Source organism: Coloeus monedula (assembly GCF_965178545.1).
Source record: "Coloeus monedula genome assembly, chromosome: 9".
NCBI classification, from domain to species: Eukaryota; Metazoa; Chordata; class Aves; order Passeriformes; family Corvidae; genus Coloeus; species Coloeus monedula.
The window spans coordinates 55255-191496 of record NC_138789.1 but is presented as its reverse complement, the minus strand read 5'-3'; the positions used below and the strand labels follow the sequence as shown (position 1 = coordinate 191496).

The 136242-nt window shown below is 54.3% G+C and overlaps 1 protein-coding gene across 1 annotated transcript; it reads left to right on the top strand.

Moving 5' to 3' along the window:
• Positions 1-17697: 17697 nt before the first annotated feature.
• On the top strand, positions 17698-106959 carry CACNA1E (calcium voltage-gated channel subunit alpha1 E; the record flags this gene model as incomplete). The annotated part of the gene is made up of 48 exons (XM_082286681.1): positions 17698-17964; positions 26431-26536; positions 26942-27081; positions 37354-37457; positions 38188-38340; positions 38448-38629; positions 52482-52585; positions 63698-63813; positions 64765-64818; positions 65164-65289; positions 65551-65760; positions 67082-67194; positions 67438-67550; positions 67684-67815; positions 68151-68223; positions 68617-68734; positions 69037-69104; positions 70299-70396; positions 73487-73543; positions 74457-75056; positions 75166-75440; positions 76039-76198; positions 76726-76855; positions 77364-77423; positions 77716-77822; positions 81666-81677; positions 83051-83147; positions 84263-84423; positions 84820-84957; positions 85475-85676; positions 85874-86038; positions 86535-86645; positions 87587-87670; positions 87753-87878; positions 88026-88091; positions 89815-89906; positions 90046-90211; positions 90363-90490; positions 92890-92986; positions 98702-98807; positions 100210-100317; positions 100810-100910; positions 101181-101287; positions 101893-102001; positions 103461-103589; positions 105046-105226; positions 105317-105507; positions 106420-106959. The coding sequence occupies exons 1-48, from the start codon at positions 17699-17701 to the stop codon at positions 106957-106959; spliced, it is 6882 nt and encodes a 2293-aa protein (XP_082142807.1). The 5' UTR covers position 17698.
• Positions 106960-136242: the final 29283 nt, after the last annotated feature.

The window sequence follows — 136242 nt, the reverse complement described above, 5'->3', positions numbered from 1 at the left end:
ATATTTAATTTATTTTTGCTCCTGGTGGGGTGTTCCCCAGCCTTTATCCCAACCTCCCTTGCCACCTCCCTGTGTGTTCAGGAGGTGTCTCCAAATGATGCCTTGGGAAGGGGTTAAGATGATGATGTGCTCAGTTTGCTGCATGACTGGGGCATTTAAACCTTCCTTTTCCTTGCTGGGTTGCTTTCTGCTGCATCAGGGAGGTAGTTAGGAAGATGTAGTTGCCTTAAGCTTTCTCTCACCCCCTTTTTCACCTTTATCATGGGCAAACACTGGAAGGGGAATTTCTGGGGCTGATAAAGCAAAGTCTTTCCTGCAGCAATAACAGGCTGAACAGAGCTTTTCCAACATGAAAACAAAGCACTTCACCATGGCAAGGCTTTGTAGCCTCGGACACGAGTTTCTCCTGTCTTTGGGGCATCACTGACTTTGCTTGGCTGAGGAGCAGTTCTTGGTGTGGTGTTCCTGGCAGTGTTCCCGTGCCTTTGGCTCCTGTGGGCAGCTCCCGACTCAGAGCCATGCTGGTATTTCCCCATCCAGCCTCCTGAAGTGCTGCCTGTCTCTGGGGCTGCCTGGCTGTCACCCCATGAGTATGGGGCCGGAAGGGGATCTGGATGCTCCAGCCAGGGCTGCCCCACAGAGAAAAACCAACCAAATGGAAGGAGCCTGGGGTGGTTTGGTCCAGGTGTCCCAAATCTCCTCTTTTCCGATCTCCTTGTGCTGTGCTGCTCCAGGGAGGGCTGGCTACGGGGTCAGGGAGCTGCAGGGTCAGGAGGTTCAGGGATGCCCAAACTGGGAAGGAGGAGGAAGGCAGGAGGTGCTACCCCTTGCCCTAACCTTGGGGATCCAGTGATGTGTGTCCCAGTGTGAGAGGGTCCAGCCCAACAAACTGAGGAGAAACAGGACTTTTGGTTGATGTGGGAGGAAGGGAGGGGATCACCGGGCAAACAGAGCAAACCCTTGAGCCTCCCTCTGTCTTGTTCCCCTCCAGAGTGATGAGCCACCCCAGCAGCAGCGATGCTGGGATTCGGGACGTGCTCCATGGGCGCCCCGGCGCCAGGCAGGGGGGCTGAGCTGGACGCTGCCTCGTCCCGCTGCGTCCTGGCCCTGCCCGAGGAGGAGACGTGGCACCAGCACCGGCTGGCCCTGATGCAGAACACCCAGTCCTGCAACCTGCTGGAGCCCGAGAGCCTGGCCCAGGCCCTGGTGTCCCGCGCCGCCTCCTTCGACGCCCTCTACGATTCCCGCTCCCGGGATGCCGACGTGGACACCGGCAGCGCCATGGACCTGGGGCTGGGCCAGCTGGTGCCCGTGAGCCCGGACGTGATCAAGCGCCGGCGGGGAGGGCTCATCGAGCAGAGGGACATTATCAAGGCACACGAGGCACACAAGATGCAGAGCACGCCCCAGGCGCGGAGGAAGGAGTGGGAGTAAGTACCGGAGAGCCCCCAGCCCAGGTGGGCAGCTGGGGGGAGCGGGAGCCTTCCCTGTCCTCTGCGGGGCTGGTGGGGGCACTGGGGGTGTCACAGGGGTGACATGACCCCTGTGGAGCAGCCAGCACCAGCTGTGCTCCATCTCCTGGCACTGTGGGGTTGGGCTGCTTGGCTCTGAGCTGGAGCGGGGCATCCCATGGGAATGGTGTGTCCCCAGACTGTGGGTGGTAGAGGGAAGCGTCATGGACAGGAAAGTTGGAAGCTGTCTGTTTTGAAAGCCCTCAAGGCAGTTTCCCTTGGCTGTATCTTGGTATTTAGATGCATCTGGGGCTGTTGCCTTTCTGCTTTTGCTGTGGCTTGACCCCACTGAGAGGGGATTATCTGTCAATGCGGTGGTTGAGGCCATTTTTTGTGGGACTTGGCAGTGCTAAGTTAACAGTTGGACTTGATGATTTTAGAGGTCTTTTCCAACCTCTAAATTCTATGATTTTTATTTAATTCTAAAAAGTGTCCTCCTGAATCAGAGCAGGCTGGGACATTAACAAACCTGAGAAAACAGAAGTGCTTGGCAGAGCTAGAACCCACCAGTTTTATTTTTCGTTTCCCTTTAATTAACTTTTTCTAATCGTTTGCCTTGGTGCTGTGAGAAAAGCCCAGCTCCAGGTCCTGGTTTATTCTCTCATCCCACGCTCACTGTGTGACAGGGCTGCAGCCGCGTGCTTCAGTCCCACATTTAAATGACAAGCTTCCCCTCCCCATGTCTGCTCAGCAGGATTGCCTGGGATAAGCTGCTGCGGCACATCCTACTCCAGTGTCACTGGTCTGGAGCAGTTCCCTGCCTCCAGAACTGGATTTGGGGAATAATGTTTAATAAAACACCCAAAGGAGATGGGAGCCCCCGTATTAATTAGATCTGGCACGTTGCTTTGGCAAGATCTAGGTCAGTGCTCCACTCACGTGAGGCTGGTAGGGTTTCTTTGGGATGGCTTCCATGATAAAACTGCTTGTGATAATGCTGAGGCTGCTCCCGCTTTTTTTGGAGAGCAGCCTGACACTGAGGGGAGCTCTCCCTGGCCCTCTTGGCTCTGTGCTCATCTCCTTGTGCCCGGGGAACCTCCTGGCCGGTGACTCAGGCAGCTTTGCAGGGAAAATAAATTGCCATATGGGCTCGGCAGGCGCTCGGTGCCTTGTTATCTTTTGCAGCCCGCTGGGGACGCCAGATGAATAAGTCATGGCAGGGCAGGAAGCAGAGGGGTGGCCTCGTTAATTGTCGGCTGGCAGAGCGCAGCCCTCGAAGGCTGCCCACTAATTAAGGGCCTGCACCTCCACGGCTCTGCTTGGTGGCAGGGACATGGAGCTGGAGCCCTTCCTGCTCCTGGGGGCGGGTTGTGCCCCTCTGGCTGCCCTCAGTTGCTCCAACCAGCAGTGACTCAAACACAAAACCCAATATTTCTGTCTTTAACACAGTGGGAATGCTCAGGCAGCAATGTCGGGTGCTGCCATCCCGATGTGGTTTAATAGGATGTTTCCCCAGGCTGGTAGGGTCCTGTCTTTGCATTTCCCATCTCCTGGGTGCTTGGGTTTGTCATTTCATCCCGCTTTGTGATGGTTTTCTGGGAAGCCTCTGATGTTGGGGGAACAATGGGCTCTGGCCCTTGGGCTTTGCAGACCTCATGTCTCACTGAGGACCAGAGAGCCCCACTCCCTGTCCCTGCCAGGCCCCTTCCTGGGAGGTTGGTGAGCACCCAGGGGTTTGATCTGTTCCTTTCCCAGACTTATGTGCCCTGATACCCCATCAGCCTGCAAAAACCACACACCAGAGGTTCCTGCTTTAACATCAGACTCAAACGTCAGGAGGAGAGGGACTTTTGACAAGGGCATGCAGTACCAGGCTGAGGGAGGCAGAATGGCTTTAAACTGAAAGTGAGTGGGTTTAAAGTTAAACATTCTTCCCTGTGAGGGTGGGCAGGCCCTGGCACAGGGTGCCCAGAGAAGCTGTGGCTGCCCCATCCCTGGAAGTGTTCAAGGCCAGGCTGGATGGGGCTTGGAACAACTTGGGGTAGTGGAAGGTGTCCCTGCCCATGGCAGGGAAGCTGGAACAAGATGAGCTTTAAGGTCCCTTCCAATCCAAACCATTCTATCCTTCTGGGACAAACCATCAATGTTCTCCCCAAAAGCTTTGCTGAAGCCCAGGTAGATGTGCAGAGCCAGTAACCCCAGTACCATGGATATTCTCTGGGAATAGACAGATACCCTGCCGGGGAGAAAAAGCAAATTAATTTCCTTACATGTAATTTTGTTAGCAATAATGCAATTTTCCTGTGATTTAATTTTCAGAAAGGCCCATCTCACGTGCCTTGAATCACCCTGGGGGCTTTCACCTGGGCAGTCTAGCTCTGGTTAGCAGTGAGGGAGGGTATTTTCCCATAGCTCCAGCATGGTGGTGGGCATTAATGGGACGTGGGAAATACGGAAAATGTCTGAGTAGCTGCAGGAGCTCCCCTCGTGCTCCTGTCTGCCAGCTGTGGCCGGGTGGTGGGCACAGGGAGAGATGCTGCTTGTGCCTCTCGTCTGCTGCATGAGACCTCTGCTCCCCTGGAGCAGCTCTGGCTTTGCAGATGTGGCATTCCTGGTGTGTAGCCTGAGGTTGTTTGGCTGCTCTCGATCTGGATTGGTCTGGGGGTAGTGAAGAAAGGCTTTTTGTTTGTGCTCACCAGTCTTGACAGGTCTGACCCTCACTAAACCTCCCCCTCTGCTGCCTTTTGCCAGTGAAACAATCCCATAAGTAGAACGAGAATAGGAAGGGTAAAATGCTCTTTTCCCTGGTTTTTTGGTAGGTTTTTTTTTTTTCCCAAGAGGAAACTGAGGCAGAGAACAGAAAACATGAAGTGCCTGTGGGGCAGTGGCTCTATGGGAGGATTACCTTTATGGTGAGAAATGAATGTACCAGCCCACCTTGTTCTTGACTGAGGGGCTTCGGCCCAGGGCAGACACCAAACCCTGCTTTCCAGAGTCCCAGCCAGATTCCCTGCCCTCCATCCCCATGTTCACACTCTGGGCTCAGGGATGGAGGGATATGGAGAGATCTGCTGTGCTTCAAGGCTGAATCACTGCTGTCTTTGCTCTGGATGCCTGGCAGCATCCTTTGGATAATGTCAAGCTTAGAGACAGCTCAAAAGAAAAGCTCCTCGTCAAAATAAGCAAACGGGGAACCTCCTGTGGCTTCTCCAGGATGAGCAGCTGCTTCCTTAGCTGATGGTAAGGACAGGCAGAGCCACACAGGGAGCACATCCCAGAAAAGCTTCAGGCTGAATTTGTAGCACACAGGACCCAACCCTGCTTTGCATGGGTGAAATCTACGTGTGCACGGGAATTTGCTAAGCTTAGCTTGTGCAATTTGGGGAATGCAAGCTGTACCCTCGTTCTGGAGCAATATTTACAGCCAGGATGCATGGAAAAGCCTGATTCCAGGCGGGTGTTGGGCAGGGAATGGAGGAGACAGGAGGGAAAGCAGCAGTCGTGGCACAGTGTGAAGGTGGGATGCTGCAATTCAGCCTCTGAGCACCTGAGTGACGGGCGGAGGGTCTCAGTGTCCCGTGGGAAGCGATGCACTCTGCCCACAGCACAGCGACCCCGAAGGATAAGGCAATTAAAAGTGACGTCCTGTCTTGGAGCATCTTGATTCCCGTCTCTGGTGCTGTGAGTCTGAGAGGTGGCCCTTTGCCGGGAGCCCGCGGCCCGGGGAGCTCTGGGGCCGGCTCGGGCCCTGCAGCGCAGCCCGCGGGAGCCTCTGGGGCTGGAGCGTTCCCGCAGCTCTGCCTCCGCAGTCCGATGGGAAGCGGGGAGAGAACAGAACAGGCTGCAAACGTGCGGGGTGCTGCTCACAGATCTCGGTGGCTTTTTACGACTTGGCAGCCTCTGGCTGGTTGTGTGCACGCTCTGCATCCCAGATTACAAATGAAGCTGAATTTTTTTTCCTTAAATCCCTTTTTTTTTTTTTTGCCTTTGCCAGTGCTGAATGAGACAAAGGGCCCCTTTGGTGTGTGCTGGGTTGCCAGCTCTGTCGCTGCCTCCAGCATAATCCCCAGCACCATCTGGGTCTGACTGGCTGCAGTGATGGAGAGGCCAGGAGCACACGTGGGGTGTGGCACTGCCTCTTGCCTGGGCTGAAGCTGCTCGGGCAGCTGGACCAGCGCCCACCACCCTGCCCCTCTTTGGCTCTGCGGGGAAGGGACCAGCCCCAGGGTGGCTCTGAATCACCGTCACTGGTGCTGGCAGCTCTGCGGCACGGTCTCGGGAGAGGTGCTGGATGCAGTGGGTGCAGCTGCTGTGCTCTGAGCAGCAGCCCTGCTCCTCCCCGAGGGTGCTCCGTGGGGGCTGCTTGGTGCTGTCTGGCTGTGCTGAGAGGCTGGAGAAGGGCTCTTGGCACCTCTGCAGTGCCACTTGCTCTCAGAGGCAGCTTAGCCCTCTCCTTCTCCACCGTGGGCTCCTCTTCAGACATCTGTTGCCATGAGTCCAAACGTCCCAGGGTTTTGGGAGGGCTGGGAAATAGGGTTGGGGCATCTCAGGCAGCTGGCAGGAGCCCTGAGGGCTCTGCAGGTGAAAGCCCTGAGATCTCGGTGGCAGGTGATGCTGGGAATTATGTACCTGGGAGGATCCTTCCTGTAGATCCACCCATGTTTCCAAGTCTTCTACAATGTCCTGCAAAGCAATTAACTTCTCTGAGCCTAATGAGTGTCTCTTTGTTAACGTGGCTCTCCCTGATTATGTTTTACCCTGCATGAGGAGCAATGCAGGTGGTGAAAAGGACTGTGGATGTGCTAAACGTGGCCATGGGGACACTGAAATATGGCTTTTGCCCAGAGCAGCAGAGAAACACCTCTCCCTGAGGTATCTGCCTTGCACTTCCCTGTGCTCTCCCTGCTTCCCTTTAGTGCAGATCAAGGTTTGCATCCTGGGGAGGAGTTTGTTTTTTGACCTGGGATGAACTTGAGTGCCACTGGATACCCTGGCAACGGTGTGGAAATAGCAGCATCCTTCACTGAATTTCCTCGGAGTCTGGGTTTCTGGCACACCCTGCAGGAATTCCCTATCTGAGTTAATTGCGGTGAGTGTTAATTCCCGAGGGCTGCCAGAGGGGTGGGCACTCGGGGACAGTCGGAGCCTTCCTGCGTGGCTGAGCCAGTGCAGGCTCAGAAGTGCTTCCAGTGCTCCCTGGGAGCTGAGCATGGGAGGACAAGGTGGGTGCCAGCAGATGCCTCCGCCTGGGAGCTGCTGCCTTGTGTTTTGCCACTGCATCCTTGCAGCTCCTGCTTCCCTCACTGGAATCTCAGGTGCTGGGAAGCTTTGTTAGCATGTCTTGGAGCAATGTTCAAACCATGGTCCACACTTTCCAGAAGCCAGCCTTTGGAAGGAGCTTCCCCCTTAGCCTGAGGCTGGCCATGGCTCAGAAACACAGAATTACTGGGAGGGAGTGAAGTGGCCAAGAACCTCAAGCAGGGTCACCTAGAGCAGGCTCCAGAGTCCTCTGAGTTTCTCCCAGTAGCTTGTCCAGGTGGGTTTTGAGTGTCTCTAGATATGGAGAGCCCACAACCTTTCTGGGCACCTTGTCCCAAATGTTTAGCTCTCCTCACAGTGAAAAAGTTAATTCCGTGCAGAGGCAGAGTTTGTTCTATTGCAGTTTGTGCCTGTTGCCTCTAGTCCAGCCTCTGGGTGCTACAGAGAGGAGCCTGGCTCTGCCTCTTCCCCCACTGTCAGGTACTGTGTGCATTGATCAGATCCTCACTGAGCCTCTTCCATCCAGGCCGAGCAGCCCCAGCTCTTCCAGCTCCTGTCCTTTAGTCACCTTGGCTGGAGTTGCTCCAGCAAGCCCTTGTCTCCTGTCCTGTGGGGCACAGCACTCTGGATATGTCACCAGGGCTACATGAAGGGGACAGGCCACCTCCTGGACCCACTGGCTTTGCCTAACACACCCCAGGGGGCTGCTGACCCACTGTTTTTCAGAGCACAGTGCTGTCTCAGGGCCAGCTTGGTGGCCACCAGGTCCCTCGGGGCTCTCCCTGCCCAGCCCCTTCCCAGCCAGCATGGACAGGGTCATTCTTCCCCAAGTGCCGGGCTTGGTGTTTCCCGTGAAGCTGAGCTCCATGCTGCTCCTCTGCTGCTCCTTCAGGCTGCTGAAGTCCCTCTGGATGGCAGCACAGCCCTCTGCTTCAGCAGTCTCTGGTTTTTAGCATCTCCCTGCGCTGGCGAGCACGCGGTGCAGCCTGCAGGCACTGAAGCTTCTGATACTCCCTGCTCATTTGCACCCCCGTCCTTTCCCTCCCCTGGAATAATTCAACCTCTTCCCCTCTCCCAGGCAGCCCCCAGCTGTCCCTGTGTGATTCAGATGGGGGGCTGCGTGCTGGCTGGGAGGCGTTTTTGGCAGAGGTGTTTTCCAGCCTCTCCAGTTTGCAGGGTTAATGTGATTTACCACAGTCAGTTTCTAAGGTGCAGTTACCTGCCTTGCCCCTCACACACTGTATTTCAGGGATGACAGCGTAGTAAGTCAATTCAGGGACCTCAGGAGGTATCTAGTTTGATCAGACAATCACTTATTTTTAATTTAACTCAACGTTTTGCATTTTAAAATATAGAGGACGTCTCCCTGCGCACTCCCAAAAGGGCATTTTCTCTGAGGGTGGTGAGGCCCTGGCACAGAGAAGCTGTGGCTGTCCCATCCCTGAAGGTGTCCAAAGCCAGGCTGGATGGGGCATGGAGCAGCCTGGTCTGGTGGAAGGTATCCCTGCCCATGGCCGGGGGTTGGAACGAGATGATTTTTAAGGTTCCTTGCAACACAAACCATTCCATGATTCTGTAAAACTTCAGGGAAGTCCCTGAAGTTGTACTAAAGCAGCTTTCAAAATGGGACTCATGGTTTCCCAGAGAAGCCTTTGGAATATTGAGATCTTTCCTAGAAAAGCAGAGGGCAGAGGTGCTCTGCTTGTCTCCGCTTACCTTTCGTGTGCTCAGTGGGAAAGGTGGCTCTCATCCTTCAGCCCAGGGTTGTGGGTGCATGGGTCACCCCAAACATATCTCTGTTCCTGTTGCTTGGCTGGTTTTGGGCTGGTGCTGCACACTCCAGCGTGGCTCTTGCTTTTAACTGGGGAAAATGTTGTGGTGCTTATCCCAGCCGTGGGGAGGGAGATCAGCGGGACATTGTCCTTCCCAAAACACACCTGAAATAGCTGGTGTTGTCTCATCTTTCCTGGATGATGCCAACCAGCTTGTTTGATGGGAAGCAGCTTTCCTGCAAGCTTGGAACATGCCACTGTGGTGGATGATGCTGTGATGAAACCTGCGTCATCTCCATGAGCTCTGCTGCAAATCCCAACTCCTTTATTTGTCATCAGAGGAGCTTCACAGGAGTCACTTCCCCCCAGCTTGTGAGGCAGCACCTGATATGCTGTAACTGCCTTTCTCGTGCATTTTCGCAGGCAGAATTAAGCCTAAAAATTCTTCAATGAACCTTTTCCCATTGAGGAATCTCGGAAGCCGTGCTCAGCCTTGGCTGCTGAGGGTGTTTGCCTTCACGGAGGCTGCTGAGCTGATGCCTGCCTGTCACTGCAGCAAGGGGGACGTTTTTTCACACCTCCCAGCACTGAGTAGCTCTCGGAGAGAGGTTTTGCTCTTTGGCCTTTTCTCTTTCACAGGTTTGGAAGAGGGAAGCAGCATCTCCTTCCTGGCTGCCTGCCAGGGATGGGGCTTCTCTGGCTGTCTTGAGCATCAGCTGCTCAGTGCAAGTTCAGACCTGCTGGAAAAATTTTTCAACAGCTCCGTCTTCTCCTGGTGCTTGTCCTGACAATGTAGCTTTGTCAAAGCCACCCTGTTTGCTAGCAGGGTGGCTTTGGAGAAAGCTGAGCCTTTGAGTTTGGCTTCATTAGGTTGGAGATGGAGTTGGTGGATTTCTGGTCCAGGTTTCTTTTTGTTGGGGAGGGTATTTGCAGCCTGAAGGAAGGAAGGAAGGAGGTTCCTCTGTCATCCCACCCCCTGACAGTGGGTATTTTGCTGTGTTTATCCAACTTGAGCCTTGCTGGGTGGGCAGAGGATCAGAGAAAGCACTGGATAGTCCTCAGGCATGGACCTGCCTCTTGGAGGGGTGAAGAGGAGATCTAAAGGAGGAGAAAATCTCCTGCTGGCTTTGGCAGGAGCTAACACTGCTGAGCCAGATGGGTCATGAGGATGCTGGGGGATTTCTTTTGCTTTGAGTAGTGCAGCGGTTGCAAAAATGCTTTTAGAAATCCCTCTCCAACCCTTTGACAGCCTAGAAATAAGTTTTTTCCTGTTGGCTGTCTATGGATGGCTCTGGGGATGTCTTTTCTGGGCTTGTTCCCACACACATGTGAAGTTTGGCAGCTTGGTGCCTGGCTCTTGCAGGGCTCTGGTGACAAGAAGGGGAATATCCCCCTGGGTCTCTGCTCCATCCCTTCCTCCTCTCCTTGGTCTCCCTTCATCCATGCTGCTCAGTCCCAATGTTTTGGGCAGGGTCATTCTCATATGTTTTTCCCCCATTGGATCTTCTCAAGTGGACCTCTCTGGAAGTGCCTTGCCCAAAGCTGTACCGGTCTGAGACGGAGGAGGATGGAGAGGTGTGATCTCGCCTCCTGCCAGCTCGCTTAGTGCGAGGCTGGGATGCTCCACAGCTTTTGGTTGATGGGAGAGGTTGTGTAGAGGGATTTGGGGGTTGGAAGCGGGGATGGAAACTCACTTTAATGTGATGGCAGAGTCGAGGAGGGTGGATAGCTGTTCCCTGAGAGGTGGGATTGCTGCACGCCTGCCCAGAGCAGCCAGGATGTGACTGCAAATGCTAATTGGAGACTGGCTCGCAAAGCTAAATAAGGCAGCAGAGCACTCCAGGCAATTTATTAATGGGTGATTATTCCAGGGCCCTTCAGTTGAGCCACAAAGCCTCCTGGCCTGAGGCAGAGTCAGCCCGAGGAGCGCTGTGCTGCCAGGAATACTTGGAGTGGGTGTTTAGGTAGGAGAGGGGAGAGCAGGAAGTGTCAGGCTGGGGGAAGCATCCCTGCAGCCAGCACTGGGGCAAAGCAATACTGTCCCTTTTCTCGGTGGTTTGGGGGTGATGGGGTCTCACCTGCCTCTGCTTGAGGTGTCAGCAACTCCCCTGTGCTGGTTTGGGAGCTGTAATGCACCCACAAAGGTGGCTCCTGGTTTTGGTGGAGTGTTTTTGGGTAGTACAAAGTCCTGAGCAGCTGGTGCAGGTGGGTCAGTGCCAGCTCTGAGCTTCACAGTGGCAGAGTGGGACTGAGCACCGAAATCAACTCCTCTGAGTTTTGTGGGGCTGGATGCACATCCCTACTGTGTCCCCATAAGTGCCCAGGACTGGAGGTTCCTTTGCTGTCCTTTAAGCTTCTCCCAGCCTGCCTTCATTCCAAGGCCAGGTTGGACTGGGCTCTGAGCGACCCGGTCTAGTTGAAGGTGCCCCTGCTCATGGCAGGGGAATTGGACTAGATGGCCTTAAAGTCCCTCCCAACCCAATCCATTCTGTGATTCCACAATTTGGTTGCTAAATCCACCTTTAATTCAAGATTCAACAACGTTCTGCTTCATCAGTAGCTCTGATGCATGAGCTATTCCAGTCCCACAGCAATGCAGTGTGGTCCCACACCCAACTTGAAGGGTCTGTGGTGTCTTTGGGCACTTTTGGTATTTTCAAGAGCCATGTGAGGAGTTTAGTCTCGGCCACCTGAGCAGGACCTGGTGCTAGGCTGCGCTCTGTGCTGACAGAACACTTGGGCAATCATAAGAAGTAGATCGTACACAGCTCCTGATCCCTGTTCTCACATCCCACCCGACTTGTGGAGACACCATTAACGTGTCTTCCCTTTGCTTGCACAAAAGATGTCACTGCAGATCACTGTGGAGCATCTGCATGTTGGGGAGGAGGGAAAGGGATGGATGCTCCCTAAACAGCCGTGGCTAATCAGCCCTGGCTTTCCACCCCTCGGGCAGCTGGAGGCTGGTGGGCCCTGATGGGTTGTGATGGGATGACATTGTGGGTTTGGGAACGTTGAGTGGGACCTGCTACACTCATGTTTGTGTGGCATTTTGCTTCAGGTTTTTGTCGTGTTGTGTTTTGCTTGGCAGCTGAGAACGGCCAGGCATTTTAAGAAGTGGGATCAGAGATGCTCTGGGCTGGATTGTTTTAAGCAGACACTTGTAGAGAGGTTAGGAAAAAGAATCCCTAGGGTGGGAATGCACAGTGTGCTGCAGCTGGGGTCTTGGAAGGGGCTGCAGAGGGAAGGCTGGGGAAGAGCTGTTCTGGCACTGCTTCTTCTCTATCTCCATCACCTGCAAAAGCTTGTCTGGGTGGAGATGCAACCACCAAAGTCTCCTTTCCCAGAGGATTATTCCCTTATCCCAGCAAAAGAGAGCTTTACAATATTGTTTCCTATTGATTTTGAAGATGCCAAGGCTGGCTATTGGACTTATGGGCCTTGGCAATTAAAGCAGCAGTGGCTGTGAATGCGGGGATGTTTCATGGCACTGTGCAGCTAATTCCACTGCCAGCCTCACACATCCAAGTCCTCCTGCCACAGCTGCTGTGTGGCACCTGGAGTGGCTGCTGCAGCCCGGGGGCTGGAGGAGGATGGGGCAGTGACTTAAATCTGGAGGCAGAATTTACAGCCTGGTGTGAGATTTTCTGGCTCTCACTTCTCTTCCAGCCCTCTGATCCTTCAGTGGATAATCCCAGCGCTGACCTTGTGAATTCCGCCTCTGGGCTGGTGTTTGGGAACATGTCCTGGCGGTTGTGAGGATGATGGTGCCCGTCTCTGTCAGTGCTGAGGAAGGCACATCCCGGAGAGGTTGTTGGGAAAAAGTGGGAGCAGACGGCACAGAGGAAACACTTGCCCTGCTCTGGGTGAGAGCTGCCTTGCTGCGAGGTGGTGCCGAGCCTCTGCAGGGCTTTGCTGGCACAAGAAATGCCATCAGGGCTGTCCTGGCCGCTGTCACAGCTGCCAACATCTGCACAGATGAGCATCAGGCGGAGGCTGGTGTGGTGCCTCTCTCCAGAGATGCCATCCTGGAGCTGCTCAGGCCTTGTCCACCTGCGTCCCCAGGTGAGCAGTTCCAGCCCAGGGATTCTGTCTCGCTGCTGCTGCAGAGGTGCTCGGCTCAGCAGGACTTTTCCTTTGCAAGTGGGGAGAACATCCTCCTTCTAATCCAGCAGGTAATGAAACTGTTCCTGGAAGAAACCTTGCATTCCTGCATGGTTATAAACACGCTTCTGACTCACAGCTACTCAGTCCCAATTTGAAATTTGGCCAGAGCACCACCGTAGATGATTTTCATTTGATGCTTTTATTTTATTATTTTTTTCATCTCAGCATAGCCTATTTAAGAAATAAATCAGGATGCCAAAAGCCACTTTCTAAGATGAGTGCAGTCCATCACAGCTCCTGGGAATATCAGTCATGGAGGGGGAGCCGGTCCTCCCTCTCCAAACCCTGGCTGTGCTGCATTGGAGTCATAGAATGGTTTGGGTTTGAAGGCACCTCAAAGATCTTCTGCTCCAACCCCCCTTCCACAGGCAGGGACACCTTCCACTACACCACGTTGCTCCAAACCCCGTCCAACCCGGCCTTGAACATTTCCAGGGATGGGGCAGCCACAGCTTCTCTGGGTCCCCTGTGCCGGTGTCTCCCACCCTCACAGTCAAGAATTTCTTCCTAATATCCCATTTCATCCTGCCCTCTGTCAGCTTGAAACCATTTCCCCTTGTCCTGTCACTCCATGCCCTCACCCAAAGTCCCTCTCCAGCTCTTTTGAGCCCCTTTAGGCACTGGAAGGGGCTCTAAATTCTCTCTGCAACCTTCTCTTCTCCAGGCTGAACACCCCCAGCTCTCAGCCTCTCCTCAGGGACTTGTTCCCTGCCTGGTGCTCTCTCCAAGCTGAGGAGCAGCCTCTGGCTTTCTGAGCAGCCCGGGGCTTGGCAGAGGATGCTTTTAGCACTGTTTCCCGGGTGGTTTTGGTGCCCGTAGCCAGCAATGCACAGATAGGAGATTTCGGGGTGCCCGGGCTGAGCCGGAGGCTGCGCCAAGGGATGCGGGAACTGCGCGGGGGGGTTGCGCCTGATCCAAGCATCCCGCGGGAAGGGGCCAGCCGGGGGGAGCCCAGCCGAGGCCCGGGCTGCTGCCTGAGGCTGGGGGGGCGCAGGGAGGGGACAGCTGCCGCTAGATGGCAATGCCGGAGCGGCGGCAGCGGCCCCGCGGCGGGGGGGAGGCTGGGGGGATGTGACACAGGGGCTCGGCATCACCCGGGAGGGGACAGCCCCGTGTCTCCCGTGATGTCCTGCCGTGCAGGGCTGGCGGCGTGGCGGGGAGACGTGGGGGAAAAGCAAGGAGGGGACTTGAGTGGCAATACTGGTGTGAGAATCATGGAACTGTGGAATCGTTTAGGTTGGAAAAGGTCTCTAAACTCATCGAGTCCATTAACCCAGCACTGCCAAGGCCACCACCCAGCCACGTCCCCACGTGCCACATCTACACATCTTTCTAATCCCTCCAGGGATGGTGACTCCACCACTTCCCTGGGCTGCCTGTGCAAGGGCTTGACAAGAGGCTTTTGGAGAAGGCACCTTTCCCAATATTCAGCCTGAACATCCCCTGGTGTGACTTGAAGCTGTTTCCTCTTGTCCTGTCACTTGATGCCTAACAGAAGAGACCAATCCTCACCTTGCTACAGCCTCCTTTCAGGAGCAATAATGTCTCCCCTGGGCCTCCTTTTCTCCAGGCTGAGCCCCCCCCCCCCGCCCCCCCCCCCCAGCTCCCTCAGCTGCTCCTCTTCAGAGTTGTGCTGGAGACCGGAGGAGTGTTAGCCTATCTCCGCAAAACCAAGTGCATCCTGAGCGCCTTCCTGTCCTGGCACCCACTGTTCCCTGTCTTCTCGCGTTTCCTCCATTCACAAAAACCCAAACAGCCCCACAGAGCTGGCTCTGAATCCCTGTGCCATGTTGAATCATGTGGGCATCAGCCACACTTCTCCCTGACTCACAGATCCCAGAGTGCTGGGTGAGGGTCAAGATGAGAGAGGCAATAAACATCCTGGGAAACAGAGCCTGCATCTCTTGGCAAAGCCAGAGACTTTTTTCTTTTTTGGCTCTCAATCTTCTCTTAAGGAGCTGCTTTCTCATAAATATCCCATCCTTTAGCACCGTCTGAGCAGGAGCAAGGCTCCCAGCGGGGTCATCCTGCACTCTGCTCTGCATCAATGAACGCAGAGTACAGGCGAGAGCAAACTCCGGGTTCAGGGGACAGCCCAGTGCCCCGGCAGAAGTGTCCAGGTAAGGGGTGCATCCCTGCTTTGAGGGAACGGAGGAAGGAAGGCTGCCTTCCTCCCCCTCAGCCCCTTGCTCTGAGCCAGGCAGAGGATGCAGGGGCAGTGCAGGGTCCATCCTTCCCCATCCTCCTTAGGCTCTGGGTACCACACCGAGCCTGAACATTTCGGCTGGGTGCGGCCTTGCTGTGCAGGCAAGGATGGGAGAGGGCTGGGGGGAGCAGAAGCAGGAGCTCTGCAAGGCTGAGGATCTGCTCCTGGCAATCGGCCCAGCCTCGGGCTTAATTAACAGTGGCTTAAAGGGCTGAAAGGTGGGAAGAGAGGCATCGCTGCTGCTGCTGCTGCGTTGGCGCTGGGGAGGAGGAGGAGGTAGGGTGAGCCACAAATAATAATTGATTTGTTTAGGGCAGTGTCTTGCCTGGGCTGAATCGAAGGGACTGTAATTAGTCAGTAGCTGCTGTGGCCACCTCCTTGCCTGTTGTTAGTGGAAGGAAAACCCGGGGTCACTCTGGCTGGCTGGCAGCCTGTTTTGGGAGGGATCTGTGCACCCCTGCTTGACTCTGTGCTGCAGGGTGGTAGCAAGGCAGCCCGGGACTTGTTGAAAACTCCCCAGGTAACCCACTCTGGTTATAAAGATAATTGGAAGGAGGGAGTTGAGAAGGGATGCAGCAGCTGGATGTCGTGGAGAGCTGGTGGGTTCTCGGGGCCTGGCTGAGGTTGGGGCAATGATCCCACAAACACTTTTTGCAAACACTCCTCTGTTATCTTGCTGAGGAGGACCTGGTCCTTCCTCTTCATCACCTAGCCAGTCCAAGGGCTCCTGGCAATACACCCCTGAGAGCCTGGGCCAAAAAATGAGCCCTGTGGCCCTTCAGCCACTCTAGTGCCTGTGGAGTGGGGAAGTCCCTGGTCAGGTGTTGCCAGGCTGGACCGAGGGAGAAGCCCTGGCCCAAGTGAGTTAATGATTTATGTTATTAAGAGTTTGTGGGGTTTTTTGTTTCTTTTTTTTTTTTTTTTAAAGTGCCTCAAGCATTCCTGGCTGCCCCACAGCCAGGTGTGAGGAACAGGGCAGCAGCCACTGTGTTTGCAGAGCAGGTTGTGGGTGGGGTGGACAAGGGAAGAGCACGACAGGGATACAGGGTTGCTTGTGCTGCTGGCTGGAGCTGTGGGTGGTCTGCTCGTGGGAAAGGCAGGTAGCAAATGCCACAGGCCCTGGGGAGCTCCGTGGCCTCGGGGTCCAGTGGGAGGGGTAGGGGACCCTGTGTGTGAACAGCTCACAGGGTGTGCTGTGTGCTGTGCCCTGCCCTGCCGGGTGGCTACAGAGGGCTTGGGGACACCTTTGGGGGTCTGGGGGGTACCCTGTGTGTGCCAGGAGGGCAGGGTGGGTTCCCCAAAGGCGGGTGGGTGGGCGGGTGGGCAGGAAGCCCCCTCACTGGGTGACCTTGGCACACGCATGGCTGTAGCATCAGCAGTGTCCCCAGTCCCCTGCCCTTAGTGTGTCTGGGGGGGAGCAGGGTCAGAGACACCCCCACATGGAAGCTGCTGCAGAGACACATCCAGCCCGGTTGTTTACACCTCTTGGATGAGCCGCTGTTTCTTCCGGACAACGCTGTGTGTCAAAAGGAAGATACTGAGGTGTGGAGGCTCATCTGTATGCGAGGGAGCAGGGGGGCTCTCCCGGGCACCCGCTGGCATCGGGCGGCTCCGGGGGGGAGCCGGGAGCCTCGAAGTGTCCCAGGGACGGGGGGAGGATGATGCACGTGGCCAGAGAGAGATGCTCGGTGCGGACTGAGGTGGGGTGGGGGGGATGCAGGGAGGGGAGCCCCCCCCCTTGCTCCCCAATTTAGCCACTCACCTAGGAGCACCCGTGTGCTGGAAAGCCCTCTGCAGCCAGGGCGGGGGGGGTGTGTGTGCTTCTGGCAGGGTGGGGGCTCCCCCATTGCCTTTGTTCCCTTCAGACCCACCCCTCGCCTCTGATTTTCCTTTGCGGCAGCTCCCGTGCTTGCCAAAAGAACGCACTGGATGGAGAGAGGGAGCGAGCCGGGCGTGTTGTGCGTGTGTGCGCGCTTGTGTGCGCCTGTGTTGCCACTGACTTCATTAAAGCGAGCTGTCCCCGAGCTGCAGAGGCGCGGCAGCCTTTAATTTTGTAGCCCGGCTCCTGCGGGAAGCCGACGTCGCCTTGCGTGCTCCTGCCCTGGCAGCGAAGGGCTGGGCATCCCTGCCGCCGCAGGTGCCTGCCCGGGGGCTCAGCCCTCCGCCCCCGCCCGCTGCCCCAGCGAGCCGGCAGATGGGCGGCCAGGCTCTCGCAGGATGCTGAAGATGGAGTCGGGAGGAAGGAGTTGGACACTTGGCTCCAACTAGGCTGGACCACGCTGCAACCTGTTCCCCCGGCCGCGGCGGCTGCGCTGGGTGCTGTTCCGAATCGTGTCTTCGTTTGCGAGGGGGTAGCTGGAAGGACCTGGATCCCTGCCCTTCCCGTGCCCGTTCCCTGCTCGCCCTGCGGCGGGGGGGTTAAAAGGGGCTGGTTTGGGCTTGCAGGCAGAGCGGTGGGGAGGATGTGGCTGGGTTTAACCCCTTGCTTCGTGCGGGAAGGTGCTTAGGGACCGAGCGGCTGCGGCCTCCGCGGAGCACGGAGGGAGAGCTCGCTGCCCGCCCCGCTGCCCGGGTGGCCGTTCTGGGGGGCTGGAGGCTCGGCTGCCCCCCCATGCCGTGCCCGAGGCGCTGAGCCGGTGCCGCAGGTTGCCTCCTCTCCTCCACGCGGGCCCCTGCTCCCCCGGAGGGATGGAGGAGAGACGGAGCTGAGCATCACCCGGAGAGGAGGAGGGGGCTGTGGTTGGGACTGCGCCCCGCAACCCCCTCCCTCTTCTCTCCCACCCCCCGCCCCCCCCGCCGCCTCGGTGCTGCTGCTTTGGCTCACCTGTGTGTTTTCTTCCAGGATGGCTCGCTTTGGGGAGGCAGTGGCCGGCAGGCTGGGCTCCGGAGATGGGGGCTCCGACCAGAACCGGAGCCGGCAAGGAGCTCCTGCCCCTGCGGGAGGGAGCCCGGGAGCCTTCAAGCAAACCAAAGCGCAGAGAGCCCGGACTATGGCTCTGTACAACCCCATCCCTGTCCGGCAGAACTGCTTCACCGTCAACAGATCGCTCTTCCTCTTTGGGGAAGAGAACATAGTCAGGAAATATGCCAAGAAGCTCATCGACTGGCCATATCCTTTCTGCACCCCCTGCGAGCCCCCCCTTTTGCTGCCCGGATTTGCCTCGGTGGCCGCCCAGGACACGTGCGTGTGGCACTATCGGGCAGGTAAGGCGTGCGGAGAGGGGTGCCCCGGCCCCTGGGGATGCTCTTCTCGCCCTGTTGCTGCCTCTCCTTCTGTCCTCGGCTCCCTGCCTGCTCCTGACAGGAACCGAGCTCTTTCTCCCCCCGGGGATCCCCTTAGCCCCTCCTGAGGCTTGGATTTATTAGCCCCCCATGGTGGCGAGGAGGGAAGCTCTGATCCCAGATGAACCCTGCATGCTTTGGGATGCTCTGTGTGTGTGCCTGGGGAGGTGGGGGGGTAGTGGCCTTTTCTCCATGCCTCGATGTCTTGTGGAGTTTTGTCACCCCACCCCACCCGGAGCCACCTGGGAGCCCATGAATCTCCAGTCCCTGCTGGGTGGTGCCTCTGTCCCTCCTGTGTGTCCCCTCTTTGCTGCAGATCGCGCCTGGCAGGGGCACAGCCATCCTCGCCCTGCAGCCCCCGGCCCCCCACGGTGGCTCTGGGAACTGGCTGCCCCCTCCCTGCGGCAGAGGGAAGGATGTTGGAAACCTCCGGTTGTGCCCCGTGGCCCTCTTTGGGGAGCTGTGATTTTATCCCAGGGACCCCTCTCCTAGGGCGGGGTGGAGGCTGTAGGTCTCCCCTGCTCCTTCCCCTGTTCCTCCATCCTTTCATGCCTCCCCACGCACCTCTCTCTGCTCCCACCCTCCCTGTGGGTGCCCTTGGGCGCCTTGGCTGCTGCCCAGCGCCACAGCTCTCAGCCCCACACCAACCTGGGCTCGATGCCTGCTGCCCCCTGAGACACCCCCTGGGCTTTGCCCCCATGGAGGATCTGAGACTGAGAACTTCAGTGTGGCCACGCTTTGGCTGTAGGAGCCTCCCTGTGCCGTGTTCTGCAGCAGTGATTCCATGCAGCTCCCGCTGCTGCCGCTTTCTCTCCCTGCAACTTGTTGGTTGAGTTCCCGGCCCCTCTGGCGGACACGGGAGAGCTTTCCCTGGTGCCAGGGAGCAATGCCGTGGTTTGGTGCAACAGGTACCTCGGGGAAAGCCTCTGGTGAGGCCCGGGGATGCAGGACAGGTCACCCACCCTGCAGAGCATCGCAGGGGAATTGTCCCTTTGCGGCTCCCGCACGTCAGGTGAAGCCTCTGCCAAGCAGGAACTGGTCCTGCCTGGGGAGCTGCGACATCTCCAGGCTCGAGGGGGTGACCTGGGCACGAAGGGCCAGCTTGGAGGGGCTGAATTCCCCATGGCATCCCTGAATCTGCCGCTCCTGGCAGCACCCACCGGGCGGGTGGCTGCAGGAGCGCTGGTGCGGTGGCGAGCTCGGGGACGTGGTGGCTCAGCACGGAGCCCTGCAGGGCAGCAGCCAGGCCAGCCGCCTGCTTTTCCAGAATATGCCGAATTATTCATGTGCTTTTCCAGCGCGGTGTGGGAGGGCCCTCGCCCCTCCGGCTTTTGTTGGGAGCCAGAAGGATCTGGGGTGCTGCCGCTGGCCCGGCACTCCCGGCGTGGGCTGGGGTCCCGTGCCGGTGTGATGTCTCATCTCCAGGCAGCCGCCGTCTCCTAGAGACTGGAGCTCCACCACCACACGAGCAAAACTCCCCAGCATTATTCTCCCCTGGAATTTGCAATGCATGAGGGAGATGGGCTCATTTTGTATTTTTTTTCCAGAAGTAAGTGACATATTCCCATGTGAGTGCTGGGAACAGGCGTGCTCCAGGCGCGGGAGCTGAGTGTTCCTGCCTATCCCCCGCCTGGCTGCCATCTCTTTCCAAGAAAAACTCATCCACCCTGGATGTTCCTCTGCACCACTGGAGTTTTGAGGGCTTGGGAACGGGCAAGGCCTTTTGGGGATGTGTTTGGTTAGGTTGGCCGGGCGAGTTGTTCCCATCCTTGTAGCTGTAGCCTGGCACAGGCAGCCTTTTGGTAGGGCCAGGAAGAACATGTGAGTACCTCAGCTGCCTGGCCTGGAGCCCATGGCATTGTTCCTGGGCGAGGGTACTTTGGGGAGGAGAGCATTGGATCTTGGCCATGGTCAGTAGGAGCTGCTGGCCTTGGGAGGGCAATGGGCCAGTCCTGGTGCTGTGGGTCAGGGTGGGCACAGCACCAAGGAAAGCCAAGCGGTTTGGAGAGGAGCACAGGGAGGAGTGAAGGCTCTTCTTCATCCAGCTCTAGTTGACTAGGTAATAGGGCTAAAAATATCTGGTGATTCAGGCCTGGATATCTGCTGGGTAACTGTGTAATTATAACCAGCAGCCTCTGCAGTTTGGCTTCCCAGTGTAAATAGGGATGATGCATGGAGGAGAAGGAGGAGAAATACGAGCAACTGGGACTGAGATGCAGCTCCCTGGGAGGCAATTCTTTGCCGAGTTCCTCACTGGAAAGCTCAGTGCGTTGCCTTCACTGGAGCTGCTCTTTTAAAGCCGGTCCTGCCTAAACTCTGGGGCAGCTGTTTTGGCTGTAGGAACATCTCCTTCTCTTCTCCTTGAGAAACGCAGCCTTGTCCTCCTGCCTGCTCTCCTTCTGCTGATGGCCAGGCCTTTCACCCTGATTTCATTTGTTTGGCTGCCTGGAAGGCTCCAATTCAGTTAGTACATGAGATGGGCTGCAGCTCATCTATATCTGCTCCGTTCCTCATTCGCTTAATCACATTTGACCTGGATAAGATCCCTCTCCCGCCCCAGGAAGGCCAGATGACATTGTGTGGCTCTGGCTGTGTCCCCAAGGACAGCATCTGGCTGCAGGCTGTCCATTGCACCTACCCCTAGTGTGGCAGGGAAAGGAGATGTCCATCAGGACCTTGCTGCTCCCTGCAGTGAGGGATTTCATCTATCTCGGCCCCTTTGAGGACCAAGTTTTGTGTTGGGCTGGCCTAGAGCAGCTGGAGTGCCCTCAGAGCCCCAGGGCACATCCCCATCCCAACAGTCAGGGGGATTTTGCTCCATGGGAAGCACACCTGTGAGTGCCTGAATTGTTTGTTTGATGACTCTCCCTGTGACCTGATGCTGCCCCTTGGGGAGCCTGCTGATGTCACAGCCCACCTGGCCAAGCATCTCCTGCAACTTGGCTTTTCCCCAGCCACAATTCCGGCAGGTCTTGCCTTCCCAAGGGAAGAGCCTAAGCCATGTCATGCCATCCTTGGGCAGCTCCATCCTTGCACTCCCCAAGAAGATTTTTTCCCCCCCACCCCTCCCAGGCTGTTTTCTGTGCCCTCCATTCATCAGATTTTAGAAGGTTTTTTTTTTGGGAGGGGCGAGTAGGTGTAATGGCAGGTCCATCTTTTTGACAGCCGGGGAGAGCGAGGCTGCCTGTCAGATGGTGAATTTAAACAGAGGCAGCTGTTGTCATGGTGATGCCAAGTTGCATCCTGTTGCTGTGGCAACCAAAGTTAAAAAACTGATGTTAAGGCAGGAAAATCACATGATGTGGTCCTTTTTTGTTTAAAAAAAAGAAAAAAAAAAAAGGAGGAGGAGAGGAGAGAGATTTGATTTCCAGGGTGAGGTGGGGGAGAAGGAGACGCTTCTCCATGGAGCTGTTTGCACGTGGCAGGCAGGCATCCCACATCCTGCATCCCGCATCCCTACGGGAGCGGCAGCAGTGTGGGCAGCTCTGCCCCATTGGACTCCTGGCTGTCACTGCCTTTGGTTTAACCCCTGATGGAAACCCAACCACCGCATTGTGGAGCGTAAGCAGCAACAGCTGTGACTGCAGAGAGTGAGCGTGGTCTCCTGTGTCCGTGCAGTGGGATTTGAGGCAGGCTGGGTGCTCCTTGACAGCTGTGCAGGGACACAAGCACAACCCAAGCCCGTGCTCACACTCCTGAGCCTCTCTGTGGCAGGCACACGGCAGCTGGCTCATGTTCAAAGCCTAGTGGGAGGATCTGGGGTCTGGTCATCACTTTCTGTCCACCCCCTCCCAGCGTGGATGGGCTGGGAGTGCTGGGTGGCAGGACACAGGGACAGAGACAGCCAAGAGGGGCCACAGCTCTATGGATAGTCTTATCAGCGGGGGAAAATCCCTTGTGTCCTCAGGGACAAGCCAGGGAGGTACTGTGGGGATGGGGAATCCCAGAGTTGAATTAGGGCCATCACAGGCTTTGCTCTACTTGGCACTTTCTTTTTTTCTTGGAAACCAAAAACCTCACTTGCCCAGAGAGGTTGTGGACTCCCTGGAATTGTTCAAGGTCTGGTGGGATGGGGCTCTGAGCAACCTGGTCTAGTGGAAGGTGTCCCTGCCCATGGCGGGGGTATGGAACCAGATGACCTTTAATGTCCCTTCCAACCCAAACCATTCCATGATTCTGTGAAAACAGCCTTGGAGAGAAGGTGCTCTCTTTCCTGCTGCAGTGTGGAGCTGAGAGGAGGAAGATTGCAGCATTCTAAGTGGGGATGTTGAAGATGTGGATGTTTCTTCCTGTCATGCCATGCCTGTGCAGGACAGGCAGCAGTGCTGCGATGGGACCAGAAAGATGAAGTCCACAGGTGTAGGAGCTGAGGCATTTTCTCATTGACACCTGAGGAGAGCAGGGAAAGCCCCTCAGAGTAGCAGGTCCCCAGGGAAGTGTGGGGAGAGGTGGGAAATGGAGACATGACTTTCTAGGAGGTGTTGGAATTGGGCTGGATGATGCAGGCATGGACAGGGGTTAAGTTGTCCCTGCTCCTTTGGTGGCACTGGAAGGTAGGATTCCCCAAGGCCCACGTGGCCTCACTCCTGTGGCTCCTCTGCTCTTTCCCCCTCTGCCTGCCCAGGAGTGGGGAGAAGGTACTGGGAAGTGGTGGAATGGAGGGGAGCTCTCCATAGCTCCCGTCCTCACCTGCATCCAGGGAGGGATTTATCTCGTGTCCAGCCTCCTGGGGAGATTGTGTCAATGTCCCATCAGCACCGTAAATCCATCTGCAGGGACTGGAGCTGGGCACACTCCCTGCCTTAGCAAGATGGGTGTTCTGGGTGGGCTGGTTTGGGCTGCTGACTGGGGAGGAAGGTGAAGAGGAAGGTCACAGCTGGAAGCGGGGATCTGCCGGTGGCCAAACCCCTCCCTGACAGACCTGCCAAGGAGCTCCAGCTCCAGGCGTGGGGTTAGCCCACAGTGCCTGCTCCAGGTGGTCTTGGGGGATGCCCCCATGGTCTGGGGTCGCTGTCCCCACCTCAAAGGCACCGTGAGGCAAGCGTGGGGCTGCAGGTGTGGCGTGCATGGGGATCGGCTGAGTTGCTAAGGAAACAAGTCAACAGTGCAGGGGAGAGAGCATTGGGTAAAGGAGATAAATCAATAAGAAAACCTATTTTTATCGGCTCCCTAATGATCCTCCAGGAGAAGCCAGACGGAGGAGGAGGAGAAGGCTGGAGGGAGATGGGCTCTTATTAGTGGGCTTGGAGGGGGGCGAGGGCTACTCTGCGTTTTGGGTGGCTGAAAGGTTGTGTAATTATTCATCTGATGTGGGAGAAAACAAAGCACTGATAGAGGATTGTCCAGTGGACTCCAGCCCTGACTGGGAGGATGCTTGCTTGGCAGAAGAGTGGGGATAAAATTATCCCTGAGTTCAGCCAGATGTTTCTGCTGTCCCTTGGGAGGTTCTTTTCCTCTTGGTCCCTCAAAACCTGGCACAGCTGGAGCTATGGGGGCTGGTTTCCATGGGATTGATGTCTCACGCAGCTCTGGATGTGATAACCCAGGCTCAGCTCCGCGGGAAACTGGGCCAGTGGGGTTTGGAGAGTCACTTTTGGCAGTGACCTCATGCTTAGGTCAGTGCTTTGGGGAGCGATTGCCCTTTGGGACTAGGCCAGGCTGGACGGGGCTCTGAGCACCCCAGTCTAGTGGGAGGCGTCCCTGTCCATGACAGGTTGGAATGAGATGGTCTTTAAGGTCCCTTCTAACTCAAACCATGCCTTGCTTCCATGATATCTGTTCACCCCCACGCCTTGCACTTACTGGAGGTGGAGTGGGAATGTGTCCTGTGCAGGGGTGTGGCAGATGTGCATTGTCCTTGTGCTTTGAACCAGAGGCTGGAGCCAGCAAGGAAAGAGAGAGGCAAGGTGTTCTGAGCTCCCCAGGCACTTCTGAACAGGGCTCCCACGCTGCTGTGCTTGGAGCAGTTGGTTTTTCCCCACCTGGGTGTCTCTCCCACGGGAACAGTGGCTGTGGCAGGGAGCAGTGCGGGATGCTGGGCAGACAGACGGACTCTCCGCGCCGTTCCCACACTTCTCATCTAGGCAAATGTGCCTGGTGCCTGGGGAGCTGCTGCCCCGCCCCACTAACACGCCGTTTGTCTCCTAAGCCAGTGCTAATTGCTCGCAGACTTTCAGGAAAATGATACCAAAAGGTCCCAAATAGGCTGGTGGCGCAGGGCCAAGCGCCGCGGTCGGCTGGAGCGTGCGGCCGCAGGGGGGTAGCAGGGAGGGGACGTGGCCTTTGCCGGAGCCAAGCAGTGAAATACTTGTGTTAAGCCTCAGAGGAAAACTTTTGGAGTCTGGTCCCCCTCCCCAAGCGCAGGGAGCTGCTCCTGCTCCGTGCCTGGCTGGCAGCGAGGTCCGAGCCGGCAGCAGGGAGCTCTGCAGCCTTTCCCTTTGGGTTTGCCTCTAGTTTAGCGACCATTAATTCCACTGAGTGGCCTTTTAAATGCCTTGGCCGAATCTTTCCTGGCTCTTCTTTCCACCAGGCTAAATACATCCCAGCTCCCTCAGGCTCTCCTTGGCTGCCTCTCCTGGCCATCTCTCTGGGGACCTGCTTCCATGCCCATCCCTGCTCCTACCTTGCCAGTCTGCCACAGCATCACTGCTGCCGGGGTCACTTCATGCTTTCCCATTTCCCATGCTCACAGCTGGCACTGGGGTGTCTTCTCTTGCCTATGGGCTCAGGGCCACTGGTTGAAAGCATTTCACTGCAGTTGGTGGCCAAAAGACAAGGTTGGAAAAGACAAAATCACCCCTGATGGGATGGGTGTTGGACACCTCCTTGCCTGAAACGTCAGCCTGAGGGTGTTGGGTCTGGAGAAGCCTGGTGTGGTGGGGAAAGGGCTTAGCTGGCTTGGAATGGTGGGAGTGGGGATGATTCCTTTATGGGCAAATCCATCCCAGGTGGGATCACATCCCCCTTCCACAGACACTAGCTTTGGGAAAGTGGCAGTCCTCTCCCAGGGTGGCTGCTGGTGCCAGGGGTGGCACTAATAGAGCTGTTTTGGCACGGAGCAAGCGGAAGCAGGGGTGTGCTGCCTGCTGCTGTATCGCTCCACATTTTGTTATTGAGGACAACAGGGCTTTTATTGTGAAGAATTGGGAAAGATGGATGGGAAGTTGGAAAGATATGGCCATCCTGTCATTTGGAAGTGCTTTGTTTTCCGAGCTCGGCAGTGGGCCAGGCAGGAGAGAGCTCCGTGTCCCTGCCTCAATCCCATGAATCAAAAGGCAGGAGGGAGCTGAGTTTGGGGTGCTTTCCTGGGCGTCAACCTGCCCTTCCCTTTCTCAGGTCCTCAGACACCAGTATCTGCTGCCACTTGTCCTGGCTCAGGGCTGCTTCCAGGGAAGGGTGTGTAAGACCTAGACGTGGCTGTAGGATTTAGGATGCTCATAAGGGTCCGGCCAGATCCTGTTGATGAGGTGCTGCTGCCCCTTAGGGTCTTGCTGAGGTGTGGCTGAGCTGGGATATCTCCACGGGGAGCTTCCACCCTGCCTGAACTGAAGCTCAGACCCAGGTGCCATCAGTGTCTTGAGCTGCGAGTGTTCAGTCATGTGCTCTGCAGCTCCCAGTGCCACCTGGGCTCATCCTGCTGCCCATGGGGTGCTTGGCAAGGCGACAGGGCAGACTGACCCAGGTCAGTCCCCCAGGACCTGCGAGGGATGCCCCATCCTCCTCAGGCTGTGCAGATGCTCCCTCCCCTGGGGATGTTTTAGGACAGGGGCTGCTGATAGCTTGTGACGTCTCCCCTTTGTGAGCCCCATCTCTTGCTGCTTTGTGATGGAAAGGAGAAGGAAAGCAGGAGCATGTAAGCCCTGCCCAGAAGTGTACCATGCCAGGGAGAAGCCTCCCTGATAGTGCCAAGGACCATGCCAAACCTTCTTCCAGGCAAAGCCCAGCCTGTTTGTCCCACCTTGGACCTTGTGTCCACCTTCTGGGCTCCCTGCACAAGTAGCATCTCTCTCCCATGGGAGTTCTCATCCCAACAAAGACTGCAGGCTGATGTCCCATGAAGTCGGGAAGGAGGTGATGAGGCCCAGACGGTCTCCAGAGAGGAAAGTCTTGGGGGCTGTCACCTCTCTCATTTCCAAACACCACCAAGGTGGGAGCAGTGGGAGGTGGAAGGCAGGCTGTGTGGGCAGGTTCCCGTGGGGAGAACAGCAGCAGGGGCTGAGCAGGTGAAATGAAGGGTGGGCTGGAGGGCTGGGGGTGCCACCCACCTCTTCTCTGCTCCTTAACTCGCCTCCACTCCCTTCGAGTACATGATCCTGGCGACCATCATTGCCAACTGCATCGTGCTGGCCCTGGAGCAGCACCTGCCCGAGGATGACAAGACGCCCATGTCACGGAGATTAGTGAGTACCCTGTGTCCATCCCTCTCTGCTCTGCACTGGTGGGCTGGGGGGTGAGCAGCCACCCAATCCTACCAGGCAATTTCTCCTGATTTTGGGGTGGCCAGACAGGAGGTTTCTTCTGGGACTAGCTTCTCCAGCCTTCCTGGGGCTGCTGTAACATATTTCTTCTCTATGGAAAGGGTTCAGGAAGGTTTAGGCCCCTTAAAAAGGGGTAGGGAAGGACTGGGCAAACCTTCTTTTTATTCCCAAGGTTGCTGCTGGCTGAGAAAGGGCTGGGAAAGTCCCAAAGGAGATGATGGTTCTGGGGAAGGTGGGATGGGACGTGAGTTGGGTCGATGTGAAATGTTTGGTGCTGTGTTTGCTCAGTCTCCCCCTCTCACTGGGTCACTGATTTCACTCCGGCAGGAGAAGACGGAGCCCTACTTCATTGGGATTTTCTGCTTCGAGGCTGGGATTAAGATCGTGGCCCTAGGGTTCGTTTTCCACAAGGGCTCGTACCTGCGCAATGGCTGGAACGTCATGGACTTCATTGTGGTCCTCAGCGGGTGAGTCGGGTGCTGTGGGGCCGGTGGTGGAGTTGGTTTGGCTTGAGGACCCATCCTGGCATGGACACAAGCTCCAGGACACGGGGAAAGGCCCTGGTTTGCTGTTGTCAGTGGTGTTTCTTCATCCTGATGAGGGAGGGGAGGATGGTTCCCTGTGCTGTGTTGGCTTTGCTGTGGTTACTGATGGTGGGACAAGGCTCCCTACAGGGGCAGTCGGGCTGGCTCTGAGGCCACCATGTCTAGCTTTTCTCACTTGGTGGCCTGTCAGCCACCTGAATACAAGGCAAAGTGAGGACAAGGTGGTGGCATGACCTGATAAGTGACTGGATGTGATCTGGGAGAGATTCTGGTCAAACCCTACATGGGGAGGGGGAAAATCTCTTCTCTTGCCTTCCCAAGCACTTTACAGGCTTGTCTTGCTGCTGGGGGTTGGGAAATGAGGTCTGGCTAGGGTCACATTCCCAGGCGATGCTGCTCATCATCCCAGCATGCAGCAGTGATGCTGGGGGTGGTAGCACACAGAGCTTCACGGGTGCTGCTTGTGTCACTGGTGGTGTCACCTGCCAGGGACGTGGCCCAGATTTGAGTCCTGCTTGCTGGGCTGTCCTGGTGACACAGAAACAAGCAGGGACATTTAGGCTTGTGTTAGCCAACACTGGCAGTCAGCTTGAGCAGAAGCCCCTCGGGGCGACCCTCTGGGCCCCTCTCTGTGTGGAGGGCAGATGGGGCCTGGATTGTGGCTATTTCTTTTTGCCTGGTGATGGAAATGGGATGTTCAAAGGAGCTGGTTTGATGTGTACAAACAGAAGGTGCCTGTGGGTCTGAGTGCTCCATGAGAGCTTTGCTGGGTGCAGAGCAGCAGCAGGGCTGGCTGGGAAACTGAGGCAGGATGCCGGCGGTCTCTACAGAGCTTCCTGCTGCACAGGCCTGACTCTTGGCTTGCAGGGTGGTGGCACCACGTGGGATGTGACACCTGTTTGGGTATTTGGAGGAGGAAGGGGAACGTTGAGCCTGCTTCTGATGGGGTGTGGTGATGGGTGCTGCTTGGCCGTGGTGGAGAGGTGCAGGCTGGGACTGTGCCTGAGAGGAGGCTTGAGGAGAACGTGGTCTGGTACATTTTGACTCCCTTGGTCCAATGGGGACCTGGATGGCCTCACTGGGGAGTGGGACCATGCCAGCTGGGAATGGAGGGTGTGCTGGCGGTGGGTGATGCTTCTGGTGGGCAGCAAACAGGCGGCCTGTGGGAGGTGCAGCCCTCGCATGGCAGGCTGCTGCTCTCCCACATCTGCAAAGTGACTCATGGGGAGGTTTCTGTGGCTCCTGGGCGGGGCAAAGGTGCTCACATCCCTGGGGACAGGTGCTCACATTCCTGGGGGCAGCATGGGACACACATTGGTAGCAACAAGAGAGGCTCTCGGCCTCACGGTGCAGCTGCAGCGCTGGGCCCAGTGTGCGGGAAGGGCTGGGAAATGCCCATCACCTGCATCCCAGCCCAGGCATCCTCTGGGGCGTGGGTCGGGGGAAGCACGGGGCTGTGAGGAGGGGCTTCACCAGGGACCTCTTGCTGCCCTCCCCACGGCGCCGGGCGAGCGGCTGTACCCGAGCCGGTGCTGAGTCAGCGCTCGGCAATTACTCACTCGCAGAAGCCTCGCCAGCTCCTCTCGGTGCCGGGCTGAGCCGGGCCCCGTGCCAGGGAATCAATTGTCCATGAAGGACTGCGAGCACCGCGCTGGCCACCCTGGCAGGAGGTACCCATGCTCCCCCAGGACTGCCGGTCACGGGGCACAGCCCTCCAGCGTCTGCTTGCCCACCGTCGTCCCCCTGGTGTCCTGATGTTTGCTCCAGCAGAGTGGAGCCCTCCCCAGGGAATGCCCCTTCACTGGCTGGCTTTGCCCCAGCAGTGCCTGCTGGCAAGGCCTCACCGACCTGTTGGGGCAAATTCTATTGTGTGGCGGGTGGAGGAGGCAACCCACGGATTTTCACCCTGGCCTGGTTTTGGGGTCAATGGACCAGGTCATGGGCTTCTCTGTGCTGTTCAACTCTTGCTTTTTGCCCTGGGGTGCTGCCAAATCTACTGCTCCCTGGTGCCATGGTTGCGCTTCCCAGGCAAGAAACTCTTGCCTGTTTAATCTGCTGAATTATTGGCAAATTCCTGCAGCAAATAATCCTTGGCTGGCAAATGACTTGCAAACAGCTTGTGGGAGAAGGTTTGCACTTGGCGGCTCGCTCTGTGTCGGTTGCATAAGGCGGGCGGTGGAGCCCGCACGGGGGATGTGTGCGGGCGACCGGCGGCTTTGGGATCGCCTCTGCGGACTCAAACTTTCTGCTTGATGAATATAGAAGTGTCTGGATGGAGATCTGTGAGATTTGGTGGTCGTGGGGATCTCGTTGTGGCTTATAAAGAGGCTGTGGCTGTGTTGGAGGGGATGTTGTGAGCATCAGAAGAGTAGGGTAACACTTGCCTCAGGGTGTGCTCAGTGGGTTTGGGATGCTGATGCATCCCATGATGGGCCAGAGAAAACATCCATGTGAGCAGGACCCACCCCAGGATCCATCCCTGAGGGACTCAGCATCATATTTGCTGGCCCTTGTCCCTCCAGTTGTGACACAGGGTATTACTATTCCTTTCTGGACTTACTTTTGCCGTGTATCTGATGGGAGAGGTCCTTAGTCCGGGTGGCATCGTGGTCACAGACACCACACTGGGGTTTCCATGAGCAGTGGGATTTTCTGCACCCTCTCCCTGCAGTAAATAACCCTAATGAGGGGCTTCTCCCATGAGCAGCCTCCTGGGACCCTGTGCAGGAGTGGATGGCACTGACTAGGGTTCAACTGGTGTTTGTTTCTTGTGTCAATAAATCAATTTTTTTTTTTCCTCTCAGTGGAAATCAACGCCCACCTAAAACTCCCTGATGCTAAAGCTTCCACTGGGGAACTAATAGTCACATTTGTAAACCTGCTCTTTTTGTAACCTGTGGTTTCCAAATCATCATTGCTGCCTGAAAAAACAGCCTGTTCTCCCCCAGCTAAAAATAATTTTATCTGAAAGTGTGCATAAAATACCTTTACTCGTTGTGAGGCAGAACCAGGGAGGAGAACATCTGCATTTCCCCTGGGGTTTGGGGACACTCCCCTTGTCTCAGAGCTAGCTGGGTGCTGAAGCTGGACTTGTGACCTGCTTAATGCAGTGTGACCTGGACCAAAAAAGGGGACAATGGGTCAGAAATGGTCAGAAATGACAGTGGAAGGTTGGAGACCTTTTAATTGGTGGTCCTGAGAAAGTGAGGCTGAAAGAGTTTCAGCCACCAGCAACTGGAGCATGAGCTCCCTGCTCCCTGGGTGCCATTAGGAATAGAGAACAAGGACCCTACAGCTGCCTGCTTTGTCCTACACCATATTTGATGGAAGAAGAAGGGTTAAACTCCCTCTGCAAATATCTAGGTGGGTGTGTGCTTTACACACTCCGGTGCCTGAGCATCATCAAAGCACCGTTGGCTTTTTTTACAGCAGTAATACAATAACACGTGAGAGGTGAAGGGGTGGGGGAATACTGCTAACAATGGGGAAGAAATCCAAACGGGAATCAAAAGGCCCTTATGAAGCTGTGCTGCTCAGGAGCTGGGGAAGCAGCCGCTGTAAAAGCTGGATAAATACGCCGGGGTCACTAAAAGGAAGCGCTGCCGTCAGGGTTTTTGGGAGGGTTTAATAAGAGCTGCTACACCTGGGTGTCTTTTGTGAAGCCCTTGGGCACGGTGGTTTTCATTAAAGGGTTTTGTGGGGTGGAGCGTGGCCAAGGGAAAGCAGGAATGAGGGATTGCTGGCGCTGCCTGCCATGCCCTTAGCAAACCCACAGCCAGTGCCGGAGCAGGACAGCCTGGCTCTCCAAGTCCTGCCCCAAAATCCAGCGTCCTCTCCCTGCAAAGCCGAGCAGCAGCTGTGAGCCTGGTCTCTGTCTGACCTCCCAGGGAAATCCTGTGCACACCTGTGCCCTGGTTTCTTGCTGTGGCTGGTGGGAAGCAGGATGGAATAGTTCCGAGGAAGATGTTTCCTGCTGGGCTGTGGGGCTGCAGGATGAGCCCAGGGATGAGGAGGGCAGGTTGGCTTTTTTGCGTGTCTTGGTGCTGCCTGGATTTTGGGATGACTGTCCAGGAAAGCTGCCTTTTCACGGTTCCCCCTGAGCTCCCCCATGGGAGAGGCAGGGATGTTTTGCCCTCAGGTATTTACTGCACCTTGCACAACCCCAGTTCTGTGTGTTCGGATGCTCTTTTTAGTCTTGGAGTTCCAGAGATGGGAGGGGGATCCTTGAATAGGCACTGGCAGCAGCTCCATCTGGGAATATTGACATGCTGCATGCCCTGGTGGTTTGGGGTGCTGGCCCCACGGGTGCCTGGCACACCACACCAGTATGAGAGCACACCTGGGCTGGGAACAGGCTCTTCCCACGGTGCCCACACCTTCATTTCCCTGACCCAGGAAGTACAGTGCATCTCCAAGCAGGGAAGCTTGGGGGAATGGGTAAGAGGCTTGGAGAACAAGTGCTAAATCAGAGCACAAGTGAAGCACCCTGACATGGTTATCCTGCTGGAGCCAGAGCCACTGCAAGGAGTGCTGTCCTACAGGGATAAACCAGCAAAGAGACAACCCCAGGTCCAAAAGCCCAGCAGTACTTTGATCACACCAGACAAGACGTTTTCCCCGCTCTTTCCTTCTTTTCCTTTCATGAATCTTGGCAGTCTCCAACCTGATGCTTGCCCCCTCTCCCACCCCTTTCCCAGCTCTTTCCTTTCAGGACAATTAGTAAAATGTTTGGTCTTTCGTTTGGATGAATAATTAATTTCCCAGCTCGGTGAATGATTCATGTGCCATATGCCACAGCCCTGGGATGTGCCCGACACCGGCACCTCGTACAAAGGGCAGCACCGCTTGCCTGGCTCGGCGAGGGGACGGGGTGGTGATGAGGGAAAAGGCTTCCTGCTGCTGGAAATGGGAGTGGGGATCCTGGGCATGCAGAACTCTGGCTGTGGCTTTGGGGGAGACAGGCATCCCGCCTCCTCCCAGCGCAGGATCCGGCCCGCGTGTCGCTCACGCGATTCCTGCTCCATCCTTCCCAGCTCCTCTTCCCTGCCGGTTGGTTTCCTGAAGCCGCAGAGTGAGTCAGTCCCTCCTACGTGGCTGCTGGTCCCGGGGGCACTGCCTCCCCTGCCAGGCACCCCTCGATCCCCTGTGGTCCCCAGGGACTCCTGCTGCACCCCAACACTCTTGCAGAGCTCCTGCTCTGGGGTGAGGCACTCGCTGTCCTGTGGGGGTGAAGCCTTGGGCTTCTTTGCACTGTCACGTACCTTGCTCTGGGAGAGGGGTTGGGGGTATAAGCCTGGCCTGAGGGAAGAGACAGTGGGTTATTTCCTCCTGATCCTCGTGTGAGAAGGTGGGATCACACAGGTGGGTGCTCTGGGATCTCACACCCCTCCTTTGGCATGAGTTCAGGCCGGCCCTGCTGTGGTGCACCCTTGCCTGTGCTCCATGTCTCTTGTGGGGCCAGCTCTCCTGTCAGTGACTTTAGGTTCCCACCAGGTCCTGTGTGGGCAAATGCAGTTTTACCAGCATCATCTGCCCCTGCCAAACCCTGTATCTGCTGAGAGGCAGCGTGGGGACTGGGCAGGAGGGAGATGTGGGGTTTGGCCAACCCACAGGGTCTGGAAGAGGGGATGCTCCCTCATGCACCAAACCCCAGGGTCTCCTCTGGGAAGAGGTGGCCTTGGGGATTATGTCACCCCCCAGATCAAAGGCTGGTAAAGGCAGATGTTGTCCTTCAGCCTCATCACACCACGCGGGGAGTCACTTGTGCCCATCCAGGGCTCTCCAAGCTGCTGGGAAGGGGGGGAGCAGGAGCTTTGCAGCAGCTCAATCCACCTGGGTCACAGCCCCGAAACCTAGAAAGAGCAGGCGAAGGTGATGGAGGCTTTGACATTACTCTGAACTGTGCCAAGGGCAGGACTTGGCCCTGGTGTCCCTGTTCCCTGGGGTCCCTAAGGCTGTGCTCTGCTGTGGCATCAGAGTGGGTGACCTGATCCCGCTGGCCCTGCCTTGAGCCAGGTTTGGACCCAAGAGCCTTTAGTACATCCTGCTACACATGGCGCTGCCTGCAGAGAGGGCAAGGATGGATTCACCCCACTGATTCACCCCCAGAACAGGGCAGGAACGAGGTGAGTTCATCAGGTACCTCACTTTCTGTGAGCCATTTGACCAGTGTATTAATTATGAAGTAGTCTCCCTCGTAGAGTCAGGTGGCAGTGCAAGCCTCCAGGGGCCTTTCCACTTAATTATAAATATTAATTTGTGTGCCAGCCAGCACCCTGCCTGCCCCAGATTTTGGGCTGAGATTAGTCTGTCTCAGCCTATGCCTCTCTCCACCCAGCACACCCTTTTGCTGGGACAGTTTGTCTGCGTGAGCTTCAGCAGTGCTCCCCGAGGGGAATGCTTGAGGGGGGCTCAGTTTGGGGTTGGGGGGTGAATCGAGGGTCGGTCTGATTCCTTGGGGTTCAGCCTTTCCTTGGGGTCTCTGGTGTGAAGCTGTTGGCAGTGTGGCCTGAGCTGTGTGTGCTGTCCCTCACGGCTGAGGGCTGCTGGCGGGATGTGACGCGATGGGATGATGAGGATGGGATGGGATGATGGGGATGGGAGCCCAGCAATGCACAGCCCTGGCACAGGCAGAGGAGGCACGATGGGTGCTGTAGAGTGGGATAGTGCTCGAATTCAGGGCTGACTTTGTGTGGGCAGGGTCATTGAGCATCACTCGTGCTTTGTTCTGCACGGTCCTAAAGAGCAGGGAATTCTTTAAAATGCGATTATTCTTGGGGCTTTTTTCCTTCTTTTGACCCCTGGGTGAAGGGATCTAAAGGTGCAGGTCTTCAGCTGGAGGCGAGGGCATGCGCTCTGCTCAGCTGCTGTGAGCTGGAGCGGTGCCGGGGGCTGAGCCTGGCTCTGCCGAGCCCCAAAGCCCACAGGTGTGGTGGCCCCAGCGGGAGCTCGCCCTCCTCCCCAGAGCCTCCAAATAAATAAAACAAAATAATCATCGTGGTTGCAAACACAAAACATTGGATCATTATTTTTTCCTGTCCTGAAAGAGTGTTTTTGTCTGCTGGTGATTGCTCACTATTCAATTATACTTCAGTGGATTAGCATATATTTCCCATCCTGCCTCCTCTCTCATTTGCATCCTTCCAAAAGCTCCTCTCTGCTCTTTTCTCCACCTGAAGTCTCTCTTCCCCCTTTCCTCTGAAGTAAAACTAACCCCTTTGCCTGGGTGACCTATAAAAACGCCTTCACTTTTTTTTTCCCTTCTTTTTTTCCTTTAGTACATATGATGAAAAGCATGAGATCATTGGGATTTTTATAGCCTAAATCTGGCAGCTTTTTTCAAATAACTTGGATGGTGAGATGTAATTTTAGTTTGGGTCCTTGCCTAAAAATAAAGAATAATTATTAGCACATCAGACGTGGATATTGTAAGTGATCGAAAAGGGTTTAAATTGTTCTACAGATACTGGAGCTGCTGCCCTGTGGCAGCACAAAGGTCTGCCACAGCCTGAGCCCCATCTCAGGAGCTGTGAGAAACCTTAACTCAGAAACTGGGAGTTATGGGTGATGTGATTTAAAAAAAAAAAAAATTAATAAAAGGCATAATTAGAGGGTTAATAAGCAATTTACAGGTGAGCTATGCTGAAGTCCGAAGCAGCAAGGTTTGCTTGGAGCATTGGATTTATAATTAGCAGTGATGTGACCGTGGTGTCTGTGCCTTCCAGCAAGCCTGGTTATCCAGGAGAGGGGATGTCTGTAACTCCCAGCCACAGAAGGGCTTGGGAAAAGCAGCCAGCAGCCGGGCTGGTGTGCCTGGAAGCTTGGTTAGCTTTTCCCAGCCACTTTATTAGGTCTAAGGGTGGTCCGGGGCTGCTCAGACCCTGCCCCAAGGCTCTGGGCTGGATGGGTTTGCCGGCAGCTGCTCCCGCAGTGTGTGGTCCCAGCGCCTCTGCCCTCGCCGGGAGCCACGGCTGTGCCTGCGGAAGGATGTGCAGGCACCCACAGCAGTGGGTCAGCTTTTGTCATCGCTCGGGTGACAGGTCTGAGTGCAGCCGCCTCGGTCTGGTGATCTGTCCTCCTCCCCAAAGAGCTCGTGATGTCCCCTGTCCCCCAGCGAGGACAAGGAGCATGTCACCTTGCCACAGAGGACTCCCATTCTTAGCAGCTAATTTGGAGCGCGGGGACGGAGTGCCCTGAAATCGCCCGAGCCTTGCCTGGAGGCTCAGCGCGGCGGCTCCGGAGCCCTTCAAACAAATCTGGGTTAGCCGAGGACTTTGCAGCCGGGGCGCTCCCGGGCGCTGCTCCTGCCCCGGGGACGGGCGGTGTGGTGAGGCTGCGAGAGGCGGCGGCTCCGCCTCCGTCGCTCCCTCCGTGCGGGACCGCGGCTCGCACTGGTCCGTGGTGACAGGAGAGAGCTGCCCATCCCAGTCCTGCTCGGCTGCCAGGAGCCTTCCAGCTGGGCTGGCTTTGGCAAGCCCTCGGGAGAAGGGCCGGAGCCTGCATCCTGCCCGGGAGCATCCCCGACCTCCCGGAGGTGCTCGGTCCTGGCTGGAGTAGCCCTTCAGGGGCTGGGACATGAGGAGCAAAAGCTAAAGGAGGGTCTCAGGGTTTCCAGCATGACGCTGGCACAGTGTGTCCCCATGGTGGCATTTTGTGGAGCGCTGGGGTACCCTGCTCTCGCTGGCAGGGTGTGTGAAAGGGCTGGAAGTGACGAGGCTCTTCTCCCTCCCTCGTGCCGCCAAGTGGATGTGCTTTATCACACTTATTGATTTTGATCTTACAACCAATTTAACAGCACAGCTCTCCCCAGCCTCTGGGTGCTCCTGACTTAATTAAGACCCTTTTCCACTCTCCTGTCTGCCCAGTGGGCAGCAGGGGCTGGGCACAGGCTGGGGCATGGAGACTGTGTGGAAAGGGCTCAGGGGAAAGGGAAAGTGCCAGCAAGGGTGAAAGATCCCTGTAAATATCAGGGATAAGCTGTGTGATACATAGGGAGTGGTGGCTGATGCATCCCCACTGCTGCTGGGGCCAGGCTCTGGGGCATCAGGCTCATCCCTTGCCCTGGGGCAGGGAGGAAGAGGAGACTGGGAAAAGGAGTTGAAACAACCCGGTTTGCAGATGTGAGAGCGTTTCTGCTGCCAGGGTATCCTAGGAAACCCAGCCGCCTTTCTGGAGGGACAGGTTGGTACCTGCTGTACCTCAGGGAGAGGGTGAGAGAAAGAGTGCTAATTGCTCAGCGCACCAGAGAGCTGCTCTGGCCTGTAATTAGATGAATTAGTGGAACAATGACCCAATTTCCCTCGGTTTTTGGATTGCTGCAAACAACCCTGAGGTTGCTGCCTCCCTCTGTCCCGTTCTCCTCCCCATCCCCTCCTCTCCCACCCCCTGCTGCTCTACTGCAACATCCCTGCTCCTCACCCAGCACCTGGGGACCAAGCCTGGATGGGAGAGGGTTCTGCCATCCCTGAGGTGCAGCATCCCTGTTCCCAGAGCAGGTGCAGGGGCCCCGAGTGTTTGCACTGCTGGACTCGGTGTGCACCAGCTCCCTTCTGCCCCAATTTGTTTTCCAGAGACGGGCTTGAAAAAAATCTTTGTGTTTTAAAAGAAAACCTCTGGAGTCCTTCCTGTGCCTGCCGGTTGTCTTCCAAGGTCATCAAACTTTCATTACTATAGATTTTGGAATGTGTGTGAGGTTCTCGGCTCCTTCTCAGCAATCCCAGAGGTGGGACTCTGAGGAAGTTCCATGTATGGAAAAAACCAGGGCAGCTGATGTCTGGAGGTGCTGCCACAGGAGCACGGAGGGGAGTGACTCCCATCTCTGAGGCGCTGCTTCTGGTCCACGTGCCACCTTCCTGGAAGGGAGGTGGATCCTGTGCAGCCGGAGGTGTTGAGACCCCAGATGGAATCCATGGGTGATGTGGGGCTGTCCCCAGCCATCCTGGTGTGTGGGGGGTACTGATGGGGGGCTGCTGAGGCTGGGGGCCCCTGGGTGGCTTTGTCTGATCATGGTGGCCCATGAACTTGGGTGCCAGCATCAAACGAGGCTCACTGACCTTTAGGAGGAGCTGAATCTCTGTACCTGCCCAGGGACACGGTTTTCCTCGTGGCTTCCCCCAGCCTGGCGTGAGAACATGGCACTGAGGAGGCCAAGGGCTTTCCCCGGGATAACTCTGCTCTGTCCCTGTGTGCCCGCAGCATCCTCGCCACGGCCGGGACACACTTCAACACCCACGTGGACCTGCGGACGCTGCGGGCCGTGCGTGTGCTCAGGCCTCTGAAGCTCGTCTCGGGCATTCCCAGTAAGTTGGATGCCCCTGATTTTCCTCCCAGGGTGTCCACATTCATCCTTGATATCCTTGGAATGACAGGGGTCCTTGTGTCACCTTATCCCACCTCTCTGTGTAATGGGAACTCCAGGGTGGCAGCACTTGGTGTCCCCGGGTGGCACTGCCCCCTGCCCAGCCTGCTCTGTGCTTGGCAGAGCCCGCTGGCAGCTCCCCTTCCCTGGCCAGAAGGAGGTGGGTGGATCCTTTCAGGACTGGGGTTTATTCAGGGGAGATTTCTTGCTTTTTTTTTTCTCTCTTTTTGTTGCAAGATTTCATCTGTTGGCACGGGGATAAATAAAGAAACTAAGCTGTGGTGGCACCGGTCCTCCTGTCCCTCCTGCCCTGGGCACCGGCAGTGCTGGATCCATGCCCTGGGGGCAACGAGGGGGATAGAGCTGCACAAGCCATGTCCCACCGAGTCCAGGTGGGGCAAGTATAGGCAGGACATTAGAGTGGGCACCAGAAACAACCTCTTCTGGAGCCTTGCTCTGTAGCTTGGCTTTCCCTCCCCTGGGATGGTGCTTTTCTCCAGGATCCTCCTGCCCAAAGAGACCCTCCCAGCTGTACTGGCCTCTTTTATCTCTCTGATGACTGTCCATCCCCTCTGCTCCCCGTCTTCCTCTTGCCAGAGGTGGGATGGATGTGTCCCTGGTGGGGGGTTTGCATTGCTGTTCTGAGCTGTGCCCTTTCTTTCCCCTCCCAGGCTTGCAGATTGTCCTGAAATCCATCATGAAGGCCATGGTGCCTCTCCTCCAGATCGGTCTGCTGCTCTTTTTTGCCATCCTCATGTTTGCCATCATCGGCCTGGAGTTCTACAGCGGGAAGCTGCACCGAGCCTGCTACACGAACAATTCAGGTGGGGACAAGGGCTCGGCACCCTCTTCACATCCCAAGAGTGGAAAAAAACTGGGATGAGCTGTGCCTTACCTCTGCCTCCTTTGGCTCTCTGCTGTGTGCTCGCAGGTGAACTAGAGGAGCTGGACCCTCCCCATCCATGCGGGGTGCAGGGTTGCCCCCCGGGCTATGAGTGCCGGGAGTGGATCGGTCCCAACGACGGGATCACTCAGTTCGACAACATCCTCTTTGCTGTGCTGACCGTCTTCCAGTGCATCACCATGGAAGGGTGGACCACAGTCCTGTACAATGTGAGTGGTGCTGCTCTGGGGGCTCTCTGGGCAGTGGGGGGTGGGCAGCTGGAGACTGTTTCTGTGTGCTGGAAGCTCAGAAGATCCAGAGTTTCCTTCATGATGGGAATGGGGTTAGTCCTTCCCATTTGAGCAGAAGATGGGGGACAGAGGGGTGTGTTCCGTGCCTCCAGGCAAAGGGAGCTCTGAAGGCCTGGTCCCCATCTCTGACTGGGTTGTGCAGCTTGTTGCAGAGAGCAAAACCTCGTGGGCCTGTCCTGCAGTGATCCTCCTGTTTCAAGGCTGTCCCTGGGGAGGCATCCTTCCTTGCCTGCTGCTCCTGTGCTCCCCAGGGCAGCTCTGGGAGAGTGGACATGTTTTTTGGGCTTTGCAGACCAAGCAGAGGATGTCTGGTGGCCTGGGAAAGCCTCAGAGCTGGGCTCAGACCCATTCTCTGGGGCAGGGACAGCATCTCGGTGTCTGACGCAGAGCTGGGACTTTTGTGCTGAGGAAGCAGGGAGTGGCTGGGCTGAGTTCCTGTGGTTGGCAGCTGCTGATGGCCAAGCCCTTGGTGTGCCCAGAGAGCAACTTGGGGGCAAACGTGGAAGCATGGAAAAAAGCTCCAGGCAGTCCCAGAGTGCAATCTCGCCGTGGGCGACTGGCCGTATAAGCATGTTTGAGTTTGTGGGCTAGAAGCAACCGTGCCTGTTCTGTTCCCAGCCTAATTTCAGCATCAATTTTGGCGTCATTGCACCGGGAATGTTTTTATACCCTGGTTCCCATAACGCCCGGAGACTTGCAGAGTGGCACTGCTCTGCGGGAGGCAAACTGGGGGCATGTGGTGGGGAAACTGCTTTGGGAGGGACTCTGCCATCAGGGGAAAGGCTGCTTTTAAACCCCAGGCCAGCGTCAGGCTGTCAGCATTGGGGCCCCCTTTCTTGCTCAGTCTGTCACACGGTCCCTCCGGGGCTGCAGGGTGGCGTGCGGGGCACAGAGGGAAACCTAGTCTGGAGTGGAAAGGGGACAGTTCATTGCAAAGGCTTGACCTTTCCATGAGGATTTGGTTTTCCTCTTCCTGAAGGAGATGGCAGTGTCAGGATCCTGCTGCATCAGTGGGGGAATTAGGCAGGATTGAACCACCTGAGTGTTCAGACCGAAAAGCTTCAATGTTGTGTCTGTTCTGGTGTGTCAATGTGATTAGGGACTTGACCACAGCACCTATTGCCCAGGTGTAATTGAGTATATCAGGAAGGCAATTTTCCAGTGCCCTGGGCAGCTGCTCCCACTGTCGTATGCAGCCTGTGCATGCCTGTGGCTGGTGCCAGCCCCCTGCCCTGAGCCTTATTCTTGTGTTGATGACTGTCCCCTGCAAAAGCTGCTTCCATCGGCACTCCCCGTGTCTGCCCCTTCCCAGCCTTTGGTGCCTGCAGCAATTAGCAGCAGCACGCCCTGTGCTGGAGCCCCGCTGGTGGGGTGTGAGGGGATGGGGAACAGACAGACAATTTATGGTCTGATGGACCTCAGGGGTTTGTTTGAGTAGGTCTGGTCTCCTGCTGCTTGGGGTGTCCTTGCTGGGAAGGCTGGAGATGATCCCTTCTGGGTCTGGGATTTGCTGATTCATCACCTGGGTCCTACTGGATGGGAGGTGCTGCTGGGAGCTCTGAAAACTGTGCCTACTCTACAGCAACCCTTATTTACTACCCTAGCTGCTAAACTGGGGCCTCTCTGGGACCCCTGTGGGGGTTTGGGATCCAAATGATCTTCTCAGCACCGTTAGCAAAGCTGGGCAGATGTGCTCTGTCACCAATGTCACTGTCATGCTCTGTCACCATGTTCCCCAATGGCCAGGACCACAAATAAGATGCCTCCCTTCCCTGCTGCTCTGCAAAGAACCAGCTGTTACTGACCAGTTATGGAAAGGAGCAGGGACCTTCCTTGGCTTTTAATTGAATTAGGATCTGGGGCCTTGGTATCATGAAGCACTGCTGATTCACCTCAGGGGGTGGCAAGAGCTGGTGATCCTGGCACTGCTGGGCTGCACGTCCCGTCCTCCCCAGGGACACAGGCTGCCTCTCAGGGGTCCTCATGGTGCAAAGGTTGTGGGTGCTTGGTCCTTTTGCTACTTGGAGAAAGAAAAACTGATTTCTGCCCTTTTTAAAATAAAAATGTGAAGGATGCAGTCCCTGGGGGATGCAGGAGGAGGGCTGGAAAACCACAGGGATGCTCTGCCATCACCTTCATCACTTGGAGCAGCAAGCCAGAGCAGGCTCCTGCTGCTAACCAGCGTGGACCTTGCCCAGCCCATGCTCCAGGTTTGGGGGCTCAGCAGGGGACTCTGCTTTCCCACTGGGATAAAGCGATGGGAGGCTGCGTCCTTGCGGATTAATGCTGCAGGGGAGAGGGAGATGGCAGGAAAACCACTTTAGCAATCTCTCAAAGAAATTGCTTACTACAGAATTCCCCTGTGTGACTGTGTCATGATTTTAAGATCTGTTTTTCCACCGTTCTACCAGGTCTAGGAGTGTGGCTCCTGGAATTTGCAGGCAGTACTGCAACAAGCTAATTTCCACATGGATTATTTCATCTATGTGCTTGCTTTTTGCTTTCTTTGTATCAGCTTTGCCTTCGTGAAGTAGAAATCACAGTATGGGCTGAAATAAAAGAATTGTGGGGTGTTATGGCTTTTCCAGCTCCTGTCCCTGGGAGCCTGGGGGACTTTGATTTCTTTTGAAGGGGAGTTTGACTTTGAGACTGCCTCTGTGGTCCGAAACAGGGGCTGAGAAGTATTTTGGTTTTCTTCTTATCCTGGAGCAGGCACCCCTTCCCTGGGCTGGCTCCAGACCAAGCCTGATTTCTGTAGGAACCAGAGGGAAGTACAGTGCAGGCAAAGAGACTCACTGTCCTACTTCTCCGCCTCTGCAGCCCCTGCTGGCATGGGGCAGGGGCTGGGATGCAGTTTGTCATTAAGCAGTGATGCTGGGGCCTGGGGGGATGGCAGGGCTGGGGAGGGGCTGCCCGGGAGCAGCACAGGCACTCGGTGATGCTGGCGGCTTCAGATGCTCAGCCCGGCTCCCAAGATGCCAGGAAGCAAACAGGCAAGGAGTTTGAAATCGATATTTCCTCCAGAACGCCAGCTCGGGAGGCTCTGTTTATTCACCGCAGTTGTTTATTTGTGTTCCCGTTTGGAACTGCTCAGCTGCTGTGCTTGCAGGTAGCGAGGAGGAGGCTGGCTTGCCGGGATCTGGCACTCCCCTCTTCCCCCCGCGCCGCCGGGAGCTGAGGTGGGAAGAAAAACACTCGTGGCAAGGATGTGCTGGGGGCAAGTGGGCTCTGTAAGGAGGTGCAGGCAGGGCATCCAGGGCCGTCTGCTCCTCCTAGAGCAGGTCTGGAGCACAGCTCGGAGGAGGAGCAGCTGAGGGAGCTGGGAGGGCTCAGCCTGGAGTAAAGGAAGCGCAGGGGGGGACCTTCTCACTCTCTACAACTCCCTGACAGGAGGGGACAGCCAGGTGGGGATTGGTCACTTCTCCCAGGCAACAGGGTGAGAAGAATCGTCCTCAAGTTGCACCAGGGGAGGTTCAGATTGGATATTAGGAAAAACTTCTTCTCCGGAAGGGTTGTCAAGCCCTGGCACAGGCTGCCCAGGGAGGTGGTGGAGTCACCATTGCTGGAGGGGTTTGAAAGATGTGCAGATGTAGCACGTGGGGACATGGCTGGGTGGTGGCCTTGGCAGTGCTGGGTTAATGGATGGGCACAATGACTTCAGAGGGCTTTCCCAACCTGGCCAATGTTCTGATTCCTGCCGGCGTTGCTCACAGGGTCTGAGCCTGCTGCCTGTTCCCCTGCATGGGTCTGGCTGTCAGGTTGGACTCCTCATCCTCTCCTGGCACAAGGCATTGTGACCATTGGGAAGCAGGAAGGCAAAACAGTACAGGGAGCCTTAGGAGATGCCAGGGCTGAGTGCTGAGAGCCCTCAGCAGCAGGAGGGGAGCATCTGCTGGGGGGAAGAACATCAAGCTCTTGGCGGCTTCCAAAATCCCCTCCCAAAATGCGGTGGTTGTGGGCAGAGCTGTGTCCATGGCCTCGGGGGAGGTGGGTCTGGGTCTTTCAGCCCCAGGCAGAGCTGAGCAGCTGCAGCAGAGAGCCAGGAGGCTGCAGGGGCACGGGTTGGGTGCCAAGTGTGAGCTGTGTGTGCGGGGACGCTGCAGGAGTGGCTGGAAAACAGGAGCTGCTGCAAGGACGGGGGTTTGCAGCATGTGTGACTCAACCTCCACGTGCTTCCAGCATGCTGGGGGTGCTGGGACCAGGAGGGGAGGACATCTCCTCAGTGTTTAGGATCTCCTCTACACATGGGGTGCAAAAGCGTTCTGATGAATCTCACTACGTGCAGAAGTCATTTCATGCTGCTGGGTGCAGGGCTAGGTTTGCACAAGTTGGCTTGGTCTGGTTCTGTCTGTGAAGCACCAAACTTGAGATCACAGGATCACAGAATGGTTGGACTGGAAGGGGCCTTTTAAAGACCATCCAGTCCAACCCCTTTGCCATGGGTGGGGACACTTTCCACTAGTCCAGGTTTCTCAGAACCCCATCCAACCTGGCCTGGAACACTTTCAGAGATGGGGCATCCAGCACCTCTCTGGGAAACCTGTGCCTGTGTGTGACCACCCTCCTTGTAAAAAAATTCTTCCTTATATCTAATTTAAATCAACCCTCTTTCAGATTAAAACCAATACCCTTTGTCCTGTGACAACAGGCCCTGCTAAAATGTTTGTCCTCATCTTCCTTATGAGCCCTGTTAAAGTACTGAAGATGTTCTGCTGGAGCCTGGCTTTGAAATGCGGTGACATATCCATCCTTTTTGGAACAGGGACTGCTCAGGCAGGCCTGATTTGGGGTGCTGGGAAAGGCAGGTGTGTTATATCACTGGTCATGCTGGAGGACATGGATCAGAGATGCGAGCAGGGCTGGGCTGTTCTGCTTCCTGCCCCATCCCCATTTGCCCCAGTCGACCTTGGAGGGGGTCAGAGGAGGAATCTGTTGCAAAACAGTTGTTTTTCCATGTGTGTGTATGCAAAATTGCTCATTGCATGTTGGCATCAGTTCCTGGGGTTTCACAGCCATCCCCTGGGATGCTCAGCACTCAGCTGCCCTCCCCAAAGCACCTCTATGTGAACAGTGTGAGTGAGACCTGAGCATCGTGCAGCTCTGCGTGGATTCCTCCTCAACCTTTTGGAGAGTGAGGACAGTGCCTGGCTTTCCGTAGAGCAGCCAGGAGGCAGCAAAATTAATGACTTGAGCAGAGAGGGTTTTCCTCTTTTTGGGGGTTTGCTCAGACCTGAGATGAGCTGGGAAACCTCCCTGAGCCCCAGTACCTCCAGGAGCTGCTGCAGCTCCTCTGGACACTGGTGTCTGTCTCCTGGGGTCCCAGGGCAAGAGCTGCAGCAGTGCCAGCCAGGCACCAAGGGTGGTGGGACCTCTGCAGTGAGGCTCGTGGTGCAAAGATCCCCAAAACAGCCCTGACGCCGCAGTGATGGGCAGAGCACTGGAGAAGCTCAGTACAGCAGGAAGCTGGGAGTGTGATGGATAACTATGGCTCCCAGCAAGGAGCTGGGAAGAGGAGAAAGAGGAGGAGGAGGGAGAGAGGCTGGAGAGTGGGGGAGGTGGGAGGGATGGCAAAAGAGGGAAACCACCTGGCTTTTTAGCCCTCTGTGCTCTGGGATGGCGCCAGGCTCTCCAGCCGGAACGCTTGCAAAGGGAACAGGAGTCCCTTCTTATGTGTTTTAAATTAAAACACAGCACACACAAAATATCCTGGCGGGGAGGTATGAAAATTTAATCAGCACCCAGAGCTCTGAGCAGCTCGGCAGCGAGCACAGACCGTAATGCCTCTGCAGCTATTCCTGGCGGCTCCCGGCCGTGCGGGCACAGCGGGATGGGCTCAGGCTGGGGAATGGGGGCTGCCAAAGAGTCCCCAGCACTTGTGACACCGCAGGACAGGGCCCTTTCCTACTGCTTCCTCCAAAACGCTGCATGTTTTAAACATGGTTAAGAGCATGTTAGAGCATGTTCAGAGAGACTTCAGATTCCACCTCGAAGGTTCAAACCTTTCCGAACTCAAAAAATGAGCTGTTTTTCCCCAAATGGCTCCAGTTGGTGCCTGTGCTGCCAGGAATGGGTGCTGGAGCCCGGGCCCACCAGGCACGTGTGTGGCAGCCAGCCTGCTCTCCCCTCTCCTCCCTTTGGAAAAACGGCTCTTTCTCCGCACTCAGCAAAGCCAGACCCTCACCAGCTTGCCAAATGTTCCTGCCTTTTTTTTTTCCTTCCCCTTTTTCCCTCTGTGTGTGTGTGTGTGTATGTGATGAAATGACACAGCAGGAAACAAACTGTGTCTGCTGGATCCCAGCTTTCAGGCATGTTCTATCAAAAGCTCCCTGCCCACACCCTCCTCCCTGCCCGTGCGGGAAAGTCTCACTCCAAGACGGTCTGCTGGAAGCACTGGAGGAGCTGGGGGGCTGCTGGAGGTACCAGTGCGCCAGCATTGATGCTCTGGCATTGCCCAACAGCTCCAGGCTCAATGGTGGGAGGTGGCAGGGGGTCTCAGTGCTGCCTTGCTCATCTTTGTTAAGCCCAGGACCCATTAGTGGATTTGGTGCTGCAAATCGTGTTGAGGTGTTGGAAAGCTGTTGCCATGCCTCTTGGTGAATGTGCTCCTATGCTCCAGGGTTGGGCTGGGGGGCTGTTGGGGTCCATGGGTGAGCTTGTGCAGGGGTCTGTTGCCCCAGAGCAGCACAACTGAGGCCAGGGATGTTCCTTCCTCTAAGAACGTCATACAACGATGAAAATCATATTTAGGAGCAACATATCATGGGGTCGGAGCTGCCTCTCTGAGCTTGCAGCATGCCCAAAAACAAGGCTGGAAATAACCAAGCCCCATGAGAAAACAGCCCCAAGGCTGATCCTGTGGAAGCCATGCCCTGCTGCTGCACCCAGGGTCTGGGTCCTGCTGGAGAGGCAGCAGCGCTGGCACGTGGGTCTGCACTGGAAAGAGCTGTGAAGCTTTGCAAATGCTCCATCAAGAAAAGTTCATCTTGCTGCAGAGTGGTTAGGGGGTGCTGGGGAAGGCGCAGGAGGGATCGGGCAGGGGGAAGGTGAAGGTTTGGGAGCAAAAGTGGAGGGATCAAAGCGAGGGATGACTGTGGGGAGAGGCAGAGCAGGAGGCACACATGGGGACTGGGTTTGTTCATCAATGCTGGGGCATCTGGGTGCAATTTCTTGGTGGGTTGGAGGAGAAGAGAACCAAATTTGGTCTCAGTGCATATTTCAAATATTTTGAAAACGCTTGATTTTTAGTAATGCTTCTAGCAACACATTTTTTGCATTCCACTCAGGAAACAAGAAAATGAAATGCTTGTGTCCTTTTCCTGTTTCGACACTCCCTCCCTGCACACACTCAGATGGAAGCATGTGCTGAGCTTTGTGTCCCCCTCTGGCATTATTCCTGCCTGGCCCTGGCACCCCAGAGCATGCCAGGGCCTGTGAAGGGCAGTGCTGAAGGAAGGGAATGGGGCAGGAGGTGCCCACCCTGCCTGGAGACCCTGACACTTGGCCATGGCAGGATATGTCCCACCCCTGGCCAGTCCTGGCCTTGCAGAGGAAATGTACCAATTTCCTCATTAACCTGATTTGGGAAAGCAAAGCATTTCCATTCAGATCTTGTCCAGTGCCGGGGTCGCTGATGGATCCCAGGCAGGGAGTGAAGCATGGCCCTGCATGCAGGAGATTCAATTACTGCCATTAAAGGGAACAAGGAGATCTGTTACTGCACTGGGGAGAGCAGCAGCGGGTGTCAGGGTCTGGAGGGAACTGCTTAGGCCAGGGAATCTGCTGTAAGGCATTTTTAAAATTAATTTTCTCCCCCTTTTTGGCGGGGTATAAAACTGTGACTGCTGACCTGTGCGTGATTCTCAACTGGTTGCAGCTGTGGTTTGCAGGGAGGAGCAGGTCAGGGGCTGTGGAGGTCTTGCTGGGGGGACACCATCAGCCATGGCAGAGGCACAGTGGGTGTCACCACCAGGCAAAGACCATCGGAACTTGCTGAGCCAAGGATTTGGAGCACAAATCATGGATGCTGTGGTGGTTTTGCACCCACTGTCCTGCTCTGCAAGCACCTGAGAAGTGCTGGGGAAGGCAAGCACCGCTCCCAGGGCAAAGGCCCTTGAGATCCTGGCTTTTCCCATCATCTGCAAACCTTGTCAGTAGGATTGCAGCCAGTGGTGGCTGACAGATCCCTCCTGGCCAGCCACAGGGTTTGGGACAGCTGGGTCATCCCATCCCTGCCCTGCAATGCAGGCAGAATTGTGGATTCCCACGGAAGCTCCCCGTGGGGCAGAAGATCCTGGCAGAGGACAGTGATGAGAACAGGATGGTGCTATCCATGCTGCTGGAAGTCCCATGGATTTTCCCCACCCTCCCCACAGCAGCTGTATCCCCCGAGCACCCCACCAGTCCATGCAGGAATGAACGTGTGTTAGCCCAGTGTAATTATGAGCCATTTCAGTCCATATCCAAACAGAAACCACAGAAGCTCTTTCCTGGTGCAGGTGGAATTTGAGAGGGGACCTGACTGTGTGCAGGGCATCAGTGTGTGCTGCTGATGTTTGCCAAGCTGGATGTGGAGGTATCCAGGACACATCTGCTGGGAAGGGGCAGAAAGCTCCCCTGCTTTACAGGAAAAACCCCAAGCGGGAGCCCAGCCCTGTTATGAGACCCTGGAGAATCAGTGAGGGTGGGTCTTGACAGGACAAGGGAGAATGGCTTTAAACTGAAAGAGAGTAGGTTTAGACGAGATATTAGGAAAAAATTCTTCCCTGTGAGGGTGGGCAGGCCCTGGCACAGGCTCACCAGAGAAGCTGTTGCTGCCCCATCCCTGGAAGTGTTCAAGGCCAGGCTGGATGGGGCTTGGAACAACTTGGGGTACTGGAAGGTGTGGCAGGGGGCTGGAACCAGATGACCTTTAATGTCCCTTCCAATCCAAACCATTCTAGGAATCTCTGTGTGAATGAAATCCAGTGGCCCCCACATCCTGCTGCTCCATGAAGTCCCCAGTTCTTCACCCCAAGCTGGTGAGCAACGAGTGGCCATTAAGGCTCCCTGCACAGACTGAACCTGCTTTCTGTTTATTTTTAGCTAGGAGAGACTGAGTTTAAGGGGTTTATTGAGGTTTTCCCCCCCTCCCTTCCCCTCTAGCAAAGAAATGCTGAAGGTTCCCATGCGCCGCAGCCTGAGGGAGGGGACGTGTGGGCTGCACACTTGTGCTGTGCATTCAACTTGAGGATATATTTAGATTTCTTTAGATTTCTGGCCCCCCAAATGAGACCTCCTTTTGCAGCTTCCTGTGCCTTTTCCTGCCCTTTGGGGGGAAAAATAAACCAAGAAAAAACCAAACAAACACCACAAGAGCTGCCTAAAGAATAACCTTGTTCTTGGGGGTTGAGAAGCAGGAGCTGGTGGGGGCTCTTTCTCTGGGTGAGGGCCTGTCATGCTGGCCCCATTCCCTCAGGAGGGCCCTGCTCCCACGCCCTGGTGGTGTCATTTATAGGCTCAGAGGGCTTTCCTGGCAGCAGGATGGGTTGTGCCAAGATGTCGGTCTGGTGGTTCTTGGTCTGGTGGCCACAGAAGAGTCTGGGGGGTTGTGATGGAGGCTGGTGGGGTGCATAATGAGAAGTCTCTCAAAGGGAAGGGAAGGGAAGAAGCAGCAAAGATTGGGCATCAAGAAGCTCCTCCATTTCCCAAAGAAATATAAAAAGCCCTTCCTAGAGGGCTGGGGTGAGTGATGGGGCCTGGTCAGCTGTGCAGGGAGCAAGGCAGGAACCAGGAATGTCTTCATTAAAGGAGTTAGTGTTGGTGTAATTCAGGGATTAAAATTCTTGTGTCCACTCTGAATTCTGCGAACAGCAATCTCCTGGTACCTTCCACAAAGGGGAAAAAACCTGTGGGGAGGCACAGGGGACCAAGATGATGAACTATTGCCTACAGAGGGATATCAAGAACAAATGATGCCCCAAAGGAATGGGAAAAGAGGCTGCTCAGTTAAGACAACTACATCTTGGTGCCAAAAGAGTTGGAAAGTGCTATGAGGGCCATAGCAAAGTTCTGTTGACTCAGCCCTCCCGGAGGAGCAGTGAGCAGTTCCTCATCTCTGCAGATGGAAGCAAGGCCCAGTGAGATGGCATCTGGAGAGATTTGGGCATGGATGGATATTTCAGCCCTGCTTTTGGCCGACACAAAGCAACAAAAGCCTTGATACCAGGAACGAGGACATGGCCAACGTGGAAGCCCAATGCTGAGACCACGGCACCCACCAGCCCGGGTGCTTGGGATGGCTTCCCCCCGTGCTCGGAGGGAGCTGGCACATGAAATGGCAGGTCTGGTAACAAGTATTTTTAACAGCTCCATCGAGTTGGGGGAGGCACCATCTGACTGGAGAATAGCGAATGCGATGCCTATATTTAAAAGCGGGGGGAGGAGGGGAGGAAAAGTAAGGCAGGCAGGAATAGGACTGTGAGGCTGACCTCGATCGCCTGCCATTTCGGAACAGATTTGGGAGGCAAGAGAGGAAAATGAATCATGGGTTTGCCAAAGGTAGGTCACGCCGGGCTAACCTGGCATCGCAGGCCTGGAAATGTTGTAGAGCTGCTCCTTGTAGTAAAGGCTTTGCTGTGGGAAAGTGGCAATGGAGAGGGGAAGAGGGGAAGGCGATGAGGAGTTCTGTGAGGCTGGCAGGGAAGCGAGCAGTGCTGGGATGGTGCTGGGGGGACACAGGGGATGTCATCGACTCGTGGAGTCCTTTAGGGATGAGTCAGGGGCTTTCCTGCTTCCGGCATCCACTGGCTTCCTGGAGCTGGGGGGACAGAGGCTGCCATCCCGGGCTGGGAGGCATTTGAGGGACAGAGGAAGAGATGTGGGATGCAGTGAGAATTGGAAAGCCAAGCGCTCCTGAGGAGCAGCAAAGGTCTCTCCTTGGAGCTCAGGTCTTGTTGACTGGGAAGCAGTGGTGTGGAAGAGGAGACGGTGAACGAGGTGACTGCAGGGCAGGGGTGTCACGAAGGAGGAGGGAGGATGCTGGGATGCTGGTGATGTGGTAAAGTCTCTGTGGCATCATGCAGGGATGGAATGTGACCCATCAAATTGCTCATTCAGGTCTCCTGTGTCCAGAGAGACTGAACTGAGCCTGGATGGGAGCAGGGAAGGGGCTACTGGATAAAATAGGGCAGGAGAGCCAGTCGGGCAAGAGAGAATTGGAAGAACCCTGTTTTGGCCAGCAAAGCAGAGGCTGGGGATGGCTGTGATTGCTGTCTAGAAATACATCAGGATGGGAAACAGGAAGGAAAAGAGCTATTTCAGCCAGAGGCCAACGCTGGCAAAAGAATGGAGTGGTGTAGAAAATGACCGCAAATAAATTTAGGCTGGAAGTTACAGCAGCCATTGGAGCACCTGCTTGAGGAGGCTTCCAGTGGGGATAGTGAGTTTTTGGCAGTCTGAGTAGCTGAGGAGGTACCAGATGATGGTCTGGAGCCGCTACATCCTGACTGGGCATCACCAGTTCCGGGGTTTGTAGGGAGCATTGGGATGTCCCCTGAGAAATTTCATGTTGGGGCTGGGGGCTGCCAGCAAAGCTGGCACCAGCCAGGAGGACCCGTGTGGCTGCTGGTGGCCATGCTGTTCCTGGGGCTGCTGCTGTCAGCCTGGGTGCTTGGGACCCTCCCTGAGTCCTTGAGTATGTGGGTCCATGGCCACAGCTCCCCATCTCCTCCTCTCCCCCAGAAGTGCCCCTCCTGCAGCTGCTGGGTGCTAGTCGTGCTGGATATGTGACCTCCCAAACCCCCTTAAAGATCTCTCTAATGCCCTTTGCCTCCACCTCCAGAGGAGCCGGGCACTCAAATGCTCGTAGAGGTTGGGATCAGTCAGCCCATGCCATCGGAGCCCTGCCGAGCCCCTGCCTCATCTTTCCCTGCTGCAGGTCCCCAGTGACACCAATTTCACCGTGCCTGCAAAATGGAGAGGGAAGAGGTGTGCCCAAATCTGGGCACAGATAACCCTGGGGAAACTGCCCTCTGCTCCATCATCTCGTGCCCATTTCCCCTCCCTCTCCTGCTGAGGTGGCTAAAGAAGGGGTGGTGATGGACCAGTTCTGGGGGAAGATGTCCTGTTCTCCTGTAGGAAAGCAGCTCGTCTGTTTGGCATTCCCTGTGACAGGGACCTCGGGGAAAGCCTGTGTGTTTTTGGGCAGGAGCCAGTTCCAAAGGCAAACAATCCTGACATGGGTGGCAGGTACCCAGTGGCATCTTGGCAGGGAGCTGAAGCCCAGCCAAGTTCGGGCTGAGGGTTGCACGATGCTTTGAAGACTGATGCCATGGGAAATGGTGCTGTCAGAGCAGAGCAGTGGCCTGGGTGTCTCTGGAGGGTTGTGGTGAACATTGGCTGTCTGGGATTCCCACGCATCCTCCCTTCCTCCCTGCACTTCCTTCTCCCGTGGCCCTAAAAAAAGGGGCTGGAGGTGAATTGGGGCTCTTGAAAGAGCAGGATCTTCAGAAGAGGTGTGTGGTTTCCCTAGTGCCAAAGGAGGAGGGCAGTGAGTCCTTCCAGATGCTTTCCCAACCTCAGCGCCCTTATGGTTGCTGTGCGCCAGCTGCTCCTTGTCGCTGAGATCTCTGCCCACATCCCCTGTCCCAGTGCTGTGGTCAATGCCTGTGCTGGGGTGTGCTGATGTCACCCTTCCTGCCTCGGGCTCCGTGTCAGGGTGATGGGGACACCCAGTTGAAGTTCCCACAGGAGGAGGACTCCAGCAGGGGACTTTCTTTCCTCCTCGGAATTGCGCTTCTCCCATTGCAGAGCCTCGTCTCAGCTCCTGCACTGGCCGACCAGGAGACGTGGTGCCAATGACTCAGATGAAGATGAGGGCTTAATTAGCACAGAGAGAGGGGGGAAGAGAGAGAAAAGAGAAAGAGTCTTTCATTGCAAGAAGATTGATACCACCTCCCCCAGACAGTCACGTTCTGCCGCATCACCCTCAGCCCGGCGTCATGCGCACTGTGCCTGACACCAGAGGACAAATGGGGCCTGGGAGGCGGCTGGAAGGGACAGAGGGGCACTGCTTTATTAAAACCCCTAGTGAATTAATGTCTGGAGGTATTAAGCAGGGCTCATCATGAGCCTTTGCAGCTGTCGGGCTGTGCCCTGCACTCAGAGCTCCCGTCTGATCTCAGCTCCTTGGCTTTGGGGGATGTACCTGGGGTGGGAGGGTGCCTGCAAGGTATTAGTGATGGTGCCAGCAGCAAAATGCCTGTTCAGAGGTTTCGCAGCATGCATGGAGGGAAAAACATTGGCTGCCTCTTCTTCAGATGCCTCTTTCCCTGGTCTTAAGGCACCTTGTAAATCTGTGCTCAGTGGGCCGTGCTGCCGTGGGGCTGCTTTGCCCCATCCCGGTGGATGTGCAGGGAAGCACTGAATCAAACAGCTGGGGAAAACATGCTCAGGGTGGCCCCTTGCCCTCAGCACCTCAGTTTCGGGCTGCAGGACCCTGCACCTCCAGCTATACCCATGCTTTACAGTCTTTGCGGGGGTGGTTGGAGGAGAGGGAGGCGAGCAGTCCTGCCTGAGGAGAGCTGCAGACTGGCGCAGGGTGCCGAGGGGTGCAAGGGCTCTTCTGGTGGGGAGCTCCCCTGCAGGGTGCCCACTATGACTTGGCAGGAATGGCCACGTCACCCTGAGGAGCCTGGTGTGGTCAGCCTGGAGCACTGAAGTTAACACACCCTTCCTCTGCCCCATTGCTGGTGTTGAAGGTAATGTCACACGTGGTTTTTTCTTTCCCCTGCAGACCAATGATGCCTTAGGAGCCACCTGGAACTGGCTGTACTTCATCCCCCTCATCATCATTGGATCCTTCTTTGTCCTCAATCTTGTCCTGGGAGTGCTGTCAGGGTAAGCAATGTGGTCACTCCCTCCGAGCCGTGCCGGTCACACATTTCTGAGACCCAAGGCTGGCCCCAGCATTGCTGTGTCCCTCCATCTCCTCCATGCCTGCCCCACAGCAAGGGATTGCTCCCTGGCTATGCTTGGCTCTTTCTCTCCCTGGGAAGCTGGGAAAGGGACAGCCTTGAAGATATTTATTATTCCTGTTATTTCACCTAGCTGAAGATCTTGTGGTTTTGGTCACCTGGGAGAAATGGTCACTGGGGATCTTCTGGCTGCTTGGGGAAGAGGGGAGAGACATGGGGGAATCTATGAAAATGTGTTTGAGTCCAGGCTGGTTTTGGTGGGTTGTGCGTGGTTTGGGATGGGTTTGTGGAGTGATACAGAGCACCTCTGTGCTGTGACCAGGAGGATGTGCCCAGCCCTGGTGGGGTGCAAACTGGCGAGGATAGGGATGCTTGGGGTGCACGTGGATAAGCCCAGAACATAAGGAGGTAGGGACAATGCAACTGTCCCTGTTCTGCAGTTCCCAAGGGAAAGGCAGTTTTTTAATCCAAGCCATTGAGCTGGGTTTGGAGACAAAAAGTCTTCTTGTCTCCATGACAATGAACTGTGGTTGCATAGCACATCCTCAACTGCTGGCAGGGGCTGAAGAATGGGGAGAGCATGCCCTCTCCTGCACTGGGGGAAGATGTGGGCTCCTCTGCTCTGCCTGAAGCAGGTTATTTTTTAGCTAATTACCCATCATGACAAAATGCAAAAGTCACTGTAACACCAGTTTGGCCAGATGGAAAGCCCTTAGATGCAAGGGTTAGGGTGAAGAATGGACCTGGTCATCTCTGTCCCTGTCCTGGGTGTCCCTGGGAATTCAAGTGTGATGGTGGTGGTTTCAGGCGTTTCTAGAGTGGCAGGTTGGGCTTCTTCAGGGTCTGTTGTTGGGCTGAATTTTCCCAGCTCTCATTCTGGGGTCTGACTGAGTCCAGGGGCTCTGGGGACAGGCTGCAGGAAGGGCCTCACATTGCCCTGCAGAGAGGGAATTCTTATGGGGGATGAAGATGCCCAAGCAGTGGTGGGTGGAATTTGTATTTCTTATGCCACATTCAGCTTGGGTATTTGGGCAAAGTCCAGCTGGGTCTTGGTGCCAAGCAGGAGCTTTCCTACAAAAGCCTAAGGAAGAAAAGTTAGGAGACTAAAGCTTGGGACTCAGCAGCTGGGAAAGCCCCTTATTGCAACGTTAAATCGTGCCAGTGTGGTGTGCTGTGTGGATACCAAGGCTTTTGGTGCCGGGGCGATGCTGAAAGCAGCTCGGAGACACAAGCCAGACACTGGCCAGAGGACCACAGGGGGGCTGGTGGAATACCTGGCCATGCCCCAGTCCAGCTTGGTGCTTCTCTGCACCAGGACTGCCCGAGACAGCTGTTTCCATGCCTGCTGAATTGGATGCAGTTGTCTAGGACTCTTCCCAGGCACCGGCTGGCATTTCAACTGTTTGTTTATTGCTAATGGGGTTTGTATTGGGGAAGGATGCAAGTGGGTGGGTGGCCTAATTGGCAATGGAGATGATCTCGTGGTGTGCCAGATATCCAGGGTAAAGCAGGACTGCTCAGCTCCCCAGAGGGCTGGGCGAGGTGAGCGCAGGTGGCGAGCTGGGCTCTGCCACTCTGTGGCAAGGCCACTGTGCATGTCCTCCTGCCTGGACACAGCCACATCCTCTGTGGCTCAGCACCTTGGTGGGATGAATCATCCAAAGCTGCTGCTGGAGCCGTGGAGGGGTAGGACCTAAGGCAGGAGAAGGTTCTTCTGCACACAAATGATGTGTGGCCTTGAGTGCAGCAAGAAGGGCCTCGTTCCTTGCTCTGTTTGCTGAGCTCTTCTTGTTTTTAGCTCTTGCTGCTATCCTCTTGTGCTGGAAGAGAATACTTGGCTCTGCTGGGGGATGGGAGGTGTGACCTTTCCATTGTCCAGCTCTGAGCTGGATGAACAGGCAGGGCCCAGCTGGATACCCCAACATGTCCCACGGCTGTGCTGAACTGAGAAGAGATGGCCACTTTGGGAATGAGCTCCATGGAAACACCTCCACTGGAATGAATTCTTTCCCTGGCAGTTACACCACTGCTTTGGGGGAAGACAGGCCATGCTCAGCTGAAATCACAGCCACTGTGTTAACATGGGGTGCAGCAGGGAGCCCTGGGAGCCTCCTTGCGGAAACCTGGCCCCACGTTGCTTGCAAACTGCACCATCTGCACCGGCAGATAACAAGGTCCACTTGGGATTTCCAGCGTTCTCCTCAAGGTTCACTCTCAGGAGCTGCTGCTGAGCTGCCTCTGCCCTCGCCTCCCTTTGGGGAAGCAGCCGAACACCCGGGGTGGGTCCCAAATGTGAAGAGGCTGCAGGAGGACATTTGTGTGTTTCATTTGCCACCAGCAGAAGTTTGCCGGAGCCCAGATTTAGCAATCTTCTGGTTGCGATGAGCATCTCTCCCAACAGTCAGTTCCCCAACTGTTAAGCTGAGGCATGACCTCTGTGATGTAAACAGCCTGGATCCATCTGCTCCTTGAGCACAAAGTATGTGGGAGAGGAAAAGAAATTGTTTTCATCATAACGAGGCTCCTCAGTTTTTCTCCCTAAATACGAACAGGCACACATGCACTGGAATCGCATGCGACTCTATTAAGAGGAGATGGAGCTGCTCCAGGCAGGGGCTTGGAGAGCCAGTTCTGCTGTGGCTTTGGCATTTATTACTGTGTCTATTAACTTTCCCCCTCTATGGGTGCAATTATGGATCAATTAATTCTGACTGAAAGCAGGAAAAGATAAAAAAAATTGGCCCTGTTCCTCTTTGGGAGCAGGTACAGAGCCCAAGGAGATGTGACTGCTCAGCTTGTAAAGCTACACGAGCTGCTGAGATAATCCTGGCAGAAGAGAGTCAGTGGGAGCGAGTGAGGATGGAGCATCCACTGAAACACTGTTTTCTACCTAAGGCTGCCTCGTGGCCCGAGAAGTTGCATGTGCTGGAGATTTGCAAAGATCTGCTCTCCCTTTTTCTGTGAAACTGTTGAGTTTTGGGGATTTTTCCTCAGCTGTTTCTCACACAAAACAATTTGAATATGTGTGTTTGGGGCTTGTCTCCAGAGCAGCAGAGGCCCAATGAGATCTGCGCTGCCCCATCCCTGCTGCCGGCGTCATGTGCCAGTGGCAGTAGTGCCACCCCAGGAGTGACCACAGCCACTAGGACTGGTCCTGTCCCAGTGACTGCTGAGGCCCTGCCTGCTTTGCCCCTCCTGCTGAGAAGATGGCTTGTGTCTTGTTTGTCACTGGGAGCAAGAAGATGAAAGAGTGAAGATTAAAAAATAAGCTGTGCTTGGAGGTGTAGCACTAAGGACTCATGCGGAGCTTCCTGAGGACTCATACAGAGCTTCCAGTACCAAACAGGCTGCATTTTGACTCTTTCCCACCTCCCTTTCCACAGCCTCTGCAGAAAAAAATTTGGTTTGCAATCACCCTCCTCCATTCATTGCAGCATCATCCTCCTGTTGAGGGCTGGGAGACTCCATTCCCATATTCAGCCTTGTGCATCCAGCCCCTTTCCAGGCTGGCAGAGCTGTTATAATCACTGGTATTTCTGGTCTGCAGCAATAGCTGAGTGGGTGCAGAGTGGCAGGGGATGCTGCCTGACCTGGGAAGACTGGGCCCTCGGGCCAGCCAAGGAGAAGACCTCTAGAAGCTAATGGCAGAGCAAGAAGTCAAACACAGTGGCAAGAAAAATGAAATCCATCTGCCTTGTACCAAACAAGAGAGTCATTTAAATCCTCCTAATTGCTTCCACTCATCCTGGTGATGTTAAGTCTTTTCTCCCTTTAAGTCTTTTCTGCCCCCCACCCCCAGCTCTTACACTAAGCCTTTGAAAGAAACGACTAATGTTATAATTAAAGGATCAATTTGGCAAGATCTCTTTGTCTTAAGATCTTTCTTTCAGGTTGGGTTAGCACTGCGTTCCCAGTCTCCGGAGTGTTTTCTTCAGTTCCTTCAGGAGCCTTCTGTACCATCTTCTGAAATCTTTTCACTTCAGTTAATTTGAATTTTTTTCCCCATCCAATTTGGATGCATAACAAACGATGAATAAAATTAAGTTTTATAGCAATTAATAATAAGGGTGTTAAGGGAACAAGTGTACATTTTCAATGGAGAGAGGGTTTTTTTTGCTAGCACCACACAAAAACCTGGACCCCACGCGGCTGAGTGGGATCTGGTGCTTTGAAGCCAAAAACACTGGGAAGAGGATTAATGTCTCAAAGATTCATGGGAGGGGAAGTGGGGGACACATCGCAATGCAGGAGGGCTTGTGGGGAGACCATGAGTTCACAGCAAGATATCAACAAACAAAATTCTTTGCGGTAAGAATGGCCAGTCGTTGGACCAGGCTGCCCAGGGAAGTAGTGGAATCACCATCCCTGGAAGCGTTCAAAAAACATGTGGATATGGTTTTTAGGGACGCTGCTTAGTGGTGAACATGGTGCTGTTGTGTTAATAGTTGGATTTGAGGATCTTAGAGGGCTTTTCCAACCTGAATGAGTCTGTGATTCTACGCCCAAAAAATACGGAGTTGGAAGCATGAAAGCTTGGAAGCATCACGTTGGCTTTTTCCTGGAATGGTTGTAGGATCTCAAGGCGTGGCTCGGATGAGATGTGAAATGTCTGCACTTGTGTTGTGCTTGGGAACTCAGTAGTTGAAATCGCTCTTGAATGGAGGTGTGGGTGTCACAAGGAGGGGGCCGTGACGCCCCTCCCTCCCAGGTCCCCCAGCACCACCATGGGACGCATGAGAAACGTCCACGCTCTCTGTCACTGCCGTGGTGTTTGAACACAGGCCAGGCAAAGGAGCCTTGGGGACCTTCATCTCTATTCAGCAGGCAGGTGGGCATCCATATTCAACGAGTGCTTCTCTGCCATGCTCTGCTGGGCCACCTTTCTGCCGAAGGCTCCAAGCCCTGTGCAAACAGGCTGCCTGACAAGAGGCGTGCGTGGCTGCTGTGCTGGATCCTCTGCTGTTACAGGGAATAATGACTCCTCTTACAGATAGCTGGGTGAGAAGACAAAAAAAACCACAACAAAAAGATGACTCGCTGACTTTCCCCTTTGATTTCTCCTGGAAAATTATTTGCCAGCATGTCTCCGCTGCTTCAAAATTGCTCTTATTCCTGCCTCTTTGCAAACCTGCTCCGTGGACTGCCTGTGGTCTGCGGGTTGTGGGTGAAATCCTCTCGACAAAGCACTCAGCAGATAGCGCTTGCTTACAGATTGCTTTTGGAGTTGTTTGTTCCAGACTGTTGTAATTTCTGTCCTCCTGGCTGATGGCAGCAGTCGTGTGGCCGTGGCTGCAGTGATTTGAGCTGGTGGACGGCTTTGGAGATGCCCAGTTCCTCCTAGTGCAGGGCACTGCTGTTGGGTGATGCTGCGGGACTCCTGTGGTGTTACCAGCTCTCTGAGCACCATAGGCTGCTGTTTGTTTGTGTGGCAGTGGCACATTGAGCAGTTGCATTGCGGGTTTCACGTTTGATGGCTGGTTCTGAGTTCGTTGTATCCATGTGTAGAAGGCGTCAGTTGGAGTACTGGAAGCTCCTGGGAAGTTAATGTGATGAAAGGTTGAAAATTGGTGTGGGGTTTTTTTCCATACTACATCTCACCTGCAGTACTGACCACACACCTTTCATCTGCAGATTGCTGTCATCACATGCAAAAGGAGACTATAAAGATGTTCTGTGCTTACAGAGGGTAGAAACTGGAGCATAGGAGGGAAGGGGAGGAGTGACATTTTCCCAGCACTGCATGAGCCAGTGGGAGTGATTGTGAACAAAGCCCGGGGCTCTTGAAGCAGTGAAGCTGCGCTGCTCATGCCAGCCCTGCCTGATAAGATTGAAACACAATCTCGGGCTCCCATCTCTGCTCCTCGCTGGGGCTGCCAGACCCTCTGCCACCCTTCTGCAGCTTCCTTGCAGCGTGGGCTGAGTGTGCTGTTGCTGCCTTTGGTGCAGCATTGCAGACAAACAGAGTTCTTTGGGCAGTGGGAACAGCGATGCAAACCTTGGTGGTGTCATCCTTGGGAAAATGATGAATTTGAGAGTCTACAGCTGGAATGTTTGTGGCTCCCTTCTCTGCTGGTGATGCCCTTGTTGATGCAGCCCAGCACCCTGTTGGCTTTCTTTGCTGCAGCAGCACACTGCTCACTCATACTGAACTTGTCCCTGGGACCCGCAGGTTCCTTTCCACACAGCTGCTCTCCAGCTGGGTAGATCCCAGCCTGTGCTGCCCTCCTGGATTTTGTTTTCCCATGTCCAAGACCTTGCAGCTGAATCAGAGAATGGCCTGGGTTGGAAGGGACCTTGTAAAGATCATCTCATTCCAACCCTCCTGCTGTGGACAGGGACACTTTCCACTAGACCAGGTTGTTCCAAGCCCCATCCAGCCTGGAACACTTCCAGGGATGGGGCAGCCACAGCTTCTCTTCATAAGGTTCTTGTTAGTCCGCTCTTCCAGACTGTCCAGGTCTTCCTACAGGATTGTTCTCCCTTCTGAAGTGTCCACTTCCTCACCCAGTTTGGTATCATCAGCACACTTGGCCTTGGAGAAATCCAGGTGGACAACCACAGGTTTTCTGCAAGGTAGAAGGTACCTGTCAGCATCTGCGCCTCCTTAACTGGGACAGTGATGTAATGGGTAATCTCAGGGCTGGTATCTCCCAGCTCCTTCCCGTTTTACCGTTCCATGTCACCAACAGCTTGTCAGCTTTTCCTTCCCCAGCTCGTGTGACTGCCAGCACTCTATAAATGTGCTCTCTTTAGCAGCGTCAGCTGTGCGCTCCCACTGCAGGTTTGTCACACCGCGGTGACACAGAACTCCCGCCCAAGTACACAGGGATGATCAAAGATAATGGAGAGGGAATACAAGAAACAGGGTGTTTCTGTCTGCCTTTCTTTTTGTATCCTTTCTTTTCACCACTTAGTGCTTCAGAGAAGACTTTCTTGAGATACAACAGCTTTGTTAAGGAATCATAGAATGGTTTGGGTCGGAAGGAATATCAAAAGGCCATCTGCTATAACCTCCTGCAATGAGCAGGGACATCTTCAACTAGACCAGGTTGCTCAGAGCCCCATCCAGCCTGGCCTTGAATCTTCTCTGACTTTGGCAGTTCAAGTGAACTCAAATCAAGCAATTAGCCTTGCTGAAAAACTTGTTGTCTCCTTCAAAGCAGGCCTGTGAAGGACACCTTCTCCCTGCAGAGGTTTTTGTACCTTTTGGACACTCTCGTCCTGCCTCTGCCATGAGTTCAGTGCAATAATCCCAGTCTGCAGTGCCAGTTCTGCCTGTCACCGTCTGTTTAAGTTGGAGCTCCAGGTTACAGACTGTGCAGTCAGTTCAACACTCTCACTTCAGTTCCTTTACACCTCTTGGGTAAATACCATCTGATCCCCCTGGTTTGCAACTGTCTCAGCTGTGTTTGCCACACCGTCTGTTGTCAGTTCTGCCCCATAACCTTCTCTGACACCGTCCTGGAGTCTCTGAGGCAGTTTTTCCTCAGATTGTGGTGCTCAAACCTGAAGTGGAGCCATGAGCCAAGACCTGAGGAGAGCAGTAGTGTTACCTGATGCCTTACAGATGGTCTCTCTTGTTATGCATCCCATTATATTTGGGTTTTTTCCTAGCAGAGTGGTGCTGCTGCCTCATCCTCAGTGTGTAATCCAGTATTTCTCTGATTTCCATCCTATCCTTTCTGCTCCCTCAAGTTGTTTTAAGACTAATTTGATAACTGGTTTGCTGGAAGCATCTTTAATAGAGGCAAAAGGTGATGAATTGATGAGTTTGAGGACGGATGGTTTGTTGTTTCACAGCATGGAGGCCACAACATTGATGTGACCAGCAGTGTATACCTGCTTTGAACTCAAAAAGTAGAAAAATGGATTGCAGTATCTGTGATACTCTTTTTTCTTAACTTGTTTTTGGTTCTTGGTTTTCTTGTAGTTGGTTGGTTAGGGATTTTTCCTGTTTTCTTGTGTCTTGGTTGTTTTTTTTAAAGGGGACCCCTTTTCAAGCTGGGTGCTTGCACAAGTGGTTCTCCCATTGAAACCAGACCTGGGCTTTCCAGTCCTTAGGGCAGATAACATTGGAACAAAACCATTGCTTCCCTGGTGTGAGGGTGGCTGTGAGAGCCTGGAGAGGAATGTGGCTGAGCATTGTGGTATCCCCAAGGGTCTCCTGCCAGGAGCAGAGATGCTCTCAGGCCACATGAGGGAAATGCCAAGGCTCCAAGGAGGAGAATTTGCAGGCAGAGGAGGAGTGAAGCATCTGTGCTCCCATTGCCCCAGCAGGCAGGGCAGGGGGTGTGGAGGAATGGTGCCCTTGGGAGCAGGAGGACAGATTGGTCCCCAAACCCCACCAGGGCCTTCAGCAATTGCCTCTAGAGCCCTCTGAGTGTCTTTGGCTTCATGAGGCTGGGCAGAGAGGGGCTGCAATGACACAAGGAGCATCGTGGAGCTCAGCTGTGGGGGATGGATATTTTTGAGCTGGAGTCATCAGGATTTGGGGCCAGAAGACCCAGGTGGACAAGCAGAGGTGTTGCTGGTGGAGACTGTGCAATCTGTTGGGGTTCTCTGAGCCCCCTCACAGGGACCCCATGGGACAGCACTGCCCCAGGCTCTTTGCAGGGCAGAATTGGGCCATCCCTGGCGATGTGACCCCAAGAGAGCAGGAGCAGAGCCCTTCAGTGGCAGGCAGGCACCCGCTCTCTGGGCGATGCGGGGCTGCCCTGCCTGTGACTTGGAGCCTTCCCAAGTGCCTGTCAGTCACCACGGCTGGCCCTGTTCTCACTCACACACAGTATTATCTCTACCCGCTGCTGCAAATTGGCTCTGAGCAATCCTTGATCTGTCAGCATCGCCTACCCACTCTCAGATGTCACCAGCCCCCGCTGCTGCCCTGCTCGGGAATGTGTCTCTCTGAAATGTAATAATTCATTAAGTTGAAATTAACTTTTTTTTTTCCCTCCCCTTTCTGCCACCCCTTCCTCCTTCTAATGGACAAAAGCAATTAAGCTCCATTAGGGATCAAGTGAGTGGGAAGTGACTCCGTCGGAGATGCTGCCGCAGCTGCACAGACCCTGTCCCTGAGTGCGTGTGGCACCAGCTTGGGGCTCAGCTGGTCCTTCTAGATGGCTTCCACTGTGGGCACATGATGATGGTTTCTCTTGCCATGCAGCAAAAGGAGACACCAGCACAGGAGCTGCAGGACAGAGGAATGGGCAAGCAGGAAGCAGCAGAGAGTGGCCAGGTTCCCAGCTGATATAAATCAGGGGGAGCTTCCCAAGTGCTCCCAGTTGCACTCAAGCTGAGAGAGTTGGGGTTGTTCAGCCTGGAGTGGAGAATGCTCTGGAGAGACCTTAAAGCCCCTTCCAGGGCCTAAAGGGGCTTCAAGAAAGCTGGTAGAGGGGCTTTGGACATGGCCATGTAGTGATAAGACAAGGGGGAGTGGCTTCCCACTGACAGAGAGCAGTGTTAGATTAGATACTAGTGAGAAATTCTTCCCTGTGAGGGTGGGGAGGCCCTGGCAGAGGTTGCCCAGAGCAGCTGTGGCTGCCCCATGTCTGGAAGTGTCCAAGGCCAGGTTGGATGGGACTCTCGGCAGCCTCGACTAGTGGAAGGTTTCCCTGCCCATGGCAAGGTACGGGGTGGTCTTTAAAGTTCCTTCCAACCCAAATTGTTCTAGGATTTAGTATCTATGGGGTCTGGGAAAAGTGCTGCCGAGGCTGCCATGGAGTTATGGCCTGTGGGGCAGAACTGGGAGGACCAGAGGGCCAAACCAGAGGAGGACAGGCAACTTCCCTTCCAACTCTAACTCCAAACAGCATCTCCTCATTCCTCGACATCCCAAATTTGCAAATGAAGTGCAGTGAGGGTACAGCCAAAATGCTCCTGCCTTTCCTCCAGCTAGAGCAAGGAGGGATTTCAGCATAGCATGCCCAAAACTGAGAGTGCATTTCACTGTTGGCTGGGGAGGTCCTTCCTTCTCCCCCACCTCCTCCCACCCTCCTTCCCTTCACTTAGGCTGCTTTTCTCTTCCTTGCCTTTTGTTTTCCCCTCCTTCCCTGCCCCAGGAAGAAAGTCTCATTTCAGTCTGAAAGCCACTGCTGGAGGGGGAGTCATTTGATGCTTAATGCCAGAGCGACAGGAAACTTCACCTTCCTGGGGTGGAATTAAAAACGCTTGAATTGTCTGGGGATCTTAAACAAGAGATGCAGGGAACATTCCGGGCTTTCCACACAAACACACGCACACGCACGCACACACACACACACACACACACATATGCAAAAGCCCACACAGCATCAGGGTGTAATAGCTCAGCTGGGGTAATGCACTTGAATGCTCTCTGCAGCAGACAGACCAGCTTTTTCAGGTCTTTGCAATAGTTTTTATTTTTTGAGGCCTGAGATTGCTGCTGGTCTCTGGGGAGAGAGATGCTCCTCTCACAGAGAGAACAGTGCCATTTGCTATTTGTAATCACACTTCCCTTGGAGCATCCTGGGACCGGGATGGGGCTGAGGGCATGGGCTGAGACTCGGGGGTGGGACAGGGAGTGGTCATCATGCCTGGACAGCTCTTGTGAGACACTGAGATCCAGAGGAGGACAGGAATGTCTCCAGTCCTGGGAAAATACTCCAAGGAGAGGCTGGAAAGGAGAAGGAGGAAGGGAAGGCAAGGGACAGGACCTTCTGTCCTCCATCCCCTCACTGCCTCTTCACAGTGCCTGGTTCTTATTCCCTGAAGGGACACACAGAAGCTAAGCTGGCTCTGGATTTGGGAATCACTTGAGAGCATCCTCCCTGAGTGGTAGCAGCTCCCAGCTGGAGCATGGAGGACTGAGCAATCAAGCAGGGGGTTTGCTTACATCCATCCATTCCTCCTTTTCTCTTCCCTGATCATTCACCCATCCCCAGGCCATGCTTTGGCTGAGGATGGCCGTGCATGTCCCCAACAACCACTTTGGTCCCTGCTTTCTGTGCCATGGCTCCCCAGCCCCCTGGGCACCCTGCTGCCCCTCAGCCCTGCTCTCACATCTCCCCTTCCCCAGGGAGTTTGCCAAAGAGCGAGAGCGCGTGGAGAACCGCCGAGCCTTCATGAAGCTGCGGCGCCAGCAGCAGATCGAGCGGGAGCTCAACGGCTACCGGGCATGGATAGACAAAGCGGGTAAAGGATGGTGGCCAGGGGGACACCCGGGGGGACAGTGGGCACCACAGACTGCTGGTCGTGCGGGGTGGTGGGGATAGAAGGGAATCCCTGAGCCCCAAAGTGTCCCCAGGGTGCTCACGTGGTGATGTTGAGCGCACGGGTGAGCTTGGTGTGATGGTCCCACCAGGCTGCCAGCAAGGACGTCACCAACCTCTGGTGAATCCTCATGTTCTGTGGCATGAAATTGTCACATTCTGTGCACGAGACACGTTACATCTCCCGGGAGGCTGTGAGCAACATGGCTGGCAGCTGTGCTCTGCCATGCTTTCCTTTCTCCTGGTGTTTGCTGGAGTCCCCTGCAGTGGTGGGCAGTGGGAAAGAAGAGCAGTGAACAGGGGTTTTCCAGTCAAATCTCCTCCTGGAGCCATCTGGAGGGGATGCACTTACTGGTTCCTACGTCGAGACTCCTGGACCAGGGCTGGGGGTGGTGGAGGTTCCTCCTGACACGAGGCATGACAGCCCGTGGGTGTTGGTTCCCAAACTGCCACAGCCCATGTCCTTGCTTGCTCCTCATAGGAATCAGGTCAGTGCAGTCAGCTCTGGGAAGGGAAGATTTACACTTTCATCCAGCGCTCAGACTTGTAAAAGATGGATGTCTTGATATGAGTCCTGAGCACCAGACCTCAGCTTCAGCCCTGGGCTAGGTTGTTTGAGCCCCAGACCTGCCTGCAATTTTCAACTTCTTTAATGAGCTTAGTGATGGCAGGGGGAGAAGGGCTGATTACAAGTAGTTTTTCTTTCTGATGCAATGTTTGGTAGCTGCCACTTGTCACCCTCCAGAATTTGCTTTTGAGCCCTTAACCAGTACTTGGTAAGAGTTTGCAATCTAGAGCCAGCCTCTGGGCTGGGGAAAGTTCTTAGGTACAAGGCAGTGACATCTCCTGATGCTGAACTGTGTGTTTTGCGTAGAGGAAGTCATGCTGGCTGAAGAGAACAAAAACTCGGGGACCTCAGCCTTAGACGGTAAGACCAGCAATGCCCTTAAAATCTACCTGCCCTTCCTTCTGCCTGCCTGGAGCTGGAGGCTCACACCCTCCAGCTGTGATGGGAGGTTTGGGGAGGCCCCAGTGGGGTCTGCAGCCCAAGAGAGGGGTGAGGGGAGGTGGATTGGCACCATAGCCCCTGAGAGAGCATGGAGGCTGGGAGGTGTCAGATCCCATGAGAGGGATAGCTCTGGACTAGGATCACCGAGGTCTCTCTGTCCTGCTAATAGACATGAGTACTGATCACCAGGTCCTGATCAACGAGCTGGCTACTGGCAAAGTTGGGCCACTGAGACTCCAACACCTGTTCCTCTTGCTTTCCCAGTCCTCAGGCGAGCCACCATCAAGCGGAACCGGACGGATGCCATGTCGAGTGACGAGCACTGCGTCGACATCTCCTCCGTGGGCGAGCGGAGGCTGGCGCAGAGAAGACGTCTTAATCCAACCTTGGGTCAGTGCAGTCTGCAGCTTGCTTCCCCCAAACCTCTGCCAGCTGATTGGGTTCCCAGAGTCACACCCATCACATGGAGAGTGTCACAGACCAGCCACCTCTGCTAGTTAACAGCAAACCTCCTGCTGCCCCCTGTGCCACATAAAAACTCTCTGGACAAGTTGTGCCCCATAAGAGCAATGTCCGTGAGCCATCTGTCCTGTCTCATGTTGCAGGAGAGGCTGGAGCATCCAACTCCTTGTTCCCCTTCTTCTCCTTCAGGTAACCCCTCGAGTCACTCTGGCCTCAAAGGCGCCAGGGTGGACGGTGCCTCCTACTTACGGCACAAGGAGCGGCTCCTGCGCATCTCCGTTCGCCACATGGTGAAATCCCAGGTCTTCTACTGGATCGTACTGAGCCTGGTGGCTCTCAACACTGCCTGTGTGGCCATCGTCCATCACAACCAGCCAGCCTGGCTCACCCACTTCCTCTGTGAGTCCCTGGGCTTGGTGTAGGTGGGAGAGCTCTGCCTGGGCAGGAAAATCTTCTTATCTCCAGTGGCTGGAGGTTGCAGCGCACCCTCACTTCTTGCCTCAAGGCACATAGGGATGAGACCTACCACAGTCATGCTGGTGTGGAGCTGAGTGGGGAATAACCTCAGCTCCATTCACTGTTGATAACAAACGACCATGCACAGATATTTAATTCAGCTTTGCCCTTGGCCCCATGGCCACTGAGGGCTGTCTCAGCCTTGTGAGCAAACATGGAGGAGTTGTGCTGGCTTCATGTCCTTCAGGTCTGATGTGTTTGTCATGAGAGAGAAACAAACTGCCAGTCTCAGCAGAGTTTATCCCAAAATTGTGAACAGTGGTGATGGAAAGCTTGCTGGAGAACCACTTTTGAATGCGCACAAGCCATTGCTGGAAAGGTGTGAATTTGCAGAGATGGGACTGGTCATGGCCAAACACCCTGGTTAATATCTTTGTGCAGAGCATGGTGAGGGAATCCCAGGTTTGAAACCAGTTACTGGAGCCTCCCTGAGCCCACCATGGGCCAGGGCACAAGGCCAGGTCTCAGAAGCACTGCAGCCATGTCCTCTGCAGCGTGGGCTACTGCAGAGTAGCGTGGTCAGCCCCATGTGTCACTCCTGAGCTGCCGCAGTGGGGGCAGTGCTGCTTTCTCAGACTTGTTATTCTTCCTCACCTTGAAAATGTCCCTGTCAAGCCCTGGCTCTACCCAAATCTGCAATAGTAGGGTCAGGCCTGCCAGGCTCCCAGCACGCTGCAGTGTGGCACGGCAGCTGGTTGTGGTGAGAAGCGTCTTCTGGGAAAGGTGAAGAGCCAGGCTCTTGCCTGCTAAATGTTCATGACATAGCTGGAAAAGCTTTCCACCGGCTCTTGGCTGTTCAGCTCTGTTTCCCTGGCTGGGTTCCAGCCATGCAATGATTTTAATCCAGGTTGATAATATTCCTCTACAGTGTCATGTGGTTGATGCCTTTGCAGGCTCCTCAGCCACTGTGGTTTAATGCCGAAGAGCTGTTCTGCTCCGTGCTGGCCGTGCCTGGACCTCTCAATCCCCTGGGACACTGGTGCATCTACCCTGAATGATTGACTCATGGGCTTGATGCTCTGTTACATACAGTTTAGCTCCTCACAGATAAAATTGCCTCATCCCAAACCCTGAGAGCTTGGGGATGCAGCACGGTCCTTGACTTGTCCCATCTCTGTGGTGTTCTGTATGGTCAAGTGGTGGATGCATGCAGGATGCTCCACACAGCTCGGTGTCCCAAGCCTGCTTGGGTTTTGTCTTTCAGACTATGCAGAGTTCCTGTTTCTTGGGCTCTTCCTTCTGGAGATGTCCTTAAAGATGTACGGGATGGGGCCGCGCCTTTACTTCCATTCTTCCTTCAACTGCTTCGACTGTGGGGTGAGCGGCCCCAGGGATGCTCTGGGTGTGGAGGGAGGTGTTTGGCAGGGGTCTGCAATGCAAGGCACTGAGAGGGAGAAGAAGATGGCCCTCACAGTGGGCAGGGAGCACTTTCCGCCGGGACAGCCTGAGACACCAGGTCCTGGACTGGGTGGTGGGTGCCTAATCTTCAGGGAGGTTAAGATTTCCTGCAACAGTCCATCCTGAGCCTGTCTTTGACTTGTGGCTGTGTCTGCTTCTCAGGTCACAGTGGGAAGCATCTTCGAAGTGGTTTGGGCTATATTCAGACCAGGAACCTCTTTTGGAATCAGTGTCCTACGAGCTCTTCGTCTCCTGCGCATATTTAAAATAACCAAGTGCGTACCCACTGTCAGTGCCTGTCATCCTCTGTCTCGGACTGTGGCTGCAGCCCAGATCCAGTTGCCCCTGCTCTCCTGATGATGGTGTCAGCATCACTGCCAGTACTCAAGCAGTATCTCTGTTTTCTAGGTACTGGGCATCCCTGAGGAACTTGGTGGTCTCGCTGATGAGCTCCATGAAATCTATTATCAGTCTGCTCTTCCTCCTTTTCCTCTTCATTGTAGTCTTTGCCCTGCTGGGAATGCAGCTGTTTGGAGGCAGGTAGGTCATTTCAAGGCTGAGGAACAGGAATTTCTTGGTGTTAAAGCCAAGTGATGACACTCTCTTTAGGGGCCCAGCAAGACTGTAGCCTTCCCCCTCAGTTTCCTCCCAGTGGTACTTCTCCCAGACAAAAATCCTGGCTTGAAGGCTGCCTTTGGGCTGTGTGGGTCCTTCTATCCAGGAGACCTTCTTGTTTCTGGCACCAAATGTTCGGGAGACCTTTTTTGGAGTGGGGAAAGGTCCTCCTAAACACAAGAGAACCGATAGCACAGCAGTCAGGGGTTTGGTGACCTTGGTATTTCATCCCATTTATGTTCACCCGGTTCCCCTTCCAGGTTTAACTTCATGGATGGGACTCCATCAGCCAACTTCGACACCTTCCCTGCAGCCATCATGACAGTGTTTCAGGTAGGATCTGGGCTGCCAGGAGACACAAACAAAGGGACTTGAGACCCCCTGCTTACTCCCCCATGGCTGGGAGGGGTTCTTTGCACCAAACAATTTCCTCTCTGTCAGCTGTAAGGTATAACTTGCTTCCTCCCTCTCTTGCACAACAAAGTGGATGGAAAGAGATGGAAACTCTTCCACCTCTGTTACAGAAGACGAAGAGTTTCAAAACTCTTCTGAGGGGGCTTTAAACCCTCATCAGTGTCCAGTGGGATCTCCCTCAGCTGCTGCAGCTGCAGAGTTGGGTTATCCACTGCACAGGGTCTCCATACCTGGTTCCTGTGTGTTGGTGGTGCAGATGTCCAGGGGATGGGAAGGTGCAGGTGACAGAGCTGCTGCCTTGTCTTCCTGCAGATCCTGACAGGCGAGGACTGGAACGAGGTGATGTACAACGGCATCCGCTCCCAGGGAGGTGTGCGCTCAGGGATGTGGTCCTCCATCTACTTCATCGTCCTCACCTTGTTTGGAAACTGTATCCACTGGGCTGCTGTGCTTTTAGTGGTGACAACCCCATCTCCTCACCTTGTCTGGAGGCGTCCCCCTCCCCATTTGCTGCTCCTTCTTCCCCTCCCAACTGAGGGAGACCCACCACACACGTGTGGCAGCGCTGGGTATCCCAAAGGCAGAGAAGGAGCTGAGGGCTGTTTCTGGGGATGGGAGAGGAGTTTGTGCCTTTGCTTGAGCTGGCGAGGAGCTGTCAAGGCCACCCTCCCCTGGGAGCTGCAGATACACATGTCCTTAACACACGGCTTGTGCATCCTTAGCTGCTCTCAGATACTCTGCTGAACGTCTTCTTGGCCATTGCTGTGGACAACCTGGCCAATGCTCAAGAGCTCACCAAGGTATGTTCCTGCTGCTCCTTTTCCTTCTCTCATGGAGAGAGCGGGGGAAAAGCCATTTAGGCTTTGATTTAGGAAAATACTTAAACCTGCTGGTCTTTCCAGGAACGCCCACGCTTCAAGCATGGCTTTAACTATTTCTCCATTTAAACTCCCCAGTCCTGTTTGCCACCAGTCAGATCGAGATAACCCTCATCTGTTGGATGGGATCTCATGTGGGGACTGTTATCTGCCCGAGCACTCTGGAGATGTGGAGTGGGAAGCATTTCCCAGTGGTGTCAATATTTATTCCCCATCTGCCTACAGGGCAGAGGATGTGATTTAGAATGCAATCTAGGCTGGTGCTTAGCCGCTTTTAAGACCATGCTGGGAAATATTCGGGGAATGCTAAATTGTTGGGGCACCATCTGGATAATGGTGAGTAGGAGAGAGCTGCAAGGGTTGTTGCCACTCTTTGGAGCAGAGCAGTGATCCTGTGGTGCCCAGATTTTTGTAGAGCCCATGCTATTACTCGTGTCGCTGGGGCTCATTGGGAGGCTTCCACGCTGGTGTAAATCGGACCCAAAATGGGGCATGGTGCTGGTTTGCCTGAGGGGTGTGTGCAGGGGTCCCTGTCCTCCCTCGGTGGGTGCAGATGGCCCTTCCAGGGGCTGCCGGCTGCCACTGGGTGCAAGGGATGGGAGAGCCCCACGGGTACCAGCAGCATCAATTAAGAGAGCGCTGAGTTTTTGAAAAGGCTGAATGCTTGCTAATGACTCCTAATGACATTCTTTGCTCTGGAGACACAACTGTACTCATTAAAGCAATCCGGTCTCCGCCGGGGTCATTCATGGATGCCTTACCTCCCACTCCGTTGGGGGGATGCCTGTCTAGCCCCTGTGGCTGTGAGGAAGGGAGGGCTGAGCTGGTCTGCACTGTCTGGAGTTGTTCCACCATGCTCAGCCCAGCTCTCACCTGGAGTGGGCTGGGTTCACTTATTTAAGCAGCACTGATGCCTTCGGGAAGATCTGGTGTAGTGGGGAACTTGCATCCTCATGGCATAAGGGAAACAAAGTGTCTCTGGAAGTACAGGTCCTCCTCTATCCTTCAAGCCTCGGCATCAAGGGTGGCCCTGTGCATCCCTCACTGCTCCCGACGGCTGCGCTTTCCCTTGGAATCCTGGCATCCCACTGAGCAATGCCCATCTTTTCTCCGCAGGATGAGCAGGAGGAAGAGGAGGCCTTTAACCAGAAGCATGCCCTTCAGAAAGCCAAAGAAGTCAGCCCTATGTCTGCCCCAAACATGCCTGCTATCGAGTGAGTGACTCCCCAACACCACCCCGGTGACCCCCCGAGCCCAGCCAGGCTTAGAAGGGCACAGAACTGCAGCAGAGCCTGGCATGGCTGGCTGGGAGGGCTGCCACAAGAAAAAGGGGTCCCCACATGGGATGACTCCGTCTCTGGGCATCTTCCTGAAGATGCATGGAGGTCTAGGAGTGTGCTTCCCACGAGCAGCAGTGCTTTTAGGGAGGTGACAGCTTGGGGAACAGGTCACCAGGGAAGTCCTGAAATTGCAACCTTTAGACCAAGATGCAGTCTCAGTGCTTGGGCATGGCAAAAATATGATAAAAGAGGCTTTCTGCCCCAAATATAGAGCTCAAGCACTCAGGGCTGATGGTAGGAGGCTGGGGAGGAGGAAGGTATTTCAAGTTATTCTTGAGGAGGGGTGATATTTGTTCCTGGGGAGTGTTTCTTCATGGCAGAGCTGCAGGAGAGCAGCCAGGGCTGGGTGAGAAGGGAGCAGCGGTGTCACAAATCCCCCTCAGGCTCCTTCCTTGGGAGCGAATGCAGTTAGGAAAGATGGAGCAGTTTTGTGAAACCATGTTTGCTTGTACAAAAATTTGATTTGGGCGAGAAAAAAAAGCCCCAAACCACATAAAGCTCCAGCATGGTGTTAAGAAGCCTCATCTCTGCATTTCAGCAGGAGAAAATTCTGTTTTTCCCTTCCTATATGCCTTTTTTCTCTTTATTTTGAGGTGTCATATGGTCTAAATCACATAAAACTTTCAAAGTCAACATTGGAACGAGGCGTTTTGATTTGTTTCCCAAAACAGTACATTTCAGTACAGCTGAAGGGATTTTTTTTTTCCCTCTTCTTTTTTTTTTTTTTTTTTTTTTTTTTTAATAGAATCCCTTCCCAGGGAATTTTAGGTTTTGCTATGCTTTGAAACCCAGCCAAGCTCGTATACGGCAGAATCTCTTGCAGATTTGCTGAGAGAAACTGCTGTCTTCAGGCGAGTGCTTATCTGGGGGGGTCAGAGGCAGCATTGGGAACAGCCCCCTCCCTGGTTTGGCAATGGTGGGATGCTGTGGTCCCGCATCCTGCATGGTCTTAGGGGCAGCAGGAATGGGGGGGGTGCTTGTAAGCCCTGCCTGATGCCCCAGCAGCCGCAGATTTCGCCCTGGTTTGGGGATGATGGGATGTTCATAATAAATCCGTGTGTGGCCAAGTATTAGGGGAGTTTAGGGGAGAGGTGGTGGAGTCTGTATGTTGGCTCTGTTTCTGGATACCAGTGGGAATGTGTTGGATAAAGCGAGGGAATAGAGAGCTTTAGGCTGCAGAAGAGGCTGAGGAATGGGCAGATAGGAGAGAGGAAGGGGGGAGATGGAATATATTAGGGCAGTAAAGGATTTGCCCACACTGCACATCCCTGACTGAGCTTTGCAGTCATTGTCAGACAGAGCTGGGTGGGAAAACAGATCTTTTTAACCTTTCCTTGTTGTTCTGGTGCCATTGAAAGGGGAGGTATTGATATTCACAGGGCTTTTTTCCAGCTCCTCCCACTCACCAGGATGGATTGGGGTCAGGGCCGGGCAGTGCGATGCCATGGGTTAAGCTTGATGGTTTTGTCAGCCTCAGGTGTGCTTTTGGTGGTGCTGTGCTTGTGCCAGCAGCTGGGGAGGGACAGTGGGGACAACACAGTGGTGGACAAGGCAGAGCAGAGCTGGCACAAAAGGGCTGCTGGGAGCTCAGAGCCGGGCTCTGCCTTTGGGTGTGCACGGACGCAGATGGCTCCATTTCCGAGCGGGTACCTGGTGCAGGCATCTTTGTGCAGGCGTTCCTGCCTGCGGAGAGGCCCGGCGGTGTGGGGATGGATGGGTGCTCCCACGTGGCCAGGCTGGCAGGGGTGGCCACGGTGCCCATCGGAGCACTGTGTTCGGAGCTGGGCGCAGATGGTCGGGGCTGCTCGGCGTGGGGGCGGCCGGATGGGCGCGTGCGGGCGCTGTCGCGCGTTGGTGCTGAATGCGCTGCGTGGATGCATCTGGAGGCTCCGCCACTTGTTGTGGGAATGTTGTGGGTGCCTGCAGCTCCATCCCTGCCTCGAGCATGGCACTGGGCCCACCCCATGCATGGGGCTCCATGGAGACCATAATCACCGGCGTGACTGGAGCACCTCTCGTGTGAGCTCAGGCTGGGAGGATTGAGGTTGTTCAGCCTGGAGACCTTAGAGCACCTTCCAGTACCTCAAGGGCTACGAGAGAGCTGAAGAGAGACTTCTAAAAAGGTGGTTTTCTGACAAGTGATAGGACAAGGGGGAATGTCTTCAAACTGTTAAGAAGTGGTCACAACACCAAGCCTGCGAGAGCTCGAGAAGCATTTGGACAATGCTCTCAGGCACATGGTGGGATTCTTGGGGTTGTCCTGTGCAGGGCCAGGAGCTGGATTCAATGATCCTTGTGGGTCCCTTCAAACTCAGAATGTTCTTTGTTTCTATGATTGCATAGTCTCAGGGCAGCTTTCTTGCAGCTGTGTGTATCCGAATCTTTTCTATGCGGATACAGAGGATAAAGCCTGGAATCTCCCCCACTGCTAATATGTGTGAAGGAGTGTGCCAGCCCTGTTAACTTGCTCTGTGTGGGGGCTGCTCAGGTGACAGGAGCTCTGTGGCATCGCAACCTGGGCTTGTGCCTCGTGTTTGCTGGGGAACTTCACGTTCCCCTCTGTGCTCCCAGGGCAGCATCAATCCACGGTGATGGCTCTGAGCAGATCGAGGCTGGCCTGATGCATTGGCTTCCTCTTTCCAATTGCTGCGTTTTTCTTGGGAGAAGTGAATTTGGAGCAGTTTGAGACAGCTGTTAAATATCCAAGGATGTCTCGGAGCTTCCGAAGGACTGGAGCCTGCACTGCTCTCCTGGTGCACAGTGTGGGGAAGGCTCCCAGGGAACGGAGTGTCAGCGTGAGTGTGGGCAGCCTGTGACCAGTGTGCCGGGGGGCGCTCACTGGGAATGTGCAGGGCCAGGATGAGGCTGCTGCCCTGACCGGCTGCCCAGGGAGGGGGAACAGCTCTCTGCGCTGCCCACAGGAGTGGAAGGAGGGGATTGAACCCGTTTGTTTTTCCTTCCCAGAAGAGACAGGCGGAGGAGACACCACATGTCGATGTGGGAGCCACGCAGCAGCCACCTGTATGTGGGCGGCGGGGGCGCGTGTCCGTCTGTGGCTCCTGTGCTGTCTGTGCGTCCGCGGGGCCGGGGCACACCCCGCTCCCCTCCGGCCTCCCCGGCAGGGATGGGAGTGGGAACTGTGTGTGTGTGTGTGTGTTCTGTATCCGTGTGCCCCCCTGCTCCCCGTCCGTGTGTGCGCGGCTCGGTGTGTGCCGATCCCCCGCGCGTGGTGCCGTGGTGCCGGCGCCTGTCGCTCCCCATGGGTGTGCGGTGGGGTGTGAGCAGTGCCCGTGCCCGTGTGTGCTCCTGGGTGTTTCCCTGTGCCGCGGGGGTGTCGGGAAGGGCACGTCTGTCTTCTCCTGGGTGTTGTTTTACGACACTGCAAAGGTTTTGTGGCATAGCCCAGCTCTCCACATAGAGAAGCCCAGTGCAGCTCCTTCCCCCCAGACAGTCAAAACTGCTGCTCCTAAAGCCTCAGGGCAGGCTTTCTACCCGGGATGTGCTGGGAGAGAGGCAAGGAGAAGTCTCTGGATGCAGCAAGAGGGCTTGGCCCATATTTAAGGTGTCCCCAGGCAATCACACAAAAGGAAGGTGGTCCCTGCCTGTCTGGGATAGGGCAAGCCAGGATGCTTGGCTTGTCTTCTTCTCCCAGAAGCTGGACATGCTGCCTGAAAGCTTCAGGGCAGCAGTGAGGCTACTGGGGCTGGTCATCCATCAGCCTGATGACTTCTGAAGGGGCACAAGCACAGCCTCAGCCCCGTTTCCAGCCCCTGCCAGCACCAGAGGGAGACTGATGGAGTCTCAGCACAGCCTGTAACCCTGGCGGTGGCACTTCCTTCTCCCTGGGATTCCCAGATTAAATCCAGGGTGGGTGCTCCACCGGGGGATGGTGTGGACAGCCAGGATGGTGACCCCTCGCTGTCCCCCGTTGCAGGCGGGAGCGGCGCCGGCGGCACCACATGTCAGTGTGGGAGCAGCGCACAAGCCAGCTGCGCCGGCACATGCAGATGTCCAGCCAGGAGGGCATCAACAAGGATGAGCCGCCCCTCATCAATCCCCACGCCAGCATCTTCCGCAGGAAGAAACCTGGGGATGGCGTCACCCTGGAGAAATGCACCGAGGAGCAGGGGAAGGGTGAGCGGCCGCTGGCCGAGGGACCTGAGCAGCCAGTCCCAGGGGCCAACCCCAGCGGTGGTGAGGACAGGACATCGCCCCGGGCCAAGCGGGACAAGGACATGTGGCAGCAGAAATCTTGCCACGGGAACTGTGAGCCAGGAGAACAGGACGGGGCAGGAGGCAGCATCGAGGACAGGGCCAGGATGAGGCAGAGCCAGCGGCGCAGCCGGCACCGCAGAGCCCGCATGGAGGGCAAGGACACGGCTGGCATCTTGGGGAGCCGCTCGGCCAGCCAGGAGATGGGGCTGGAGGAGGCCAGCACCGTGGAGGGGGCACAGGACGGGGACCGGCGTGGGGACGTGGCTGCAGCAGAGGCGCTGATTCCGGGGGAGCCAGAGGCGAGCGGGGAGTCCATCAGGTTGGTACCTGCACAGAGCATCTTGCCCTTCCCACAGCTCCTCATATTCTCTTCTTCTCATATCCCCGTATCTTCTCACACCTCTTTTTCTCCCCCGTCTCTCCTGCAGGACAAATGGGGTCCCTGCTGGCGATGCCGATCTGATTGGGAGCGCCAAGAAGGGGAGCCCCCCACACGCCGGAACTGAGCTCTCCCAGGGGAAGACGGGCAACCTGATGGAGCAGGACTGCAGCAGCCCAGACACCAGCGAGCAGGCGCTGCTGGAGCCCAGCCGCACCGTGAGCCTCAGCGAGCCCGACCTCTCCTCCATGACCCCCAACACCGAGAAGGCCACCGAGAGCACGGCCATCATGATCGATGTCCACGACTCCGCTGTGGTACAGAGTGAGGACCTGTCTCTCTTTCCTGAGCCCCTCTCCCAGCCCTTGGGGACTCTGCAGGGATGGAAAGCTGCTTGCACGGCTTTTCCTATCCACATCCATCAGCTGGGGGGGATCTCCTTGCTGCTCCTTGCAGCACCTCCCTCCAGCAACCCAGTTCTGCAGGGGAGCCCAAATGCTGATGTGCCAGCATCCCCTGGGGCCCATGTCCCTTTCTCACCTCTTTCCATCCACCCCTTCATCTGATGCCTCATTTCCCCTTCCTCTCTGCCTGGGCAAAACTCTTGTATTCCCTGTTCTTCCTGGCACATCTGTAGCCTCCGGCAGCTCGCTGTCACTCAAACCCCTTAGCAGCACCCTCGCTGTCAAGGTGAGCTGCTTTAAACAGTGTTAGTAATTAACCAGCAAGGTGAAAACTGGCCTTGTTAAACCCATTTCACCTGCTCCATCCCAGCAGCTCGTGTGTTTTCTTCCTGCCTAGTCCCTCTCCCTGTAACAGCACAGGGATTCAGAGCAGGAAGGAGAGGGTTGCCCGGGTGGCAGGGACACCCCAGGGTGTTGTCTGGGTGCAAGGCCAGGCAAAGGCTCTCGCTTTCCTGCAGTTAGCAACAAGACAGATGGTGAAGCCAGCCCCTTAAAGGAGGCTGAGACCAAAGAGGATGAGGAGGAAATGGAGAAGAAGAAGCAGAAGAAGGAAAAGAGCAAAACGGGCAAAGCGATGGTGCCGCACAGCTCCATGTTCATCTTCAGCACCACCAACCCGTGAGATGTTTTTTCAGACTGGGGCTGGGGAGGGCTGCAAGGGGAAGGACCCCAGATGTCACCAAAGACAGGGAATTCCTGTGGGAAGGGAGCTGAATACCTCCCAAACAGTCTTGATAAGCAGCCACAGTGTTCCCCAAGCCCCACATTGCTCTCTCTCTGTAGCAGCCATGCTCATGGCTCTCTCTCCCCGCTGCTGATTGCTAAGCTGGGATTTTTATTCATTGACTGTTATATTTACCTGCAGTTTTCTGCACCACTGTAGCTCTTCCCCAGCTCCAGCAGCCTGGAAGAGTAAGCACCCCAATTTCTCAAGGACTCTCTCCCTGCCTGGCTGTGGGGCTGAGACGGCTGAGGAGAGGGATCAACAAGTCCAAATACCCCTTGGGCTCCCTTCTTTTGCTCCTCAGACTTTGCTGCCCATTTTCCCACCCTGGAAGGCAGCAATATGGGGTGGGCTTTGCATGTGGGCTGTGGCTGGGGCCTGCCAAGGGCTCACAGGTGGGATGTGGGCTTTGTCCCTGCAGGGTGAGGAGGGCCTGCCACTACATCGTGAACCTGCGCTACTTCGAGATGTGCATCCTCCTGGTGATCGCCGCCAGCAGCATCGCCCTCGCCGCCGAGGATCCCGTCCTCACCAACTCCGACCGCAACAAAGTGATTGCAACCCCCTCCTGCTCCCCCCACCAGTGCAGGCAGAGCTCCTGTAGGATTTTAGCTCCCCGTGCTGGGGCGCGGGTCAGGGCAGCCGGTGGCGGCACTTGCACCACACCATGGAATCTGACTTTTCCCATCACCTTCCTTTATAAACGATGGGAATCACTCTCAGCTTCCCACATGTGAGGTTTAGAGCCTGGGGAGGGACCAGGATGCCTGGTCAGCTGTAAAGCGGCTTGAACTTTATGCTGGTATGGACATTGGTATGGGGCACATGCTCCTGGCTAGCATCATCATTTCCAAGCCATTTGCATGGGGAATGATTCCCTCCTGCCTGCACAGGCTGGGTTTAGGGCTGTCATGAACTCTTAGGGACCAGGCTGAGTTTGGGACAAGCAAACCAACTCCGTGACTGCCCCTGAGCCAGGCAAGCTGCAGCATCTGGGTGTCTGGGTGGGCAGGGTTTGCTCAGCAGCAGCTGCAGAGCACCTGTGCCCTTTCTTTGCAGGTCCTGAGGTATTTTGATTACGTCTTCACTGGCGTCTTCACCTTTGAGATGGTGATCAAGGTAAGAGCCCTGACAGGCTGCAGCATCCCTGCAGCCAGTGGGAAATAGCTCAGTTTTGCAGTTCTGGTCCTAAATTTAGGTGGTGGAGACCTTAAAGTCTGGTTCTCAGCAGTGGTGGTCTGGAGTGCTCAGCACCTCCTTTATCAGCCTCAAGGCTTCCACAAAATATGAAGTCCTACACCCAGGACACCGGGAAGAGTCTGCAGTGTCCCTGTCCCCCAGCTTGTCCCTTCCACTTGATGTCTGAGCTCCTCATTCCCTGCCTGTTTTTCTCTCTGTATCTCCCCTCCAGATGATTGATCAGGGCTTGATCCTGCAGGATGGCTCCTACTTCCGGGACCTCTGGAACATCCTGGATTTCATCGTGGTGGTGGGAGCACTGGTGGCTTTTGCCTTGGCGTAAGTGGCCACTGTCCTTGTCAGCTCCCTGCCTTCCCTTGGCTGGGGTGGGAGAAGGATGCAGCCATGTGTCATGGCTACTAGACTCTGATTTCATTTTGTATTTTATTTCTCTGCACTCTTCTGCTCTGCTTCTGGGATGGCTCCTGGCAGTGGTCTGTGGCTGCTCTACAGATGTATTTCTCCTTGTTTGTCAGAAGCTGGTGAGCAAGCAGGCAGGGAGCAAGGCAAGGCAAGCTGGAGATACTAGGAGGAAGTTGGTGGTGAAAGTGGATTTGAAACAGAGCAGAAGGGGCTGTTAGAGAGAGGGAAAATGGCCTAAGGGTGTCAGAGCTGGAGTTATACACCTGCTATGACTCTTGGGGTGCACAGAGACAGCAAAAGCAGCAGCCTACCAGGTGGAGCTGCTCTCTGAACATGTTTGTGCTGGAAATGGTACCCCTGGCTGGTAACTTTTCCTCTGGTCTGAGGGGGACATTGCTCTGGAGCCCTGCAGGAATGGCGGTGAGGCCAGTGGGGTTTGTGCCAGCGTCTTCTGTGGCATCACGGAGAGGGCTGTGTGCTTGCCCTGTAGTGTCCCCACCGAGCATTGCTTTGAGATTGGGCTCTGGTACAGAGCTTGTGGCACCTGTGGGTACTGGGATGTCCATGGTGCCCATGCCACGGAGGGCAGGAGCACCCAGGAATGAGTTTCCTGCTGCTCTGTTGTCCCCTGTGCCGCTGGCTGGGGCAGGTGGTGCAGTGAGCACAGGGAGGGATGTGTGGTGTCAAGGTGATGCTTGCAGGAAAGGGGCATCCCCTGGTCCCCAGGTCCCTGTACCTCATTGGTGCCCAAGGAAGGAGATGAGGAAAGAGGAGAGGCTCAGGCTTCTTTGTCACGCTGTTGTTCTCTCTTTGTGCCTCTGACACTGGCAGCAGTGGCTGGTGAAAGGGGAGGGCCTGGCAGCCACGCAGACGGGAGCCTTGGCCTTGTCCACAGCTCAGGTACCGTGCGGGGCTCTCGGGGTGGCCGGGTCCGAGCCCCGAGGTCACTCAATGGATTACAGCCTGTAATCCATCCCTCCCATCTCACCCTGGACTGGGCAGCAGCTCCTTCTCCTGGTTCTCACCCACTTGTACGCCCCCTGGCTCATTGCTTGTTCCTTCCTCACCCTCCTACCCCATTCCTCACCCGGTGCTTTCAGCCCCTGCTCGCTCCTCAGGAAGAGCATGGGAGAATTCAGTTCACTCAGCACAGGGATGAAGCAGCCCCTGGGCAGGGCAGGGGGCTGACCGCAGACCCTGGCATGGGGAAGGGGCATGGGGCAGGTTTGCTGGCTGGGGACAATGCTCTGAGCCTCTGGAAGGCCACACAGGCCACCATGAGGGTGCATCGAGCATCTCCAGGGCCTGGCTGATCCCTCCTCTGCCAGGGCAGCCCCTCAGAGTGTGTCTGCAGGGCGCAAGGGCATCAGCAGCCTGAAGATGCACTGAGTGGTTTGACGAGGAGGACAAGGGAGCCTTCTCCTTCCAAGGCAACTTCCATCAAGAATTTTGATGGCTGAAGGAGCACAGGTTGTTGGCTCAGCCTGCTCCTGGGTGAACGGATGTCCTCACCAATGTACAGTAATCGTTTACTGTCCCCTTGCCCTCACCCCACGAGGGTGGCAAAATTCCTGTGGTGGCCCCTGGAGATGGCAGGGCCCAGCATCGAGCATGTGGGGAAGCTGCCTGGCACCTTCCAGCCCTGCTTGCCACCTGCCTGCCTCCACCCATCCTCCCGAGGGAAGGACATTCCCTCTGGGCATGGGACAGCTGAATTCTCGAAGGTGAGCACCCCCATCGGCCGTGGCACCGAAGCCCTTCCCGTGGAGAAGGCCTCGGCGTCTCCACACACATTTACAGCAAGCAGTGGTGTCTCCTCCTCTGTCTTGTAGCCATAGCTGGGTAGATACTGAGCTGCTTGTGCCATGGACGGGGAGCTCTTTATAATGTAAACCTGCAGGATTGTCCGTCTGCCCCACCTCCAGCGTGGCTCCTGCTGGAGGAGATGATCTCATGCCTTCAGGAGTGAAAGGAACAAAGGCACCACGGCGATTTCCGATGGGTTCATACATTATAAAGCATTTATCAGAACACCTGCCTCTCCCCTCAGCAGCGCAGCACCACCACAGCCGCGGGAGCTGCAGGATGTTCGACAGCTCTCCATGTCCCAGCCCGCCACCCTCCCTCCCACCCTCCCTCCTACCCTCCCTCCTGGTCTCCAGGGGAAAACTCTGGTGGTGATGTTTCAATCCGTCTCCTTTTCTTCTCCCTCTGTGAGCTCTTTGACGTGGGGCAAGGGCAGGGGGAGTGTCCTCCTTCTCCTTCTCCTCTCCTCCATGGTGCTGGGTGGGAAGAGCAACGCCCATGGAGCAGTGGCAGTGATTACCTGGATGAGAGCAGCTGGTGATTGAGTCCAGAACTTCCCAGCAGGAGTGTTGGGATGTGCCATGCAGGTTTCCCGTCCCTTTTGCCTCCCCTCTGCGCTCTGGTTTTCCCACAGGGGTCCTGGGTGGCTCTGGGCACAGCAGGAGGTCTTTGAGCTGGTTCAGTAGTGCCACCATCACCCCCTGGCTGTCTGTGCCATGTCCAGATCACTGATAATGAAGTGTCCACCCACAAAGGCATCTCTCTGTGTGCCATTGTGGCTTGTCCACTGCTCCCTCAGAGCCCACACATCCTGAGAGAGAGGCTATCTCCATTAACCATAGCTCTCCACATGGAAAGCTAATACATCAATCCGTACACAGCCTAAATAAAAAGCTGTAAATCTCCAAAGAGTTCAAATTAAATTATCTGAAACAACCAGAACCACAACTAAAGACCCTGCTCGCCTTTGCATCCCTCCAAGGAGGCATTTCACAGCAGTTTTGCAGCGCTGCCCAGAGGTGGTGAAAAGGTTGCTGGAGAGGTTGAGGGGTCAGTGTGGAGCCCTTGCCCTTGATGTGCAAGGGCAGATTACCCAGCAGAGGTGCCTCTTTCCTTGCAGCATCTCGTTGTGCCCATTGGCACCAGGGTCTGGAAGCAAGAAGGACACATATGTACTGCAAAATAACCTGGTGTGAGGCAGGTCAGGAGAGAGGTCCCACCACAGAAGTGCTGCAAAGTTAAATTGTCACCTTTTCAGCACATCTCCCACATGTTGGACCTACACACAGCCAGGGGCTGGGATTAGTTTCATGTGTTCTAGGAAATGTTTTACTTGTAGGCTTTGCCCCCAGTGCTGAGCACTCTGTGTGCACGTGGCAGGGGCTTGGCTGAAACAGGGACAGGGGCTTGGTTACAACCAGGGACCTTGGAGCCCACCTTGGCTTGTCCAAGTGAGTGTCCTGCTGGCTTGCAGGAGATCCTGCACTGCAGCTCAGGCTGTTAATCAGCAGAGTTCTCAATAGAGGTGATTTAGCAGAATTTGGATGGGAACTATTGTGGCTTTGCAGGTAGATTCCCCTGGAGGCTCCTGCCTTTGGCTCATGGTCCCCCCACCACTTCTGGCTAAGGAGGACCATGTGCCTTCCTGCTGCTGCCCACTGTCCTACCCCATGCAGGTTCCTCTTGCAGCAGAGCTTTCACTGTGTGCCCCCCCACCCAAAACCTCCAGCAGGGAGGGCAGGAGGGGCTTCTGGATGAGTACCTCCCTGGAGATGTGCCCCATCCTGAAGGGCACAACGTGGTCTACTCCTCGTGCCTTTCACCCAAGGTCTGGGGTGGTGGACAGCTGCTGCAGGGTCCCCATGCAGCTCCCATGACGCCTTTCTTACCTTCCTCCTCTCTTTCTTTTTCTGCTGGTGCTGCTTGGTGGCTGCTGGGCTGGATCGCCGACAGGAATGCTTTGGGGTAACTATGGCACTCGAGATATTGCGGGATGCTGTTCCTTGGGAATGCAGGGGGATGGGTGCAGGTGGATGTCAGTCTGTCCGACGCCTGAGCTGACCCTTAGCTGCATTTTCAGGGACTGCAGCACGCTGCTCTGCAGGCACTCCTGAGTGAGATCCTGAAGAGATCCCCCCTCAGCAGATGTCAGCCACTGCAGTTGGGGTGTGCTTGGTAACAACTTGCACCAGCTGAGTGCTGCCCTCAAACCCTCACTCCCATCCCTCAGTCAGATGTCCCAGCCCCTTATCCAGGCCCTGATCCTCAGCAAAGGAGGAGCAAAGTGAGTCCTAGGTCTGTTTGAACAGTTGCTTCCCATGCATGTGAGGACTGTGCTCCCAGGGAGGACTATTAATGAGTGGTTTTGTTTACATCTCATAATGATTAAGCCCATTATTGTACTCCCTGTTGCATTAACCCTCGCCAAGGAGCTGTGTAATTGGGAGCATCTTTTGTTGCAAGTAATTTCCTTGACATTTTTCAAGGGTGCCTGGTGGATCCAAGCTGTGCCACCTTCACCAGGACCTCGCTGCTCCACCCTGAGATCCAGTCTTTAGTTAAAAGACAAGAAAAATCGCCCCTGGTATTGTGGTTGGGGAATAATCATCATTTTCGAGAAACGAGGGTCACGAGGGGGCCTTTCTAAAGAATTCTACTGGTAAGCTCTGCCTCCCTCAGCTGACTTGGGGTGAAGGCAAGAGTAGCCCTTGAGACTGTAGCGACTCTTCCAAGGGTCCAATCCGTCTGCCTTGGGCAGGGACCAAGACTTCCACTAGACCCAATTGTTCAGGGCCCCACCCAACTTTGCCTGGAACACTTCCAGGGGTGGGACACACACAATTTCCCTGGCAAGGTAGACCCCATTGAGTGCACCTCCCTCATTTTATTATGAACTTCTTGCAACTGATAGGAAAAAATTTGCAGTGGTGGCGACCCTGTACAAGCCCCATTTGCAAAGAGCACGTGCCTGAAGGAGGGAAGCAAACCTCCTTGTGCTGCCTTTGCCCTGCAAACCTCCTGGCACTGCCTGCGCCAGCCCTGGCATTGCTTCCCACAGCCAGGGGTTTGTTAAGGTCACTGGAAGGTTGCTGATCCCGGGAAAGAGAGGATTGCCTTGTTTTCCATCTCTGCCGGCTGTCAGCGCACGTGTTGGAGGAGCCACGTTTAGGTGGGCTGAGCGCTCAGCGATCCCACGTTTGTGCCCCTCCTGTTCCCGTCTTCACACGTGCTGGAGGGGTGTTGTCAGCAGTTTAATGCCTCAGGGCACCCCCAGGTCTACAGGGTTATTGTCTCTCTGTTCCATTTTTGGGTGCGTGTGCCTCCCTCCAACGTGGCAGGACCAACAAGGGCCGGGATATCAAGACTATCAAGTCTCTCCGTGTGCTGCGGGTCTTGAGGCCCCTGAAAACCATCAAGAGACTGCCCAAGCTGAAGGTAATGAGCTCCATCTCCTGCCTTACATCCTCTTCTCCTGCATGGACTGCTGGGAGCAGGGGTCACACACAGTGATTTGCTTGTGAGCGATCAACAAGTTGTTTTCAAAGCTTTTTGTATGTTTTAGGAGCCCAGTCTGCAACCACAACACCCTTCAGGCTGCTTCGTGTCTGGAGGTGCGATGAGTTATTAAAAGCAAGCCTGGACCACTGCAAGGTGTCCAGAAGTAGTTCCTCTGCAGGGAAAGTGGGGCTTGAGTGGACAAAATGGAGCAAAGCCCAGATGTGCTCCTGAAAAATAGGGCTGCCCTAGTTTTGGATAGCTCAAGTCTCTTTCCAAAGTCTGTGATCTTTCCCACTAGAGCAGCTTGCCAACAACTCGGGGTGTCGTGTGCTGTGCTGTCATGGTGTTGCACTGGAGAGGGATTTCCCATCTCAATAATGGGATTATTTCTGCATCACAGGTAGGATTATCAATTTCCCTACCTTAGCTGATAGGGTACAGAGCCAAAAAATGAGTATGAGACACATTAAGTCTTTTTTTCTTACTTGTAAGTGGTTTGGCTGATTGATGGGAGCTAGGGTGGCAGCCCAGAAATGGGGTTTAACCCCAGCTTTTCTTCCTGATCAGTGGATGGAGTCAGCCCATGTCAGTTCATTTCTGGAAGTGCCTGTTTTCACCATGAAACAGGGATAAGGACAATCCCCACTCAAAGTGCTGTGAGAACCAGGTCTGAGAGCACTAAGGGACGTGCTGCTGTGGCAGGCAGAGGTATTTGCTCTGCCTTGTTATTTGGGGTGATGCAAAATGATGAAGTGTTTACTAATTAGTCTTGAGTGTTGCTAATTGCATCATTAGGATGGTCCCCTGTCTGCTTCCCTGGTTGCAGAGAACACTGAGGCTACAAATATCCATCCCTGGTGCTGTCTCCGGGGCTGCATGGTGCCTACATGTGTGCTGTGGGTACTCTGGGCATTAACCTCATTCACAAAACAGCTTTTGGCGTGGGAGAAGGCCCAGCTCTTTCCCTCTTTTCCCACCAAGTATCCTGGTCTTGGTCCTGCCCTTTGCCAGGGCTGTGGGTTCCCCAGGGTGAGCTCTGCCGTCAATTTCAGGCCGTTTTTGACTGCGTTGTGACATCTCTCAAGAACGTCTTCAACATCCTCATTGTCTACAAGCTCTTCATGTTCATCTTTGCTGTCATCGCCGTGCAGCTCTTCAAGGGGAAGTTCTTCTACTGCACTGACAGCTCGAAGGACACACAGAAGGACTGCATGTAGGTGCCCCATGCAGTGGGTCTGGTGCTGCTGACCCCTCTGGCAGGGGCAGGGTGCTGGGTCATGTCTGCTGTGGCTCCCCGTTAAGTCCTTGGCCATGACTTGCTCATGGGGTGGATGGCATGGGCTGAGCCCAGTCCCCAGTGCTGTGTCCCATCCTTCTATGGGGTGCAGAGGCCCTCAATTCGCTCCTGTTCTTTCCTCTTTCTCTCTTCTGTTTTACTTTCCCCTTCTCTCTCCCCTTCCTCATGGCTGTTACCCAATTTCTCCCCATTTCTCCCTGTGGGAGGAAGGGTGACCCCTGCACATATCCACACTACCCCCAGGGTTCAAACCCACCATCCCATACTCTGGCAACCCAAAACCCAAGGTCGCTCTCCCTCCCAACCTTGCAGAGGGAACTACGTGGACCACGAGAAGAACAAGATGGAGGTGAAATGCCGGGAGTGGAAGCGGCACGAGTTTCACTATGACAATATCATCTGGGCTCTGCTCACCCTGTTCACAGTGTCCACCGGCGAGGGGTGGCCCCAGTGAGTATTCTGCTCAGTCTGTCCCCTTGAATAGGGATGGTCACATTCCTGTTGGGGTGCTCAGGTTACACCCAGTGGGACTGAGAGGGGAGCTGCTGAGCAGGGGGGGTGGAGAAGAATAACAAATTATACCAGCACAACAGAGCCTTTAGCCCCCCTGTGAGGCTGGGGCCGTGGCTGGGGTTAGCTTCTTCCTTAAGGAGCGAATGATGGATAATCCCTTTTCCGCGTGGCCCGGCGATATATTTTAGGTCAATATTAGGGATAACAGTAGGACTAGACCTCTAAATTGGGCAATATTTTTCTCTGTGTGCAGAGCACAGGAAAATCCATTTTTCATCAGGGACACAGCAAAGCACCGTAAAACAAGCTGTAGCCATTTAAAAGGGTCATCCTTGAAAACAGATTAGGACAGAGCTTTACCTTGTCATTACACAAGCATGGACAGACAGAGCTGGGTCCCATTGGAAGTGATGGACATGTCCCTGGTTGCTTTTCTTCACCTCTCTGCCCACAGGGTGCTGCAGCACTCGGTGGATGTGACAGAGGAGGACCGTGGGCCCAGCCGCAGCAACCGCATGGAGATGTCCATTTTCTATGTCGTCTACTTTGTGGTCTTCCCTTTCTTCTTCGTCAACATTTTCGTGGCTCTCATCATCATCACATTCCAAGAGCAAGGAGACAAAATGATGGAGGAGTGCAGTCTGGAGAAGAACGAGGTATGGTCTGGGGAGGGGGAACGAGGACATTTCCATGGGGTTTTTAGCAATTTGGGAGCTTGGAACTCCCTTGATATTGAAAAGGTGAGAAACCCATGAGCCAGCTCCCTTCCCAGACCATGGGGGAAAGAAGCACAGCAGCCACCACCTCCCAGGTGTCCATGGGCCGGGGTCTGATGGGCGTTGTTTCGTTGCAGAGGGCCTGTATTGACTTTGCCATCAGCGCCAAGCCCCTGACGCGGTACATGCCCCAGAACAGACACACCTTCCAGTACCGCGTGTGGCACTTCGTGGTGTCCCCGTCCTTCGAGTACACCATCATGGCCATGATAGCGCTCAACACCGTGGTGCTCATGATGAAGGTGAGCTGGTGGTCAGAGTGAGTCTGTCCCCTTTGTTTGGAGCAGTGGGATCAATCAGGATGGGAGCAGAGGGTATTTTGGTTGTGGAGATGCTTTGAGACAGCGTCTGTGTGTGTATTCCCTTGGCACAGCCACTTGAAACAACACAGGACCCTGGAACTGGAGGTAGCATCTTTTCTAAAAGAAATGACCCAAATTATTTAGACCTTTTAACTACTGCAGGCAGATCTGGATTTGCTCTGTGCTCCCTTCTTAGACGAAATGGTATCTGTCCTGGGAGAGGGGTGGAGAGAGTAAGGAGGAGATGTTCTTGATGCCCCCAGGGCAAGGAACATGGACCGCCACAGGTCTGTCCTGAGGGAGGGGTGAAGAAAGGAAGGAATTCTTGAGGCAGCCAGGGCAGCAAACAGGGCACTGTCAGGTCTGTGCTGGGACAGTCATCAGCCAAGAGGCTGGCAGGCCCCCTCCTGGCTAGCGCTGTCTCTGTTTCCATCAGTACTATTCTGCTCCATACACCTATGAGCTGGCCCTGAAGTACCTGAACATTGCCTTCACCATGGTGTTCTCCTTGGAGTGCGTCCTCAAGATCATCGCTTTCGGCTTCCTGGTGAGTGCCTGCTCCTGTTCTTTATGAGGGTGTTGATTTGCACTTTGGTAGTGCACAGATCACAGAGAGAAGGTGTTAATAATGTGAGGTTGCTGCTATGTATTTTGGATCCTGGCCCGAGAGCTCCTTTTAGGCTGGAATCCTTTGGTTCTCATTGCACTTCCCACTGCTGGATGCTGCTGGGGAAGCCACACTGGTGCTTTACTTCTTGCCTTGTGCTCTGTGCCTGGACCCTGCATGATCTGTGCTGCTGCTCTGTTAGAGCCTACTGCTGCTGCACTGCTGGTGGCTGTGCTCCCTTGTCCCCACAAGTCAGGAGGTGCTGGTGCACTTCTGTCCTTGGGCTGTACCAGTTGGACCAGACCTGAGCAGCAGTGAGACCTCCCTGACTGATTCACAGTCCTCAAGTTCCCAGCTGCTCATTTGGGATTTGAAACCACAAATTGCTTTTTCTTCAGCTATTCTTTGCTGCTTATGGAAGATAAAGCCCACTCTCAGGAGGGTTTCTAGCCACCCTCCTTGCTCCCAGTAGCACCAGGCATGGTCACGTTCAGTCTTGCACCAGCTGCTGCACCAGTAGCAGGGGCTGAGAGGTGTTCAGGTGTCTGTGAAGAGGAGGGCAAAGCAGCCTGCTGGCTGCGAAGGTCAACATGATGAGGTGTTGCAGCCTGACCTGGGCTGTGGCTACTTTTCCTGCTCCCATTTGCCAGGGTGGTCTGTTAGATGCATGAATCATCTCCCAGGAGAAGCTGCTTGCTGCAGACATGCTCGGGTCTGCCACTGTCTCAGACACAGGACGATGTTCCGGACCACGGCTGCATACAAATGGACTGCAAGGTCTCCACTGTTGCCCATGAGCAGCTTTGGCCCATGGCCCAGCACCCTTCAGACCTGCCATCCCTGAGCTCAAATCCACATTCCCTCTCTCCTTTCTTTCACAGAATTATTTCCGGGACACCTGGAACATATTTGACTTCATCACGGTCATCGGCAGCATTACGGAGATCATCCTGACGGACACCAAGGTGAAGCAGGGGCTGGGAGCAGCAGGGTGTAGGGTGGTGGGGCAGGCTCCCATCTCTGTCTGACCCTCTAATCTCCTCCCAGCTGGTGAACACCAGCAGCTTCAACATGAGCTTCCTGAAGCTTTTCCGGGCTGCTCGGCTCATCAAGCTGCTCCGCCAGGGTTACACCATCCGCATCCTGCTCTGGACGTTTGTGCAGTCCTTCAAGGTCAGTCTCATTGGCAGCTGCTCCCAAAAAAGGGCTGTTCTCAAGGTCTTGTAGGAGAGATGGATCAGCACAACTTACCTGTGTGTTTTGTACTCCTCTGGGGCTGGACCTGTGATTGATGAGATGACTCATCTGCTTCTCTTGCAGGCACTCCCCTATGTCTGCCTCCTGATTGCCATGCTTTTCTTCATCTATGCCATCATTGGGATGCAGGTGAGACAGACATGTCCGTGTGTATCCCTCTGGCACAGACAGTGACACCAACATGTCCCCAGCATTACACACAGGAGCAACCCTTGTGCCTGCCTGTCATTGCTGTGCCCACAGTTCCCAGGGAGGTGCCGAGGATGGAACAGCTTCTTTGGGAGCTGCAGGGCCACATGCCCTGGTGAAACTGCCATGGTCTTGTTCAATCAAGTTCCACAACTGCCTTCCCAACTGGCACATTTGGAGATATGGCCTTGGGGACTCAGCTGGGCATCTGCTATCCATCTTGTCCCTGTAGCTGCACCACTGATGGCATGTTTGGGTGCTCACATTTAGGGCCCTGCCACAACCTCCCAGCTGGTCAGGGGTCTGCAGAGCACAGGGAGATGTCAGCTTCGCAGCCTCCAGATAGTGAATAAGAGGCACGTGAGCTGAAGCCCTCAGCTGCACACATGCTGCGGGGCTGGCTCACCTCTGCTCTGACTAAATCCCATGCTGGAGATGTGATAAAGCATCCTCGACGACGAGCACTGGGGATGTGGAGCTTCTCGATGAGCTGCTGCAGTATCAAAATCAGGAGCTGATTTTGAGGTGACAGTGGCCTCTGGCTTGTGCTGCTTGGCAGCGCTGCTGTTTAGGATCTTCCAGTGCCGTGACTGGCTTTTGCCACCCTGTCCTACACACCTCAGCACCAGCTCCAGGTGTTCCCCTAAACAGCCACCATCTGACTCAGCCCCCCTCCCTGCCGGGTGGTAGTATTAGATTTATTTTATAATTTTTTTTTTAACACCGTTGTGAACAAATCCCCAAGCAGTAAAGTCTGTGGGTGTTATTTGAGCAAAATAGCTGGAGGCAGAAAATATTCTACAATTACACATTCCAAAAAACCTGTACAGGGAAAAAATACTCTGCAGTTGGTGTATTTTTAGGTTCAGGGAAAGGGGAATAAATATTTAACTGTAATAACAGCACATTTTTCCAATTGCAGGCACTTTACGAATGTTCGTTATGTCTTACCACGGCCTTGGCTGAGGCTTGTTGTTAGAATATTGTCCATATTTTGATCTTTTTTGCATCTCTTGGCCCTGGGGATGATAGGGTCTGTCCCTCCCTCCCTGAGCCCTTCCCCACCCTGTTTGCACTGCTGTGCCTGACCCCAGCATCACGGACCATTTCTCCACCAAGGGAAAAGCTCCTGTGAGTGTCCAGGGCTGTGACCCAGCACCCACCCAGGGTGGTGGGACTTTGTCCCTGCACCTCCAATATACTTGGGGCCCCTGGGTGCCACATGGTGCTCAGATGGCACGGAGGGATGGATGTGGAATGGTTGGACTCAGCTGATCCAAGGCCCTCCATGCTCCTGTTTCCATGTTAGCTCAGCCTCTCGCAGCCTTTGCCACCCACAGCAAATCCCTGCCAAGGAGAGGAGAGTCTCCTTCCCCGATGGCTGCCTGGCACCAGCTCCTTGGCACACTGGCTGTGCACCAGCCTGTGTTTGCTGGGGTACTTTTCATGGAATCACAGTCAGAGAATGGTTTGGGTTAGAAGGGACTTTAAAGGCCATCTTGTCCAACCCCGTGGCAGGGACATCTTCAACTAGATTGGGTTGCTCAGAGCCCTGTCCAGCCTGAGCTGGAATGTTTTCAAGGATCCAGTGTGAACATGCAGCTGCTTCCCTGGCCGACAAGCTCTTGGCTGAAGAGCTGAGCCCTTTTTCTCCCTTCTGTAGGTTTTTGGCAATATCAAACTAGATGAGGAAAGCCACATTAACCGGCACAACAACTTCCGCAGCTTCTTGGGCTCCCTCATGCTCCTCTTCAGGTGAGCAGCCATGGAAAATGTTCCTCCGCATGCCAGAGAGGTGTTTAATTTGGGCATGGGGTGGTGAGGTTTCTCCTGGGAGCATCATGACTCCATCCTGTGCCACCATGAGCTGCTGACAGGGTTGTGTTGGGAGCAGGAGTGCCACCGGAGAGGCGTGGCAGGAGATCATGCTGTCCTGCCTGGAGGGCAAAGGCTGCGAGCCGGACACGACGGCGACATCCGGGCAGAACGAGAACGAGCGCTGTGGCACCGACCTGGCCTACGTTTACTTTGTGTCCTTCATCTTCTTCTGCTCCTTCCTGGTGAGTTACTTCCTCTGAGAGCTCTGGGGGTCCCCCTCGTCAGCACCCCAGTCATCAGGTCATCTTCCATCACCTTCCCACAATCACTCTTTCTTCTTTGCTCCCTCTCCCCCCACTTTCCTTTCTCTCTGCCTTTTTCCCTTTCATTTAGATGCTCAACCTGTTTGTGGCAGTCATCATGGACAACTTTGAATACCTGACACGGGATTCTTCCATCCTGGGCCCTCACCATCTGGATGAGTTTGTCCGGATCTGGGCAGAGTATGACCGAGCAGCGTGGTATGTAGCCAGCTCCTTCTCTCCCGAGCAACCTCTCAGAGCTGGTTTTAAACGAGGGTCTCTGCGTTCTCCTACTGGACCCATAGTTCTCAGTGATGTCTGGCATAGTCAGGGATGTGCTGCTGCCACCTGTGGTCATTACAAGGGCAGCAGCTGGTTCCTATAGTGGTTGGTGGCACAGGCGTCTTGGGTGATGTTCAGTTTGCCATGGTGCTCATCCTGAGTGCTGGATGTTCCTGCTCTTCCTCTCCTCCCTGCCCAGCAGGCCAGATCCCTCTCAGCCTCCTTTCCTGTTCCCATGCACCAGCTAAGAGCTTTTGCCCTGAGGCGGGCTCCACCCCTTGGTCCCCAGCACCCCCAGCTCCTGATAAGAGCAGGGCTGAGCGGGGCTTGTTCCCACCGATGGGGATGTGCTGGGCTCCTGCCAAGCTGCCTGCAGAGGGCATCGTGTGGGGTGTGTCTGGGGAGCTGTGTTCCTGTGCTGGCCAGCCCACTCACCCCTCTGGAGATGGGAGGGCTTTGGCTCCTGCACTCCTGCCCTTGCTGATGAGGACCTTGAAGAACAGGGCTCCCATTTGGAGGCAGCAGCCTGTTGCCAGCAGCAGGTTGGACTCACAAGGGCCATATGTACCCTGCGTGGCCAGACTTTGGCTCTGCTCCTGCTGCTGCAGAGGCCTTGTTCTCCACTGCTCCTCCTCCTTGGATGGTCCCAAGCATCCCTACAGCAATGGGGGACCCTTGGCAGCTCTGGGAGTATGTTTGCCCTTCACTCAGCCCCAGCACCACCAGGGTGCCTTGTGCGGCCCCTTCCAGAGCCCAGGGCCTCTTTGGAGCCATGATCCACCACTGCCAGGGAGCCTGTGCCATCTTATCTCCAGAGCCCTTGGCAACCACACACGCTCCTTTTGGAGACTCTTTGCCTCCACTCTTCATGTCCTGCTGCAGGAGACCAGCCCCAGACAAGGTATTTTTTTATGCCCAATATCAGCTCCAACCAGAGAAAGGAGAGGAGGTGGAGCAGTGAAACACCCAGCTGTTTGCTGTGGGGTGGCTCTTGGGAAGGATTTCTTCACACCAGGCACTTGATTCACTCTCATCCCCCATACTGGTGGCCTCGGTGTTCAGGAGTCACTGTAAAACAAGCCTGAGCTGTCCTATCCATGCCCTGTGCCCCTCTGATTCCTGAGCAAGCCATGCTTGTAGCCAGTGGTTAGGGGACACAAGAGACAGTGGTGGCAGCCCCGGCCCCGGTACTGGGCGAGGAACGGGTGAGTACATCCCAACAGCTCCCACCGCCTGCGTGGGGCAGAGTGCTGCATCCTGACAGCGTCACCATCACACGGAGCTCTCACGGGAAGAACGTCCAGCACCAGGGGGGAGCCGGGATGGGTTTTGTCCAGATGGTTGGGTTCTTGTTGGTTCTTCATCTCCGGCCAGCGATGGAGAGGGGATGGGAGAAGAGCAAGGAGAAACCAGAGGCAAAGGCACTGGGTAGGACGGTGATGCTGCTCTTTGCCTCCCTGTGTGGTTTCCCTCCAAGCTTGTCCAAGGATGCCCGGGAGGCTGCAGCAGCTGCACCTCAGCACTTCCACCCCACGTGGTCCCACTTCCCAAAGGGCTCTGGGATGGAGCAGAGTGGGGAGCTCAGCATCCTGCACCCCCTCCTGCCAGCTCTCTGCCTCGGCTGCTTCCTCGTTTCCATGGTGCGGGAGGATATGGCCATATCCTGGGATGGCTGCACCGGCTCTGGGCAGATGTGCTTCCGTGGGAGAAAAGGGGTGTGTGTTTGGGAAGGTTTGCTTCTAATAATGTGCACCCTTGGCAGAGTGTGGGCTGGTGGTTGGAGCACAGGACTGGACTTGAGAGCCCCAGGTGCCACAGCCACCAGCTGGTCACATTATCCCTCCCTGTCTCAGGTTCCCCAGATCTTGGAGACACAAGTGGCTCAGCTGCCAGCCTCACTGGGACCTTGTGGGTCTCGATGAGCTGGCTGTGTGAGGACAGGGGCTCTGGTGATGTGATGGGGCACAGCTCCATGGGTCAGAAGCCAACCAAGCTGCAGGCTCACCCTGTCTAAAATCCCAGCCCTCTCCACCAGGCGCAGGGGTCAGGGGCACAATGAGGAAGGGTGATGGGATGGCGTCCACCACCAAAACTGTCCTTCTCCAGGGTGAAGATGGGACAGTGTGAGGAGATATGAGCCAGCTCTCATGGTGGAAAAGGCAGTAGCTGATGCTCACAGCTTTCCCCTCTCTGGATCTGACATAGCCAGAAGGAGAAGAGCTGTGCTCTGCTGGGGCTCTTGCCCCACAGATGGCCCCAGCATCCCCCCGTTAAGCTCTCCATCCCCCCCTCCACCCTCTCAGTGTCCTATTAACCCACCTGTGCTTCCTTTGCAGCGGCAGGATCTCGTATAAGGATATGTACAAATTAGTACGGGTGATCTCGCCTCCTCTGGGCCTAGGAGAGAACTGCCCCTACAGGGTGGCGTGCAAGGTTTGCCTCCCAGTCCTCCGCCACAACCTGGCCACGGGACACACCATCCACCCCTCCTTCCCCCCGCTCCACTGCCACCGCGCCTCCCCAGGGAACCCTGACGTTGCTTTCCTTCGAGTTTAAAGAGGTCCACTGCCTCCCAGAGCCAGCAGCTGTTCCCCTCCAGGGGAGGCATCAGTGGGGCCAGGGGGGGCTCAGAGCCTTCTGGGGTGGGTTTTGACAAATTGTGCCCCCAACCAGTCTCCCGCCCCAGTTCCACCGTGCAGAGAGCCCCGAGGGGCACCAGGCCAAATGCCGCTGTCCCTACTCAGCTTCTCAAAGCACCTCACATGGGACAACAAGGCTTTTGGGAGGGCCTAGATGGGGTTTGCTTCTCAGGAGGGAAGGGGGGAGCAAAGGCTGGAGGATGTTGGGGACTTTGCTGTTGTTTTGGACAGTGAGGGCTGGGAGAGGATGAGGAAGCCAGGGTGACCCCTGTCCCTGGGGGATGTTGTGCTGTACCCAACAACCCTCTCCTCAAGTGTGGCACTTTGGAGGACAAACAACCATGTCTCTGGGGAGCAGGACTCTTGCAAGTCTTGCACATAGCTTGCTGCATCTGCCTGGGAGATGGTGACACCAGGGCACACCTCTGGAGCTTGACAGCTCCTCTCCCTTGAGCTCAGTTCCTGGCTGCTGACCATGAGTCCAGGCCAGCAATTTGGTCTCCTTGTGTCTCTCTGACTTGCAGGGTATTTTTTAAAATTTTAATTTGGGGTGACAGTTGAGCAAAATCCTGCACCTGCCACGTTCCCTGAGGTGCCATGACACCTCTGTCTGTGCCTATGGCATGAAAGGATGAATCACAGAGCTTGCTCTTCCTTCTGCATCCCTCACGGCATCTGAGGTGTACCAGGGAAGCTCAGACAACCCCAGCCCTTGCTCTTGCCTCTGCAGAGGAGGAGGGTTCCTTGGTGCAGTGTGGTGTAGTCACTACTTCCTTCTGGAAACATCAGAAAGGCTTTTCTTCCAGCTGACATCCCTGGCACAGCTCGGTCACCCTCCACAGCTGGACATGGGGATGGTTTTGCCAGAGGCAAAGCAGCACAAAGAAGACAAGGCCTGAATGATGGGTCATCTCATTTAGAAAGATGTATTTAGGAACAGGAGACTTCTTGCAAGAATCTCAGATGGCTCATCTGTTCCAGGAAGGGCTCCTTGGAGTCTTTCCACTCTTCGCTGCGGCTGCATCCCTGGCAAAAGATGGCAGCTTGGCTGAGGACACTTGCCAGGCCCCTGCAGGCAGAAGACACCTTTGGGAGGAGTGGTGGGTCCTTCTCAACAGGGCTCTGCTGGCAGATGCTGCTCTCCCAAGCTGGATCACCTGGGGCTCAAATGGGTACCTGTAATGCTTCCTAGGAAGAGGGAGCTCTGGAGCGATCTGGGCTTTCTGCTGACTGTGGATGGGCAGAGCAGTGAAGGTGGATAAACTCAAGGGGAGGCAGAGGCAAGAAGTACTGAGAACAGCTTCTGTTGTCCCGTGGGGGAGACCATCCCCATCTCTACCTTGTGTTACCTTGGTCCCCTCCTCTCTGTGCAGAAGATATTTCAAGACCGTGAGATTTTTAGGGGTTCCTATTCCCCCGGAACTGTTCCCAGAAGATGAAAAAAAATCCATATGGTTGTTGCATCTTGCCAGGTCCCAAGGTGCCAAGCCATCTTGCCCACCTTTCAGTTCAGTGAGCCTGCCCTGCCTGTCAGGTGAATGCTCCACAGACGATATCCCTGTGGACATCACCTCTTCCTGAAGCTACTCTCACAGCACTCACTGTTCTGGTGCTCCCTTCCTAACAGCCTGTGTGGCACAGTACTTATTTCCTAACCACAGGAGGACAGATGTCCTGTCTCCCACATTTCCTCCTCTGCCACTCACAGGGTTCTCTCAGGGCCAAGCCATTAATCCCTGGTGGTTTTACGGGCCACCTTGTGCTGTAGCTATGGGTCACATCTCTGTCCAGACATGGAGAGATGTGTCAGATCCCCCATCCCGGATGTGCCTGTGCTTGGACCAGCTCTTGGGAGCCATCCTGCTCAGATGGATGTCATTCCACATGCCTGCCTGTGCTTCACTCCCTGGGGAAGTGGTGTCTGGGCACAGCTGTGCTGCTCGGAAAGCTCCAAGATCTCTGCTTTGAGGAGCAGCAAAGTGTGCAGTTCTCACATGATCCATCTTGGTCACTGACGCAAACTCTTCCTTTCATGGAATCCATTCCTCCTTCATTGAGTATGTCAGTATGAAAGGTAGTGGCTGTTGTGTGCTGGGTTCCCCAAAATTACCCCTGCCAGGAAGGATGGGTGGAAGATCACTGTCTTGCTTCCTTTTGTGCACTGAATTCATACATAAAAATTTTAGTCATCTCACCCTGAGTTGTTGCACATCCAGCTCTGACAAGGTGCTGCTTATGGACTCCTGGATATTTCCTCGTGATCATCCTGCTTATCATTCTCCAGTGTTCTTATCAATCATCTTTTGGGTGTGACTGGCCCAGCGTGTTCTGTGCCTGCACCCCAAACAGCTCCTGTCACCAGGTCCGTTCACATCTGAAGTGTCAGGACTTATCTCGGTAGGGGCCTTTTTGACCAGGGGGCTGCTTCCAAACCCTGAGAAGAGGAGATCTCATCTCCCCTTTCCATGCTGCTCTGAGCACATTCTAGGGGAGAAGCCAAGATCCTGTGGGCATGCTTAAGTTTTCAGCAGTGCCCTCTCTCCCAGGGCACCCCAGCTGAGATGGACTCCTCTCCAGCTGTGAGGGTCGATGTCTTTTGTCACGAGGTTGCCCTGTCCCTGACCATCCTGAACCTTGCAGTGGAGGCTGGGAGCCTGGAAGGAGCGGAAGAAGAGGTGGTCAAGCCCAGCATCCCTGGGAGATGTGGATGTGCAGAGAGAGGCAGACACAGCCCAGCTATCCCAGCCTGGTAGAGGGCAGCACCGGGTGGCCCGTTTTTGGTAGCATTCTTTGCTCAGCAAACCTAGGCAGGTCCTTACGGAGCAGAGGAGTGCGAGGGGGGGGGTGGGTCCCACCCTGCCTGCTCCCGTGGGAAACCCAAACGAACCCCAATGTTGGAAGGCCCAAACAGCTGCCTCTGCTGAGACTCTTTAAACTCCAACCTGGTGGAACTTGCAGCCGCATGTGGGAGAGAGCCAGGGCGGGAGCATGGCATGCCCAACTTTTCCTCCCGGTTTTTTTTTCCAGCCGATTCAGCATGCCTTTTGCACTGGTGCATGGTGGGAAAGTGGTCCATCCGCAGAGCCAGACGGAAGCAACTGGGCATCTTCCTTTGACAAGTGACCCTGGCCCACTGCCTTCTATGCAAGATGCTGCCTCCCAATTGCATAGACCCCATGAGCTGGGGATACACAGCCTTTGGCTATGGGTTAGGTGGCCATGCCAAGCGATACCAGGCACCCCCGGGAGGGAAGACGCTCCGGAGGCCACAGAGCACCGTGGTGCGAACCACCCTTATCTCAAATAACCCATGGCTCGAGTGCCGTGTATCTGATTTATACCACTCGCACACAGCCCTGGAACCTGTGGGACAAGGTGGGGGCTGCTGGAGGGTTCTAGGAGAGGGGTTGAGACCAGAGGTGTTGTCCCAGGCTGGTAGCGAGACAGGCACTTGAGGCCAGCAGCAGAGAGGAGAGGGGTGAGTTGCTTTCTGCCAGCATTCCTGGGTCTGTGTGAGCAGTGCTATAAATCCACATCAGGACAGTCTCTCATGTATGATTTGCCTTGATTAACGGGTTTCCTGTTCTTTTCCTGTTTGTCCGTTTGTTTTTTTTTCTCTCCTGTTTTTCCTGTACTATTTTTCGTTTGTACGTTTTTCTGCTCTCTGGGAATGCCTCCTCTCTCTGCATCTCCCTCCCTCCCCTTCCCCCTCCATGAGCAGTGGCCGAATCCATTACACTGAGATGTATGAAATGCTGACTCTTATGTCACCACCGCTAGGCCTCGGCAAGAGATGTCCTTCCAAAGTGGCCTATAAGGTAGATCAACCCTTCCTTCTCTGGGGGTTAGAGCCGAGCAGGAGCCGGGGCACCTGCGGGAGGTGGGACCGGGGAGCCGGGGAGTTGTTGGGGTGTCCAACGTGTTTGGCTCACTCCCGGGGAGCCCGGTGTGCCCACAAGAGCCCTGACCACGCTGGCTAGTCTCCACTGCCCACACACGTGATGCTGCCGTGGTCACTTGCAGCTCCCAGGGGAAAAGGAGGGTCAGGATCAGCAATAGTGTGGAAGTGGGAGTGCTGGAGGAGGTAAGGTGAGGGGCAACCCTGTAGCACAGTTAGGAGAGTGAGGTGTCCTTAGGAGTTCATCCCCAGCGGCTTGGAACCACCCTCATCACAGATGGTGCAGAAGCCCATGGAGATAGGAAACAGCTGGGCAGTGAGGACAAATCCCAAATCCCATAGGAGCAGGCCTGCTGTGTGTGAGGAGCCAGGAACATCAGCACAGGCTATCCCAGGGATGGCTTGTGCAAGGCAAAGCCAGGTGCCTTCCAAAGGCATCTCTGAGTTGTCCCACCTGGAGTGGTGGCTGTCAGTCAGCTCCCTGCTCCTGGCTGTGTAGGCATGGATCAGGAGCATGGGAAGCCATGGAGGACATGCCATGGGAGCTGCAGGACTTTCTGGGGGCCAGCAGCTGCCAGGATAAGACCCAGAGCTACAGGAGGATCTGTTGTCCAGGAGGAAATCAGAATTCTTCTTGGCCATGGGCTGCTGCAGCCCTTTTAGCAGGGTTAGCACAAGGGGATTCCTGCACACTTCCGAACACGCTTCCACCCTCTCCGGCTCTCACGTGTTTGTTCACACAAGCATACATCCACCATCACTCTTTTCCAGGGGAAAAAGGGAGGCTTGAAAGCAGGAAAGGGACATGAGGAGCTGGGTGAAAAGGAATGGGCAGGGAAGGGCTGACCCAAGGTATTCACAAAGCAAAATATACTCTCTGGAAAGTGGATCTGGTCACTTCAGTTTGCACCCCGCCTGCCCAGGGTGGGGAAGGAGCATGGCGTAGCTAACCTGCCTTGGTTGCCCTTTTCTCTTTCCTCCTGCACTTTTTCCACCCTCCCCTTCCCTTCCTTTCCCTTCCCCACCCATGGATAATTTGGACCCCCTGCATGTGCTGGCAAACTTCATCTCTGAAAGACGCAAAAAGGGAGCGCCAGGATGTAGCATGCTAGAGGAATCCAGCCGATCTGAAGTCCCTGAAGGTTAGGGACCCTCCTCTCCCCTGCCCCAGGTGGGAAGGGTTGAGAGCTGGAAAGCCAAACCACCCGGGAATGGAAACCTGAGCCCCTTCCCACACATCCCACATGCCTGCATCCCTGATGGATCAGGTGTGTCTTCCCAAAAGTGCCAGGGGGTGCTGTGGCAGCCCCGGTGCTGTGGGGAGCGGGGCTCAGGGGCCGTTCCTGGGGTGCAGGAGGAGTCCTGGAAGGCAGTGAGCCGGTGTCCTGGGGTGGAAGGAGCCGGGGAGGTGGGGGGGCGGTGGGGTGATCCTTGCCCTTCTTTTTTGGCTGTGCTGTTTTGACACTCTTTGTTGCTTTTTATTTTTTTTTTTTTTAATTTTTATTATTTTTTTTCCCTTTTGTTTAATGTTTAATTTCTTTTCCTCCAGCCTGGTCGATGTGTTTTTCGATATTGTTTTCCGTCCGCTGTTTTCTTCTCTCTCTTGCGCAGAGACTGGTGCTGATGAACATGCCCGTGGCCGAGGACATGACAGTCCACTTCACCTCTACCCTCATGGCGCTGATCCGCACGGCCTTGGACATCAAAATTGCCAAAGGTAAAGGCTGCCACAGAGAGGGGACAGAGCCAGCAGGGTTGCAAGAGTGACCATCGTCCTTTCGTAGAATCCCAGAATGGTTTGTGTTGGAAAAAGCCTTAAAGATCATCTTGTTCCCCTCCCCTGCCATGGGCAGGAACACCTTCCACCACCCATCCAAGCTGGCCTTGAACACTTCCAGGGATGGGGCATCCACAGCTTCTCTGGGCAGCCTGTGCCAGGGCCTCACCACCTTCTGAATTTCCTCCTAACATCCAATCTCAATCTACTCTCACTCAGCTTAAAATCCTTCTTCCTTGCCCTATCACCTTGCAAAAAGTCTCTTTCTCTTTGGCCAGGCTGAGGACCTCACAGCCAATTTGGGATTGGCTGCCCAGAGCCTGGATGCACGTGGATGGGAGGAATTACCTTGAACAGGCAAATTTCTGCCACTTTCTGTTAAAAAAAAATCTATTTCTTTAGGGAAGAGGTAGAAACAGCTTCTTCACTAGAAGCTGTTTCTAGAGAAAAGAAACAGCTTGATGTCCATTGTGTAAAGGAGGAGAGAGAGAATTCCCCTTCCTCCCCATGTACAAAGCCAAACCAAGGATGGAAAATGTGTGCTTGTCTTCCTTAGGCTGTGGGGAAAAGAAACCTCTCTCTCAGGGAAGATAAAATGTTCAGATCAGGAAAACCTGCTTTGTTGTTGTTGCTGGAAGGGCTGTGATTCATCAGACCAAAAACTTCCTGCAGAAACATGGCATTTTCAATAAAACATCCCCTGGGAACAGGTCAGCTATTGGAAGAAAACCCAGCCCAGGGCAAGACATCAGCCAAAGGCCAGTGCTCAGACAATGATGGGTTCAGGCCCCTCTAGACAAAGCAGAGATTTGAACCTGGGTCTCCCACAGCTCACCCAAATTGCCCTGGGCTTGGGGTGACTCTGTTGGGGCATGTTGACAGCTTCTGACGAACCTGGGGCTTCCTAAGCTCAGCAAACCCCTGGCCAGAGAGCTCTGCTCTCCATGCACAGCCTCTCCAAGTGTCTCAGGATTTACCAAGTGGAGCTGCTCTTCCACCAGCACATGATCTGCTCACCAGCAAAAAGAAAGTGGGGCAGCAGCAGGTGTGTGTGGGCTGGAGTAGGATTGGAGCTGCAGAGACGGACCCAAGGCAAGCTTGAAGGTGGCAGCTTTGAGTGGGAGGGCAGGGGATGGGGAGATGGAGGCACATATGGAAGGGATGGTAGGAAAGTTTCCCTGTGGGAGCAGAAGACCAGGCTCGCTGATGCAAGATGGCCCTCCCAGCCCAGAGAGATGGATACTGCTTGTGAACCTCACTTCAGGATGGGAAAGAGGGATTGGTTGGGTCCTGGTGCCAGGGCTTGATATGTGTGGGCCATTTTTGCCCCCTGCTGTTGAAGGTGGTGCAGATTGGCAGCAGTTGGACTCCGAGCTTCAAAAGGAGATCCTGACCATTTGGCCTCACCTGTCCCAGAAGATGCTTGACCTGTTGGTACCCATGCCAAAAAGTGAGTCTCTGGGGGGGCTGTCATTGCTTTCAAATTCCCCTCATCCCCACAGCAACTTCTTCCGAAAGGGAGGTGGGGACTGGCCAGACCCATCCCCAGCTCAGGGAGAAGTGGGGAAAGGGTTTGTTCTGCCTTGTTCTGCTTGGCTGCTTGGGAACTCACTGGAAAATCACCCAGTTTTCAGGAATCTACTCCTGCCAAAGCCACAGTCTCCTGTAAATCCTCTCTGGAGCATAGCAGGGAGGGAGGCTGAGCACAGCTGATAATGTGATGAGGACATGTGCCTTGGTGGCTTAGGATGATGATTTCAAGCCATCTTCACCTATTTTATCTCCATGGGGAGTGTCTGGGTGCTCAGCACTCTCTTTTGGAATGCTGGGAAGAGTCTGAGGGTCACCAGGGTATCCCACAGCAGGGCTCTTCCCAAGATTCATGTTGGTGTCTTCTCTTATAACACAAGTGACCCCACTTTGTTCCCTCTCACGCTCCCAGACTCTGACCTGACTGTTGGGAAAATATATGCAGCCATGATGATCATGGATTACTACAAGCAGAGCAAGGCAAAGAAGCAGCGGCAGCAGCTGGAGGAGCAGGTGAGGCTCAGCAAAGGCAGGACAGGGATGTTCAGATCATCCTCACTGCTTCCCATCACCTCCCAACCCAAATGTGCAGCCACCTGGGATGAAAATGATGGTGCAGGCTGGCCTTTGGGGGCTACAAGGCATGTCTGTGCTCGTCCTCAGTCTCTGACAGGGAACATGAGCACGATGTCCTCTTTCTGAGTGGTGGGAGCTTGGTTGGTGAAGCACTGGATGTTCATCCACATTTCCTGCAGGCTCAGTTTCATCCTTTCTCCAATGCAGAAAAACGCCCCCATGTTCCAGCGCATGGAGCCGTCCTCTCTGCCACAGGAAATCATTTCCAACGCCAAGGCTCTGCCGTACCTCCAGCAGGACACCCTCTCGGGCCTGTGAGTACTGCCTGGAGAAGAGGGGCGATCCTATCACTTTTCTTGTGATAGCCCTTGTTTCTTTCTTGGAGCTGGCACTGGGCTGCAGCGAGGGTTAAATTGCTGCTGGGAGCGGGGAAAATTCTGCCGGCACAAAGTTTTTGCAGGATTCCAGGTACCTGGTGTGTGTCAGCATCACCAGCAGGAGCAGAGGTGGCAAAGGGGGGATGACTGGGGGTCTGTGGATACTCTTCCCGCAGGATCATCCTGGCACTCTTACCTAGGAGGGTCTGGGGTGAAGCTGAAGCCCAGGAGCTGTTGGGCAGTGGGTGGTGCAGGGTTAGTGGGGGATTCCAGCACCCTGGCTGGTGGGATTGAGGTGATAGGGGTTTCTGTCACTACTCTTGGGATGTCCCAATGCTGCTGCGAGACTCAGGGCACTGGTGTCCTCTCGTGCCTGGGCACCACTTCAGCTCTGCAGGGACCATGATGTTTGTCTCAAACGTGGGGTCTCAACAACCTGGGGGGCAGGCATGGGGCTCCCCAGCTCTGAGCTGCTGGAGGGGTGATCCCAGCGATGGCAGCACCCAACCTGTGGCCTCCCTAAAGCTGGGCTGTGTTTGCAGGAGCAGCCGAGGTGGGTTCCCCTCGCTGAGCCCACTCTCACCACAGGAGATCTTCCAGCTGGCGTGCATGGATCCGGCTCACGAGCAGTTCCAGGAGCACCAGTCTCTGGTAAAGTCATGCACTGCTCCTCTGCAGTCCCAGCACTGGTGGGCACGGGGAGGTGTGAGAAGTGAGCACAGCACAGGGATGGCAGCTGCTGGGTCATGCACACATCCAAAACAGGGGACAGGTGTCCCTGATGTCCTCCAGCTGGGGCTCTGCCCCTCGCCTCTGGCACTGGGGACAAAGCCCTCCCTGGACCTGCCCTGGTCCGTGGGGCCAGGCAGCACAAGTGCTTTTGGGGCGAGAACCATGACCAATGTCCTGCAGTAAAATATCCTTCTCTCCACAGGCTTTTTTTTCCACTGAGCACTCATTTCAGTGGGTTACCCCGTGCTGAGTGATGGTATCTGATGTTTTTGGATTCGTGTCCATTTTGTTGTCAGTGGTGGTGTCCCCAGTCCCCAGCCAAGCTGTTAAACTGTCTCCAGCAGGAGCAGCCCTCTCTGGCCTCACACACATGCCGGCGTGTCTGTCTGTGTGTGTATATATATATATATTACATATTTATATATATCACATATCTATATATATCACACATCTCTCTATATATCTCCATGTCTGTGTGTGCGTTCCTGCACCACCCGACGCAGTGTTGTACCACTGTGCGTCTCCAGCCCAGTCCGTGTCCCCAGGGTCTGTAGCTCTGTGTCACCTGTGTATGACACAGGCACGCATCTCCTGCCTCGGCCACCCCAGCCACATGGGCAGGTGGCAGATCAGACTCCCCCCTCCCCCATAAAGTCACCTTCTAGTGACCTCCAGGGTCACTCCGTGCCCATCTCCTTGACACCATGAGTGAACATGAACATCCACAGAGTCCCCGAAACTGGGAATTAACCAAAGCACATAAGCGGTGTTGGCAGCATGTGCTCTTTTAACAGGGATGTGGCCAGGAAGGTTTTGAAGCAGGGTAAGAGACAAAATCCCATCCGTTTGTCCCCTCCTGGCAAAAGAAGGAGCTAAACCCTGGGCAAGCAGGGTGTCCCCAGACCCAGGCAGGGTTTCCACTGTCACTGTTAGAGGTGCAAGGGCAGCTGCCCATCAGGCAAGCCTGAAGCACCACATCAGAGCTCCCCTGGGGACTGTGAACTGAAGAGTATTTTTCAATGGCAATGTGATGAATTCTAATGGCTTAGACTCTGTTTTTTATAGAATCATTGAATAGTTTGAGTTGGATGGGACCTTTTAAAGCTCATCTAGTTCCAACCCTCCTGCCATGAGCAGGAACATCTTCAACTAGCTCAGGTTGCTCAGAGCCCCATCCCACCTGGCCTTGAACACTCAGGGAGGGAGCATCCACCACCTCTCTGGGCAACCTGTGCCAGTGTTTTACCACCTGTTTTTGGCCAACTTAAACTCTGCCCCTGGCTGAGCAAGCAGGGCTGTCCCCTGCCAAGAGGGCCGAAGCAGCATGCTGCCCTGTTCCAAGCCCATCCCAAGAGCTTGGCTGTGTGTTTATTTCCAGGAGCCAGAGGTTAGGGAGTTTCAAAGAGTGCAGCCCTCTAACCGTGGCAGCTACCTTCCCGTGGACACTCAGGACCATGCTGTCTCTGGGAGGGCCTCCTCCATGCCTCGTCTCACTGTGGATCCCCAGGTAAAACCAAGCAAAGCCCCCACAGGTGCTGGGTCTGATCAAAGCCTGCCAGGTAACAATGGGGATTCTCCCTTTGCTGAGCCCTGTGGCATCCCCAGCATCCCAATATTGGAGCTTCTCCCCTTCTTTGGGGTGCTGCACAAGTAGGAGAGCTGCTGTTCCCCTAAAAGGGGGACACTGGCAACAGGGAGCAGCCTGGGGGATCCATCTCCTGGCTCACAGGGGAGGTCCATGGTGTGGAGCAGGACCATGGAGGCAGCAGGTTCCCCCCATGGTGGGATGCCCCCTCCTTTCCTCCAGCCCTGGGCACTGGCTGAGGTTTGAGGAGCCCCAGCTCAGCTGTCAGATGACCACAGGTGATTAAACGCCTCTGTTCTTTCCCATTGTCCCAACACATGCACTTCTCTGTCTGTCCAGGGGAACCCAGGCCGCATCTCACCTCCTCATCTGTCTGCCTAGTTTTTCTGTTGTTCTGTCCCGTGCTCAGCCTCCACCAAGACACAGATGTTTTTTGGGGTTTGGTGTTGCTGTGAAGTCTCTGGGTCTGCTTTCTCACAGAGGTGCTGGTGCAGGCACCAAGTCCTAGTGTGGCACTTTGCAGGGGTGTGAAGAAAAAGGGAGCCTTTGTCTCATGGGCTTTCTTGGCCATTCAGCAGCAAAGGAGATGACCAGAAGGAGGGGATGGGAGCAGGAAAGGTCAGAGGAGATGGAGAACAGCCTGAGGCTGCAGCAGCAAAGAGCTGCTAGAATAAAGCAAAGGAAGTATGGGAGGAGGTGATGTTTTCCCCGTAATATGTGAAAACACAGGCTGGAATGAGGGGAGAGAGTAGGAAGGAGAAGCATGTGAGGGAGAAGGAAAAGGAAAGGGAAGATAAAGCAACGGCGTGAGTGGGGAGATAGGGAATGAGTGCAAGGGAAAGGGATGGGGATGTGGGAATAAAGGAAGAGTAGGGAGGCATGTGGAAAAGTGGTGGCAACTGGAAAAATGAACACAGAGTGAGGGGCACTGGAGGACCCCTCTTTGTCAATAATCTTTACAATGATTGCTCCTCTTGACCCTGTTTTCCAGGCGGGGAGGGATGCTGGGGAAGCAACCTTGGGGGCAATGGTCTGGTACCCTCCATGGCCCCACACACAGGGGGAGGTGCTGCTGCTCTCCCCCCAGCGCCTGGGCTTGCATCTGGGCTCTGGCTTTGCTTGCGCAGCACAGCTCCAGCCGGCCGGGGAAGGGGAGCCCACGAGCACCAAGGCTAAACCCCGCTTTCCTCCCACCCCTGATTTGTGCAGAGATTATCTGGGGGGGCTGTTCTTGGGCTGGCTGCCCCCCACCCCATATCTCCCCATCCCACAGGGTGGTGATCCCCGTGGTGGGGGTGAACTGGTCATTCTTGACCGCCGAGGCCTCCAGCCCTGCCTGGTGCTAATGCTGTCCCCGGCTGGCCGGGGTTGCTTGCAGGTGGTGACAGACACCAGCTCCATGCGGAGATCGTTCTCCACCATCCGGGACAAGCGGCCCAACAGCTCCTGGCTGGATGAGTTCTCCATGGAGCGCAGCAGCGAGAACACCTACAAGTCCCGCCGGCGCAGCTACCACTCCTCGCTCCAGCTGTCCGCCCGGCGCCTCAATGCTGACTCGGGTGAGCCCAAAAATCCCAAAAAAACCCTCCAGCTGAGCATTCCCTGATGCTGCAGAGGGTTTGGTGGGGACTGACGTGGGCGTCTTTCAGGCCACCGGTCCGAGGGGCACCGCTCGGGCAGGGAGCGGGGCCGATCCAAAGAGCGCAAGCACCTGCTGTCCCCTGACATCTCCCGCTGCAACTCTGAGGAGAGGAGTCCCCAGGCACACGAGGAGTCACCGGAGCGGCGGCGCGAGTCCCGGTCACCCAGCGAGGGCAGGTCACAGACACCCAGCAGGCAGGTAGGTGACAGAGACCCCTTCCTAAGCACAAAGAGAAACACAGAAAAAGCTCCTTGCCAAAACCAGGAAGATAAGCCCCAATTCTGGGAGCTCTGAACCGTCTCATCTCTTGATTGTGGCATGTCTGTGTCCCCCTGTGAGCTGACCAGGTTGGGGCTGCTCGGGCACCCTGCAGAGCATTTGGGGACAGGGGTGGATCTAATGCTGATCCTCTTGCCGCTACGGCATCCACTCCCTGCCAAGGTCAAGGTGTCCCAGCAACACCTGGAAGTGCCACTCAAACCTTGAGTGGGCTTGAAGCCACCCATGGAGATGTCACCCACGGAGAGCAGCAGCTGGCGAGCTATCAGCTCTTCCTTCAGCAGGTTTGGGGGTGCTTTTTGCTTTTGACCACCAAAAGCATGGAATCATAGAATATCCTGAGTTGGAACAGAGCACAGGGATCATCGAAGTCCAACTCTTGGCCCTGAACAGGACAGCCCCAAGAATCCCGCCGTATGCCTGAGAGCATTGTCTGAATGCTTCTTGAGCTCTGTCAGGCTGGTGCTGTGACCACTTCCCTGGGGAGCCTTTTCCAGTGCCTGACCACCATCTGAGTGAAGAGCCTTTTCCTAATATCCAACCTAAAGCTCCCCTGACACAGCTTCATGCTGTTCCCTTGGGTCCTGTCACTGGTCACCACAGAGATCAGTGCCTGCCCCTCAGCTTCCCTTTGTGAGGAAGCTGCAGACCACGATGAGCTCTGCCCTCAGCAGGCATCGTCCTGTTCCCTGGGGCAGACCCCGAGGCAGGGATGGGGCAGAATCCTCCATTCAGGAGGGAGGATTCTACGGGGAGCCCAGGGTGGGGAGGGCGGGTGTGTGGTGTGGTGCTGCCTGTTGCCCCTGCACAGCGTGTCCCGATGCGTTGCAGGGCATGGGCTCCCTGAGCGAAAGCTCCATCCCCTCCATCTCGGACACCAGCACGCCCCGGCGAGGCCGCCGCCAGCTGCCGCCGGTGCCCCCCAAGCCGCGTCCCCTCCTGTCCTACGCCTCCATGCTGCGGCACGCCGGGGACACCTCTCCGCCCGCCGACGAGAGCGAGGGGGGCTCGCCGCTCCTCTCCTCCACCCTGGATCCCAACACGGCCGGCCCGGCCGAGTCTTCCAGCTCCCCGGCGGGGAAGCAGAGCCGGCAGTCCACCCCGCAGCGCTACATCTCGGAGCCCTACCTGGCGCTGCACGACGACTCGCACGCCTCAGACTGCGGTGAGGAGGAGACGCTCACCTTCGAGGCGGCCGTGGCCACCAGCCTCGGCCGCTCCAACACCATCGGCTCGGCGCCGCCGCTGCGGCACAGCTGGCAGATGCCCAATGGGCACTACCGGCGGCGGCGGCGAGGGGCAGCGCAGGGCGTCATGTGCGGGGCCAGCATCGACGTGCTCAGCGACACCGAGGAAGACGACAAGTGCTAGAAGCTGCCCCCCCGACCCGACCCCACCTCGGCTGCCCCCCGCCCTGCCCCTCTCCAATGCATGCTCTTCGCCACGCCTGGGAATGAAACTCAACCAAAAGCAAACGCAGGGGAAAAGGAGAAAAAAGAAAAAAAATCCAAACCGACCGGAATGGAGGGGAAAGGAAAAGAAAAAAAAAAAAAAAAACCAGAAAAAAGAAAAGAAACGAAAAAAAGGTCTTTGTGCAAAAAAAAAATTAAAATCTGTCGACTTTCATTTATTACTATCACTTTTTTTTTCTGCACAGAGAAGCATTTGATGGGCGGCAGAGCAGCCCGGCCGGGCTTGTGTGCTGGGGGACAAGGGAGAGCACCCCCCCCCCCCCGGCCGCAGCACCTCTCCCTGCCCCAAGATGGACCCCCGGGAAAGCTCATCCCGATGGTTTTTTGCTTCCTATGGCCGGAGAGTCCCAGCAAAGGGATGCAAGGGGCCCCCTTTGCTCTGTCGCTTGGACTTGTTGCTGCTGTGGCTTTGAATTACCCTCCCTCAGGGTCTCATCCTGCCTGGAAAAGGGGCAAGGTGTGACGGCGGGGTGCAGGGGATGAGGGGTTGGGATGCACCCAGACAGACCAGAGCAGCTCTGCCTGTCAGAGGGGGGAAAACTGGTTTGTACTGGGGCTGGGGGGCTCAGTGCTGCCGAATGTATCCTGTCTCCCACCGACATATATTTATTTATATACGGAGAACTTTAGGTGTGCCTGTGTGTGTATATACGGGGTGTGTGTGTATATATATTTATATGCTGTATATATAAAGATATACACATACATAGATTTGTTCTAATCATCTGACAATGCTGGGGAGCCCCCTGGGGCTCCTGCTGCCTGCACCCACTTTGGTGGGGGCAGGATCAAGCCTCCCCGGGGGGCTGCTGTGCACCCGTTGCTGTAGCAGAGCATTAGGAATGTCACCTTGCTCCCTCTCCCGGGTGTTTCCAGCAGTGGGAATTGCATTTTCTCTGTTAGAGATGGCTGTGGCGAGGACTCCTTGGGAGCTCAGCTGCTGGCAGTGCCTGTGGGAGTGGGATGCCCAAGGGATGAGGACAGGGCTGTCCCCGGGAGTACAGCTCACTTGGCACTAGCAGTGCCAAGGGGGTGATGGCAAACCTCTCAGAGGCCTCTTTGCTGTGTGTTCCCAGGAAAAGAAGATATCCATGTCCGCAAGGGAGTGAAGATGTTGTGCGTGCATGAGGTACCTTAAGATCTGTCCTCCTGGCAGAGGAGTCTGGCTTTGGCACCACCCCTGCCTCAGTTTTCCCTGCAGCCATGGCCTGTGCCCTCTCCCAGGGCCTGGGACCCCTTTGGAGAAGGACTGCCATGGGGGACTGGGTGTGCAAACCCCATGGCACCGGTGTGGGAGCAGGTGGGTGTCTGAGAGCTGGGGGGACCTTGGGAAGGAGCATTGTCCGGGGGATGAGCAGGGAGGCTCAGCCCTCCTGCAAACACTGAAAATGCAGAACAGGGCCCCCTTCCAGCACTGGTCATTAATTAATCTGGTAATTATGTGCTGTCAGCTCTTAATGATCCATGCTGTGGGTGCAGCGCTGTGCCTGCCAGCCTGGGAAATGCTGCTGGTGGCCTGTGGTGCCAGGTGGCTCACCCTGGTGATTAGTGGTGTGTTTCTGCTATGAGTTGTGTCTGTCGTCAGCCTGAGCATGGTCCTGGGGAGCTGGAGGGTGCAGTGCTGTTGGAGCCTCAGGGAACGGCTTGCTCTGTGGGCTGGGGTATGGTCGGTGCGTTTGGATCAGCCGCGGTCATGTGTGGAGATGGGACATTGGGATGGGCAGGGAAAGGCAGCACAGCCCTCATCCTGCCCTTCCTCCTGCCCATGGCTTTGCTTTGCTCCAGGTTGTTGTGGTCTGGGTCCTTGGGGCTGTTGTCCAGCTGAGCAGCAGCTCTGGCCAGGCTTTGCTTTGGTCCTGGATAGCTCATGTCTTCTTTGACCGAAAGATGCTATGGGCACAAACTGCCCGGCTCCTGCATGTGCAGATCAGCCCCTGCCCTGATCGCTTTGTGAGCTCCTCTGAAGGAGCTCTGCTTTGTGAGAAGCAAATCCCACTGGCTCCGAAGGCTTCCTGCTCCAGGGCTCGTGCATGGACCAAACCCCCTCATTCTGATGGGCAAAGTGCCCTCCGTGTACCCACTTACAGGGCCCAAAGCTCCTCCTGCTTCCAATGGTCCGTGCTGGTGGGTGGCACCTCTTCTGTCCCTGCTAACCCTGTGCTTCCCAGACAGACACTTCCACCCGCCCAGGGATCCAAAAATTCCACAGGCAGCCCTCTCCATGGCTTTGGCTCAGATCCTGCATCCGCCCTCTCAGCTCTTGGGGACAAACCATGTCCCGTGCAGCTGTGGGGAAGGTCTCTGGTGCTGGCTGGGGACACGGGCATCACCTGTTCCCTTCCAGCTATCTGTGAGCAGTTTGTGGCTTCACCCTGTAGCTGCTGGATCGTTGCTCCCTGTGGCAGAATTTGGGAGAGCCGGGTCTGACGGGCAGCGTGGGATCACATGGGATCGGGGACCAGGGACGTGGTGGTGCTGGGGGCCGGGGAAGGTGATGCCGTACCTGCTCTAAATATAGGTGTCGGTATCGTCTCCTTCTAAATGCGGAAAGGTGTCTGACAATGCGCCGGGCTCTGAGTAAGAGCCCGCAGGGAGGGGCGGAGGCGGCTTTTTGTGTCTGTGCCTGGCGTGTGGGAGGGAGGCAGCGATGCTCTCGAAGCGGGGGCATGTTTCATGCGGATTTCGAGCTTTTTGGGCGCTTTTCTTCCCTCAGCCCCGGCATGGGGCCGGCGAGCGGTGTTGGCGATGCTTCACAGCGGTGGCACAGGCTGGGGCACAGCCCCCGGGGCGTACCCGCGCTGGCACCGGGCTGCAGTGTCCGAACCTGAGCTTTTTGGCATGTCAGCCCTGTGCTTAACTAACGTACAGAAACTGTGTGAAACAAAACAGACCCCCTTTTTACCCGGGAAGGGTCCAAAAATGCCCCGCTTCTGTCTCCCCTGAAGCAGCCACAGTGCTGCTCCCGCGGTGGGGGGACAGGCAGGGACCTGCGGGGACGAAGGCGGCACCTCGACAGCGCGCATCTGAAACCAAAAACAACCCCCAGGAGTACCACGGGAAGGGCTGTGCCGAGGGGGGAAGCAAACCAGCCCCAAGGCCCCATTGCAGCCTGTGCCTTGCTTTTCAAGGCGCTGGACTCGGCTTTGCTGCTGCACAATCTCTCCTCTGTGGATTTTTGGACATTTCCTCAACCTCCCGTACACCAAGACTGCCACTGCGCTCGCCGTCGGCGGTTGCTGGCCACGGGGGGCAGGATGGGAAGGGGGGGGGATGTATTTCAACCTCTGCCTGCTTAGGACATGCCCTGCTCAGGCAGGAGTTCACCAGTAGCATGCAACTGGTTTCCAGTTCGGTGCTGGGACTGGACTCAAAGCCCTGCAAAGCTCCTGGGGGGCCGTAGTGGGTGTGCGAGGAGGTGTGGCAGCCCTGGCACACAGACCCCCACTGTCCCCTCCAGTCTGGCTGTTCCAGCACCATCCTCCTGTCCCCCCAGGAGGCCTTGGATGGTAGAGCCCCCCAGGTGCGGGGCTGGTGTCTCCTGGGACTGTGGGAGGGTGGGTGGGAGATGCTCTGTCTTCACCCCCCAGGCTCTGGGGTGGGATGTTGTAACATAACCTGCTCGTTTGGACCCAAACGGGGAACCGAGCTGACCACCAACAATGTACAACTCCTCAATGTTTTTTGTCAAAAAGGAAAGAAAAATAAAACCTTGTTGTAAAGAACCGCTGCAGACCTGGTCTCATTGGCACCCCTCCGTGCTGGTGGGGCTGCGAGGACTCTGGGCATAGTGATGGACCCCTGCAAAAGGTCCCCATGGCAGGGAGGGGGAGGCACACAGCCTGTGCTGGCAGTGCCATCACGTGGGATGGGGTGTTCCACACCCCCAGGCAGGGTGGGGGGCTGTGGAGGAGAGGGGCAGGGAGGGTATTTCAGATATCCTGGGGTTGTTGTGGCTCACACCTGGCTGCTTCAAGACACAGGGGCTGAGGGGTACTGGGGTCTGGGGGAGCTGGGAGAGCCAGGGCCAGAAGCCTGAGGAGCTGTTAACGGTGGCATTGCAGCAAACTGGCCAGGGGAAGCCAAGAGCATCACGGTTCACTGAAGGAATGCAAGGGAACACCAGCCTGCACACTGAGCTTGGAAACCCTGCTGGCATCCGTGGCTGTGGGGGATCCAAACAGCTTGGCCACCCCTCCACACCTGCACTCAAGAGATGTCAAGTGGATGCAGATGCTGTTGCCTGGCCCAAAGCTTGTGGGTGAGTTGTCAAGCAAAGATGCTGAAGTCACATCTTACATTCCTTTTTTGGTGGAAGTGTTTAAAGCATGACAAGTTCTCCAGCAGCCAGAGGTGAGGCAGCAGCATGTGGTAGCCTCCAGGCTGAGCACGGGTGACAGGAATGGTTTATGGCTTTTCAAGAGCACTCTCCCTTCTCCCAGTGCTGTGCTAAGAAAGGCTCAGGGAAGGATGAAGGCAGTCACCTTGTCTGGACCACCTTGAGCTGAGCTTTACTCTGTGTGTCCCACATGCTGCTGCTCCTCTCTGTGTGGTGCCACCAAGGACTAAGCCCAAATGTTATGACCTGTAGGAACTGGTTTTATCCTGCCCTTCACTTTGTGCAAATTTCCTTTTATTTCCCAAATGCTGACAGATTTGGTTTTCACTTCTTTGGCTCATGAAGTGATAAAAAGTTTTCAGTGGGAAGTGTAGAGTTCCAGGAGATGGCCCAGCTTTGAGAGCACTTCCTGAAGTGATGAATGCAGTGACAGCCCAGCGTTTTTTCAGGCTGGGAAGTAAGTTCCCATTTTATAGCCAAAAAAGTGATCTGCAGCCCTGACTGTGGGGAAGACTCTGCAGGGTGGTGATGCCACCTTCATTGCTGAGGACTTTGCAGTAGTGTTGGAAGCTGTTTGAGGAGAGGATGTCCTCCTGTGTGGGCCAGAAGTGCTGCATCAACATTCTTTGAAGTGACTTAAGTATGAGCTGCTCCAAGGCTCTGAAAGCCTTTGGAGCATACAGGTCTCTGATGGACATCCCATGGAACCCCACCTGGGATGCTCGTACCAGGATGAGTGGTGAATGTAGCCACTTTTGACCACCTCTACCACATTTCCCCAAATCCCCTAAAATATCTGGGACCATGAAGAAGACACCCAGAGCAATGCAAAGGCAGAGCTTCACCCTTGCAAGGGAAACTGGTGCTGCAAAACGGGGAGCCTTCACTGTTGGAGAGCCAGAGCTCTGCCTGGCAGGCACAGAGGCTAAAAAAAGCCCCTTGACAAATGGAACAGAAAGGTTAAAATTATCTGTACATCATCTGAATAACAATGGCAATGCAGATTGTACCTGCTTATAATAGCTCCAGGAGACAGGGGATAAATTGGGAACAAAAGTACCCCAGAAACAGATGCTGCTGGCGTGCGGCTGCCAGAAGTGCCAGGGCTGCTCCTCCTTGAGGAGCCACTGGGGACAGGGCCACCAGAGCCCAAAAACCTGGTCTGTGTGTGCTCCCTTCACCTTGCCCTGTGTGCTCCAGAACCCTTCCAGCCCCCAGTCCCAGCAGAGCTGCCCAGAGCCGTCTCAGCCCCCGGTACCAGCATTGCAGCAAGCGCTGTGCATGGCCTGTCTTACATCCAGGTACCTTGGGGACATGAACAGACCTTTTCTCAGACAGCTGCAGATCATCACCCCGTAACGTGGCTTTTCCTCCTGGGAAACGACCTTTCCTGGGAAGAAGCCTCATCATACTGGATTTCTTTCTCTCTGTCTCTGCCCCGCTTTCCTCCTGCAAAGCCAAATGAAGGCCTATGGCACCGGGTGCATCGGTAGCTCTGCAGGCACTGGCTCTTTCCTAAAGGCTTCCTGGGTTATTTTATAGGCAGGATGTCAGCAATTTTGCATTCCTGCTAGGGAAGCCTGGCTCTGGTCCTTTGGTCAAACACCTGGTGGTGACCATGCTCAGTCCTCCAGCAAAACAAGGGAAACTTGGCTGTGAGGCTGCTGGAGCCAAACCCAAGTCCCTTGGAGGTGGAAAGCACAGAGGAGGGGACAGGAACTTGAAAGAATGAAACCTTTTCTCTTCCTTTTTGCAGTCCTAGCAAGGTGTTCAAAATCCATCCGTTCAAGGATGAGGGGGCAGGGTTTGCTCCCACTGGGGGCACAGCTGATGGCTCAGATTGGAGACGCCGGGGTGGCTCTCGTCCGCCTCCTTCCCTTTCCTTCCTCTGGTGGCACTTATGAGCACACCAAGGATGTGTGTGGGCTCTGAAGTGGGGCTGGTGCTTACTCACACCAGGAGCCACGTGGAGCTGCCGGCTGGTGGGCTGGCAGCACCGACAGTTCCTTGGGACAGCATTCCCCCATGGATGAGCATCCCCCTGACAAACAGCCCCTGCTCCTTTCCAGAACCACCGTGTTCCCCAGGGAAGTGGTAAGTGCTCACAAGGATTGTCCTGAAGGGCTGGAACAGCCTGGCCTGGCTCAGCACCTCTATTTTTTGTTCTTCTCATTTATTTCTGTCTCTTGACGCTGATCTGCCTGGCTCAGTGATGTAGTGCTGCACATCTGCACTGGCCATACTTGCCAGGCCCCACAGGGAGCAGGGGGTCTGGCAAGCAGGTGAAATCCCATGGAATTCCCTGGAAATTGGCCCCTACCAGTGCACAGAAGAGCCAGATGGTACATGCTGTCTCCCAGAAGGCTTTTGGAAGCTCTTTTGTGTCACCGTTGGCTTTACAGGCAGCAGGGAGCAAGGGGATGGGCAGGGCTGGTCTCCCCCCTGCCTCTTCCATGGCTCGTCTTGTCTCAGTACCCACAACCTCATCTCCTGCTGAAACTCCACTGAGCTGCAAAGAGCCCACTGTTCATTTGACTTTGCTATTTCTGTGTAGATAATTAAAAATAACCCCAAACCAACACAAGTCTGGCTTCTAAATGAATGCCAAAAGCATGAATTGCTCTCCTTTCCCAGCCTTTTCTCATTTCCTTTCCCTCTCCCCAAAACAGGGCTCTCCAGGTGTCCCTGGCATTGGGCAGTTGGGTCCTGGGAGAGCTGGGCAAGTGGGTGGAAACCAAGCAGCGGTGATTTGCAGCCAAAATCACCCCAAATCTCCCTCTGTGCTCAGCTTGAAGACATTGCAGGGCTGAGCTGGGTGTCCCTGCAGTGTCCTGGTGCATGGATGAGCTGCCCTAGGGACCCTGGCACGGGTGTGACACAGCCGGTGGGCAGCTCCAGACTTCAGCAGAGGTACCAGCAATGCTTGGGGTGCAAGGGGAGGGATCAGGGATAAGGATGGGTTATTTTTCAAAGCCAGGCCTAAGCCAGACTCTCTCTCCCTCCCACACACACTCCCCTGGGACTCAGTCAATTTATGGAGCACTCTGCCATAGATGATGTGATCTTCAGATTGATTTTCACAGATCTACATCATGGCCATCATGAATGATGAGAGGAGCTTTGGGTTTTTTTCTTTCCAAAAGGGGAAGAGCAGAGAAGAAAATAAATCCCAGGTTATCTTTCCCAACATTTTTTATTTCCCTATGGTATCTGGGCAAATAAGGGGGCTCTGTGCATCTCTGGGTCCTTTGGGTGAGGGATGCAATGTGCACGACCATCAGCCAGAGCCACAAGTCCCAGCTGTCCCTTCCCTTGGCCTCTGAAGTGTTGACAGGGGCCTGCAAATATCCTTATTTCATTGATAATTTACTTCGGGGGGAAAAAAGTGCAATTAAGCTTCGTTTTTGTAGGTTTTCCTCACTGATCAAAGAGTGGCCCCCATTTACACAGACATAATTTTTTCAGGACTTGTCCCAGCTTGAGCCCCTCTTCCTCCAGCATGTGATATTGTGCTGGATCAGCAAGTCTCACCTCCTTAACAGCCAGGAGCGCATTAGGAAACCAGCGTGAGCTGTGCGAAGGAGCTGTGAATTAGCAGAGCCTCCCCTGCCCCTTGGCAAAGGCTCGTCTTACACCTCCCAGCAGGAATAGCTGCAGCTGCCTACTGCAGCAGGAGCGAGAGCGCAGCGGGTGCGATGGGGGGAGGCGACGGGACAAGCAGGGATCCTGCACCTTCTCAAGGACGCGGCCTCGGGGCACGGCCACTCTGCCACCCCCAGCCGGGCTGTCCCACCGGCCCCGGGAACGGCGGCTCTGCTGTGGCCCCGTGTCCCCGCGGCGGACGGATCATCCCTCTGCGAGGACAAACACCCTCGTCCCCAGGATCACTCAGAGGTGGAAGACGCTCCACTAGATCAGAGAGCAGGGAAGGAGAGCAAGGAAAGGGGCAAAAAAAAAAAAAAAGGCAGAAAAAGCCCACACGCTCCTCTTTGCTGCTTGGGGACATTTTTGTGATGAATGTTGGCAAATCCCTGCTTTGTCCGGTGCTGGTTTGGGAAGAGGGACGTCTTCCCACTTCCAACTCAGCAGCGCCGGAGGGCAGGAAGACCTACGGCAGATGGGATTAGCAGTCACACGTGCCGCCACTCTCTCCTTGCCTTAGCCTCTTTTTCCCCTGCCCTGACTCCTCGAGCAGGTCTTCAGCCTGTGCTAACGACAGTGATTTGGTGCTTGACACAATTGGCTCCTTCTCGCGTCTGTGGGAGGCTGGTGGGTGTTCAAACACACCCGCCCAGAGGGTTCTGAGCAAGGCTGGCTTTCCTCTGCGTTGTGCCCAGGAGTATGCCACCAGGAAAGCCTCTCTGCGTGCTGGAGAGCCCAGCAGCTCTCAGGGGAAAGGCCTTTTGCATTGTCACCTCTGGCCGTGAAGCTGCTGCTGCCTCCCTCAGAACCTCTGCCTCTATCACCCCCTTCGGAATGTTGTCAAAGCAAGCAGGCTGCAGGAAATGGTTGAAGAAGGAGATTTTGTGGATAAAATCTGAAGCCTCTGCTGGAATTAGTTGTTCCCAGACCCTGATGCTTTGGAGGCAGAGCCGCTAGCACCGAGTATGACTCTCAGCTGAGGGCTTGGTGCCAGCTCCAAGCTGTGATGCCCATTCCCATGTCAGTAGGGTGGGGATGCTGCAGTGCCCAGGTGTAGCCTGTAAATCACCTCTGAAATAGCAATGGTGGGGTTGAGCAGCTCTTCCTGCCCCTCTCCTGAGGGATTTGCAGCCCCTCCCTGCAGAGATGGGTCTGTCCTTTGGCCAGGACAGGCTTCCACCATCCCCCAGGTCCAGCTCACAGGTGGGAAACGAAGGCATGAGATTAAAGGGATGAGAAAAACAGTTCTCAGGGGGCTGGGCATTACTCCTCTGGTCTTGACAGGAGCTGGTTTTGCTGCCTGAATGTTTTAATTTTGTTTTATAGAGTTTCCCCCTGTAGAAACTCTTTTTTGCCCTGCTTGTAGGAGTTTAGGAGGTTTTCAGTCAGGGCTGTTCTTGGTGGGGTTGAGATGCTGCCCCATTTTCCCCGGGGCTCTCCCTGTCCCCCGGACCAGGCTCTGCACCAAGGGAAAGCGTTTCAGCCCTGTTTTGGCACACAAGTGACTACAGCTCCAGTGAATTAACTCAGAGATGTTATTACAGACTATGAGGACAGGTCAGGTTTCAGTCTGGGAAGGACAAGTGGGTAAGTGATGCCCTACAATCATCTCTTGGATGCAATTGGGCCAAGGAATAGGCTTTTTTTTTCAATATTCTGCCCCTTTTCTGGGCTCACAGTGAAGGGGGATGGTTGTGCCACTCCTGTGCAGCACTGCAGGCACGAGGGAGATGGGAGGATGCTGTCCCACAGGCTGGGGAACGGGAGAGGCTCCAGCAGCACCAGGAAGGAGTCTGGCTCTTCTCCCAACAACAAAAACTTATTTTAGCTGGGAAATTGGAGGTCAGGAGGGCTAGACAGACCTCCCAGGCTGAATTTCACAGCCCTGAGTAGAAGTGGTTGATTTTGCCAGTGCTGCCATACGGAGAAGCGCTGTAGACGGAGAACACTGTATCCTCTGTTCCTGACAAACGCCCGTCAGGACAGCTTGAATATAAAGCAGGGGCTTAGGCAGCAGGGAGCTTATTTACTGTTTGCAATTCCTGGTTCTTTGTAGGCCATCAGGACCTCCAGAAGGCCAAAGCAAAGCTCTTGTGTGCACAGCAGGAATGCAGAACCCCAGGCTGGGTCCTGCAGGGGAGGAAGCCGAGCCATAGCGTGTTGGCATCCATGTCATGAGGAGGCAGGCACAGAGGATGGCAGAGGTATTCCTGTGAGGGACCTGGACTGGACGGACCTGGTGTTGCCTGGTCCTGATGCCAAGAAGTCATGTAATAATGCTGGTGGCCAAGCCACCAACCTCCCCACCCTGGTGTCAATGCCAAGATATGCTGCAGAGAGGAGAGAGAGCTTCTTTTTGCCAGTGTCACCAAGGGGGGAACCTCCTGGGCATCCTCCTCCTGTTCAGCTCCCCCTGGTCCCCACTATTTTCTCCTGTGCCCTCAGAGAAAGGTTTTCCTCTGAGCAGGGTCACACCCTGGCAGTGTCCATCAGCCCCCCTTGGCCTTGGCAGAGGGAGAAGTGAGACAGGCAGGACCGAGGGGACAGCTGAGAAGCGAGCAGTAAAACTGCTCTCAGATTTATTTCGAGATGCAGCTGGAATTTTATCTCATGTCTATTCCTGTGCTCTGTGCCTGATGCTGCGGCGTGTGAGGACAGATGTGAAATGTGGCTCCAGAAAATACATCTCTGCTTAGGGCATGGGAGTAGCAAAATCTCCCTCGAACAGCCATGTTTTAATTTGCACTTCCAGGGCTCTGGCAGAATGCTGAGTCCTATGGTGTACTCAGCAGTGGAGGCACTACATGGCCATGAGTTGCTATACCTCTGTTTTATGGGGGCAATTTGGGCAGCTGCCAGACTCAATAACTCTCCCAGTGTTATCCCAGCAGTGATGGTGGCTTGGGAACTGGGGAGTGAACCAGCTGGGGGGATTTCTTTAGTGGGTTTTTGGCTATGAATCCAAACCTCAACTTGGCTTGGCTGGTGGAATTGGCTACGACACAGGATTAAATGTCACTGTGCCACCAAACGAGTGATGGGTGTAAGAAGGGAGGGAGGACATAATCAAAAGGGAGGGGAGAAAGAAGCAGGGCTGGTGGTGACTCATGAAAACCCATCCTAAGAAAAACAGTCCCTGGGAGCATGAGGATGAAAGGAGGGAGCTGCAACCTAACAGCTTTTCATTAATAGAGCTGTGGTGCTCATGTGGTCATGGTGACAGATCACAGAACCACAGAATGCTCTGGGTTGGAAGGGACCTTCCAAGCCCCCTGCCAGGGGAAGGAACACCTTCCACTAGACCAGGTTGCTCAGAGCCCTGTCTGGCCTGGCCTGGAACACTTGCAGGGATGGGATGCAAGATGCTTGCAAGGTGCTGTCACTTTTGCACCAAAAGCTCTCTCGGTGCTGCTCTGAGGCTGTCAGGAAGGCCCGGGCTGCCTGGTGCTGTGTGCTGCAGTGACAGCCTGCCTCTCAGTGGGGACAGGGATCCTGGGGGCGAGGCCATCTGGATGCACAGGAGGAGACAGCCTTTGCTCCCTGAAACGTGTCAGCTCAGGGTGGAAGAAGCAAATCCTGTTTTATGGAGGCACAAACAGCTCCTTCAATGGAAGAAGGAGACTGTCCTAGAGGTGATACCGAGCCCCGAGCATCCTGGCCCTGGCTCTGAGCACAAGTTCCCTAATGATGTGAGGTCTCAGCGGTGCAAGGAGCAGAACGTGCCTTTGGTGGGAGCAGACGTTTGCAGGCAGCTCTCTCGCCGTGCAGGCAGTGGTTCCTGCCTTGCCTGCCCAGCGCAGATTGAGCTCTCCTGGCACGGGGCTGCTTCCCTGCAGACAGGCTCCTTGCATGCCTGCCTGGCTGCTGGGGCCTCGTGTTGGCTGGGGAGACGCTTCCTATCCCAGACACTTCCTATCCCAGACGCTTCTGGCTGCAGAGATTGTCATGGAATCTAAAAATCTCTCCACAGATGATCGAGGTGCACCCAGCAATCAGCCTGTGCTCTGTGACCTGGTCAAATCTGGGGTGTCACAGTGGTCTGGGCGTTGGAAGATGAATGGAAGTGCGGGCACTTGTGTGGAAGTTTGTCAGCAAAAGAGGCTGCTTGGCAATGGCTCTGAGGCTGAAAAAGGTGGCTTGGTGTGCTCCACACGGCTCCAGCAGCTGCATGAACTTCTCAGAGCAAGGATCCTCTGTACAAAGGTATTCTGGCATTTTGGAATGCAGCCGCAAACACAAGTGTCTCCTAAGAGCCTCTCACACGGGGCCCCTGATGGATCTTTCAGCGCTGAGTCAGTAAGAGGAGCTCCATGGGGTGAGTCACAGTGGTTGCTGGCAGCCTGCTCATCCAGCTGTGGGTCCTGCTGGGCTTTGGTCACTTCAGCTGAAGCGTTCAAGTGAACACAATGTCCATGTTTTTTAAATGAAACCTGCTCCTTCTTCCCTTCTCTCTGCTGCACTTCCAGCTGTCCCTGTGTGTCTGCTGCGTGCCAGGACTGTCACGGAGAGATGACCCAGACTCCCAGCTCTCATTCCCTGGGAGCACCAGCTGATCTCTGGAGGATCAAGTGCCCGAGTTGCCTGAGTTGCTGGTCTCTTCTTGTGATGCCACCGCTGATTTGTGTGTGCATTGTCACCCTGTGGGGACGTGTGGCATGGCTTGTCCTTGTTCCGCAGTGACGCTCCAGCACTTTGCAGGTATCTGGTGCTTTGTGCCTGCTTGGGCACCAATCCCGCAGACACAGCCAAGGGTGGAGGGATTTTTCCTTTTCTAAGCAGAGGCAGTGGGGAGACCCTGCCAGTGGAGAGCATCTCTTGTTCTGCAGGAATGTAAAAGCTGGATGATTTCCCCATGTGCCCAGCTAAGAAAGCACCAAATGAGCTTGTTTGCATTTTAACTTCCCAGCCCTGTTGGTAATGGCCGACACACCACTGTCCTCCCTTTCTGTGGGCAGTGCGTGCCTGTGGAGGGTAGCACCAGCAGCTGGGCTTACCCTGGCTGCCACTCTGTCTGCCAGGAGAGGTGGCATCAAAGTGACACCAAGGGCTCTGGGGGGGCCAGGAGAGCACAGCAGGACACTTGGTTTCTCTTCCTCACGTGCCTCACAGCAGGTGGATATGAGCAGGGGGTGTCTCCTGCCCTCTCCCCAGAGAGGTTTTCCTGTGCTAAGAAAATGCCCAGCTCTGTCTGGTTGTTTTTCCCAGCTGGTGGGGCTGACACATTGCTGTTCTTCAAGGAGAGAGTTTGTTTGCCTCTGTGCAGCAAAGCCTGTGTCCCTCATGAGTCTGTCGTAATATTCTTCTTGTGAATCAATGGGTTCCTTTAACTGAGAGAAGTGTTTGCCATTCATATATATCTCTGTTCTGTAAAAATGGCCACTTGTCTCTAATGGGAAGCAGTTGCACCTCTGTTCTTGTATCAGCTCTGTGCATATGTGAGAGATTCCATGCAGCCAAGTGTGCCAATAAAATCCACCTTTGGAGATCCACAAAGATGCTCAGAGGGCTGGATCACCTCTCCTATGAAGCCAGGCTGACAAAGTTGGGGTTGTTCAGGCTGGAGAAGAGAAGGCTCCCAGGAGAGCTTAGAGCCCCTTCTAGTGCCTAAAGGGGCTCCAAGAGAGCTGGAGAGGGAATTTTGATGAGGGCATGGAGTGACAGGACAAGAGGAAAGGGCTTTGCATTGAGAGAGGGCAGGGTTAAATTGGATATTGGGAAGAAATTCTTCCATGTGAGGGTGGGCAGGCCCTGGCACAGATTGCCCAGAGAAACTGTGGCTGCCTCACCCCTGGAAGTATTCAAGGCCAGGTCAGACAGAGCTTGGAGCAACCTGAGATAGTGGAAAGTGTCCCTGCCACAGTGATCTTTGATTTGAGGAGCAGGAGTGCAGGTTCCTACCCATCCTGGTAGGAACACACCTCTCCCGTGGCACAGGAATGTGCTTTGGCTCTCCAACCTCACCAGCCGAGTGCCAGCATGCCCAACCCCCCTGCCTGGTATTGCTCTTGGAGTTTGCTTGCCTTTCCTGAAGAAAACATCATGGTCTAGAAGTGTCTTATCCACTTAATTGTTTGCTTGCATCCCCTGGTGTGCTTTACCAAATGCATGGGACCAGCACATCTCAACCCTTCCACCCAGGGAAGAGCTACTGCTCACCATCTTGAGCCACTATCAACTACTAGTGTAGGGTCCTGCAAGCTTGTCCCTTCCCACTTCTTTTTTCTCCACCCTGCCTGTGTGTCTTGCAACTCTTTCCTTTTTCTGGAAAGCTGAGGAAGGAATCAAGTGTTTGCAACAATTTCTTATATAATCCATTTCCTCAGAGAGCTGATTAGAGGCGAATAGGAGAGAATCTAACTGCATCCGTGTTTTTATCTCCTCCTGAGGTAACACAATTTGCCAGGAGAGTGAGAAAAGCCTGGATTCTGTGGCATCAAGCAAACTTCTGTTGCCTCCCTTGTTAAACAGAAGCATCAGCTCTTGGGGTGTTGGTGTTACCAGAGTTGTACCAGAGGTGATTTTGGCCTTGCTTGTGTCAAGAATGCAAGAAGAGATGAGCAAGACTCTCATCAGATAAGACTCTCATCAGGCACCCTGCAAAGGGACAGCTGGGCAGAGGCAGCCACCAAACTGGGCTGCGCTGGCCTGTCCCACACGGATCAGCAAATGTGGCTGGTGCATCATTCAGCACTGAGAAGGATGCAGGAGTGTTTCTTCCAGCAGCTGCAGTGGTGGGGTGGGGTGCTGAGCCTGCCAGACAGGCAGGCCCCACATTGCCTGCACCCCTCACAATTTTCCAGCTCGTCCTTCCATCCTCTCCCTTAAGGAGATGTTGTTCCTGCCTTTTTCATTGCCATTTTACAGTCAGGCTCTTGTTTACCACTGAGCTCTGGAGGGGGCTGGCTGGGAATGTCTCCATAGGGGTGCCAGGAGCTGCCAAGAGATCTGCTGTGGTAGGGGACACCAGCTCCTGTGTCCAGTGGGGATGGGCTGGGGGTCTTGTCACACTCACCCACACTCATCCCCCTCCAGGAGAGTGAGGGCTGCCGAGCTCTGCAGGTGGGTGAGACATCGCTTTGATGCACAAGGACGAGCCCTTGTGTTTTCCTCGCTAACTTCCATCTTTGTCTGGTGTAATTTTCTAAGCAAATCTCTATGGAAACAGGTACTGTTTGTAATAAAGCCTCTGTTTTTCACTTTGCTTTGTTGCTGTCGAGGAAGGAGGGGGCAGAGACCTATAAAGGGCAGATGAGGTTTAGGTAGGGAGAGATGATTCAGCTGCCTCAGCCCTTGGCACAGATGGGAGCAGCCTTAGCATCCCTTCATCCTGCCCTCACTGATGAGAGATGGAGGCTGAGATCATCCAGACCCCTTCCTGGCTCCCTTGATTTTGTGGGGACTTGCTGATCTTTGAAGTCCCTTCCAACCCAAACCATCTCAGGATTCCTGTCCCAGCTGGATGTAGGGGAGCACTGTGGTGTGGAATGGGGGTAAATGGTTCTTGTCCAGAGCTGATAGCACAGATCTGATGTGTCCCCAGCGAACCACCAGCCCTACAGCCTTACCCTGGCCCTCTTGAAGGTCACCCAGTGCCAGCCATATCTCGGTGTCCTGACAGGACCCGCTGTGACATTGCCCTGGGATCCACATGAGCCACCCCCACGGAGCTGAAGTGTGGGGGGAGCCAGGAGCTGTGGGGGTGACACAGAGGGGCCGGAAACCACCAGGAGCCAGAAGGATGCACAAGCCCCCGCCATCGTGGGACGCTGGAGCTCCGTCATCTCACAGCGCTTCCTGCCCGCAGCCTGTTCCCAGGCTCGTGAGCTTTCTAACTTGTTTGTTTATTTTGGGGAGGGAGGGGGATGTTTCAAGAGCTGAGAGAGGAATATTTTAAAGGAGGAATTCAATGCCAGATTGGCATCCTCTGCATCAGAGTTGTGCACCAAAGTGTGCTCAGAGCTGCAGGAGGGAGCTGCGGGTGTCAGCTCCTTCTGCTGAGAGTCACCCTTGGTATTCAGCCATCCTGGGCCTTTCCAGGGGCTGTGGGGGCTACTGAATACAGAGAAACCTCCAGCACACTCATACTCAGGTCCCAGCATATGTTTTAGGGTGTTCTAGGTTTTTTCTGCTTTCCACTAAGTCAGAGTGAGCCAGGCCTCGAGGCAGAGGTGATTGGCCTCTGACACAAAGAAGAATCCATGGTGGCACCTGGGCCTCGGTGTTCAGAATGAAGATCTTCCACCCTGACTGGGAACTGGTGTCCTCTTCCCACTGAGAGCTGGTCCTTTTAGGTTGGAAAAGACCTCTAAGGTCACTGAGTCCAGCCTCTAATCCAGCACTGCCAAATCCACCATCACACAGGCCAGGGGCTTCCCCAGCCCACAGAAGATGGAAGGATGTGCTTTAAGATGTCCCTCTACCACCCACGCTTTTCTGTAAGTGATTCTTTGTGTTCAGCCCAAACCAGCCACACGTGGCCACCCTGCAGCTGAGGCTTGCTCCAGGTGAAATCCATCTCACCCATTCCCAGATCTGCTCTGCCCAAGGGAGCTGCTCAGCTGGAGCTGTCAGGAATGATGCTTGAGGATTGTCAGCTCTGGGTGCTCCAAGGGCACTGAGCTGGAAAATACCCCCTTCCCACTGCTGTTTCTGTGAGAATTACATTTGCTTTAAGAACAGGGATCCAGACTATAATGTTAATTTTGCTTCCTTCCAAGAGGAGTCAATATTACAGAGTCTTTGTGATTCTGCTGGAATTACAATACGTGATTACTGGGGTTGAGACCCTGGTTAATTACCTGCTCATTTGCTGTAATGCTCCTGAATAGCTTGTGAAAGTGTGGCAAATGCATGGCTTCTGCTTTTAACGGCTTCCACATGGTTATTCACAGATAGTAAAAGATAAACAGTGTTCCCTGTCACATTAGGGTGGTACAGCACTTTCCTGCTTCCCTGGGGGTCCTTCCTTTGCCTGGGGAGGACAGGAATTCATAGTTGAGATTAGGTAAGCACCTTGATGTCACTGATTTCACATCCAAGCTGATCACATCACCTTGGATGTGGAGCCTGTCAAGCCCCATGGCCATGCCAGCAAGGTGGGGCGGTCCAGCCTGCTGGGGAAACTGGTTGGAAGGAGCTCCTGCAGGACTGCCAACTTTCCTGAGCCTTTTTGAGCCTGGTTGTCATGGCCTGTTGGTGTCAGGGAGTAGGGGAAGGGCTTTTGTGGCCCAGGAGGGGGGTCAGCCTCCCCCCAGCCCCACTCCTGCTCCCTCCTAAGCGCAGTGCCTGATTCCGTGCCCACGAGAGCGCACACGTCAAGGCAATGTTTGCTCATACGAGTGCCTGTTTGCCCACACAGCTCATTTGGACATCTGGCTTGGCAGATTGGTGCACATGATAAAATGGGCAAGGAAACACTGAGCCCTGGATGGCAAATTTGGTCTGGTTTTCCCCTTCTTTTTTTTTTTTTTTTTTTTTTTGGGGGGGGGGTTGTGAAGGTGCTGCTTGCAGTTTCCTGGTTAGAGCTGCATTGAAATGTGCTCTTCACAAGAGCTTTGCCTTCCAGATATTGCACTCCAACCATCTAAATTTTATCTCTGTCTGGTGCAGCAGGACACCTAAAATATTTGCCAGCTTTTTAACCATGATGTTTTCTCATGACCCTGTCATGGACTTTTCCTCTCAAGACATGTCCTTCCTGCAAGGCCTTTGGTGCCTTCCCCACACCACCCCAAAACCAAAGTGGTCTGTCAGCACCAGCCTGGGGAAGGACAAAAACTCAGGTCCTAGACCACGCCTGGCATCTTCATGGGATGATGCCTTAAGGGATAGAGATTTAAACAAGCTGCTCTGCCCAGGGACACCAGGAGGTTGCTTTAAGATGCTGGTTGCTTACTTGGTTGTGTGTCTGGACTCAAGGAGAGGAAACAAGGAACCGGAGCATCTTCTCCAGCCTCACCGAGTGCCAGCATCAGAGACGTGGCAGGGCCAGCACTGCCTTGAAGGTGAGTGTTTCTGGACGTGGCTTACTTCATCCTACTCCATTAAGGTTGAGGGAATTGGGATTGTTCAGCCTGGAAAAGAGAAGGTCTTGGGGTGACCTAATTGCAGCCTTGCAGTACCTGAGGAGAACTTACAGGAAAGACGGGGCAGCACTTTTTACAAGAGCATTTAGTGGCAGGACAAGGGGCAGTGGGTTCAAATTGAAAAGGAGTAGGTTTAGACTGGATTTTAGGAAAAATTCATTATTGTGAGGGTGGTGAGGCCCTGGCACCAGAGAAGCTGTGGCTGCCCCATCCCTGGAGGTGTTCGAGGCCAGGTTGGATGGAGCTTGGAGCAACCTGGCCTAGTGGAAGGTGTCCCTGCCCACGGCAGGGGGTTGGAATGAGATGATCTTCAAGGTCCCCTTCCAACCCAAAATGTTTTATGATCTTAATTTCATCCTCTTTTAAGCAGAGATCTGAGGGTGCACAGATCTGTGGGTGGCAATGCCTGAGACAACACATGGATATCTAGGTGCAGCTCCCCATCCAATTTCCCTGCTCAGCAAAGACAGACTTGAGGGATTATCCCAGCCTGGGTGAAGGTTTTTAACCACAACGGCCGTGAAAGTCTCCATTATTTATCTCCAAGCTGCTTAGTGATATAGTGGGTGGATAAGGAAGCCACATTTCCTGCTCGAAGAGTGTGTGGGATTACCTTTTCAAATGTTAATTCCTCATGTTTTTCAAAAAGCTACCCAAAGGCACCGGTCAGAGCAAATGCTAGGAAAGCCTGTGCATATTGAAACCAACCCGGTTTTAAAAAGTCTGTGAAGATATTTGGTGCAAGGAGGGAGCAGGGAGAATAAGAAGAAGCTCCAGGAAAAATCCTGCCACCATTTCCCCCACTTCAAAGTTAAAATTAGATATGTGCATTTCCCTCTCCTCTGATGTGCCTCCCTCCAGGGAAATAGGTGACGAATGCAAAAGGCCAGAGGGAGCAGGATCAGCCGAGGGATTCCCCTCCAGCAATGCTAATGAAAGTCCAAATCCCAAATCCTTCCTGCCCATCATCAAACCGAAAACAGAGGCAACCAGGAAAAGCACCAGGCTGATCTGGGCTGGCTTGGGACAAGTGCCAAAGGGATACAGCAAGCCACACATCCTCACTTCTGTTTTGCATCCAAGGCAATCTGGTTCCTCAATATTAAATCATCCCACTGTAAAATTCATCAGCTTCCATGGCTTTGTGATTGATAAAAACCATTTCTGCAAGAGCCACCTGGGTAGTGTGTGGCTAATGGGCTGCTGTTAACACACAGCCCCGGGTTTTCTGTTGTAGCTTTTGCTTTAAAAACAAAACAACAAAAAAAATCATACATTATTTTAATGCAGATTTGAAAGAAAAGGGGAAAAAAAATCTCCTGGGTCTGTACCCACCACAAGTTTTAAAGTGCAGAATCTGTGTCTGCTGTTGAATAAGAAATGTGTGCCGACTGCCAAATTTCAGCTTGAAAGCAGCCAGAAGCTATCTGGGAAAAAACAAATGTTTTGCAAATACCTTTTGTATTTGTAAAAATAACATAATAATTAAAATTAAAAAACCAAACAAACCAGCAAGAATTCACCAGTTATTAAACCCTGAAAAATGTGGGATTCTGTATGACTTGGAGCCCACAAGTGACATCTAAGCTTGAAAAAAACCACTGAAAACAGGGATTTATAGTTTGTCTCTTATTCCTCATAGCCAAGCAGTTTTATAACCAATGTCTCTTTATCCCAAGTGTTCCAGAAAGAACAGAAAATACCTCAAGCCTGGCAGTAAATGTGGGGAAAGGATAAAAGATCCTGCTGTCCCTGAGTCCAAATTCCCTCATTTCTAAGGGTTTGCTTAGCTCTCATTTCAGCCAGCCCTGGAACAGTATCTTTTCTTTGGTCAGGAATTTGTCACCATTGGCCGTGAGGATTTCAAGAGGATCAGCTGATGGTCTTTGCTTTTCCTTTGGCCACATTGTCCTGGGAAGAGATGGGGATGTTCCACAAAACACCTCCCCGCTTGCTGCTCCTTTCAGAGTGGATAAAGGAAAGGGGTTTGGGGTCCAGCAGACACCTTTTCCCCATTGCAGTACCCTGGGTGCACAGCTGGTGGTGACTTTCGGGTTGGATTTCCATCGCCAGCCTACTATCGAGCCACTTAGTGCATTTAAAAAAAAAAACAACAAAGAACAAAGGCCTTCGTGATGCACAAAGCAAAGGAAATCATGGGGAAAAGCACTTCGAAACTGACTTTTTTTTACAGATCAAGAATTTCACGGCTTGGTGGAAAGCACAAACAATACTGGGACAGAAATTCATAATATTTGGTGGCTGGTTTGTATAGCTACTGCAGCTAATATCTCAAATAAATACTTCCGTGACTAATCCCTTGGAAAGAAAAAAACACAAAGAAAGAGGCTGTCACATGAAACAGGACGATTTTGATGTTTGTTTTGTATTTCTAAACACAAATTCTGCCTCTTGAGCTGTGTAACATCCTTCATCTAAAACCCTGTTATTCTCTGGCTGGGTAAATATGTGTTTGTTTTCTTTCCTCATCCCATCACTCTCTCCTTCCCCAAAATCAAAGCAAGGAGTCCTTATCCTCCTCTCTAAACTCCAGCAAAACTCTGCATATTTTGATGAGGATCTAGAAACACCAAGTCTTAAATTCTAGAAATAATTGCGATTTTATTTTGTGTGATTAAACTATGGAAATTTTCTCCTTGCGATTTTTTTCACATAACAGCAAAAATAAAACCCCATAAAGACAAAAAAAAAAAAACCAAAAAAAAAAACAAAACAACACAAACCAACAAAACCTGTTGGCGTCATCAGAACCTAAAAATAACAGGAAGATGACTGCTGGTGCCAGAGTGATACCAAACAAAATCTATTATTGAATTAGATTCTTTCCAATTGGTGTTCTAAGGAATATATTTCCCTTTGCCCCTCAGAGTTCATTTGGAGCCAAGGTATTCTGCCTGCCATTGCCATTCCAGCACTCAAATTAACAAGAAGTGATGTCTTTTACAGTAAAAAACCAGTACCTATTAAAATATTGATGAAGACGAATAAGCCGAGGAGTTTGTGGTGTCTGGTTTCTTGCTGGCAGTCAGGGATAACTGTGAAGGGAGGGGAGAGCTGGACATCATCACCCTGCTGCCACGGCTAGGATGATCCTCCTGTTCCAGAGGCTAGAGCTGGTATCCCAGGAGTGAGCAGCCTGCTCCAGGGACTGATAGAGTGCTTGGAACACCCATCCCTCTTTCCTCCCTGCTTTTCTCCTACCACCAGCTCAGCAGTGCCTGTTTTCTCTCTGAAGTGCAATTTTACAGGCTTTGCTTGCTGGACTTTGCTGTCCATTCATTTAAAGGGTTTCAGCTTTTATTTATTTCCCCCATCTTTTATTCTAATTAAGCACCTCTCAGTCTTGTTGTGTTGTAGCTGCACATCTTGGCAGCTGCAGGGTTTCGTGCTGTGCTGGAGAAGAGGCTCGGGCCACCAGGTCAGCTTTTACAGCTTCATCCACCCCTCTCCCCTGCTCTAGTACCTCAGTGTTATTTTAAGGGCTCCTGGAGTCATCTGTCACCATTCCCCAGAGCATTTCTTGCTTGCTGGCACTGCTAGCCCAGCATTCCCGTTCTCCTGGGCAGCAGGAATGAGCTGGTTGCTGACGCTGCAGTGTGGCCCTCCTGACACGCAGGCTGTGCCTTCATCAGCTTAGAGGCATGCACTTCATCTGCAGTCCCAACCCAAATCCATCTGACCGTGTCATCTCCATCTGTGACGATTCCCTGGATGTTACTTTAATTCTGCTGGCACCCTGCTCTGGCTCCCAGTTTTCTTATGGCGCTCAAGAGACCCGGAGCATCTCCTTGACCACGAGCAAGCGCAGTCCTGCAGATATGGTGATGCTGAACAGGCCCGTAGCAAAGGCTGGAGGAGGCCTGGCTTCCACCCAGGACCACAAAAAGGCATCCACATTAAGCAGCATCCTCCCTGGAGCTTTCTGCACTGATGGGAGGAGTATGAGATGAGCCAAAGCTGGTGCAGCCCCGCAGTGCAGCCAGGGTAATCCCCCTGCAGCATTCACACCACCGACCGGCTTCACCCCGAGTGGGTTTTTTTTCTAATAACCAGCGAGCACATTGGATGTGATGCCTTCATCTCCATGATCCAGGCAAGCACTAAATCACACAATCCAGGCTGGTAGGAGCCATGTGTTTTCCCCTGCATGCAGTTCCCACTGTGCTTCCAAACACGTCTCCCTTCTCTCCTTTTTCTGTACAGTAACTTTGCACACACAAACGTCAAACAGCAGCTGTTTGGCCAGCATTTTAAAAAAGCAACTAGTGATTGTAGCTGCCTTCACTCTGAAGCTAGGATTTCCACTCTACATGGCAAAAAGGGCTTCTTTTTCCTTCTCAAGTAGATATTTTTACCTGTTTCTTTTGTAAATGTGGAAATGTGGAAACAGTCAGACCTTATCAGGCAGAAGCATCTTTGAGGTTTCCCCTTTCAGAAAGAAAATGTCACGGTGCCTGTCAGAGCCAGGTTACCCAGGGCTTCTCCTGCTTCAATTAAGCAGGAGTAAATCTGTGATGTGTCAGAGCCTGCACTAGGCAAGCAACATGCTGGATAATTTTGGAGGTCACTTCAATGCAGGGGTGGAAAACTTGAGCAGGAAGCTGTCCTGAGAAGGGCTTCTTCAAAAATCTTTCTCTTCTGGCTGAGCCATCCCATGTCCAGAACCTTTGCTGGTGTTTTGGCCCTTCTTGTCTCAGGGTGGAGCTGGAATTAAAAAGGGCTCAAGCCATGAGTCATATCAAAGCTTTGAATCCTTCAAAATGTCCCAGGGAAGCCTGAAAATTGCACTGAAGGAATTGATTTTTAGGGTACTGATTTCATCTGCTGCAGTTGAAAGGTCACTTGTTAATAGTTTGGATTTTTACCAAAAAATTGTTCTGGGCCCAGAACAGACCTCTGAGTTTGGAGTGCAGGGCTGCAGCTTTTCCAGTGAGTGGTTAAGGGAAGGAGGGAATCAAATTCAACAGGTGTCCCCTAGGATGAACTGCTGTTTACTGTGGAAAACAATACAGGATACTGTTGTAAAGTATTTGAACCTTGATAGTGTGCCCCAGCCAAACCATTTTTAGTTATTTTTACCTGAGCCCTCAGAGTGGGACCAGGCTGGAATTACCCTCACCGGCTTCACCTGGCCTTTCCACCTTCAGCTGCAGCACATCAGCCCCAAGAGGCTTCTTAAGCTCCAGTCTGAAGGCTCGAGGGGAGAGGTGGGACGGGTTTATATCTGTTCCCTGTCCTTTGTTGGCCTGTTGTTTGGATTTTCTGGACTAACTTGGCTGCTGATTGCTGGATGGGTTTTGTTGCTGTCATCATCTTTACACTGCTTGCCTGGATCAGGAGCCCCACCTGCCAGAGCCCTCAGGAATTCATCAAGGACTGAAAGGTAAAATGTGCTGAATTAGAAAAGAATTGGGAAAGAAGAAGCTGAAAAACTAAATACCAAGATAGCAAGGAATAGATAAAAAAGGACTGTGCTGCATTAGATTAAAATCACTCATATTATCAGAAAAGTGAGTGTGGAGCTCATGGATGAAATAGAGAAACTAATCAAGCAATGTGAGTTCTCATGCACAGCAGTTGCAAAATGTATATGTACTGTATTATGTATAAGTAGGTAGAATGTATAAGTAAGTAAAATGTATAAGTACTGTGTTATGTAGCAGTTGTAAAAAGTATAAGTAGGTAAGAAAATGTATAAGTAGTGTAAGATAAGCAAGTGAAATGTATAAGTAGGTAGAATATATAAGTAAGGTGTTATGTCAAAGTTGTGAGATGTGTGAACACAGGGGGGTTTTAAACAGTAAGATGCTTCTGTGTGATCAGATTGAATCATTGATCAGAAGGCACGAGTTCCTGCAGGATACTTGCTTTTTTTTGTGTATGTCCTTATTTGATGACACAAAAGCAAAAAATAATACCTTTTACCAGAATTCCTGATTTAATTGCATGCAGAGATAGAACTGCAGCCCCAAGTTAGCTGAGGACAGCTCTGCTGGTGTGCTCCCACAGTGTCTGGAAGAAGGGACAAGCCTTTGTGCTTGCCAAGGTCAGGATAAAGCCACAGATCCCAGCCCAGAGCACCTTCAAAGGATTTTGTTGATACCCCAAAGCACAGAGGAGAGGCTGGCCAGGTCCTCCACATTTTGACTGGAACCATCACCAGGACCACAGAGAAGAGCTCAGCTCCATCTGTGGCCCCCTCCCATGGACAGAGGCAGCAACAGTGCAGTGTGAGGGCTTGCTTGTAAATCCCATTCATCACACCCCAAGCCTTCTCCTGCCTAATCCTCTCTTCTCCCACGCCTGGCTCAGTGATTTCCCTGCAGCGAGGCAGTTGTCCCTGATAACATGATGGCAGGGGATGGCTTATGTCAAACCCCAGCAGAATAAATGTTAAAGAGGTGTTGCTGTTAATTTATCCACTCCTCAGAAATCTCATCTGGCTCATCCTTGCCTCTCAAACACCCCCTTTTGGTGGGATGGACTTCAGCAGCTCAGGGGCTGCCCTCAAAGTCCCATCCAGCCAGGCCTTGAACATTTCCAGGGACGTGGCATCCACAGCTTCTCCTGGAGATCTGATAACAAGATGCACATTCGTAAAAATCCTGCTGACCACATGTGGGGTGAGTAGGAGAAGGAATAGGTTTCAACAACAGCAAAGCAGATGCAGTTTGAACACAATAGAGGAGCAAGAGGAAACCTGGTCCTGATGGGTGCAAGGTAAATGCTGGAGCAGATTGTGGGAGAGATTGCAAGGCTGCAGCTGAAAAGGTTCTGTGTGGAGCTGTCAAAGTTCCCTCTTTGAAGTGGATTTAGGTGTAGATGACCATACCCTCGTGTTAGAGATGAACTGTCATATTTCTGCCCTTCACTTCAGGCCTATTTTTCATTATTTTTGTGGTACTGCTGCTGCAGATCAGGAGGAATAAAAAGGAAAGTCTGTCTTCTCTTACATAACTGGAAGTAAATGCATAATGCAGCTTAATTGAAACTACTGACTTCCCCAGATAAGCTGGATGTAACTGGATCAACAGTGATCTGGTTAATATATAAAAAATGACTTTGTGACACCCACTTCACATAGATTAGAGCACTGAGGATGGAGTAGGGAGACACCAAAACCAAATCTACCTGGTAGGAGACCACGAAGATTGGCTGCTGTCTCGCTTAGGATAATTTGAGCAAAAGCAAAATCCAGTAGTTCAACCCTAGAGCAGGAAAAAGAGGGGATGAGGAACTGGATGAATGGCACCACCTCTGGGGTTTTGGTTCTTTGTTGAGATTCTTGAGCACTTTCCTACTGTTCTGGACCTCAGTTGAAGGTGTAGGATCAATCTGATCTCTGAAGTTGTAGAAAAAATCTAGTCATTTAAGAATATAATTTGAAAGCACAACAAATCTATTGAGCTGAGTGCTTTGTCCTTGAGTTCAGCTGGAAACCTGTAACATTTGAGGGACACTCTGGAGGAAAAGAAGATTATTTAAGGACCATCTGGAGAGATGGGCTTCAGCTGCCCTTTTCCCTATTTATGCTTATTAGAGATGAAATTGAAGTGCAGCATGATTAAATTATGCATATAAAGAAAAGCTTCCACAAACAAGAAAACATAAGCAATGTGGGAAGGAACAGAACTGCAAAGAGAACGAGAGGAGCAAAACCAAACAGGATGCCAAACTGCAAAAGACATTTCAACAGCACCTAATTAAAACTGTTCACATTTGCAACAGACAGAAGGTAAAGACATTCACTAGGAAACAGAAGAAAAGGGGAAAAAAAAAAAACCACTAAGAGGAGTGATTTAGTCAATCACGGGAGATTCTGGAAAAATAGAAAGCTTGAGCAAAGGCCAGCTGCAGAACGTGCAGTGCATTGGGAGTTGGGGGGTTCTTTCCAACTGTCTCCTGGCAGAGGTGACTCCAGCTGGCAATAATGAGGAATGTGCTGTGCAGCAGCCCCTGCCCAGAGCGCCGGCAGCCTATGGGGAGCTGGCACTGCCACCTTCCGTGCTCGTCTCTACGCAGGGATCTGAATAATATCACATAGCAACCAGCCCAGGACTGAGAAATCAACCCAGGTCCCACTTCAATAACTTAATCACAAGATTATCTTCCAGCTTCTTTTGTTAATTAATGAGCCTTTGCCTTTTGGCTTCAGAAACCATAGATACAGCAGTAACGGAGAGGCTGAAAATCCAGTGTGGCACCTTTGTTAGCACGATGGACTAATAACACTTCTCCTCCTGTGACACCTTTCAAAGCTTGACACGTTCACCGCTGGGTCCATCTAGTTCCCAGTGTGTAGAGCAGCACAAGCTCCAGAGTGGAATAATCAGAACAAATGAGTCCTTAGCCATCTTTCAAGGAGGCCAAATCGAATCTTCTCTGGTGACAAAAACAAGAATGAGCTATGCTGTATTTTCCTCATCTCTGTCTAAGCAAAATTATTTTCATTATTGGTGAACATGGGATGAAATAACATTTCAGTTAGGGAAAAGACTGTCTTACACCACGTCTGAGAATGAATAGGGGAAGGTATTTTTCCTTCTGGTGGTAGAGTCTTTGCTTTCAGAAAGAGCTGGCTAGGAGAAAGAGGCTTTCCAGCTGGAGAGAGGCTGATTGATGTGTGTACAAGAAATCTCCCTGTTCAGAGACAAGACAGCTAAGTGCTTTGTTAATGATGAAGTGGCAGGCAGAGCTGGAGGAAGAAGCTCTTCCTTAGGTAAGGCTGGAGCCATGGGAGGCCTTTGGTAACCCCCCCAGTCTGGATGCTGCCTAAATCCAGCCATCCTCTCTTCATCCACGTGGGGACACCACAAATCATTCGTACACTCCATGAAGAGCTGCCATCAGTCCAAAGGTGCTTGTTAAACAATCCCATTTCTGGGATGCTTGTGTGCATGGATATGTCCCAAATAATTAGCTCTGTGGCTGACAGCCAGCAGGAGTGTCTTCTCCTAACCCCAGAGAAGGAAGGAGCCCACGGGGCTGGAAGTCCTGCTTGGGCCAGCCCAGATTACCCTCTCACCTTTGGTGTGGCTGTGATGTGGCCATGAGAGCCAGGACAAGGCAGCAGTGTTGTCCCCAGCCCTGACACAGAGAAATGAGCATCATCACAGAGGGACAAGTGGCACAGGCACAAGGCTGTCCTTGTTGACTCCTCAATAACATCATTTTTGCAGGGGCAACAGGAGGGGGAAGAGCAGAATCCCCCCCAGACCACCTCCTTCACAGGGAAGTGACTGATGAGCCTGGCAGCCTCTGAACAAATAATTTCTGATGCAGAGAATTCACTTGTCAGTGTGGAGGAGCCCCGAGAAGAAATTTCCAAAGCAGATCTGTCGGAGATAATGACACTGCACAAGGAAGCCCTCCTTAGGAGGGATGTCTCCTGAAGACGTGGAGTGTTTGAAAACATGATGCTTCTGTGTGTTCCTGTTGATGAGTTAAAATCCAAGCAGCTGTGGCTGAATTTTTAATCTGGGAGCTCTAACAGGTGAAGCACAAGGAGGCAGTGAGTCAGTTTTTAACCTTCCCTGATGCTGCCTTGGTCAGTCAGACCTTGTTTTCTTTCCAAATCAGAAGGCTCTCTTTAGGCCCGAGATAACACTGTGTTCTGCCTCGTCCAGATTACAAACCAGGGAATTTCTGTGCATCTGCATGTTTGTGTAATTGCCTAACACCGTGAAACCTCATCTCAGCTGAAGCCTCTAAGCTCCACTGTTAGATAAAAAGCAATTAACAGTAACCATAACCAGAAACACTTTCAGTGCGAGGACAGGCAGCAAACGGCAAATAGATACATCAACAAATCTGGTTTTGCCTTGTACTTTGCTGTTTGCAGACAACGGCTCATTAATTTTTATATGAGTATCACGGATTTATCAGCAATTTGGGAATCTTGAAGTTATTACCTACGACAGTGGCTTTGATTGTGCTGGCTGTTCTGTGTTGCCCCTGCTCCTTCAGTTTAAAAGTCACCCAAGAGGATGCAGTAGCCAGAATCCCACCCCAAAGCAATCGTGGGCACCCAAAGGCACTGGTTATTCCTTGCACTCATTGAATCTCTCGAATTTGTTTCCTCAGGGCTGGGTTTGTAGAGCCCTTTACCCCCTGAGAGCTCATCAGCATTCACACATCGTAAGTGTTGTTCTTCCAGCTCTCCTAAATAGCTGTATTTTACCCTGTCAAATATGAAACTGGCTCAGGTCAGGAATTTTGTGCTAAGCTAGTCAATCTTTAGGGTTTTCACTAATTAAATCTAGGCCAGATGACCAATAGATTCTTTAGCTGAACAAGGATAACTGTTTTAACCTCTCCTTTCCATGTGTTTTCAGATCATTTTGCATGTTCTGATTCATTAGTTTGAGTTACAGTTCTGTGGGGGGAAAAAAAAGAGCAGGAAAACCTGTATTTTACTTGGCAAGCCAGTTGCTTCATATAAAGTAAGGTTCATTTTCTGTGCGGTCACAGAGGTACTTGCAGGTTATCTGTGTGTAAAGTGAGGTGAGAAACCTTAGCTGGATTCATGCAAGTGGTGTTTTTTAATCTGAATAAATGTTTTTCTGAAAAAGAAAAAAAAGGCAGGTACAAAGGTGTCAAGGATGAGATTACCTATTACCTTACTCTGCTCTGGAGCTCTGCCTTGGCTATCAGGTATTTTTAAGCTCTCTCTCCTGGTTGGTTTGGTGTTAGTCTGTGTCTCCAGATAGTCCATCAGTAATTACCTGTTTAGTTTTATTGCGCTCTTGTTGCTTTGTGCAGTCGCTCAGGAATTCATTTGCTCCCACCTTGCAGACAGATTTAAATGCTGAGCTTGTTTTCCTCCCAGACGGAGAAGAGATGCCTCTATTTCAGGTAAGTGTTCTGTGAGCTGTCCCCGGTGTGAGGAGATGATCCTGTGCCTGCTGCAGTTCAGGTCAGGAAGGCCGTGAAATGCAAATCAAACCAGACCTGTTGTGCCTCTCGGGTTAGAGGGGCTTTGCTGAGCTCTTTGTGTGTTTAACACAATTTGGGTGTTCTCCTTGTGCAGTCAGTGGCTACAGGCAGCACAAAGAGATGTTGCTGGAGCTGTTCAGCCTGGAAAACCCCACCCCTGGAA